The sequence below is a fragment of the Pseudonaja textilis genome, chromosome 14, assembly GCF_049901715.1.
Source record: "Pseudonaja textilis isolate UNSWEBS1 chromosome 14, rPseTex1.2, whole genome shotgun sequence".
In the NCBI taxonomy this organism is placed as follows: Eukaryota; Metazoa; Chordata; class Lepidosauria; order Squamata; family Elapidae; genus Pseudonaja; species Pseudonaja textilis.
This window is the reverse complement of record NC_142003.1, coordinates 5,471,630-5,611,562: the sequence shown is the minus strand read 5'-3', so window position 1 is coordinate 5,611,562 and position 139,933 is coordinate 5,471,630. Positions and strand designations below refer to the sequence as shown.

Sequence of the window (139,933 nt, the reverse complement as noted above, 5' to 3'; positions counted from 1 at the left end):
ACCCGTAGAATTAACAGCCACAAAGGCAGGAAACGAACAAGATAACGTTTTACTGTGTGGCCCTTAGAACAAGTGGTTTCAAAACACCGCTTTTGTTTGGTGTTAAAATGCTGGCTTGCTCCCAGGGAATGCAAGTTGTTTTTAAACAGGCCAACTTTGCTGGTATTAAGTTGGTACAAGTTTCATCACGCAAAGAACTGGCAGATTGCAAAAAAAGACTTAAGGAGCTTAAAATCTTTTCCCATTACCTGTATAGCATGCAAAAGAACTTTTGCTGTTCACAATATTTTGGTTGACCGGTGGTGAAATTCATTCCAAAGGTTGTCATGTTGACAAATAGTACAACAGAATAAACAATCTCTTGGAGAAACTAAATGCCCCAGAACAACTGTAGCACCTCAACATGTCCTTCTGCTTAATTTTAAGTTCTCCATTTGCTCTGTTTTGGTTAAATGTTTGCACTTAAATGTTTTTTTGTTTTTTGTTTGCAAATTAAATGTTTTGGAAAGCAGCTCACTGATGCTACAAAAACTGCTACAACTCTGACAATTTGAAATAGGAGATATATATACACACACACATACATTGACTGGAAACTAAACAAGGGACATCAAACCTTAAAACAGACTGATGCGTTGTAATTTCTCTATTGCACCTTTGTGTAAAAAGTCTAGGAAACATACTTGGGATTCATAAAATGTCAGAGACCTCAAAGCTGGGACAATTTCTCTTCTTTGGTGACTACAAGCTATGGTTCTTGATCTCAGACGGACTGCAAAGTTATCACTGATGCTTTTTGCAAAACGGTCGAGCCAGAATTTGGTGTAATCCTTTCTAACAATCTGAAGAACTGTCAGGAACACAGATGGTGATGATTTGCCCAGGTAAATTAATAGTTCAAAGATCATTACTGGCGTACCAATAACTTCCACGCTATTATTATATTCTGTGATCTGTCTCGAGCAACATTCAAAATGATTGTAAAATTGGGTGCGATTCATTTAATAGTGTCTTGCTTAGCGATGGAAATTCTGCTCATAAGTTGAGAACTGTATTTGATGAGATCCCTTTCTCCAATCTGATTCTCCTCCGGATGTATTCAAGTTCTAAATTTGAATGGGAGTCAAGAGCTCCGTACTACACAGATACACCTGGTAGCAGAAATCCATTTTCCCACGTTTCCTTCCACATAGTTTCATAGCTGCTGTTCCAATTCCAAGCGAGGCTTCAATAGTATCTTTGATCATCAATTACAAAGCTGTGGAAAATCCCCTTAAGTCTACTTCTATTACTACAAAAACAATCCACCTACGTACTCCAAAAATGTACTACCGCCTGAAGTTGTGTATCTCTTTTCAACACATCGCTTGTGCTAAAGTCTGCGGAACCTATTTCGGATGAAACATTCCTCCGGAGAATATTGAAGCTAAATTAGCTGCATGTCTTAGCGTTTTTACCAGAATGTTTCAATTTTAAGGCGAACTGAAGTTCAATTGAAGGTACTCAGCAAAATTATATGGTCATCTTGAGTGGATAACTAGCAAAGGAATTCATCTTCTCATTATCTTACAATGTTACATTATCTTACAGCTTGGAGGTCGCGAAGCGCTAAGCAAGAATATGAAATTTGAGAGGCATTCAGAAAGACACCTGACTCAAGGACTACCGACAGTCCTTGAGTTACGATCACAACTGAGCCCAACATTTCTGTTAAGTGAGAGATTTGTTGAATGAGCTTTGCCTAATTCTAAGATCTTTCTTGCCACGGTTGTTAAGTGAATCACTGCAGTTAAGTTAGTACTACGGTCATTGAGTGAATCTGGTTTCCCCTTTGACGGGCACTGCAACCGTCATAAAAATGAGCCAGTTGCCAGGCCTTTGAATTTTAATTATGTAACCATGAAGAGGCGGCCGTAAATCACTTTTTTCCACTGCTGTGGCAACTTTGGTCACTAAATGAATTGTTGTAAGTTGTGGTTTACCTGTACCACACAAGAAATAATCATTCTGAAACATCGTGTAAAGCCATAATACAACAACATGACCTGCCACCAAGTCTGGAAAATGAATCATAAAACGCCACAATCCCAATATTAAACGGCAGGAAGAGCTTGCAAAAATTAGACCAAAGTTCAGAGTACCATAAAAGAAAACAGGTTTGCAATGTTAATTGTTGTGAAGGAAACAGTGTGCATGATTGTTGATAAATTTCTACCTCTCAGATAATATAATCTTCTAGCTGAATATGCAATTTAGATGTTGCAACTGGTGCAATATTTCTAACTGGTTATCTTAAGCAAACACAATAGTCCCAATGGTTCATTATGAATTTGTCTTTAAAAAAAAAAAAAGACACTTCCACACTTTGAAACTGACCTAAAACTCACTTAAAATGACAGGATGTGACAACAGCTGCATTTTCATTGCATCCAAAGCCAAGAAATCGGGGCTGTGATTCATAATTTAAAAACAAACAATTTGGAGAATAAACATCTTGGCTTAAATGAATGTATGTCTCAGATATTGCATCATCAATCGAGACAGCCAGGAAAAGGGAAAATTGTGAGCCCTATTTGAAGAAAGTCCTTTGTGTAAAACATTCCATAAACAATGCATTATCTCAAAAGTATGCCTTTTAAACAGCAGGCTTTTACAAATGCTAAAAGTGAAGGAGAGATGTTTTCAAAACAGATTTGTTACACCTTTGAAGGTCAGGTAAGAATATTTCCCTTCAAAAATATTTCAATAGTTTTTCCAATATCCAAAGAAAGACATCTGATAATACAGAAAGGCAAAAATGTAATTTGTTAGTCCTTAAAACAGAACTAAATACAGAGCAGAGGCACCAGTATCGTAATAAAAGCACTTATTATTTTTATCTGCACACAACGTGTCTCTGGACTTCACACCCAAATCCTGTCGCTCCTCTACACTGTACGCACCATCGGAGCGACTAGGCAAATTTATGGCATACCCAAAGTCGTGTGCAAAGCTCTAAATTCTAGAGAAAATCCCCCCTTCCTTCCAATCCTATGGAACATGGGATAACCCTCATTGTAAATTTAAATTTAAATACAGTAGTAAAATATATCTCTGGAGATTCTCAATCATCCAGGTTCATGGTTGAAGAACAGAAATAAAGGATGGATGAGAAGCAAAATGTTTTGAAGAAAGTCCAATAATAAGACATCTTTAATTTTTTTTTTTTTTTTGCATTTCTTCTTTGCCAATTAACCTAGAATCGGAATATTGCACCATCCATAGACTCAAATTCTCTTTGCATACCTGCCTTAAACTATGGGAATATCCCCCAAAGCTAAAAGTTCATTGATTTGCAGCTTTCCAGTAGCCTAACCTTCGTTTGGAAAATGCCTTTCGTAGGGTTTAGCTCTATTACTCCCAAGCAAGCAAGGATTAGTACTCCGGCTGAACCCAGGATTTAAGTTTCCAAATTAAACACAGCAAGGAACCAGGCTTAGCCATCTTTAATTGCATTTAGAAGTCTTTCCTCAGGCTTTCGAAGAACATTATCTTCAAGGGCAGGGTTTTTTAACCTCAGCAATTTTTAAAAGGGTTGGAATTTAACTCTCATGATTCCTCAGCCGGCAGGCTGGCTGGGGAATTCTGGGAGTTGAAGTCCAGACATTTTAAAATTGCTGACCTCTAGGATCTTCTGCCCACATTTATTTATGCTTTGTAAAACCCAGTTTCTTTTTCTGGCTCTTTCTCTCTTTCCTCAGCCTCCCTTCCTCCTTATCCACCAAGTTCACATCCATCTTTCTCCTTAAAGGGGCTTCCCAGCTATGCCCCTCCCTCTATTCATTGTCCTCCTTCCCCACCCCGCTTTGGGGGGCCCCCTCCCCGCTATTCTCCTTTTGACCCCTTCGGCTCTTTTAATGTTCGCATTTCCCCCTTTATTCACGATGAAAGGTCTTTTTATAAGGCGGGGGTCCCTTGGAGTGTTATTCTGATGGGAATAATAGAACAGGGGATAGGGTGGAGGAACAAAGAGGGCAGGACAGTTGCGAGCGGAAGGAAGGGAGGAAGGAAAAAAGGGTGACAGACAGAAGGAAGGAGAGAAGAGTGATGGAAAGAAGGAAGGAAGGAAGGAAAGAAGGAGAGGAGGAAGGGAAGAACGGTGATTGACGGAGGAAAGAAAGGAAGATGAGAAGAAGGAAGGAAGAAGGGTGACAGAAGAAAGGAAGGAGAGAAAGAAGGGAGAAGGGTGACTGACGGAGGGAAGAAAGGGGAGAAGGAAGGAAAGAGAAGGGTGATAGAAGAAAGGAAGAAAGGAAGGAGAGAAGGAAAGAAGGGTGATAGAAGAAAGGAAGGGAAAAAGGGTGACTGACGGAGGGAAGAAAGGAAGGGGAGAAAGAAGGAAAAAGAAGGGTGATAGAAGAAAGGAAGAAAGGAAGGGGAGAAGGAAGAAGGAAAGAAGGGTGACAGAAGAAAGGAAGGGAAGAAGGGTGACTGACAGAGGGAAGAAAGGAAGGGGAAAACGAAGGAAAGAGAAGGGTGATAGAAGAAAGGAAGGAGAGAAGGGAGGAGAATGACTGACGGAGGGAAGAAAGGAAGGGGAGAAGAAAGAAGGAAACAGGGAAGAGTGATGAAAGGAAGAAAGGAAGGAATAGTCCGGCTGGGGACGATGGAATTCCTTTCAGCAGAAAGCGGGGTAAGGGCAGGTGGGCAGAATTAACCAACCAAAGATGAGAGAGGGGAGAGGAAGATGCCCACACAGGTGAGCAGGAAGAATTAAAAGACAAAGCCATTGTCTTAAGGGAGGACGGAGGGACAGAAGGGGCTAAGAAACCCCCACTCAGTTAAGGAGGCAAAGGAAGGGGTGACCCCCTACCAGCCCCGACCCGCCGTGCCACAGCTACCCAGCCATTCCAGCTGGGGAGGATGGGGACTGGAGTAGGAAGGAGGCAGGGAACTCTCTACAGCTGGAATCCACCCCACCTACCCCCTCTCCTCTGGATTAGCCAGGGGGTGATGGGAGCGGGGGTCCCTTGGCTGGAGGAGCGCGTTGGGGATGATAGGGAGCCTTCCCACGCAGGATAACAGGAATAATAGGTGTTGGAGTTCCACCCTATTTCCACCCCCCCCAAAAAAAGACTAAAGGATGTTGGCTAGAAGGTAGAGTTGCGTTGGGTGGGGACAATGGGCAGTGTAGTCTGAAGCTTGAAGTTAGCGCACAGAGAGAAATGGGAAGGCAGAGGATAATAGGCGCTGGAGTTCCAAACCTTCTGCCGCAGCCACAGAGGATAGTGGGGTTGGGTTAGTGGGGGACAATAGGAAGTGGAGTCCAGGACTTGAGCTCCGCAAGGAGAGGAGATGGGAAGGGGGAGGATAATAGGCACTGGAGTCCCATCCCCACCCATCCACCCAAAGAGGATGCCGGCTAGAAGGAGGGACTATGTGTCGGTTGGGGATAGTGTAGTCCAGGGCTTGAACTCAGCAAGGACAGGAGATGGGAAAGGGGGAGGATAATAGGCACTGGAGTCCCTCCACCCAAAAACAACATTGGCTAGAAGGTGGGGTTGGGGATAATAGGGAGTGTAGTCCAGGGCTCAGCAAGAAAAGGAGATGGAAAAGGATGTTGGCTAGAAGCTGCGTCGGTTGGGGTTAAGGGGGAGTGTAGTCCAGGGCTTGAACTCAGCAAGGTCAGGAGATGGGAAGGGGGGAGGATAATAGGTGTTGGAGTTCCCCCCACCCAAGAGAACATTGGCTAGATTAGAAGGTGAGTTTGGGGATCATGGGGAATGTAGTCCTGGCCTTGAGCTCAGCAAGGAGAGGAGAGGAGAGGCGGGAGGATAATAATAAGCTCCGGAGTTCCAACTCCCAAAGAAATGGGGCTGCGGCGGCTGGGGATAATGGGGCATGTAGTCCAAGGGAGAAGCAGCAGTCCCGCCCGCCCGCCCGCTCACCTTGCTGCAGGTCCTGCTGGTCGTACCACGGCTCATCCTCGCGTATCTCGAACTCCTCCACCAAACTGTCGGTGAGCATCGCGCCGCCGCCGCCGCCGCCGTTCACCGTCCCTGCGGGCGCTTGGCTGCGCGCCGCCTTTAAAGCCGCCCCCGAGCGCCTCCGAGCGCCTCCGGATTTTCCCGAACGCCCCGCCCCGCTGCTCCCGCGGGGCTCAGGAGGCGGGTCCATGAGGACCGAGCGAAGGCAACGTGGCAAGGACGCCGGGCGCGATTCAAAACCAGGAACCCACGCCGGCGGCAGCCAATTAGCGCGCTTCCTCCGCCGGGCCTCTCGTAGCCGCTCCGGCCAATGGCGAGCCGACGGCTCCCGACGGCAGCCAATGGCAAGCGATTGGAGAGGTGTGGGGGGGGGAACAAGACCCGCCCTCCGAGCTTTTCTGCGCTGCCCGAGGCTGGAGTGCGGGTCAGTGCGGCGTTGCCCGGAGGCAGGGAGGGGTGGGTTCGGTTGCTAGGCGTCCCGAGGGGTCGGTTGCTAAGGGGAACGAATGGCGGGTCCCGTCGCCTTGAAAGAAATTGCGGGGTGGACACCGGCAGGGTGGCCGTGGGAAGGGTGACAGGAGAGGGGGAAGAAGTAGGTGGGCTGGTTAGAGGGTGTTTTTCCCCCAAGAATCTCAGCTCCCCGCCACTTACAAAGCAGGCGGACGGGGGAATGGAGCTCCTGGCTGGCAGCAAACGGGGCTACAAAAGGAAAAGGTCCTACTGCTTATAATTACTATATTTACTATTAATTAATAACCATTCGTTTGAAATGGTGTAGGGTCTCCTGCTTGAGCAGCAGGGGTTGGACTAGAGGACCTCTAGGGCCCCTTCCAACTCTGTTCTTCTAAACTGCAACACCAAACTTTTTTTGTGTTCCATTTATACAGGTCCAAAATATTAGACGTGTCTATGCTCAGCCTGAAAGCTTTCTACAGGAATGCATAGAATTCTGGTACTATCAGTCAGCTCCGCATAAGTGTCCTGCCAAAAAAAAAAAAAGCCAAAATGCTGAGAAACAAATAAGTTTTTATTTTTGTTTTACACTGTGCTCTACTCTCATTTCCATCAGTGTTTCTCATCAGTACCCCCTCTTGGCTTTGTGAAATCATAGACCATTTGCCAGCCTAAGTTGAAAAGTAATACAATATTACGATTCTCCTAACAACCCTCAGAAACTCTGGGAGCAGCAACTGCCTCAGTTTTAATTTTTGATATAATAAATATTGATATAAACCATACCAACCAACGCTTTTGTGGGTCGTTCACAATTTTCAAAAATGGGGCAGAAGTTCTGAGAGAGAGAAAAAATTTAACGGTGATACAATACCTTTTGAAAAGGGCTTTAGTACACCAAAGTTTTCCAAGTCATAAATATTTAAGGCTTTTAAAAGTTTTGTGTATGGGCAATAACAAACATCTCCAGATGGAGTCTAATCAATATTTTTTTTTAAAAAAAAAAGCAGTTATCCCTGTTTGTTGGTTACAGCAAGAATCCACAATCATTCTGTGTAGCATTTTGGAGATGGAAACATTTATTTTACAATACAAATGCCCAAATTTGCTTTCTTATCCAGTCTTCAAATAAGGGGCTGTTTGGTGCCCATCAAAGGGGCATTTGTTTTTGAAAACGCAAAGCAAACCTCTGGTCCTATAGAAATCTTACATTGATTGGATGAGGCACTATGAATATATCCATGAAAATATATGAGAAAGAAAACGTGCCGTACAATAGATGTTATTGTACTAGGAGCCAAGATGTGGGATTGGACCAGGAATGGGAGGTGGACCTCACACACAGACAACAACCCCTGATTCCTGCTAAATATTCTGTGTGTTGCATTCCATTCATTCTTAATCTTACCCCAGGCATTAATTGCATCAATCTTGGGATTCCTTTGAAGTAAATATTATTAAAGGGAATCGCTGCTCTCTCTGGTTAACCGATTTTAAGCTTGGTTTTGTAACATATTGTACAAATAGGTGGGTTAACTATCTCCTTTTACAGGGGTTTTGTAGTTCTGTTGAATTGTAGTTTTTTATTTGGTATTGACAGTGGATTGTGCTCCACATCTTGGTTTATTAAAATGTAAATTTTAGGTGAAAAGGGAGGGGCAGACTCTTTTGTGCTCCTCCTGTATTATCTTGGCTGGAAAGCAAGGAATGTCCTTTTCCCCTCAGGATCCGTGAAGGTCGATGATGCTCTTATTTTCTGTTGTTAAATCTTGTCCAATTGCTAAGCTCTTGCTAGGCGTGGATCAATGTAGGTGAGAAAATGTTGCCCTCTGGTGGTTCATCTGAATTATATTCTAATTAAAAGATGATTTATATTTGTCGGCATTTAGCTTTGTTCAGGCAGGCACACTGTTGTCCTTTTAACTAATTTAATCAATGGTTTTATGCGCTAGTTGAGAATGAAACCACCTGATTTGTAACAGACTCCGTTTTTGCCCTGTATTAAAATCTACCTTAACACCCCCATCTTATTTCAGCTTTCATTTATATATTATTTATTATTTCAAATGTATATAAGTCACCCATCTTTTATTCTTTTCATTGGCTGTGTTCACATATTTTGGCCAAAATCCAACATACTCTTGCTTGTCCTTTTTCATTATTATACATTGAAATAATAAATAAACCCTTTCTGAACTTATTCATTACCAAATTATAGTTTGGTAGCACAACCCTTGTTAAAAATATAAATTCCTTTCCCACAGAGAAAGGGCTACGCACCCTCTGCAGTTGATAGTCACAAATTTCTTTTAAAAATTCAGCACGGTGATTAGATAATGCAGAATTTCTTTTCCATACTAAACTCATCATATTGACCAGATCAGGTCATTCATCTATAACATACCACTTTATGAAAACAATGAAAGAGTTGTATCAAAGCTTACTAGTGGTTACAAATCAAAAAGCATAAAACTGCTCTTTTAAATGTTTGGTATTATAACCTTATTATTTCCAAAGTGCAGTGTTTCTGTCTTTTATTCCAATGCAAACATAGTGGTGTTTAAGACTTTAGTGTCATATTTGTGTTTTAATCCTCCACCATTGTCTCTTAAGTGCCATTAAATATTGCACAAACATTTCCTAAATTCCACAAAATTATGATCATGCTTTTAAACGGAGGAGCTTCATCCGTAACCCTCGGAGTTCTGATTCCAGTTGTACGTAGATTTTTAAAAATTAGAAAGCATACTCCGAGATGTTCCATGAGAATTGCAAGCTATATATACTTATTTTTGTCCAACTATTTTTTCTGTACTACAGGGAAGAAGAAAAATATTACAGCAGAAAAATGAAGTCTTTTTTAGGACTTCACCCTAATGCTCTTGCCTACTCGATGACCACGTTAGGCGCTGGAATGATGAACAGTATCTTCAATTTCTATTATGTGAAACTCTTTTTAAACAAGTACAAGATCTCAGAATCAGCATTCCATCAAGGGCAGGTAAGAGTATTGATGTGGCTATTTATATATTTCGTTTCAAAGCAGGTTGTATTTTTACTGTACATCTAAAATGAAAAGCTTAGGAGTGATGTGGTGGCCTAGAGGAGGAACTTTCACCTCACAATCAGGAGGCTGTGAGTTCGATACTAGGTAGGGGCAGATATTTATCTCTCTTGGCACACTGAGAATATATCTGCTGAACAAAACTTCGCATTGGTGACAGGAAGGGCACCCGGCCATTAAAACACTCTGCTAGCTCCATTCAGTTGCCCAGACTCTGCCCTGCAAGGGATTATGGGGTCATTAAAAGAAAAAAAAATCCAAAATGAACAGCTTGCCATGAGACATATTAAACAAAGGTAGCCATAGATTGTTGTCATTAGTAAAAATTCATTTTGCAATCCAAGTGCTGGTTTGAAGTTCAACAGGACACGTCCTTTTTGAGACTGAGTGTTGTATCCAGGTAGTCCTCAACTTAGGACAGTAGTCGAGCCTGGAATTACAGCTATAAGTCATGCCGGTCATTAAGCAGGTCATCACGTCACCATGCCCGATCTTACTAGCTTTTTTGCAAACGAATGCTGTGGTCATAAACGTGAACCCATTGTTCGCCAGGGGAATATTTTTACTGAAAAACCAGAAGTGTTCGTCAAAACTGTTGTAAAATACGGCCACGTGACCACAGGACTGCTGCAAATGCCAATAAACGCAGCTGCATTGCCTAGGGCCCCAAATGGGGTGGGGAGGGAATAGAGATTTTACAGTATCCTTCCCCTGCCACGCCCACCAAGCCACGCCCGCCAAGCCGTGCCATCCCCACAGAACCGGTAGTAAAAAAAAACTCTTCAATCCCACCAATGAATTAAGTTTGAGCTAAGCCACTGATTGTCAATCGAGGATTGCCTGTATGGGGCGTCCTCGGATTTTGTTGAGTTTCCAGTCTTGCTTGCTGTGGGGAAAACCTGACCTGTCCCATTTGCTCCCAGGTTGTTTTCATGATCTGGAATGCCGTCAACGACCCTCTTTTCGGGTACCTTCAGGACAACTCCCAGGTGCCCTGTTGCTCCCGCCGTCAGTTTTCGATTCTGTACGGGGCCCCCTTGTACGCCCTGGCTTTCCTCCTCCCGTGGTTTCCTTGGAAGCAATACGAGGAAGAAGACTGGCTCTGCGGGCTGCATCTCATTGTGGCCCTGTGCGCCTTTGATGGCCTGCTGACGTTCGTCTTGCTGGCGCAGTGCGCCCTCTTCGCCGAAATCTCCACCCGGCACGAGAGTCGCCTCCAGCTGATCAAGTACAACCAGGTAGCCAGCTTGGTTGGCTCCACCAGCATCCTGTTCTGTGGTTTGATCTCGGCCAACATGGAGCGCTTCGCCTACTTCCAGGCCTTCACGGTGCTGGTAGCGGTCATCGCAACGGCTTGCATGTCCTACACCGGCTTCTACAGCACGACTCAGTACGAGCAAAGGGAATCCTTGATGGAAGAGTCTGATCCAGAAAGCACCAAGGCCCCCTCCCTCTCTTGGTCTTTGGTGTTCTCGTTGACCCGCCAGATCTTGACTCAGAAAAACTTCCTGCTTTTTGTCGTCATGAACTTTTTCCAAGTCTTCCACTTAGCCTTCTGCAACAATTTCATGATGATCTTTGCAGATAATCTCATCCCAAACGGAGTCCTTTCTTCCTCCGTCCGAAGCTTGATGTACGGGGCAGGTTTCATTTGTCCGCAGGTAGGCAGAAAACTGCATGTCCGTTTTGTCATCTTTTTTTTTTTCTTAAATGTGTTGAGTCCTAACGTTCTCAGGGCTCCGGCAGTTACCCCCATTTAAATCATGAGTCTCTAGCTGAATTTCCAAATGTAAAGAAGATTTATTAGGAGTAAACATGCCAGCACTGAGACATATAATTCATTGCTGGGTGGGTGAATTCATAATTCATTGTCACCCTTGACCCTGGTTTTCCACCACCCCCTGGGTATATCGTAATTCATATTCTCCAATGGGACACATCCATAGCCCAGTGTCATCAATCATGCTCTCCAGTTAGAATTTTGCATGGCAGAAACTTCGGTCACCTAGTTACTATCTTTGAAAAACATTAATGGAATGCAAGCTGCCCAACTATTCCTCCCTCCCTTTCTGTTGGCAACTGTAAAAAGACCATAGAAATATTTTATGAGTTGACAAACATATTTTAAATCCTACTTCTTGCTGGGAAACGTTATGGGAAGATCTTGGAGAAAAATATGATCCAGGATTATTGTTGTAGAAATGGCCTGTACATACTATTGTGTAAAAGCAAAACGTTGTAGTTGTAATGTTGTTACCTTTGACTGTGCTAAAGAGAGTCGGACGTTGGTGCCTTTTTTATTTTTTCTTTCTCACATTACACTATAACCCCTCCCCCCCTTTTCCCTTCCTCTCTTTACTTTTTCATGTTTTTCTTTCTATTTTTTACTTCGATAAACTAATACAAAAATTTAACTTGAGAAAAATACGATCTAGGATCAAATATTGGGCGCTTCTGATTTCAATCAAAATTGCCTGACTTTTATATACAGGGGTACCTTGGTACTCAACTGCTTTGAAACACGCTGAATTTGGTACTTTTGATGCAAAAAATTTTGTCCCAATACTCATTGTTTGTTTGGTACTCAACTCACAAGCTAGAACCTGTCGCTGTTGGCTGCCTTGTGACTCACATTATTCCTTATAGTAAAAATGTGTGAAGTATTCATCGTTTTTGGTACTCCTCACACCTCCTGGAACTAATTAAGGATGAGTACCAAAGTACCACTGCATATGATTTAATTAATGTAGGAGGTTTTCTCACTTTTTCCCAGCACAAAATGCAACTGTTTTGTACACATGTATAGTACCCATACACCTGTAAAACATTTGACATACTTGTTTTGAACACAGCATGTGTCAGAATATAATGAATAGTTTCCAAAAAGTATTTTTTTGTGGAAATTTTGTTTTGTGTATCAGTAACACCAACATGATAAGAAATAGGATTTGAGAGTTATCCCTTCAGATACAGCACTACTGGCCTGTTTGCTTTCAAAATATGGTTTCTTTCCCCATTTTTTTAACCTTTTTAAAAAAGTCTACATGCAATTCAACTTCGGTTTTAATGTAGTTCTTTCTCTCTCTCTCTTTTTTTATTCCTGTTCTATTTCAGTGTCTTGTGCTCCTCAGTCACACTTTGTTAGTGAAATTTGGTTATTACAAGATTGTCTTATTTTCTTTCTACCTGGAAGGAACGGCTGCAATTCTCATGCTCGCTCTGGGTCGAGAATATTACTATTTATTGGCTATTTATCTCACTGTCAACATGTAAGTAAATATTCACCATCAATTTTAGTAGCTGAAAAATACCGCTGGCAGTTGTAGGCTGCCAAAATGGGGGAGACCAAGAAGATATATACTTTATGGTAATAGACAATCGTGACTTGTGTGGGCCAATTCACCGGATTATTTTATTTCTTCAGGGTGATGGTTCAAGCATCCTTCAGTCTGTTTAATCTACCATTGGCTGATATTGTTGATGCAGATTTAAAGAAACATAAAAGAAAGTGAGTACCATGCCCCCAGGTTTTTTTAAATCATAAATGAAGCAATGGGTATCGTTATTACATGGATATTAAATTGTAATCTGTTTCCATTATTATATCAGCTAAACCCTGGCCTGTCTTACATTTCAGATCTCCGCTCTCATCCATGGTCTTTGGAACGAACGCTCTCTTCACAAAGCCAGCTCAGTCCTTAGCTCCGATGCTTGTGGTTTCTGTACTAAATCAATTTGGCTTCGCGGATCTGAATAGTAAAGCCGTCGATCCTGACTCCAGGTAGGTGGTCAGTTATTATTAAAGTCAACCCCATGTATCTGCCTAAAAGAGTTTTTAAGTTCTGCAGGTGGTCCTTGACTTAATGACCACAGATGGGAAGCACAATTTCCACTGCTAAGCAAGGCGGTTGTTAAGTGAGTCGCACCCAATTCTGTGACCTTGTTTCGCTGTAGTTGTTAAGCGATTCAGACAATCATGAAGCAAATCTGGTTTGCCCCCCCTGTTAAGTCTGCTTGCTGGAAGCTGTTTGGGAAAGTCGTAACTGGTGATCACACGATCCTAGGGACTCTGCCTGCCAATTGCCTGAATTTTGAACACATGGCCATGAGGATGCTTTGACGGTCGTAAGAACAAGGACTTTTTTTTCCCCAGCAGCGCTGTAACTGCAAATAGTCTTTAAGTGAATAATTGTAAGTCAAGGACTGCCCGTGTAGGTTTTTGGTTTTTTTTACACACACACAGTTTGATTCTTGATTCACATTAGACTCCGATGAGATGGATCTTAATTCTGCTTGCAGCGATCCATCAGCCTTGAAGGTGACAGACAACATTTTGGTTTTGCTGGCAAAAGATGAGCACAGCTGGGGTGGGTTGCCTGGGTAATCAATGTATAAAATCAATAACGCAACTTGGGGCGATTCTTCTGAAAAATAAACCAGATTTTGCTCAGAAAGTTTGGATGTCAATTGCAAACCAAAGAGAGTAAGGTTAGGGTAGAAAATAAATTGGCACAGGACAGGCTGTAGCGATAGTTGGTTCTATAATCCCGGTGGAAAATTGTAAAATGTTTTCTCCCTAGTCTGTACTTAGGTCTCCATGATGCCATGTTCTACATGATCTGCCTGGTGCCACTTTGCATTACGGCGATACAGATTCTGACCTGGACCCCTTTTTCCATCCAGAATACTCATCTGACGCCGATACTATGAACTGTTATCAATGTGTGAGCATTGCAAGAACGGTGTTCAATTGACAGGTGTCAATGGCCAGAAAGAACACAGGATTTTCCTATCTCTCTTGAATGAGCCAATCAAATGCAGCCTGTGCCATTTCGTGATCCTCTGTACTTTAAAATCTTATCATTCTTGATTATGAAGTAGGAATCTTTTTCTAAGTTCCATTGATATGCCAGATAAATGGAGACACATTAAACCTTGCAAAGTAAACTGGATGCATACTCTTAAGTTTTTGACTCACCTTAACACGCAAGAGATAAATAAAATGCCTCCCACCTATTAAGACCCCACCAAAAAAGGGAGATGAAAAATAAACTCAGGACATCTCAACACCATTCCACCATGAATGGTTGCTTGAAGGTTGAAGCAGACAAGGAAATATGGAGGACTGCATAACTAAGAAAACCAAGCTTGGCAACATCATAGAAGCTGTTGCTTTATGTAGAGAACATCTATACGGGCATATTTATGTTCCAAAGGGCAGTGGTGATTTGGCATGCCACTGTGTAGTTTGTCAGTGGTGGCCAAGGGGGAACTGTAGCAGCACAATGGTGGACAAATCGAAGTGAAGGGCAGAAATTTTTGTAGGAACCTGATGTAAAGGCTTGATAGCAGAAGGAAAGCTGTTTTCTTGAACTTTTTCTCAAGCTGTCGAGCTTAAAATTGAGTTTCCAAGGTCATAGGAAAAATATCTGTTAGGAAAATAGGCCTTAACTGCCATGTCGATAATCTTGTGTTCACTCATATCATCCGATTTCTGTATTTTGTTTTAGCCAATGATTTTTTTTTTCTGCCTTATTTGAAAATGCGATTTGGGATTTCTTTCTATAAAAGTCTTCCGTTTCTACTTTTTTCAATAGTATTTGTAATGAATGGAAAACAAATTTTGCTTGATAGGGTGAAATCTGAATTACAAACAAAATAAATCGTACTATCCTTTGCCCAATGGATTGTTGTGTCATTTATTCTTGTAATGCATATATGCAAGCCAACTCTTTGTTTTCATTCTTATTACTACATTGGAGGATAGGATTTCTTAGAAATACTAAGTTGGGCTTTAGCTTTTTTTTTTCTTATGTTGTTCTGGTCTATTAAATTCTTCAGCTGTTCCAGTCCAGTAGCTTTCCCTCTCCTTTTAATACATTATCTTAAAAGTTTTTAGTCTAATAAACCCTTAGTGCCTTTTATTATGAATTAAACTACTGTATAATGGTTCTAAATGTTTAAATCCTTAATTACTTTCTGCTTGTTGGACGTATTATAGGGAACTCAATGGAACTGGCTTTTATAGGTGATATTTTTGGTGGAGCGTAAGTTGTATAAACACCGTTCCATCATTTTTCCTGCTTGCTTGGTAAACTGGATAAACTGGTAACAGAACAAGCTTACAATGAAGAATACTGATTAAGAATTGGAAAAACACCCACATTATTTAAAACACTTCCTCCAAACATTATTGTTATAAATGATGGCATTTTTCAGTACAGCTCAACTGACTGAACAAAGCTAAGGTACAATTTGTCATCCGTAATAGCATTATAATGCTTTTCCCTTCAGTTATCTGCCAGAATAGTTGCTGGTGCCAATGGCTTTTATTTATTTACTGCAACACAAATCATCCTAAAACTATGTTGGCAGAATAAGACAGATCCTAATCAATAGTATATATTGCCCTGGACTTTGTGCTTTCATAATACATAATCTATTTGGCATAATAGTCCAGCTCTTTTAAAATTTGGAATTATGCCAATCCAGCAGTAGATAGATTTTAAAAAAAGATTTCCCAGTTATACAATCTTTAATTTTTGAATGTTTGCAATGGAGAATAAGGAAAAGTTCAATATTTTGTAGTTTTTTTAAAAAATTAATCCATATCATTCTCCTCTTCCAACTTCTTGTGGAGTGACGTGGAAACTCACTAATTGTCCATTAAGTTTTTCCAATTAAAATAAGAGCCTTCCCCCCCCCAAGCATAAAGCTTTTTTTTTTTTTTTTTGCTGTGGGCTGCAAGTAATTTCCAGCTGCTTAAAGTTACTGTTCTGTAAAAGTGGTTTTATTTTTAAACGTGGGGTGTGAAAATGAACAGTTAGGAAAAAGTCTCCCAAACTGGTACAATAGTTTAGCTTCCTTATGAGCCATCACAGCTGTTTTCATCCATGCAAGGGACAGCGAGGCTTCCTTTTGTGGGCGATTTTCTTTGGGGGGGAAAAATAAATATTCCTTCCCATTATTCCCATTGGACATGAAGAAGTCTCTTCCCTGAGACACACAGGTGGCTGTTTCTCTGTGTGTGTGTCTGTGTGTGTGAAAGATCAAGTTGTTCATCTCATTCAAAATCCTGGTTCTGCAGGTAGAACCTCCTCGTGTAGGTGCAGTCTATCTGATGGAACTCTTTGTTGGGGATATTTTGGTGGTTTCTTCCCTGGCGTGACACAAGGATGCTGCTGTTAAAGAGGAAAGGGATGCTTGGAAAGCCCATGAGAATTAGTGTGTGTGTGTGTGTGTGTGTGTGTGTGTGTGTGTGTGTGTGTGTGTGTGTGTGTATATATATATATATATATATATATATATATATATATGTATGTATGTATGTATGTCCCGGGCGTGTGTGTGAAAGGGAACCTCCCGTGCAGGTCAAGTCTACCATGGGAAATCAGGCGTTGGAAAGCGTCGTTTTAACGATGGGGGAGGGAGGGAGTGGGGCGGGGAGGTCGCTTTACGACCACCCCACAGACCGTCACTGAGCAGGGCATGAAAAGTAGGGGGGAGAAAGGAAAGGAACGCGTCCGGGCGTGCGCGCGCCCGCACCGTCGGCCACGCCCCCTCCCCGATCCTGACGCGCGCGCCCCCGCGAAGGGTATTGTGCGGCGGGCGGCGTTGCTCGGGCCGCTCCGGGATTGGAGGAGCGGGCCCAAAAGGGGTGGGTGGGGCGGGCGCGGGCGCGGGCGCGGTCCCGGCCGAGTGCGCAGGCGCGCGGGCGAGCCGAGGGCTCCGCGGAAGGAAGGGAAGGAAGGAAGGAAAGGCGGCTCGAGGCGGGGCGCGCGCCTGTGTGTGTGTGTGTGTGTGTGCCTTGCGCGTGCGCGTTGCGCGCGAGAAAGAGCGAGCGGGCGGCAGGCAGTCGGGCGCGTGCGTGTCCCTGGCCATCCTGTCCGGCCGGGCCCCCCTTCCGCGGGCCTCGGGTTCCGGCCTCGGCTACGCGCCGGCGAGGAGGGCGCTCAATGGGGATCTCCGCGCTGGCTCTGGCCGCCGCCTCTGCCTCCTCCGCCGCCGCCGTCATGGAGCAAGGAGGCGGTGGTTGCGGGCGGGGGTGATCGCTCTCCCCTTTCTTCCGTCTCCTCCGCGGGCCCTTTCTTCCCCCATGAGACTCTGCCTGGCCTGGCTGGGCTGCTGCGCCGTCTCGCTGTGGCTGCTGAGGAGGAGGATGTGGTCTGGCCCCGCTCGCTACCTCCGGAGCCCTTTATCCCGCTCTCTCTACGCGAACATGATGAGCGGCCCCGGCCACGCAGCGCCGGGCGACAAGGAGAACCAGCAGGTAAGCCCCCCGCACCCACGAGGCAAAGCGATGCCAGTCTGAGGAGAGAGCCTGGAGGGGGCTTACCAAGACAGGCGCCCCCTCCCCCCGCCTCCTTTTTGTGGCCTTCGGACCCCCCACCCCTTCCCTTCAAGGGGTGGGGGAGAGGGAAGGGTTTCAGGACTCCCAGCCTTATATTTGTATGGAGTATCTGGGACAGGTTAGGGAGGGGCTGGGAGGATGCCCCTTGCAACTCGAAGCCCCCCCCTCCCCAAGGAGTTCCCTGACGTTGCCCATTGAGCGGGGGGGGAGGGATGCCCCCAGCCTGGTCTGACCCCAATGCTGCCCCCGTTTGTTGGACACCCTTCAGCAGTGTCCTCTTTAGGAAAGGGAGAGTCGCCTCCTCCCTCCTTGGTCTAAGAGGGAAGACCCACGGTCAGAGGTCGGAAAAGGGGAAGGAAGGAAGGAAGGAAGGAGATGAGGGGAAGGAGAACAGGTGAAAGGGAAGGAGAACAGGTGAAAGGGAAGGAAGGAAGGAGAGAGAAGAGGGGAAGGTGAAAGGGTGGGAAGGAAGGAATGAAAAAGGGAAGGAGGGAGCGAGGAAGGAAGGAAGGAAGGAAGGAAGGAGAAAGAGGGAGGAAGGAAGAGAAAAGGAAGGAAGGAAGGAAAAAGGGGAGGGAGAAGGAAGGAAAAAGGAGGGAGTGAGGAGGGAAGGAGGAAGGAAAAAGGGAAGGTAGGAGTGAGGGAAGAAGGAAGGAAGGAAGGAAGGAGAAAGGGAGGGAGGGGGAAGAAACCCGTGTTGGGATATTCCTTCTTGAGTGGTGATCCAGCTGCTTTCCTTCTTGGCATGCAAGGCAGGAAGAGATCCCAAAGGTGCCTCCCCACTTGATTTTTATTTTTTGTTTTCCTTTGAAAATGTTTCCTTTCTCATCCGTGAAGTTGCTTCATTTCTTGGATAAGAAACGAAACCTTTTCAAAGCGGGGCGAGGGAGAACCCAAGAAAGTCCAGTTGCCTTTTGGGGGAAAAAAAAGCACCTTTGGCACAACCCTGACCTGGATGATGGGAGAATCTCCACAGTCAAGGCAAGAAGGTAAAAAGTTGCCAGGGTCAAGGACGGGATGAGACAAGCCAGGAGATCCCCGGGGTTCCCCCACTCCCCGTCTTCTCCTTTCTCCCCTCCCAAATACTAAGAGCAGAGCCTAAGAAATAAGTGAGGGCAACAATAGCAGCACCTAATCCGAACTGGGAAAGAATAGATCGAATGACACGTCTTTATAGACTCTGTGACCGGAGGGTGAGAAGCAATTAGGGCAACGTAAAGCATTTGCTCAGCCCTCCCCTCCACCTCGGTTTTATGGGTCTGGAGCAGGAAAGACAAGTGCTGGTGAAGACCCCCAAGACTTAAAGGCCCACTTCTCAATTCTCTGATTATATATTTTCTTGCCATGCAAATCCCTCTGTGATTTGGTCACGTCCTGGCACAGCCTCCTTTTTCCTGTTTGTGCAGAGCAGTAGTGGTGCCCCTGCTGTGGATGGATAGTGGGGTGGTGTAAATTAGAAGGAAATTAATTTGCATTTCCCCAAAGTTTAGTTTGCAAGATCTTGGCTGTGAAAATATCTTTTTTGTTCTTCCGCTGAAAGCAGTTTTATCCAACTTAGCATTCTCCGGATTACAACCCAGCATTCTGAGTCCATGTAGCATTTGACTGCTTTGCTTTCTATATATCATTCATACCACCTATTCACTCATATTTGCATTGTTTTCTTGTTTCTTTCTCACACATTCTTCTTTTCATTGTTTTTTTCCTCCCCTTAATTCTTCTCTTTTAGTTACATCAGGGTGTCCAACCTTGGCAACTTTTAAGACTTATGGATTCCAACTCCCATGGCTGGCTGGGGAATTTTGGGAGTTGAAGTCCACAAGTCTTAAAGTTAAGTGCTTTTTTCTGATTCTGCGTCCCTGGTCTCATCCATCTTGTTCTATTTTCTTGGGTTTTTTTTCTCTTCCTTATAAGTATTCTACATTCAAGTATTATTATGGGAGCTGTATTCGCAAACATCTGGACAGCTCTGATGATATATTATTGATATGATATATTATTGTACGCCTGACACTTAGTAGTAATTTAATAAATGTAAATGTTTTCAGGTCTTGGAACGTGGGCCAACATCTGCTAGAAAGCTGGAACTTTGAAAGAAACATGATTTATGGGTATTCCACTTGTGCCAGGTAGAATTAGATATACATATGACCTGAAATCTCTCAGTTTTAGGGGGCTTGGATGGGTCAAAAGGCGAGGTGGAGCCGAGAAAAAGGCAGCTGTTTCATTGTGGACTTTTAAAATGGGTGACTTTTAACATGGAATCCACATTCAGTTTTACTTTTCACTGAATTAGAGCTGTTACCATTTCAGGCTTGTGGGTTGTGATTCTACTTGGCATACTTATTCTTAACATAATTTATTGGGTCAATATGCAAATAGCTGTAATAAGTACAGGTAGTCCTCAACTTTCAACAACATTTCATTTAGTAAACGTTCAAAGTTACAACAACACTGAAAAAAAAAGTGACTTACGGCTGTTTTTCGCAGACCATTGCGGCACCCCCTGGGTCATGTGATCAAAATTCAGGTGCTTGCCTGGCTTGTATTTATGATGGTGACAGTGTTCTGGAGTCACGCGATCGATCCCCTTTTGCGATCTTCTGACGAGCAAAGTCCATGGGGAAAATCACTTAACCACCGCGTTACTAACTTAGCAAATGCGATAATTCACTTAATATCTGTGGGTGGCAAGGAAAGTCGTAAAATGGGACAACCTTGCTTCACAAACGTTTCACTTAGCAACTTAAATTTGGGGCTCAATTCTGGTCGTAACTCAAGGGCTACCTGTACCATATCATAGGTTAAATTGATAAAAAAAACCACAAGTTTTCCTTGTTAGTTCATCAGGAAAAACCTTCTCATGAACATCGGGCTGGATTCTCGATCGATATTCCCACTTGCCTTCTCGCTGCCAATGTTCGAAGTCCTGCGCTTCATTCATCAAAGGCGTTAAAGGCTCCTTACATTTGGCTAAAGACTTTTTGATGACCTATTTGGATTTAATATATATTACTGCAATATGCAGATAAGTCCCAAAAATGAATTGTGAAGTTTAACTGTTCTGAAGCCAAATAACTAAACAATGAGTTCCCCCGTCTGGAGATTGAAAGATTTAACTGGATCCATGCATGGTTTATTGGCAACAGTATATAGTCGTTCCTTTTTTTTTTCCTTCTGGAATTTTTCTTTTTTACTTCTAAATCTAGTCTACTGCCTTGGGATATCCACCTAAGTCTTAATAAGGCCTGACAGGATCAAGCAAGTCCTGCCAGCTGCGGAAATATGGCCTAATATTAAGCTTCAACTGCTGTACAGGTAGTCCTCGACTTACAAAAATTCATTTAGTGACCATTCGAAGTTACAACGGCACTGAAAAAAGTGACTTAGGTTTCACACTTATGACTGTCGCAGCATTCCCCATGGTCACCTGATCAAAATTCAAATAGTTGGCAACCGGTTCGTATTTATGACAGCTGTAGTGTCCTGGAGTCACGGGATCACCTGTTTTGTGGCCTCCTGGACAAGCAAAGTCAGAAAGACTGATTCACTCAACAACCAGGGGTGGGATTATGTTCTTGGCAGGACTAGCACTCACATCGAGGCACGCATCTCCTCGCCTGGCTTCTCATGACCCTGGGGATGCTGCAACAGTCGTAAATGTGAAAAACGGTCATGTCACCTTTTTCAGTGCCATTGTAACTTTGAATGGTCCCTTCACACAAGCAAAGTATCAGCAAAGGAGGGGGAAAAAATTCCAGAGACAGGAAATCTAGTCCTGCCAAGAACATAACAAGGGTTTACGGAGAGGCAGTTTCTATAAGCAACACCAGAATGTTCCCTTCCCGCCTTCCTTACAGGATTAGGCCAGTAATTTCTTCTAACAACCAGTTCTTCGAACTGCTTAGAATGTTAACAACTGGTTCTAGCGAATAGGTGCGAACCTGTAGAAACCCACCCCCGCCTATAATACAGTCTTGTCCCTTCCCTCAAATTATCCAAGTGATCATTGAAAGCTATAATTTCTTCCATTATAAACCTGGGGAATTGAAAAAAAACCAAACCCACACATGCTTGTCCTAAAAAAAAAACAATGGGATTGTTCTAACTTTGGACGCTTGCCTGCATTGTGAGGCTAATTCAGCCTTTCGCTGCTAAATTTTGTATGGCTGGGATTCTTTCTTATAAAGCAAAGCCTGACTTGTAATCCACCCCCCCCCCCCACCTTCTCAAGAAAAGCACAGAAGACTCACCAGCTTTTATAGAAGATAATTAGAACAGCAGGAAGCCCCTACAGCCAGAGATTAATATGTTTCCTGACAAGAAGAGGAAGGGCTCTAAAATGGCCCCGCTGATGTGTCTAAAATTGCTTTAAAAGCAGCCTGATTCTGGGTAGCCCCGTCTAGGTCAGAAAAAAAACATCCCATCAAGAGTGATCGATTGGGGGAAAGGGAGGGGGGTGGGCAGAGGTTGATTCTGGGTTTTTGCCCAAAGCCAAAAGATAATGAAATACATGAATGGGCTGTAATCGTAATTCGAATTCAAAACAATATGTCACATTTTAAGATGCATCCTCTCCCCAGTCCCCGCTCGTTTTTGGAGCAGGAATGTTAGGTTGTTGAATGCCGAGATTCTCTACCGTTTCTTTAGCACAGACTTCCCTTAAATTCCCATTTTTGTGGTCATGGACCCCCAAGGCTTAACTCAACATTTAAATCATAACGTTCTTTTCAAGACTCCGCGGCCCCCAGGTGACAACATCGTGGCTCCCAAAGAGTCCACAGGTTGAGAGCCACTGATCTACTCTGGAAGTAGGACCAGGGGATGCATGATAGCCCTGTTCCAATATTTGAGGAGAAGAGGTATGTGGGGGCGGGGGGGTGTCAACCTCTTTTCTGAAGGCCAGACAAAGAATAATGGATGGAAACTGATCGAACCTAGAAATAAAGAGAATTTTTCTGACAGTGAGAACAATCAACCGAAGGTACGGCTTACCTTCAGAAGTCGTGGGAGCTACATCACTAGAAGTTTCAAGAAGAGACTGGACAGCTATCTGTCATAAATGGTGTAGGGTCCCTTCTATGGCAAGGAGTTGGACTAGATGACCTACAAGATCTCTTCCAATTCTGTTTTTTTTCTGGTTGATTTTCCTGCGAATACAAGTTACAAAACATGTTGAAATACCAAGGTTCAGAAGAGCATCCTTTCCTTGGCTTAAGTCTTTGTCCCCGTAACCTAGCGTTAGCTACTCTGACTAGCAGCTCATCTCAGCATCTGAGTCAGGAAAACCGATTTATTTGTATTTTTAAAATTATTTATTTGTTAAATGTATTTGCCGCCTATCTCGTCGTGGGGCTGCCGGTCCATTGTCCCTGCTAACTGGCAGCAACCAGTTAGGATTCCCAACATTGATCTTTGAGATGTTGAGAATTGAAGTTGGGACCTTGGATACACAAACTGGGTGCTGGCTGGCTGGGTGTGTGTGTGTGTGTGTGTGGTGGATTCTGGGAGTTGAAGTCCACCCTTCTTAAAATGGCCAAGGTTGAGAAACACTTATATATAGATGATAAAAGGCTGGGATTTTCTGCCCGCAAAGTGTATGCATTTGCATTGCAATTCTTGTTCCATCTCATGTTCCTTCTGGTTTGGCAGAGCTGAAATAACAAGTCTTTATTATCCCTTTCTCCCTTCTAGTGGTATCTGTGCAATACGGAGCAGTTGTGTGAAGCCCTTCAGCCTATCTTCATCCAGAGTTACCTTGACCAAGGGACACGGATCTTCTTAAACAATAGTATTGAGAAATCTGGCTGGTTGTTCATTCAACTTTATCATTCCTTCGTATCATCTGTTTTTAGCCTGTTCATGTCCAGGACGTCTATTAATGGGTAAGTGTGAGACGTTGGCCTCTTGGGTTTGATTAAAGCGGGGATAAAACCCAACTTTTAAACAGTTACTAGTAGACCAGCTAGGAATGGCATCAAGCACGCCGTTGACTTAATGACCACAACGGAGCCTTACGTTTCTACTGCGAAGCAAGACATTATTAAGTCAGTTTTGCCTCATTTTACGTCCTTTCTCACTGCCGTTGTTAAAGGAATCACGGCAGCTGTTAAGTTATTCGCACGGTTAAGCCTCCCCCATTGACTTCACCTGTTAGAAGGTTGCAAAAGGTGATCACATGACCTCAGGACTAATATGACCAATCCTAAATCCATGACAAGACAGAATTTTGATCACTTTGACCCTGCGGATCGTAAGTGTGAAAAACGGTCATAAGTCGCTTTTTTTTTTTTCAGAGCCGTTGTAACTTTGAATGGTCACCAAAGAATGGTGGCAAGTTGAGAACTACTTGTATATGTTTGGATGACTTCTGTGCCCTCTCTAAATAACGAAAAGTTAATTTCTAAAAGGAAATGGCCTTTTTTTTAAAAAATGGGGAGGTATATTTATTTGTAGTCTGGCCTTTGTGTGTTGTGTCCAGCCATGCCTGAAAAGGTTACTGGCCCTGGATGTAATTATTGAAGTACTTGTGGGCTCAATTTACAGTCATAAGTCAAGGACCATCCGTGTACCTTTCTAGAGATGAATCAATCAATGTCTTTAATCCTTGAGAAGGCTTTTTCTTCTCTTCTTCTGGTTTCTCCGTAACAATCGGTACCCCCTCCCTATCACCAACGTTGAAGAAAACATGGCCTCCCATATGCCCCCTTCCAAAATAAACTCACCTTTCCCCATCTTTAACCTTTCAGCTTGCTGGAAAGAGGTTCCATGTTTGTGTTTTCACCTGAACAATTTCAGAGACTGCTTAAAATCAACCCAGACTGGAAGTCGCGTCGGCTTCTCGATTTAGGAGCTGGAGATGGTGAAGTCACCAAAGTCATGAGTCCCCACTTTGAGGAAACGTACGTGACCGAGTTGTCTGAGACCATGATTTGGCAGCTTCAAAAGAAGAAATACAGGTAGGATACTAAGGCAACGCCGCGTCGCTCCGAAATGGGTGTTTAAAGCCTATTGATGCTCACACGTGTTTTCTACTGCTGATGTAAGAGAATGAGGGTGTCCAAAAAGACAATTCCCTCATTCCTTGCACCACCTAACCCTAAAACCAGTAAACAGAAAGAAGCAGAATTTTGCAGTTAAAGAACAAAAATACCCCCAGACTTTAATTCCAAACTTGCTGGCTGGGTAATTCTGAGAGCGGAAGTTCACGTACCTTAAAGTTTTGAGGTTGAGAAGCACAGCTCTGTCCTCCATGATCTCTTCAGCCTGGCCTCCACATCAGGCCTCTCCACCAGCAGTGGGATCCTAACTGTTGCACTACCAGTGTGATGATTGCACACGCGCACCTAACACGCACACGCAGCTTTCCACACACCAGCTGAGGCCTACAGTGCCAATCAGCTGAGAGGATAGATAGCAATAACACTTAGACTTATATACCGCTTCACAGTGTTTTTATAGCCCTCTCTGAGCGGTTTACAGAGTCAGCCTCTTGCTCCCCGACAATCTGGCTCCTCGTTTGACCCATCGTGGAAGGATGGAAGGCTGAGTCAACCTTGAGCCTGGTGGGATTCTATCTGCCAAATTGCAGTAGGAGGAGCTTGCAGTACTGCACTCTAACCACTGCACCACCGAGGCTCTGTGTAGAAGAGAAAAACACAGAAATGGGTGGGAGAGCCAATCCTGTGCTTTTCTTTTCTCCTCTCAGCTGATTGTCGGAGGTTTTTTTTTTTTACTACGGTTCGGCTGAACCGTGCCAAACCGGTAGCATACCACCGCTGCTCTCCGCTCTGGCCTCTACAACTGAGTCTCTACCCTGGCCTCCACATCTGGACCGGTCCGTCTCTTCTCACACCAGCTGAATTCCTTTGCCTGCTTCTCTCCTTCCTTATTAAATTTACGCTTCCATTTATCCCAAAGCTAAGGAGAATCATTCGAACTGTGGCCTTCTCCGAGGCTGTTGAACTTCAGGTGTTCCCACCAACAAGGCCAATAGAGAGGGCTTTAGGGAGTGGTGGAGACTGTTGCTTCACCCTCGGGATGAACGAGAAGTGAAGAATTACCCCTGACCAGGTATAACTCTGTGCCTTCTTCCTTCCCCGGCAGAGTGCTTGGCATTAATGAATGGCAGAACACGGGATTCCAATACGACGTCATCAGTTGCTTGAATCTGTTGGATCGCTGTGACCAGCCACTGACAGTATTAAAAGATATCAGGAGCGTGCTGGAGCCAACAAGAGGCCGAGTCATCCTAGCACTGGTTCTGCCTTTTCATCCGTACGTGGAAAATGGTAAGGTCTCCCGGATACTGATAGCTCCCGACTGAAAAGCATTTATTTAGTGAGTGTTGTCAACTCATAAAATATGTGTATGGCCTTTTTGGAGTTGCAGGCAGAAAGGGAGAGGGAAGCAGTGAGCAACTTGCATTCCATAAATGTTTTCAAAGATAGTTTCTGGGTGACTGAAGTTTCTGCCATGAGAAATTCTAACTAGAGAGCATGATTGATGACTCTTGACTATGGATGTGTCCCATTGAAGAATATGAATTAGGATACAACACCCAGGGGTTGGGGGAAAAAACAGGGTCAAGGATGACACTGAATGATGTGGCTCAGAGTCGGCTACACCCAGGCGGTGCTGGAATGTTAACTCTCAATAAATCCTTTTGGAGCTTGGCTCAAGACTCATGATTTAAACGGGGTTAGGTGTCGGAATCCTGACAAGCATTCAAAGTTACAACAGTACTGAAAAAGCGACTTATGACCAGTTTTCACATGCCCCACGGTCGCATGACCAAAATTTGGCATGTGTTTATGACAGTTATATTGTCCCAGGGTCATGGGATCTCCCTTTATAACCTTTCCAGCTGGCTTACGGCTAGCAAAGCCAATGGGCGAAGTCAGATTCGCTTAACGACCACATGATTCATTGAACAACTGTGGCGGTTCACTTAATGGTGGCAAAAATGGTTGTAGAATGGGGCAAACCCATTGAACAACTGCCTTGCTTAGCAATGGAAGTTTTGGGCACGGTTGTGGTCGTATGTCGAGGACTTCCTGTAATCAAATGCTTTTTCAGATATAGAAAGAGAGGTGTTGCATTATTGCAGGAGAAGAGCAGACACAGCTGGAAAGCAGAGTTAAAGGTGTCATTAGTTCGGAGTGATTGCGTTGCCACAAGAGATCCAAGTCCAGCTCCCTCTTGAATCCTGTCAGCTTTTACCTAGCACCAATTTAGTCCTGACTGTTAGCTGACTAGATTCTTGTGTACAAGTTGCGACAATAATTTACAGTATCTATCCTTTGAACCCAAGAAATGTTCCTGGTTATTTGCGCCCGACAATCATATTTTATTCACCCGCGTTGTCTCCTCTTGCAATCCCATAATCGTACGCTGCCCATTTTGTCCCAAAGGTGCTTTTTCACGAGGCAATTGGACTTTCTGGTTTTTCTTTTGCTTCTCATCCACGAAGCTTCTTCAGCTCTGACTGGACGGCGGGGAAGGGAAGGATTGATACTCCTTGCAGACAGAGCTGGTCATTTGCATCCTTTTTAGAGAGTCGTTGAGGCCACTTGGGGGTTTATCTGTGTCCTCAGGGTCACCCGAGGGGTGCAAATGGGTGTGGAGCCTTCTTGGAACTGCTGCAAATAAACCTCCAAGAGGCCTCAACGACCCTCGAAAAAGGATGCAAATGACCAGCTCTGTCTGCAAGGAGTATCAATCCTTCCCTTCCCCGCCGTCCAGTCAGAGCTGAAGAAGCTTCTTGGATGAGAAGCGAAACATCTTCAAAGAAAAACCAGAAAGTCCAGCCGCCTCCTGAGGAAAAAAAAAAAGGCACCTTTGGGACAACCTGGACTGAGAATCTCCACAGACCATGCGCATTCTCTGTTTTAATTCCGCTTGCCGTGTCTCTCCGTCCTGCGAACGGCAGCTAACCGAAGGCTCTGTTCTCTCAGTAGGTGGCAAGTGGGATAAACCATCCGAAATTTTGGAAATCAAAGGACAGACGTGGGAGGAGCAGGTGAACAGCCTGCCAGAGGTGCTCAAGAAAGCCGGCTTCGCCATCGAGGCGTTCACCAGACTACCATACTTGTGTGAAGGCGACATGTACAACGACTATTACGTCCTGGACGACGCCGTCTTCGTTCTCAGACCAATCTGAAATCGGGAGTCCAATCCGGAAGCCACCAGCAAATGAAAAATGTTTTGGTTCTTTGGATGGGTTCGGGTTTTTTGGTTTTTGGTTGATTTTGGTGGTTTTGTTTTGAATTTAAATGATTCCTTCCCGGAAGAGGGATTTTTTTTGTGCGGGTGGGAGTTTGTCTAATCTCAGTGGACTTCTTGACTGAAAAAGAAAATACTAAATTCCTTCGGAACGCCCTTTTTCCCCTCTTTTTGTGTTTTTTTTTTTTAAAAAAAGAAAAGGACATCTTTTTTTAACAGATCAGAGTTCTCTCCATTAAGGTTTCTTAAAACCCGAGACACGTCTAATGAAATGGAAATATTTTTATACCTAGCCGTTTAGGACTACTTGGTCAAAGTACTTGCCAAGAAATGATGCCAGCCCGGCTGGTTTTCCTCGAGCGAGTTACCGGCCGTAGAACCGTCTGTCCGCTCAAACTCGAAATCTGGGTTCGTCCAACGTCAGGCTAGACTCTCTTCTTTCTTCTGTGTCCCTGAAATGATTTGATTCTGTTGGTCTTCAGCACATGTTTTTAATCACGCTAATAAAACTTTTTTTTGAGATGGTGCTTGTAGAAAAACTTGGTTTTCAGAGCCGTGGTGGCCCAGTGGTCAAAATGCAGTACTGCAGGCTGTTTCTGTCGGCTGCCGGTAGTTCAATCCTGACCAGCTCAAAGTTGACTCGGCCTTCCATCCTTCCGAGGTTGGTAAAACGAAGACCCATATTGCTGGGGGACAATAGGCAGACTCTGTGAAATGCTTAGAGAGGGCTGGAAAGCGGTATATAAGTCTGCTGTTGCTTAGGAAGGAAGGGAAGGAAAGAAAGAAGGAAGGAAGGAAGCTAGCTAGCTGTTGGTGGCACAATGTTTAGAATGCAGTATTGCAGGCTGACTCTGCTCAGTGCCTTGAGTTCGATCCTGACCAGCTCAAGGTTGACTCGGCCTTCCATCCTTTCGAAGTGGGTCAAATGGGGATCCAGATTGTTAGGGGACAATAGGTTGACTCTGTAAACTGCTTAGAGAGGGCTGGAAAGCGGTATATAAGTCTGCTATTGCTAAGGAAGGAAGGAAGGAAGCTGTGGTGGCCCAATGGTTAGAATGCAGTATTGCAGCTGACTCTGCCTACTGTCAGCAGTTCGATCCTGACAAGCTCAAGGTTGATTCGGCCTTCTTCCGAGGTGGGTAAAATGGGTACCCAGATTGTTGAGGGACAACAGGCTTACTGTAAACTGCTTAGAGAGGGCTAGAAAGTGTATATAAGTCTGCTATTGCTAAGGAAGGAAGGAAAGGAAGGAAGGAAGGAAGCAAGCTGTGGTGGCCCAATGGTTAGAATGCAATATTGCAGGCTGACTCTGCTCAATGCCAGGAGTTTGATCCTGACCGGCTCAAAGTTGACTCAGCCTTCCGTCCTTCCGAGGTGCGTCAAATGAGGGCCTGGATTGTTGGGAAGCAAGAGGCTAACTCTGTAAAGCGTTGAAAGCGGGCTGTGTAAAGCACTACGAAGATGGTATATAAGTCTTAAGTGCTGCTGCTATTTAGCTGAAGGGGCATCTCAGTTTCACTTGGAAATGAGGAGGAGGAGGGATGGACAGACAGACGGACACTCCAAAGGCCTTGAAATGAATTGATTGGCTTTACCCGATTACAGGTAGTCCTTGACTTACAACAATTAATTTAGTGACAGCTTTCAAAGTTACAGTGGCACTGACCTCAGACTGTTTTTCACCGTTACGACCTTTGGAGCATCCCCCCGATCGCCTGATCAAAATTCAGACACTTGACAACCCTGGTTCCTACTTATGACAGTCACAGTGTCCCGGGGGTTACGTCATCCCCTTTTACGGCCTTCTGACCAGCAAAGTCCAGCCAGATTCACTTAGCAAGCAAGTGATTAACTCATCGACTGCAGTGATTCCCTTAACCGTGGCAGGAAAGGTCGTAAAACGGGGCAAAATGTCACTTAACAAATGTTTCACTGAACAACAGAAATGTTGGGGCTCAATTCTGGACATAAGTCGAGGACTACCTGTATTTTCAGTTAATAATGGCACCGAAACAAGTGACTTGCAACCAGTTATTGTATTTATGAACATTGCAGGATCCCAACAGTGATGTCATCAAAATTCAGCAGGTATTTACACATGGTTGTCCCATAATCACTGCTTGCAACTTTCCCGGCTGGCTTTTCTGACAAGTAAAGTCATTGGGGGGGGGTGGGGGGTTAAGCCAAGTTCATTTAATGACTGCATGATTCAAACAACTGCAGTGATTCACTTAACAACTGTGGCAAGAAGGTCTAAAATTCAGGGCGCTGCTCACTTCAAAACTGCCTTGCTTAGCAGTGGGAATTCGGATCCCCGTTGTCGTAGGTCGAGGACTGCTTGGTATGGTCCAACTTCCAGCCGTCGAAAAGCTGCCTTAAGTGTATCAGGATCCATGCTGTGGAGTGCCCAGGACAGGAATCCCTTGGGGCCGTTTCTTAAGCCATTGAAATCATCTCCTTTTAATGACCCCGTATAATCCCTTGCCGGATGTGGAGTCCGGGCAACTGAGCTGAGTATTTAATGGCCGGATGCCTTTTCTGTTTGCCAATGCGGAGTTCTATTCGGCAGATATAATCTCAACGTGCCCAGAGAGAGAGAAACACCTGCCTCTGCCTAGGATCAAACTCACAACCTCCTCATTGTGAGGACAAGAGCTTCACCTCTAGGCCACCCCTAACACTCTTCCTAAGACCACTGAAAGGAGTCCCCTCAACTTCTGCCCCCAACTTGGCGTTTCCTCCAGCGACGAAATTCAAATAAAACGGCGTGCCTGAATTCTATTCTGGAAAGCTGTTCAAATTGCAGAAGGACTTAATGGTGGTTCTATAAAGATTCTAAACTGGATTTGTGTGTGTGCGTGTTGTGTGTGTGTGGATTCGCTCCACTAACCAAGGGAGCTGATTCTTGAGTTTGCATAGAAGGCCACCTGTGCATTTTAGGTAATGCCACCTTTCCGGGGATGTCAAAAGGAAGAAAAACCTGAAACCCTGGTTCTCCATCTTCCACCTTAGGGGGGCGCTAGAGCTCAAGATCTACAATCTTTCTATCCTAGCTAGAGACTTTATAGGTGGCTGAGTTGCTAACTCTTCCCTTGAAATATAAGCTACTTTAAGTCACCCCTCTTCTGGACAAGCCAGAAGCAAGCCAGCATCAAACAAGCAAGGCAATTCTGCCTCCTTGGGTTTGAAGGTTGCTTTTGGGATGATCAGCCACTTGTGGGAGGCCCAGGAGCAAACCAAGAATAAGCCACGAATATCCCAAACGAGCTATTTAACCTCGGTAGGGAAACCGCCATTGCGGTTAGGAAATCAATAATCTTGTTCATCAATGCTATGAATTGAGTACATAATTTCAATGCCATGATATGCCTCCAAACTGGTTATCAAAGCTTCTCCTTTTCTTCTTTCCTTCTGTGCTTCTCCTTTCTTCTGTGCTTTTTCCTTTCATCTCTTCTCTTTTTCTCTTCTTCTCTTTCTCCTCTTCTTTGCTTCCTCCTTTCTTCCGCTCTTTCCCTTCCTTTCTCCTCTCTTCTTCGCCTCCTCTCCTCCTCCTCTTCCTCCTCCTTTCTTCTGCTCTTTTTGTCCTCCTTTTTCCTCTTGTCTCTTCTTCGCCTCCTTTTTTCTGTTCTTTCTCCTCCTCTCTTCTCCTCCTCCTACTCTCTTCTGCTCTTTCTCCTCTTTTCTTCACCTCCTCTCCTCTTCCTCCTCCTTCTGCTCTTTTTGTCCTCCTTTTTCCTCTTGTCTCTTCTTCGCCTCCTTTTTTCTGCTCTTTCTCCTCCTTTCTCTTTTCTCTTTTCTCCTCTTCTCCTTTCTCCTCCTCCTGCTCCTTCTCTTTTTGTTCTCCTCTCTTTTCCTTCTCCTCCTCCTTTCTTCTCCCCCCTCCTTTCCCCTCCTCCTCCCTCTCCCCCCCCCTCAGCCTCTTTCTTTCTCAGCCCCTCCCCATCACCCTCTTTCTGTCATCCCCTCCCCTCCAGCCAAACATTTTTCCCCTGCAAACTCTTGATCTGAGGAGGGCTGTTAAGCTTCAGGTGAGTCAAATATTGAGGTTCAGCATCTCATTTCTGACAGAAGGGAGAGGGAACCTGTCCTAGGTTAGGGAGGTGTGGCGAACGATTTGAAGGATGTTTCCATGTAGAGAAATCTAAATTTCTGCCTCCAGCTTTGCATTCCCTCCAGCCACAGAACTGGAATAAAATGCGTGCCTGAATTCTATTCTGGAAAGCTGTTAAAATTGCAGAAGGACTAATGGTGACTCCATAAAGACTCTAAACTGGATTTGTGTGTGTGTCTTGTGTGTGTGTGTGTGTGTATGTGTGTGTGTGTGTGTAATGCTTTTGAGGGAATTACCGAAACAGGATAAAGGTGTGTGGTTGTTTTTTAATCCTTGCCCCCCCAGATGATTCAGTGGTGAACTCTTCAAAAATAAAGTAACAAAATCCTCCAGTTTCCCGTTAGTTTTAAAAGTTTTTATTTTTCTATTGGATATTAAATAAGAGAGTTTCCAGGCATAGAAAGAATTAATTTTCTTCCCATGAATGGCGTAGATAACTGCAATTCATTTTCTTCCTCCTTCCCATCTAATGAAGAGAAGGAGAACTTAAGGAACAGAGTTAGGAAAATAATGTTTTCTGAAGGCGCCCACAAAACATGTAAGGAATCGAGCTGTCTTTTCAAACGGAGTTTTTTAAAGAGATTAAAGGATTGCGTGGATTCATAAACAGTACTGTCATATTTGTGTTTTCCTGGAACTAGGTTTGTATGAATTCATACCCTGTGTCCTGTTAACAATGGTTTGGAAGTTAGCAACATTTTGTAACTCCAGCTGAGATTTGAGGTTTGTTTACTACCCTGCGTTTAAGAACTACTGTTTGATATGTTGTGTGAACCTCTTCACGTCATTTTGCTGATGCTTCTTTCAGAGGTTCGGGTATCAGACTAAACCGTGATCAAACACCGTATTGTTGTTTAGCCAAGGGGCTCCAAACCAGCTTAAAACGTGCAACTTCCTTGGTTGCCTGTCGGAAGCATCACATCAAGAGTGAGAAAACACAAAATCCAGAGTTTTCTTAGATTCTTCAGCTCTAAATGACTAACACAGGTCAGTCACGGGAATATTGCCTGGAGAAGAAAGATTGAGGACTAGCAACTTGGAAGGCAAGGTTGTAGCAGTGGCTCCTGGAAATGCAGCTCATCAGTAAAGGCCTTAGGATGTCAAGAAGAGTTAGCATCGATGGTCACGTAAAAAGCAACGCTCATGAAATCAATCCATAAAATGATACCTGTGTTTGAGACCTGAAATCCTTTACATCAGTGATTATCTCAGCAGCCTCATGAGGCATGGACTTCAACTCCCAGAATTCCCCAGTCAGGATGCTTATAAGATGTAAGGACTTCCAATTCCCAGAATTCCCTAGCCAACATGGCATGGTAATTGAGTGAGTTATATCTGGTTTCTGCAAACTTCCTCATGCAAAAAAAAAAAAAGCATATTTGAAGCAGAGAGGAAGACTTTTGAATAGGCAGTGCCCCAGCAAAGAACGAATTCAAATTCCTATTTCAAATAACTGCTATTTTTAATTATTTTTATAATGATTTGAACTTGCCTCTTTCTCTGGTCTGATTCCAAAAAAATAATAATAATTAATTTTGCTTGTTTGCCTTAAGGGAAAATGTGGCTATGCATTCCGAAGGGAATTTTTTTAATGTTTTCCTTTCCTTGTTACCATTTTTAAAAATCTTTGTTGCTTTTCTTGTATTTTTTTGGTTGTTTTCTAAAGGTAGGATTTGCACCTGAGGCTGGGCAGAAGACCAATTTGTAAATAGTTCCAAGAAATAACAAATATAAAGTTTTCCCCCCACCACCTCCGATCCTTCCAAAGGAAAGAAAAACAATAATTTGCATTAAAGGCGAAACCACCATTGCATACTGCTAGTCCTCTATTTATAACCACAATCGGGGCCAATGTTCCCATTGCTAAGCAAAGCGGTTATTAAGTGAGTCATGCCTCATTTTATGACCTTTTTTTGGCCATAGTTGTTAAGCAAATGGCTGCAGCTGTTAAGGAAAACTTGGTAATATAGTTGTGGGGAGTGCTGCTGTAACTTCGGTCATTAAATGAACGATTCTAAGTCTAGGTTTTTTTGGAAACAGTGGTTGAAATTGAAAACTTCGCCTCTAAGAAAAGCCCCCTTCCCTTTGCAGGTGTCTGTGAAAGGTAGGGTTTGTTCAGCCGAGCCACCAGGTAATTTCAAACCTTTCCGTAAAGGAATCAAGGAAAGTCTGCCACGAAACACAACTCAGCTCATTGTTAGGGAAACTGGACACGGAGACACAAGCAGAGAGGCGGAGCGGCTTGGAAAAGCAACGCGGGGGCAACAGGAGAAGATCTAAAACCAAGCCGGTTCCCAGGCTGCGATCCTTATCATCAACAGTTGCACAAAAGGTCCCCGTGGCCCTCGGCTCCGTTTCCACATTTCCACATTCTTCAACCAGCTAAATGTGCGGCAGTAGCCCAAAAAGCCAATGCAATCCTAAGATGCATTAACATACAATCAAGATCAAGGGAGGTACTCATACCACTCTACAAAGCCTTAGTAAGACCACATCTAGAGTCCTGCATCCAGTTTTGGTCACAAGAAGAGAAAGTGCAGCAGTTTGAAAGCAGAAGTACATTCCAACTCTTATCTTTAAAAGATTGTAACTAAACTATCAGAGTTTTTGCCCGCGAATATATTTAATTGGAGAACGTGATCGATGACACCCAGCCTGCTCAATTGGAAAATCTGGTTTATGATGCACCCAGGGGTGAGGGGGGAAAACAGGGTCACAGGGGACTGTAAATTACATGTGCCAGAGTTGGTTACATACAGGGCAGTGCCAGTACGTCGCCTCTAATAAATCCTTTGGAGTTTTTCTAAGTTTGGCTCAAGAATCATTATTTACTTAGGGTGATTGCTGGAATCCTGACAATATGATTCTGGCCCTCCGCGGTGGAATAAGTCCATTTGGAGACCACTGTGGTCAAAAGAGGATGTCTTGAGGTCCATCAGAAGACAGTGGTAAATTATCTCAGAAACTCTTTTGAGGTCTGTTCAGAGGTGGTCTTCAGCAGGTCCTGGCAGGTTCTGGAGAACAGGGAGCAGAAACTTTGAGTAGTTCGGAGAACTGGCAAATACCATCTCTGACTAGAGGTTTTACAGTGTCCTTCCCCTCCCACGCCCACCAAGCCATGCTCACAGAACTGGTAGTAAAAAATTTTGAATCCCACTACTGGTCCGTTCATTAATTAATGGTGACCCCTGACTCTCAGTTCAGTGAGACCCCATTTTTCTTTCTTTTTTTTTTCAAATCGGGCTTCTCAGCTGCTGGAAAACACTCCAGAAATGTTTCTCTTGGACTGGAGAATATTTCTCCTGTTGTTGACCTTAGTGAATTCCACCATGGAAGCTGGGAATCCTTCAAATGAGAGTCAAGGTGAGATTATTATTATTATTATTTTTTTAAAACTACATCACAGAAATAGATCTCAAAAATTTTGGAAGAAAAGAATTGAAGTTGCATGTAGATAACGTAGAATAATAATGGCCTTTGGTGGAGAATGTTTGGGTCATAGGAAAGGAGAAACAAGGAGAAAATCCGAAGTTAATGTGGGTTAATTTTGACCTTTTTCAAGGTTGTACTATACTGTTTTTCTCTAGCTTAGATGTCTCCTTCTCCGCCTTTCTCCTCCTCCTCCTCCTCCTCCTCCATCTCTCCATCTTTCCATCTCTCCATCTTTCCGTCTCCAGTTACTTTTAGCTGCTATTTGAAGCACGAATTACTATCTTTTCAGTTATTTAAGATGCCTTATTATCTACTTTTTTGGAAGCCATTTCTTACAATTTAAAAAAAATAGCTTTCCCCCCCTCTCCTCTCCAGATCTACCTCCACAGCTACAAAGAACCGCGGTCAGTATATTTGTTTGATAATTTCTGCAACATTTATTTTCAACTTCTGTACACTGCCCTTCAAAACAAGGGTTTCCTAGAGTGGCTTATGACAGCCCCAAAATGCACAAAAGAAAAATACTAATAATTCAAATACACTTAACACACTAAAATGCATGACATTAAAACAATAAAAACAATAGATTAAATAACAGTTTCTAACCATGTTTACATTTTCCTAGTTCAACTGTGTACAATTCTTTTTCTTTTTCTTTAGGAAGATATCGTAACAGGACAGTATTTAAATGGTAATTGGCACTAATTTTCTCTCTCTCTTTTAATCTCATTTAATGTACATTTATTAACTTTTTAAATATTCCCTTTTTTCAGCTCTCCTCAATATTCTTAATTTCCAAAGGTAAGCATTTGATTTATGTTTTTCAATGATTTAGTTGCTGATGCAGAAATAAAGCTGGATTGGATCACAGTTACATTGAAATAAGATCCTGTAATTACTTTCTAAACGCAAAAATTGACGTCCATATTAAAGAAATATTTGTGCCAAATAACAACCAGCATTTGAATTTTTGGTGCAAAACATGCTCATCTACAAATGAACAATTTTAACCTAACATTGCATGAATCTAAGCCTATGGAAAATTAATATTCGTCATTGCACAAATTGAAATCATTGGGCTGATGGAATAAAACGTGGCATCCAAACCATAGTTTACTCCATCAGCCCAATGATCTCAGTTTGTGTAACAAACAGTGTAAGTTTCCCACAGGGCTTGGATTTATGCAACATAGACACTATCAGTATGTGAAAAAATGATTTGTTCTTAATATTGTGAAAGATTTTTCTGCGTTGTTACAAGCATTTCATTTCCATACAATTCTTTAGGGTAAATTACTGTTTTTTTCCCCCTTCTTTTTAGCACCAGTATTTGGACCAAAGATCTCTTCAACCAAATCATGGCACACTGCCATGCTCAGAACTTTGTAGTTACTTATGGCAGCTTACAGGTAGTATAGACTTCATACCAGTATTTTCATTCCAAATTGTTTAAATGTCCTGTAAGAGAAAAACTAGAAAGGTGATTTTTTCAGGAATATAACACTGGAAAATTGGTGGGTTTTTTTAAAAAAACATATCCCATCCTTCTTGACTAGTTATGTCCGAGTTTACCCTGTTCTTGTCTCTTATCGGCTTCAGATGTTCAGTGTATAATTTAGGGAAAGCATCAGTCTCCCCTTCTCGTATTTGAGCTTGCAGAACTTTGTGCCCTGTTTTTCAGGAATCAATCACCAATTATTTTGAACATCTTTTCCACAACCCCAGAATGTTCCTTTCAATCTTTCGAGATATGAGTACTGAGAATTTTCAAACAGCCATGAAATACCTCTTTGGAAGGACCCAGAAGTATTTGGTAAGGCCGGTTGGGTCACTGACAAAAAAAAACAACAGGAAAAGTGTGCTTTGCATCCCCTCTTCTATCAAATATTTTTATTGTGGGTCTCACTCTGTGCCTTCCCTACAACTTTTTCTCTTAAAAGAAAGACAAAGGACCAAATGGCATGGAACTCTAATCTTCTGAGCATTCTCACAGCCTATCTCTAAACGAAGATTTCTCAACCTTGGCAATTTTAAGATATGTAGACTTCAGCTCCCAGAATTCCCTAGCCAACTATGCTGGAACAACCTATGCTGGCTGGGGAATTCTGGGAGTTGAAATCCATGTATCTTACAGTAAAGTTGCAAAGATGGACAAATTCTCCTCTAAACTATTCCAGTTTTTTTGAACCTTTCTTAAATAGGACAATCTGTAGCCATCCTCTTCCTCCTCCTCCTCCCAACCACTGATAATTTATTTTCTCTCTGATGAATGTTAAGGTTTTTGCAGAACTACAGTTTGATTATGATCCCTGTGGGAGATCTCATTGTTCTTGCCATGGCTTAGATCTTTCTCTTATATCTCCAGGAACTTGGAAATATCCTAATCGATCTACACGGAATCAGAAAGAAAATTTTCCAAAGTCCTGGAGGGAACCGTACCTTGGTCCTTATTACCTTAGAAAGGTGCTTTGCGCTCCTCAATTCTGCTGAATGTGTGGACATCTTAAGCCAGATCCTTCAAGCCTCTTCGGCTACGTATCTCCAAGCCTACAACGTGGCAAGCTTCCCTCAAGATCTTCAGAAAGAGGCGTTCCGGAATCTGTAAGTCATTTTCTCAACAGTTTATGATGACAAAGGAAAACAGTTATGAATATGATTTGCCCAATGAAAGGGAAGGCTCAAGAACTTGATGTTCATGACCAGGGACGTCACCTTCTAATGCCCAACATCTTCTGAGCCCACCTGGTATTCTGCTCCACCTTAGTTGTTTTTTTTTTCTGTAAGTGATTCAGGTTTTTGTTAAACGTAAGATGACGTCGTGCAAAATCCGATCTAATCTAAGTACTAATCTAACCTACTCTAATCTAAGTCTGATCTAAGATTAGTACGCAAAATTGTCTGCTACAACGTCCTACTTCAGCTTCTACCACAATAACACACTGGCAAACAATAGGTACAAACTCAATGTAAACAGCTCCAAACTCGATTGCAGAAAATACGACTTCAGCAACAGAGGGGTCAATGCCTGGAATTCACTACCTGACTCTGTGGTTACATCCTCAAATCCTCAGAATTTTAACTTTAAACTACCCACTATTGATCTCATCCCATTCCTAAGAGGTCTGTAAGGGGCGTGCATAAGTGCACTATTTATTTGTACTCATTTGTTATGTCTATACTTATACCTGTTTATACTTATATGTTTATATGTTATGTTCTTACTTCTACTTGTTTTCTCATGCATGCTTGAAAAACTAAGCTAAATAAATAAATAAAATAAATAAAAATCAAGCTCCAGTTTCGAGCCTTACATTTATTTTGTGTTTTGGACCCCAGAACCAGTTGAGACCTCTTTTACTTGCTGGTGATCCAGTCTAAGGCTCTCCCTCCTGTCTCCAAGGCCATTCCCACAGACCATTACTCGGGGGTTTCTCGTGCTCTAGAAAAATATCGGTTATCCTCTCCGTTAACCAGGTTTTAATTAGTTTTAGTTTATTTTAGTTCGTTTTGATTTAGTTTTATTGGGTCCTGAGATAGTTTGGCTGGATCCCTTTTTCACCAATGGGCCACCCTGTCTGATTCTTGTGTGGTTTTGGTCCTTCAGATCAGTAATCTTCAAAGACCTGTACGACAGGCTAACCACAAACACTCAAAGGGCTGTGTACGAGTGGATGATGCAGAACCTACAAACCCCCGACAACGCCAGCGGTAAGTGAAATGTGTTATTTATCTGTGTCAGAGGTGGTATTCAGCAGGTTCCGACCGGTTCTGGAGAACCGGTAGCAGAAATTTTGAGTAGTTTGGAGAACTGGCCAATACCACCTCTGACTGGCCCCGCCCCCATCAATTCTCCGCCTCCCAAGTAACAACTGATTGGCTGGCTCTTCTTTGGTTGCCCTGCACAGGAGAACGGAGCTGGAAATCAGGTTAGTGAGGTGGAGAGGGAATGGGGATTTTGCCGTATATCCTTCCCCTGCCACGCCCACCAAGCCACGCCCACAGAACTGCTAGTAAAAATATTTGAATTCCACCACTGATCTGTGTGTGTGTGTGGACCCATGCATGGGTCCTTTGGGTGTGTCTTTGTGGGCCATTCACACAAAAGTACAGCAAGTAGCACCCACCCAGCCGACAGACATACAAAAGCTAAAGAAAATGGGACCCTAGTTACTGTGAGGACAGGAGACCACAAGGAAATCTCAGAAATGGAAAAGCCAACATAGTACCTGAGAACCTAGGGATGTCAACCAGTTTCTTTTCAAGAAAACGATATGAATATATCTTGCGTGTCCTTCAGGAAAATGAGTTTGCTCTGAAGAAGTTAAGCGTTTTGATGACATTCAGTAGAGGGCACTAGAACAAAACCAATATTGTAATTGGCTTTTTATCTTGCCGATGTCCCTAGGCTTAAGTGAGACTGATGTTATAATATTGTGGCCTTCAAGTTTCAGACAACTCCACATCTTGGGTCAGCGCTGAAAATCTGTGGATTCTGGGGAGGTATATGGTTCACCTCCCCCTTGAAGAAATCAGGAAAATTAACCCGTATGAAGTAAGTAAAAAGAACCTCTGAATATGAAGAACATTTATGGAAGGTCCAACCTGAAGTGAATCTGCCTTTGCTCAAACTTGCAAATGGTAATCGCATGATGCAGGAATGTGTAACTGTTGCAAATATGAATATTAAGAACCATGGTGGACAGTAATTAGGATGCAGCATTGCAAGCTAACTCTGCCCACTGCCAGCAGTTCGATCCTGACCGGCTCTAGGTAGACTCAGCCTTCCATCCTTCCGAGGTCAGTAAAACGAGGACCCGGATTGTTGGGGGTAAGAGGCTGACTTGGTAAACCGCTTAGAGAGGTCCTTAAAGTACTGTGAAGCGGTATATAAGTCTAAGTGATATTGCTATTTCTCTTCCTTCCTTCCTTCCTTCCTTCCTTCCTTCCTTCCTTCCTTCCTTCCTTCCTTCCTTCCTTCCTCCCTTCCTCCCTTCCTCCCTCCCTTCCATGGTGCACAGCAGTTAAAATGCAGCATTGTAGGCTAGCTCTGCCGACTGCCAGCAGTTTGAGCCTGACCAGCTTAGAAAGGTCTTTAAAGTACTGTGAAGCGGTATATAAGTCTAAGTGATATTGCTGTTGCTCTTCCTTTTTCCTTCCTTCCTTCCTTCCTTCCTTCCTTCCTTCCTTCCTTCCTTCCTTCCTTCCTTCCTTCCTTCCTTCCTTCCTTCTTCCCCCCACTCCTTCCCTTCCTTCCATGGTGCACAGTGGTTAGAATGCAGCATTGCAGGCTAACTCTGCCCACTGCCAGCAGTTCGTTCCCGACCGGCTCAAGGTTGACTCAGCCTTCCATCCTTCCAACATGAGTAAAATGAGGAGCCAGATTGATTGGGGGCAAGAGGCTTACTCTGTAGACCGCTTAGAGAGGTCTGTGGAAGCACCGTGAAACAATATATAAGTCTAAGGGTTGTTGCTTAATACACGCTGTTTGCTGAACAACTGAATTTTGATCATGTGACCACGGAAATGTGAGGACCGGTCAGTTGTAAGTCACTTTTTCAGCAACTACCGTCATGAAATGAATGGTTGTAAGTCAAAGATGAATCTGTCGATGCAGTAAAATTAACATAGGAGTTTTTTTTTTCCCAATTTCTTTTTCAGTCTATTGATCGAGGAGGCCTATCTATCTCAACGTGTCTTTTCTCCTCTACTTAGATGTGGCTGTTTGTCAGCTACGACAATGCAACCAAGCAACTGGATATGGTGTACGATATCACACCTGATCTGGCGCAAGCTTTCCTGGAAAGAATCAACGCATCTGGCTTTGATATGAGGAACATATCCACTTTGTACAGGCAAGCTTTATTTCCTCCGGGGTTGCATTCTGAAGAGCTCAGCGACAGTGGAATAGTCTAACCGTGAAGGTTGTGAGTTCTCCATCTGGAGATTTTTAAGAAGAGGTTGGAGAAAAGGTCTTTTTTGTGGACAAATTGGTCCACAATCACAGAAAATTGACCTAGAGAAATTTTCATCCTCCTTTCCAACTTCTAGATCAGAGGTGGGCAACTATGGCTCCTTTATGACTTGTGGACTTCAACTCCCAAAATTCCTGAGCTAGCATGGCTTGCTCAGGAATTCTGGGAGTTGAAGTCCATAATTCATAAAAGGGCCATAGTTGCCCACCCCAGTTCTAGATAGTCCTGGTGGTTTCTTCCAACTCCATAGTTCCTTGATGTTTTGTGAAGTTGTCTGAGGCGAAACTTGCAAATTGGTCAAAGCCGCCCCACCCCTGGCCTCCCAATGATGCATTTTGGATGTCGACCTTGGCTTCAAGATAATTTGATGACAGATAACAGATAATCAGAGTTGGAAGGGACCTTGTAGGTCATTTAGTCCAACCCCCTGCCCAAGCGGGAGACCCTACACCATTTCTGACAAATGGCAGTCCAATCTCTTCTTGAAAGTCTCAAGTGATGGCACTTCCACAACTTCCCAGGGCAACTTCTGTTCCATTGGTTGATTGTTCTCACTGTCAAAAAGTTTCTCCTTATTTCCAGGTTAAATCTCTCCTTGTTCTGTTTCCATCCGTTATTCCTTGTCTGGCCTTCAGGGGCTTTGAAGAATAGCTTGACCCCTTCCTCCTCTCTGTGGCAGTCCCTCAAATACTGGAAGACTGCTATCATGTCTCTCCTGGTCCTTCTCTTCATTAGACTATTGGAACAAGTTGGGTCCACTTTGCTCATCCCAGCTAGACAGGCACACTATCTATGATGTGAGAGACACATCTGTCTTCTCGAAGGACGTCCCCAAGAAGTTGTTCTCAGACTGGAGTTCAGCTGCCTGCTATTTTGAGGTGGAAAACAAGCCTGAAATAGGCTTAATGAAGATAGAAAAGAGGGGGAAAAGAGACAATATAATTTCTCCAGAAGAAAACAAAATCTGCAGACAGGACAGGCAACTAACTTCTTCTGTTCCTCCTGCAGGCTGGGTTTGCTGGTTTGTTTCTACCATGATTTGTCAGAGATGGATTCCACCATGGCTCGAGCACTGCTTCACCAGATGATTAAATGTCACCAGTTGAGGAGCTTCCAGGCCAATGTACAGAAGGTAAGGAGAGACTGGGACCACATCATCAGAGGACTGGAGATTAAAAACATACCAAGAACGGTTGCAGGAATTGGGTATGTTTAATTTAATGAAAAGAAGGACTAGGGTGGCATGATAGCAGTGTCCGAATATCTGGGAAGCTGCCACAAAGAAGAACGGGACAATCTATTCTGCAATGCACCTGAAGGCAGGATGAGAAGCAATGGATGGAAACTAATCAAGGAGAAAAATAATATAGAACTAAGAAGAAATGTCCTGACAGTGAGAACAATTAATCAGTGGAACAGCTTCCTTCTGGAGGTTTTGAAGAAGAGATTAAGCGACATTTGTCTAAAATGGTATAAGATTTCCTGCTTGATCAGACGGTTGGACTAGAAGACCTCCAAGGCCCCTTTCAACTCTGTTATTCTGTTACCACTGCTGAGAGCTTTCTAGTGATGTCTTGACTTTAAAACCATGTGTTCTAAGCTTCTTGGCATTAGCTTTTCAAAATGTTGTGGGTTTGGGGTTGGTTTTTTTTTGAATTTTTAAAGAAGCGTTATTAAATACAAAAAGTTAAAATACACAAATACAAAAGTAAAAAGAATGCAAAATTGTACAAGTAAGTATCACAGCAAATTCTATAGTGCAGCCAATCTTATTTTCCTCTAGTACAGTTTGATAGTGACGTAAATATTCCTTCTAATGGGTTTTGCTTTTTATTACCCTCGGTGTTCTTGGCATGGTTACAGCTGAAGTCTCAACTTCTCAACGTTGCTGTCCGAAACCAGACGTTGAATGACATTCTCGGCACGCTCTCTGATGCTGTCGTGGGCCTGGCAACCAGCCAGCTGGAGTCTCTGTCCCCCACAGCCGTACATTCTGCCATCTCCACGTTAAACCAAGTCTCCAGATGGGCCAGGAGCCAAACTATAATTCTATCCAGCAAATACTTGCTTTACGAAAAGGTGTGTTTGACTGTCACGGTCATCAGCGTGCTTTGGATTACAAAACCCTTTTGTTGTGGTGTTCCTTGAGATGAGAATGTTAGTTAGTTCCCAGTCCATTGCAATGCTTGCTGATTGTGTGCAAATGGTGGTTTGCTCAACCGTTTTTATCAAATAAGGACAATGGGCTAGGTTCACGCGATCCTTTCGGCCATCAATCCTGGTTTATGTCTTTGATTCCCTTGTCAGGCATTGTCGTTTCACAATGTTAGCCAAATGGGGGCTTTAACACCTGGCATTGACACTCTGTCCTTCTACAATATGAACCCCAATGAACTCTCTCAGGCCATCCACAGCGTCTTGGCCCACTGGGCAGTGGATCTGTCCCCAGCTCAAAGACAAGGAATCTTCCGGAAGGTAAGCGCTTATATTTCCAAGCAGTGGAGAAGGTGTGAGTGAGATGGAGATCAGAATTTATAAAGATTTCCTTTCCATGTTCTACATTTCAAACAATCCTATCAAGAGGACTAGCTTCAGAAGTCTTAATGTAACACTAATTCTGTTATTGTTAGTTGCGAAGTCATTTCCGACCCGTCGCAACCAGTGGTAGGAATCAAAAAAATTTACTACCTGGTGTTGTTTGCAATGCAAATGACGCAAGCCTTGTGTTCCAGCGGGCCATGTGGGTGGCACAGCCTTGTGTTCCCACACAGCCTGGATTAATTGCTTTGGGGGGGTGCTCTGGGGGTGACATTTCTCTGTGGATCACCGAAATTTTCTTGCAGACCACCAGTGGTCCTTAGCCCACCAATTGGCGATCACTGGTCTGTGGTTCGCTGGAACACAAGGCTGAACCGCTTGCATTGCGAGCAACACGAGGTAGTGAGCGGAGGGGGGGAAGGGCAGGGGGGGGAACTTGCTCCTCTCGCCCCACGCGCCTGGCCTGGCCACCGGGCTGCTTCTTTCCACTTCTTTCTGCTGCTTTCGGCTGAACGCAAGAAAGCAGCAAAAGTCTTTCTCTCCCCCAAACTCCACCAGAAATGAGTCTTTGGGACCCTGAAAGTCCTCCTGCTCCAAGAGGCTGCGGCGGCAAAGACTCATTTCTGGCAGAGTTTGAGGGAGAGAAAGAAAGACTTCTGCGGCTTCTGCTGCTTTCCTTGCATGAAGCCAAAAGTCTCTCTCTCTCCTCCTGAGAACGGAGCTGGAGGCAGTATCCTGCAATCCCAAATAAAAAACGATCAATCGGTAGGAAAACGGGGTGGGGGATTTTCCTGCAGACTTTATTGGGGATTTTCCCAGGGTCTCTGGTCCATGGGTCCCATCGCCCAAGATTGTTTCCACAGATGGTGATAGACAATTTTCAAAGTCTTCCCTTTCTCCCCACAGATCCTGGCCTCCTCACCACTCACGTCGGTGCTCCCAGATCTGCCTGGTGCCTTTTTTACCGAGGTCTCCTTGTTCGATTTATGGAAGGCAGGCAGCTTCAATGCATCGTTGGTGAAAAAAAAAGAGCTGAGGCCAAGCCAGGTATTCTTGCAGAGCGACAAGTGGATGAGTGCATGATGGCGCTTTGGGGACATCTTGGGTTTGACAACCAGGAAGGGGAAGAATAGAATAGGATAGGATAGGATCTATTAAGAATAGAATAGAGTAGAGTAGAGTAGAGTAGAGTAGAGTAGAGTAGAGTAGAGTAGAGTAGAATAGAATAGAATAGAATAGAATAGAACAGCTTTCCCTCGGAAGTTGTGGGAGCGCCATCAGTTGAGACTTTCAAGAAGAAACTGGACTGCCCTTTGTCAGAAATGGTATAGGGTCTCCCGCTTGGGCGGGGGGGGGTTGGACTAGATGACCTACAAGGTCCCTTCCAACTCTGATTATCTGTATCTGTAAGAATAAAGCTGGAAGGCACCTTGGAGGTCTTCTAATCCAGCCCCCTGCTCAACCAGGTGAACCCACACCATCTCAGACAAGTAACTGTCCAGTCTCTGCTTAAAAACCTTCAGCACGCCCATGATTTCTGGTGGCAAGCTGTTCCACTGGTTAATTGTCCTCACTGTTAGGACGTTTCTCCTTAATTCCAAGTTGCTTCTCTCTTTGGTTAGAGGACAAAGGGAGCCATTCTCCCGAACCTCGGCCCTAATCTGGATATTCTCCCAATCCCCATTGCCAGAGAGGGGCCAAAAAAAGTCAAGATGGCTCATGCATGCATGCGATGGAAGCTCGTTAATCAGTGTCTGTCACCTGTCAAAGAGGGTAGGACTTTGATTGCATGATTATATGCTGGCAGGGGAATTCTGAGAGTTCAAATCCTTCTATTTTAAACTTGCCAAAATAAAAAGAAAATATACCTGTAATATACAGATCCCTTATCTATTTAATTTCAGGCTTTGTTTCTGTATGAAATATTGTCAAGGAAAACTTCCCTGTCTAATCTCTTAAGGTAAGGAAGCATCCTCTGGTGTTTAATCCTTATGTTAGAATGAGAATGGAGGATCCTTATTGAAGACAACATTCTAGACCTGACATCCTCTAGAGATGTGGTATTACAACACCCATGCTCCTTGACCCACTGGCCATGTTGGCTGGGAATTAGGATACTTGTAATGGGACTCTTTGGAAAGACACAACTTTTTTTTTCCAAAAAGTTTTTTTATTTTTTAGTTTTTACACATCTCTTTATATGAGCAATGTGATTCCAGATTATAACACTTTTACATAATCATACTTTCATTTCCATCAATCTTATATAATATCATCTCATATCATTACCGATTTCACTTATCTTTAAATAAATTTCCATGTTATATTTCAATTTATTAATTCAATATCAATATCATTTCATCCAAATATAGATTCCCAGTACTGGGCCCCCTATTATTTCCATTTTTAGCTTATCACCTATTTTAATTTACATTACACATCATTCTTGTTCTTAATTTTCCCTAAACCATTGATATAATAGTAAACAATCTAAAGAAAATCAAGAATAAAGAAAAACCAATATATTTAGGATCCACATGGTATATCCCCTCAGTCTATCTAATTTAATAATTCATTCCCCAACTTTAAGCATATTAACATTAAGTAATCAACTGGATATTTTAAGACATATATATTTTAAGGTATCCCCCCCTTAAATTGCTATAGTAACTTCCTAATATATCTCATTTCATCTTAACTTTTCTTTTAGTCCTTAATAGTCATATTTTTTTCCTTTTCTACTTAGCCAAAATTTATATATTTTAATACATTTCACTTTTCTTAGGAAAGACACAATTTGAAAGACCAGATTTTGATCCTAACTTAGAAAACGTTATTTTTCAGACGTGGAGTCTAATTGAATGAGAGGGAACCTTCTTAGCGTTAAATTCGATCTTACACAATTCTTACTTTGTATTTTTTTTTCTTTTCCTCCAGTAATGGACAGCTGTTGAAAGGAATGACCTGCTGGCACATAGAGAATCTGAGCCCAATCTCTCTTTTGAACCTTTTCCACAGATTTGAAACGCAGCTTCATTTGTTGTCCCCTTTCCAGGTCAAATATGAATATATCCTAATACGTTTGTTTAATTTCCAACAGAAGATCTGTTTAGTATCTCTGGATCATGATTTCAGACGTTCCCCTAGGGCAAATTAAATACTTGCAATTTGCATTTTAAAGAGAATGCCTTTTGAAGGAGAATTGCATTTTATGGAGAGTTCGCATTTTGGAAATAATGTAATAAGAAAAACAGCCATGGCTTCTCGAATACTGCACTTTTCTGAATTTGAAAAGATCACGCTTTTATCAACAAGCAAATCCATAAAAGCATAGATGTTTGATTTCATACACATCTTTGTGTGTGTGTGTGTTTACTACACATTATGCAACACACCAAAATGCATCATATGAAATTGCTTGTAAATTGTGTTTAGGGACTCTACCTGGAATGTGCCAAGTTTTTTTTTAAACATAATTGTGCAGAAAAAAATGACAACGTTAGTTTGAGATCATGTTAACTAAATGTGAAATTGACTTGACAATGGATTAAAATTACTGATATTTGTTGGCGTATATAGAAAAAAAAATTGGTCCCTCAGGATTATAGCTTTTTTGTTTTGTTTCTATGCAATTACATTTGAAAAATCCTTTTTGCAGATCAATTGTCTGGCTTGGAAATTCTGGACGATTTCTGGAGCATCTGTCCCTCTCTACCTCTTAGCTGTGCTTCCGTAAGCCATTCTTTTTTCATTACCTTCCTTTTCTTTTTTCTTTTACCAGAGTGAAAAACATCATGAAAATTATAGATCTTTATAGTGCCAATATGCATGTGGCATTCCAGCCAATATTCATTCATTTCTTTCATGGTTTTCAAAAAAAAAAAAAGTATTTATGATAGTTGCTGTGTCTCCAAATAATGAAAACCTTTTAATTGCATTTTAATTATGGCATTTGGCATTAGGATTTGAAAGGACTATATGAAAGACCAAACATTATTTCATTGCAATCATGATAAAACTGCTGCTAAATAAACTCACAATGACAGTTAGACTTCAAATTCTGAGATGAATGGAGAATTAAACCCAAGGAATTTAGCAGTTGCAAAAATTTCCTTGTTTGCACTATTATTAATAATTGGATTTGAGGCTAAGTGGCCGTTTTACTAATTCTTTGGCAGAGACACGATTCAAATTTATTGACAATAAAAGCTCAGCCAAATACGAATAGCTGGTTGAATTTCACATTCAAGTGTATCCATATAAAGGCTGCAAGATATTTACACTGTATTTTTTTTATTAAAAAACGGTCTTTGAACTCTGTTTTGGGGAAATGGCTAATTAAATTATAGAAATATGCTTTCCTAAATCGGATGCAAAATGCTATTCCAAACTGGAAACCATTTCAACCCTGAGCTACAAATATTCTCCTTTCAATTGCAAACCATCCTTGGACTTGGCTGTTACATATGGTGTCCTTGCCAAAACATTGGGGTTTCTTTTCTATAGAATCACATTTCAACTTGATCTATAATTTTCATTGCTGGTTTAATGTTCACTCTTTGCGGTTCTGTAACGGATTTCTGTTTTGCTAACCGAGTCTGTTCCGTTGAAAATTTAATAGGGATAACCACTTGCCATTTATCATTCGTTTTCTTTTATGCTTTGTCTGTCTTTCTCTCGCGCTTTTTCTTTCTTTCCATAAAATTTTACTTAAAAATCTATACGAGCAGCAGGTGGACATAATAACCCTCCTGAAGTCAGCAAGGGTGCATCTCTGATTCAGCTGGTCTCAGGTGTAGGTTAGAGCAGTGGTCGCCAACCAGTGGGCCGGGGACCACTGGTGGTCCGCAAGAAAATTTTGGTGGCCCACAGAGAAATGTCACCCCTGAAGCAATTAATCCAGGCTGTAGTTTCTGCATGTCCACAAAGTGATCTTTGGAAAACTTTCTCTTGGTAGTGCTGAGTTCCTGGAATCTGTCCCCGGATCCCGCTGCATCCCTTTTCTGATCAGTTTGGGAAAGACGGACCTTGATCACCTCGTCTGGAGCCAGCAGAAGAAGAGAGCTCTCCTGCAGAAAATCCAGCGCTGCTTAGTTAAGAACATCCATTGTTTCACTTCCCAGTCTGTTTCTCATTCAGCCTGAGGTACAGGTTGTCCTTGATTAACAACGGTTTGTTTAGTGACCGTTCGAAGTTACATTGGCACTGAAAAAAGTAACTTCTTCTGACCATTTTTCAAACTTACTGCATCCCCATGGTCATGTGATCAAAATTCAAATAGCAATGGCACTTAGACTTATATACCGCTTTGCAGTGCTTTCCAGCCCTCTTTAAGTGGTTTAGAGAATCAGCCTCTTGCTCCCAATAAATATGGCTCCTCCTCTTTTTACCAACCACGGAAGGATGGAAGGTTGAGTCAACCTTGATCAAACTCCTGGCAGTGGGCAGAGCTAGCCTGAAACTCTGCATTCTAACCACTCCACCACTATATTGTGTTCCTTCCTTCTTTCCTTCCCTCCCTCCCTCCCTCCCTCCCTCCTTCTTTCCTTCCTCTCTAAGCTCACAGATGCATTGTGGGTGGAGCAAGAGACTCAGGAGGGACCCTCCCTCATTTCTATGCCTCTTAGCTAAGCAGCTGAATTGGTGTGTCTCGTTTCAGGACGGCTCGGTGGCTGATGAGTATACCGTGGACTTGCTGGGCAATCTCCTTTGTCATTTGTCCCCTGCGTTCATCTGTGAGAGGGTTTCCCCAGAAGTGTTGGCAGTGATCCTCCACCGATACGGCCAGTGCCCCCATCTCAGCTACAATCAGAAGATGGAAATTCAGCAGAGGCTGATTGTATTGCACGGGTAAGATCTTTGCAGGCTCCCATTGAGTAACAACAGCCAAAGAAGGGCATGATGGCTTAACAATGGTTAAAGACACTGAGCTTATTAGCTGGAAAGGCGACAGCCCAGGTTCGAAACCCAAGCAGCGCACCACCGGGTGAGTTCTCGTTCCTTGCTCTAGCTCCTGCCCACCTAGCAGTTCAAAAGCATGCAAATGCGAGTAGATAAATAGGTACCACTAACAGTTTGAACGCATGCAAACGCAAGTAGATAAATAGGTACCACAAGCAGTTTGAAAGCATGCAAATGTGAGTGGATAAACAGGTACCACTAGCAGTTTGAAAGCATGCAAACGCAAGTAGATAAATAAGTACCACAAGCAGTTTGAAAGCATGCAAATACGAGTAGATAAATAAGTACCACTATCAGTTTGAAAGTAGGCAAATGTGAGTAGATAAATAAGTACCACTAGCAGTTTGAAAGCATGCAAAAGCAAGTAGACAAATAGGTACCACTTCAGTGGGAAGGTAACAGTGTTAGGCATATAGCCATGCTGGCCACATGACCATAGAAGCGTCTTCAAACGGCTAAGAAACAGAGATGAGCTAAACATGACAAGCCAGGGAAAATCTTTACCTTTATCATTTTATCCAAAAAAGCTGCTAGGTACAGAGAAACTCCTTTTTTTTTTTCCCTAGCCCAAACTCTTTACTGCAAACACTTCTTCCCTCACCTCTCTTCCAACATTGGAATCTTACGTGTACATTTTAAAAAAAAAAATTGGTGCCAAACGGAAAGCTTTCTTTTTACAATTGAGATTCCAATATTGTTTTTCCAGCTCCCCGAGAAACTGGACAGCTGAAACAATGAAAGACCACGGAGCTTTTATGCTGCTGTTGCCAAAGGATGACTTGATTGCCTTGCTTGAAAAGGTATTAATGTTGCTAGAAAGAACGGAGAAGCAAGGAGGAGAATAAGCAGGAGCATATGGGATTAGCAGGGTGTGTGAACTTGGATGCTGTTTCTTAGCTTAATCCAGCCCATAGAGCTTGTCGTGTGGGCAGAATTCCCTTTATCTTCTTGATCTCCTGAAAAGTCGAGTTAGGAATAAAATGGATGGACGGATGGATGTATGGATAAGAGTCTGCTTTGTTAAGACGGAAAGTTGGCATCACAGATGAACAATGACCAACAGGCATCACTGATCAGGAATCCACAATCAAATAAAATGTGACTTAGCGGAAGGCAAGCATACAAGGCATGGATACAACCCCCCATTTGTCTGCCTTTAAAATCTTCCTTCATACATCTTATTCTTTTCTTCTTAGTTATGTTCCTAAGTAGTGATGGGATTCAATTTTTTTTTTACAACTGGTTCTGTGGGCGTGGCTTGGTGGGCATGGCAGGGGAAGGATACTGCAAAATCCCCATTCCCTCCCCACCCCACTAGCCTGCTTTCCAGCTCCGTTCTCCTGTGCAGGGCAACCAAAGGAGACCCAGCCGATCAGCTGAGACTCAATGGGGGCAGGTCAAGTCAGAGGTGGGATTGGCCGGTTCTCTGAACGACTCAAAATTTTCACTACCGGTTCTCCTGAATCGGTCAGAACCGGATGAACACCACCTCTGTTCCTAAGGCCATTTTCCTTCTAGTGACTCATAACGCCTCCGGTCATCACTGAAATAACAACATGACATAGTTGGAAGGGGAAGACTTTGAGGTCTTCTAGTCCAACTCTGGTTAATTGCTTTCACTTGCAGGAAATTTCTCCTTAGTTCTAAGTTGCTTCTCTCCTTGATTCGTTTCCATCTGTTGCTTCTTGTCCTGCCTTCAGGGGCTTTGGAGAATAGTTGACCCCTTCTTCTTTGGGGCAGCCCCTCAAATATATTGGAAGACTGCTATCATGTCATCCCTAGTCCTTCGTTTCACTAGACATACCCAATTCCTGCAGCTGTTCTTACATTTTAAAACCTGTTGTAATTTTGCGGCAAGGATTGGATGTCTCTAAGACAAGCTAGAAAGTTGTCATGCCCTTGTTGGAGTCTGACTGTGAGGAGGAGATTGAGCAGCTGACAGGGAGTGGGAGTGTGGCTCCGGTGGCTGTGGAAGAAATGGGAAAAGGGCACAGTCTGGCTGGGCCTTCAGAGGAAGACCCAGGGCCACTCCCTCTTCATCCTAGGGCACGCAGGGAGGAACGGAGCAACATGGCTTATGGGAGAGAAAAAGGCCCTGATCCCTTTCATTAGTTGCAGCTGGGAGAACAGGATATAAGTGGGGCGTTTGCACACAGCTCCTTGCTGGAAGCAAAGTGTTCATTATCTTGGTCAAGGCTTATCTGGGTTTTGGCGTCTTCCCCATTGTGGTTGCTGTGTTATGTTGTGGAAGTCTGCAAATTATCATTCTGGCCTGCTGTGTTAATGACTTCAGTGTGGTTTGTGTTGGGTTTTTTTTTTATTTCTAATTATCTTTACTTTGGGTTCAGACTGCATTTACTCCCTTCGTAGACTGTTTTTGGAGGAGTTTGATATCCAGACGAGGATAATTGGACATTGGAGCCCAAGTTGGAGGCATTGAACAGAATTTATTCTACTTCTGTAACTTTCTCTAACTGTAACTTTGTTATTTTTGTGTCACGCCCCTGGGTCATCATAAAAGTGCTGGTGGGGAACAAGAGATATATTTTATTACACCTTCTTCAGGGCCTTTGATCAAAGCAAAGGTAACTTACAATCCTCATTATTTTATTTTATTTTTCATTCCCTCCTGAAAGTTTCCGGACTTCATCTTGGAAATAGCATCGAAAACCTCCCAAGGGCTCTCTGCTCCCAAGCAGCTTCTCTTAGCTCAATTTGAATCTCTTTATGCCTCCAGAATTCCAACCCAACCATCAAATTCAACTCCCGGTAAGCAATTCTATTCTTCGTGACTTCTTATCTTGTAAGACCCAACTGCTGATTTCTTTGTATCACTGTTCTTTAAGATAGGCATCGCATCGGTATCTGTCAAAACTTCTGTGAGTTCCTCGGAGGTTTGGTTTTTTGTTTTTTCAATCAGGAGGCATAAAAATAAGTCAATATTTGCAAAAGGGCGTTTGCTAAACTTCTACTTCATTGTTGTTGTTTTCGATTGAAAAAATAATAATAATTTAACACTTTGGGCATCTCATTTGGGTGAACAATTTTGAAACGCCTCCATGTCACTCCATTTTTCAGACTGCGAAGATGTCATGGCACCCTCTTCGGAAGAGATTATAAAATTATCAGAAGCCAACATATTTTGGTCCATCCAGGAACTGAACTGTATGGAAAGCAGGACGTTTGCTCAAACGGTGGAAATCCTTGGCCAAGTGCGTCATTTTAACACCTCGCAGCTTGCTGTCTTGAAGGAAAAAGCTAAACAGGTAAGGGGAATGGAATGGGAATTCCTTGTTCAAATCCAGGGACCGGCCAGGGGTGGGCTTCAAATATTTTAGCAAGGGGTCTCTGCCCTATTGACTGGCTGGCTGGGCGTGGCTGGCTGGTCATGTGATCGGGCGGTCGTGTGATCAGGTGGGCATGGCTGGGTGGTCATGTGACTGGGTGGGTGTGGCCAACTCGACGTCGCTTCTTTGCCCTAATTACCTAAAAAAAAGATAATATACCAAAAAATTTCCTCCTTTTCGTAACTGTTTGTGGGGGAGTTTTTTTTGTCTCCAATCAAGGATATTTAGAGCTTTGAAGCCAGGTTGAAGGAATAAAAGGGGCTTCACCTGTTTTTGTGACTTTGTTTATTGTGTATCCCGCCTTGGGTCATCACAGAGCCTCTGCGAGCCCCTAGCAGCCCACCCTTGGATCTGCCTCCAATGCATCCATGTGCCCAGTTCATTAGAGGTAATCCTTGACCTACAACCATTCGTTTAGTGATGGTTCGGCGTTACAACAGCACTGAAAAAAAGGGACGTGACTTTTTCACACTTACAACCATTCAAAGTTCGGTTGCTCTGCAACTGGCATGTATTATTATGATGATTGCAGTGTCCCAGAATCATGTGATTCCCCTCTTGCAATAGGGAAGCCAGATTTACTTAACAACCGTGTTACTACCTTCACAACTGCAAGGATTCGCTTAAAAACGGTGGCAAGAAAGGTCGTAAAAAATGGGGCAAAACTCACTTAACAGCTGTCTCACTTAGCAGTGGGAATGTTGGGGCTCAATTGTGGTCATAAGTCAAGGACTACCTGTACCTTAGCTTGGCTAGTCTAGAAAAAAAGAAGGACTAGCGGGGACATGATAGCAGTCTTTCCAGTATTTGAGGAGCTGCCACAAAGACCAGGGACTTGAGGACAACAGTGAGGACAATTAACCAGTGGAACAGCCTGCCACCAGAAGTTGTGGATGCTCCATCACTGGAGGCTTTTTGAAGAAGAGACTGGCCAGCCACTTGTCTGAAATGATATAGGGTCTCCTGCTTGAGCAAGGGGTTGGACTAGAAGACCTCCAAGGTCCCTTCCAACTCTATTCTGAACCTTGATATCAGGAACAGCCTGGGCAATGACATATTCTTATTCCAAATCACTTTTTCCTGTGCTGACCAACAGCCTATTTTTCTGCTCCGTCTTTCAGCCCGGGGTTGCTTATTTTAGCCCAATATATAAAGCCATAAACGGATTTAGCTTTCGTGCATCTTGTTCCGTGATGCCACCCATTCTGGGTCATTTGCTAAACTATGGTTAAACTGTAGCTTAGAGCAATTTTAGGATCAGTTCCATAATCACTCCAACTGCAGCAGTTTAAAAGAGAAACAGAGAACTCACAAAAGGACGTAGAAGGAGAGTTAAATTCATGGTTTTCTTCTTTAAAAAATAAATAAATAAACAAACAGACCAGTGGCTGTGTCTTTTAATGTATTAAAACAACTCCCTGGTTTTGGTTTTTGCTTTTTTAAAAACTTGGTTAGCTTGTTATGAGATCTTAAATCCAGTTTTCTTTTCTCGCTTGTCCTCCTGTTTTATTGCTATTGATTTAGGCTGCAACTGCACTATTAAAGTAGTATTGCAATATTATATCCGGCATTATTAGCTGTAGTGGGAGTGACAGGGACAACGGAGGAGGAAAGTAGAAAAAGTAGAAGTAAATAATGATTTGAAAATGCACGCATTAATATCCTCATATTGTAATGCCCAAGGGGTATAAGTAAATAAATAAAAATCAAATTCCGAGTAAAGCTTCCCAGGAATGCTCGCAAAATATATAGTAAGACGGGCCAGTGAAAATGTCCATTAGTTTCCGTTTCATATCCTAATATGAGAAATAGATATATAAAATCTTCCCAATTATATGTTTATTCCCAAGCTAAAAACAACAACAACAACCACTGCAGGATACAAGAGGTTTACTAAGAGTGTAGAAAGAGTTTTGGGGAGTTCTCAGATCTCCAGAATAATTTGCTTCTTTGCCAATCTGCACAAAAGAGTTTTGTTCAATTGGGAAAATCAAGTTGATGTGATTCAGTTTTTGAACTGAAACAGCATCCTGGTTCAGCTTTGCTGGAATTGGGAGAGGCTGGGGATGATGGGATCTATTCTCCAGAGGTGGTATTCAGCAGGTTCTGACCAGTTCTGGAGTGGATGCTTTAAGTAGTTTGGAGAACCGGCCAATACCCTCTCTGACTGGCTCCGCCCCATCTATTCTCCGCCTACCAAGTCCCAGCTGATTGGCTGGGTCTTCTTTTGTTGCCCTGCACAGGAGAACGGAGCTGGAAAGCAGGTCATTGGGGTGGGGAGGGAATGGGATTTTGCAGGAACCTTCCCCTGCCAGCCCACCAAGCCACACCCACCAAGCCATACCACGTCCACCAAGCCACACCCAGAGAAACGGTAGTAAAAAATTTTTTTTATCCCACCACTATTCTCCAACACATCAGATTAATAAAGACTATCTAGGCAGTGGAAAATTGAGGTCTTGCTTGATTGGTTCCTAACCAGGTGTGGTACAGGTAGTCCTTTCCTCGTTTAATGACTGTTCAAAGTTACAACACTGAAAAACGTGTCTTATGTCTATAAGATCGTTGCAGTATCTCTGTACTCACGCGATCACAATTCAGACACTTGGCAACCGGCATGTATTTATGATGGTTGCAGTGTCCTGGGATCATGTGATCCCCTTTTGCGGCCTTCTAACAAGCAACATTAATGGAGAAACCAGATCCACTTAATGACCGCGTTACGAACTTAACCACTGCAGTGATTCACTCAACAATTGTGACCGGAAAGGTAAAACGGGGCAAAACTCAACAACTGTGGTTTCTTCCCCAAACCCCAAAAACTTTAACCTTAGACTGTCTACTATTGACCTCGCCCCTTTCCTAAGAGGTCTGTAGGGGGCGTGCGTAAGCGCACCAATGTGCCTACCATCCCTGTCCTATTGTTTCTTTTATTTTTCTTATATGTGCTCATTTCTCGTATTCATAACTATGTTTATCCTTATACCTGTTATCTTGTAAGCGATTGACAAATCAAATAAATAAATAAATAAATAAACTGTCTCACTTAGTAACAAAAATTGGGGGTTTAATGGTAAGTGTTCTGACCCAGCTCCCCAAACACGGCAAACCCCGTGAGGTGAACTCAAAAGATTCCTTTATGAGGAGCGGCAGCGGCCTTGGCAAAAATCTTCTCTTGCAGGCTAACAAGTCCACCCAGAAGGTGAATAGTTATCTGCCACATCTATTTAGCTCCACCCCCTGCCTTTTATCCCCAGAGCTAGGGTGGGGCTTTGCTAGCAGCAGTGGCTTTTCCGTCCCAAGGACTGGCCCATAGATTTCCACTGCTCTCCTCTCCTCTACCTTCTGCGCATCTATCTGCATGTCAGGCACTGGACCCAGCTGTTCCTCCTCTTCCTCATCAGCCACCTCCAGACCTGGGGGATGTTGACTCTCCATCTGAGGGCTGACAGGACAGCCCAGGTTCTGCCTCTCTCTCTCTCTCTCTGTGCCAGCTCCATTCCCTCCTCTCCCTCAGAGATCTCAGGTTGCCTTGATGCTGACTCTACTCCCATGCCGCCGCCGCCTCCTCCTCCGATTCGGCTGCAGGAGGGGCCGGCAGCCGACAGGCCACAACAGTAACTCTAGAACTACCTGTAATGGCTCACTGTACTTTGTGTATGTTTCTAAAGGTTTGGGGTCTCCCGGAACGCTGGAAGAGATACCACATTGTCTCCCTGGGTTGCATTGTCACATCGCTGAACGAGAAGGAAATTGCAAGGCTGGATCTCAGTTTGGTTGACACCGTTTCTGCCTTGACACAGCAAACAGCCTGGAATCCATCTCAGGTTAATAAAAGATCACACGGAGAGTCCATTGCTAATGTCATGCCCCTGTTAGAGTCAGACTCTGAGGGAGAGGAGGAACAGCCAACAGGGAGTGGAGGTGTGGCTCCGGAGGTTGTGGAGGAGGCTGGGGAAGGGCAGAGGCCGGCTGGGCAGTCAGAGGAAGAACCAGGCGCATCCCCTCTTCATCCTGGGACACGCAGGGAGGAACGGAGAAGGAAACAACTTGGGTTATGAGAGAGGAAGCGGCCATGATCCTCCTCATTGGTGGCAGCTGGGGAGAATAGTGTATAAGAGAGACGGTTAAAACACAGCGTTGCCAGAAGCAAAGTGTGTTTTATTTTGGGCTGAAGTTATCTTGGTTGGTGTCCTTCCAACAGACTGTGCCTTGTTATCTCCTTGAAGTTGGTAATTACTTATCCTGGTCTGTTGTGGAAATTCCTTCATTGTAGTTTGTTTTGGTTTTTTATTTCACCTCTACCTGCTCATTAAGTTCGGACTGTTATTACTTTCTTTTGAAGACTATTTTTGAGTAAGTTTTATCTCCAACTGAGAATTATTGAACCGTGGGGCCAAGTTGGAGGCATTAAAGGACATTTATTTACCTTTTGGATTTTGTTATGTTTGTGTTACACTCTGGGTCATCACAGCTAAGAGGAGGTCGGCCTCATTGTTGGTTTGTGTGCGTTCCTTGAATCTGTGCACGTTGTATGTGGGTGAGGATCAAAGCAGAGTGGAAAATTAGGGTCCTGGGAGTTGCTGGCATCCACCCAACTAAATATCCCTCTTGAAAAGGTAGCAGTTGGGCCAAAACAATCTCCGATAATAAGCCCTCGCTCTTATGAATGGGCTCGTCTCCTTCGGTTGCGTAAGAAAATACAATTTGGAAAGAAACATTCAAGTTTTTTTTTTTTCAAAGCTTGGCTCTCAAGGGATGGGGAAAGCTTTCACTCTAGCGGTGGATGTATTTGTGCCGCCAATTATTCTGAGATCAGTTTGCATAAGGTAATATGGTGGGTTTTTTTGCAGGGGGTGGGGAAGAGAAAGACAGGGATATGTATTGTGGTCATTGTTGTTTATTTTCCTCACCCCACCCTTAGGCCAAATCCATTTTACAAGGTTTTCTGGATGATTCGGGACAAGATTTAGCCAGTCTCAAAAGTTTTGATCTGGTAGCTCTTGATGCCAGTCTTTGCACCCTAAACTCTACGGAGATCGCATCCATCAATGCCACCGAATTCAGGTACCCCTCTCTTCTTCGTGGAATGCTTCTAAAAAGTACGTGATTGTCCAAGGGGGATAATTGTGTGGTGTTTTTTTAAGAAAATGGTCTGTTTTCCTTAGATATATTTTAGACCCATTTCTCAGCCTTGCAAAGCAACCAAAATATCATTGCAGCCAAGCTGCAGAATATGAAAAATTGCTGCCTTCAATCAGGACTCTATTTAATTCTTGTATTGTCTCTAACAGCTGAAGGGCTAAAAACTTCCTAGCTCTTGTATCATTACGACTTACTTACTTTCTTTCTTTCTTTCTTTCTTTCTTTCTTTCTTTCTTTCTTTCTTTCTTTCTTTCTTTCTTTCCTTTCCTTTCCTTTCCTTTCCTTTCCTTCCTTCCCTCCTTCTTCCTTCCTTTCTTCTTTACTTTCTTTTTTCTTTTTCTTTCTTTTTCCCTTTCTTTTGTTTCTCTCCTTCTCTTCCTTCCCTCCCTCCCCTTCTTTCTTTTTCTTTCTTCTTTTATTCCTTCCTTCCCTCCCTTCCTCTTTCCCCCCTCTCTCTCCCTTTCTTCCTTTTTTCCTTCCTCCCTTTTTCCTTCCTTCTTTCCTCCCTAACTCCCTCCTTTTCTTCTTTCCTCCCTCCCTTCCATCCTTCTTTCCACCTTTCCTTCTTTTCTTTCTTCTCCCTACAAAACATTGGCCACCGGATGTCAAAAGGCTGGTTGTGATATAAGGTGTTCTTTTGCTTTCTCCGTAGTGTGGTTTTAGCGAGACTGGGTTCTTTGCCGTGTAGCTCGAGCACTCTGCAAGAATTTAAAAAGAAGGTCGAATCTGTATTTGGGAGTCCCATGAAGTGGAGCCCTGCAATTCTGCAAGAAATTGGGATTATCGCGGGTAAGGAAATTAGTTCACCATTCCAAGCCATGATTTGCCCCCACAATCCTTCAGACATTGTGGGGTGTTGGAAGAAATATCCTTCTGGGTTCAGTTCCAAGTGGGGGGAAAAGACACTGGAAACATGGAGGCTGTTTGGAAAGATGGTTTAATGGTGGACAGGACCCCCTGGCCTGGAGCTCCGAAGTGAAAAGGAGGATCATATGCTTCAAGATGAAGGAAAAGAAAGAAGGGGAGGACTGAGGTGCTAAAAGTGCCTGGGTTTTATACCCTCTATTGGGATTTGAATTTGAGCTTGTATTCTGATCGGTTGTCAGACTCCCATGAGGCCATGCAGTGGCAACTCTGTAGGCTGTCCTGAGTCCCAGGCTTGGTTGAGCCTTGCTGGATGATGATGTCATGAAAGGGCTTTGAGCCATAGCTCTACCTAGAGAAGATCTTTGTTATGTAGAATGGGCTGCCCCAGGCCAGAGTAATGGCCCATTTGCAAAGTGGGGCGGGCTGAATTTCTGTTTCTGAGGTGAGTTTCTGCTTCTGGATTTCTACTCTTTTTAGGGGAAATATTCTGCCTTTTAAATATTTCCTAGGATATTTCAATTTTTCTAGGAGAGGGGTGGGTGCTAACTTCCTACAGGGGGCTCCATCCCTGGAGGCTTTAAGAAGAGGTTGGACAGCCACCTGTCTGGAATGGTCCTGCTTGGGCAGGGGGGCTGGACTAGATGACCTCTGAGGTTCCTTCCAACTCTGTTAATTCTATTCTGATCTGATTCGCCTTCTGTGCAGCAGAAGAAGTAAGAGAAAATAGAGAAGGGGACTCTTTGGAGCCCTCCACTTATTAAAAGCAAAACAGCAAAAAAAAAAAAGATAAAAATGAAAATTGCACTAATTAAGCCTGCGCTTCTGCTAAACTTGGTTCCCATCAAACCTCCATTTAATTGCAAGCTCTGGTCTGATTTCCCAGAGGGGCTTGAAATCCTGATTTTAGAATCAAATGTTGATCCACTAAGGGCTGGTGCATCTTCCAAGGCTCCAAATTCCATCTTAACCGGAACGGCGTGAAATTGTGTCCTGATCACTTCTCTTTTCTCTTCTCTTGCTAGCTGGCTTCAACAAGAAGGAATTAAGAGCCCTCGATCACGAATTGATGGCTTATTTCCAGCCTGCGGCCATCGCATCCATCCCCAGCGAAATCTTTAAAGTAAGTCAGGAAGCTTTCCGTTGGGTTTGCTGGCTTCTCCATCTTTTTAAACTTTATTTGGGGGGAAAAAATGAGAAGGGTGGGGGGAAGGAGCATATGGCTTTGCAGCTGGTTACATGTTTAAGATACTCAGTTTGGTGTAGGGGGTTGAAGGCACCGGACTGGACACCAGGGGCCTGTGAATTCTAGTCCTGTCTTAGGCATGAAAGACTGCTGGGCGACTTTGGGCCAGTCACTCTCAGCCCTGGGAAGAAGTCAATGGCAAAAAGGTTTTGACAAAAAACTGCAGGGACTCATCCAGGCACCTAAAACTTACTATCTCTCCTTCCTTCCTTCCTTCCTTCCTTCCTTCCTTCCTTCCTTCCTTCCTTCCTTCCTTCCTCCCTCCCTCCCTTTTCAATATCAGTCTTCCTTCCTTCACAATTCCTTCCTTCCTTTTCAAAATTAGTCTTACCTCAAAATCCTTCCTTCCTTTCCAAATCAGTCTTCCTTCCTTCTTTCCTTCCTTCCTCCCTCCCTCCTTTTTCAAAATCAGTCTTCCTTTCTTCCCAAATCCATCCATCCATCCTTCCTTCCTTCCTTCCTTCCTCCCTCCCTCCCTTTTAAAAATCAGTCTTCCTTCCTTCCCAAATCCTTCCTTCTTTTTCAAAATCAGCCTTCCTTCCTTCCTTCCTTCCTTCCTTCCTTCCTTCCTTCCTTCCTTCCTTCCTTCCTTCCTTCCTTCCATCCATCTTCAAAATCAGGCTTCCTTCTTTCCTTCCTTGCTCCCTCCCTCCTTCTCTCTTTCTCCTTCTCTTTCTCTTTCCCTCTTTCTTTCTCTGTCAGGTTCCTTCCACCACTTCATCATCTAAGAGTGAACTTTTGCAGCTGTTCAAACCTGAACCAAAAGGGGAACAAGAGAGGGATGAATTTATATCTCATAATTGCTTGCTGCCTTGGGAGACAAATGCCTTCTGGATAAAAAAAAAAGAGAGAGAGACATCCAACACAAAACCCAGAGAAACTCTTTGGCATTTTTGTTAAATGTCAGTTGTTCACATTTTACTGTCATTGTTCTACAATAGGAGGGAAGATAATGACTGCGCAGTTCTAATCATAGGGTTTAGCTTCCAAAGTAGGCATAATCATGTGACTATGTTTGGTAGAATATTCTGCACTGGAATTGAGGGGAAAATCAACACTCAGGTACTTTTATTCTCTATTATTGTCTGACTGGTGTCACCATGGAAAACTCTAAAGTCACCATTTGCCTGCAGGAATGAAAGTAGATGCATTTGGAAGCTTATAAATTAACAGACTAACAGAGTTGGAAGGGACCTTGGAGGTCTTCTAGTCCAACCCCCTGCCCAAGCAGGAGACCCTACACCACTTCAGACAAATGGTTATCCAATCTCTTCTTACAAACTTCCAGTGATTTCTGAAGGCAACTTCTGTTCCACTGATTAATTGTTCTAACTGTCAGGAAATTTGTCCTTAGTTCTAAGTTGCTTCTCTTCTTGATAAGTTTCCATCTGTTGCTTCAGGTGCTTTGAAGAATAGCTTGACTCCCTCTTCTTTGGGGCAGCCCCTCAAATCTTGGAACACTGCTATCATGTCACCCCTAGTCCTTCTTTTCATTAGACTCACTAGAACTGTGATGGCGAAGCACAGGTGGCACGCAGAGCCATTTGTGTGGGCATGAGAGCCCCAGCCAAACTTACCTCACTGCGTATGCGCATACCTCCCAGCTGATTTTCAGCCCATTTGAGGCCTTTTTCAGCCTCCCAGAGGCTCGAGGGAAGCCTCTGCAGTCTTTGAAGGCTGAAAAATTGGGCCCGTTTTGTCACTTCCGGTATTTCCGGAAATACCAGAACTGATGAAATGGGCCTGTTTTTCAATGCAGATAAGGGGATGGTGTGTGTGTGGGGGTCGTGTGTGCATGTGCAGGGAGCGCACGCATTGCCTTCTGGGTGCTGGCATGCGAGCACGCACATGCGAGCACGCACACAATTTTTGGCACAGGAGCTCAAAAAGCGTTAACCACCACTGCACTAGACAAACCCAATTCCTGCAACCATTCTTCATATGTTTTTAGTCTCCAGGCTTTAATCATCTTTGTTGCTCTTCTCTGCACACAGCTGCTGTTCTGAACAGAAAATATTGTGATGGGAGAAACAGCTCCCTAAATACCTGCCTCAAGTCTTAAAGTGACTTTAAAAAAATAAAAGGAATGAAATCTCACCAGATCAAGGAATCAAATTCCACCAAGTTTTGGCTTTCTTGCCTGAAATCTCTTTTTATTCTTTTCGCTAAGATCTAGCAGGTTTTCAGCAAGGTCGTAAAATGGGGAGGGCCAAATCTCACTAAACCACTGTCCTCATTTAGCAGCAGAAATTTGGGGGGGTCCTTTGCGGTTGTGAGTTGAGGACTACCTGTGTTTATTATTGCAGGAACTGTCTCCAGAACAGCTTGCAAACCTTGGTCCCGAAAACGCAGCCAGGACGACGGATTCGCAGCGGCAACATCTGAGTGAAAAGCAACTTCAGAGTCTCCAGCTGGCTTTGGATGGGGGAAGGAGGAGAATCCGAGAAGTATCCTTGAATGAAAGTACAATCCACCCAACATCTGGACCTTTTTCGAACGGTGAGTTTTCTTTGTTCAAAACAGGGGTGGAATGCAGCTATTTTTACTACCGGTTCTGTGGGAGTGGCTAGGTGGGCGTGGCCAGGTGGGTGTGGCTAGGTGACTGGGTGGGTGTGGCTTCTTTTTTGGCAGCCAACCCCCCTGTGCTCCATCTGTTTTCTTTGCCTTCTGGGCCTCGGGGAAGCTTCCTGGGCGAAGCAGTAAGACAGCGAGGGGGGTCCCAGAACAGCTGATCATCATTGGAACAGCTGATCGTTGGGAAGGAAAAAAAAGAAGAAATACCCAATGGGCCGAACAGGTAGCTGTTTTTTTTACTACCAGTTCAGCCAAACAGTAACATTTTTTACTACCGGTTCGCATAAACTGGGCCAGACCAGTAGAATATCACCACTGCTTCAAAAGCTCCCTTGGATCGGATCATCAGTATACTTCTTATCGTAAATCTGTGGGGTTTTTAAATAAACGTTTGTATTGTTTTGTATCACAAATTCCATTTCTATATCGAGGTGGAGCTCTCGCTTCACAATTAGGAGGCTGTAAGTTCGATCCTAGGTGGAGGCAGATATTTCTCTCTCTGGGCACAGTGAGAATATATCTGCTGCAGAAAACTCCGTATTGGCAACAGGAAGGGCATCTGGCCAGTAAACAGTAAACTGTAAGTCTAGGACTCCCTGTAAAGCATCAGTTATCCACAACTGCTAGTGGTTTAAGAGTTGACATTGGTTTTGAGAGGCAATGACCATTGAGAAGAACATTGCGTAAACCAGAGGCCTCCAAATTTGGCAACTTTAAAACTTGTGGACTTCAACTCCCAAAATTCCTCCTCCAGTCACTTTAGCTCAGGAATTCTGGGAGTTGAAGTCCACAAGTCTTAAAGTTGCCAAGTTTGGGGACCCCTGGTCTAAGCTAAGGTTGGTCATGCCAGCCTTCAAAAAGTGCCCAGTTTGTGCCTGGTAGAGATGTGTGTGGCATGGCTACAACATTTAATAGGTTGGCCCAACTGGGAATCGATCAATTTCCCTCAGGTCGCTGGTTGCTTCCTCCTGCAACCTTGCCGTTGTGGGAGCTCTCAGGTGCTGCCTCTTAAGTTCTCCCTTGGGGTTTTTCACACAGCAAAAACAGCTGCAAGGTGACACACCACTTCATTAAATCCTCTTCGGCTTTGATGAGTCGGCGAGCTGGCTTTGCTCCCGCCACCGATTCCCACCGAGAAGGACAGCCGCTTCCTGCTATTTGGCGAGCAGCTGACCTTTTTATTTTACCTGTCCAGGTGATGTTGTCTGGGTTCACCTCTTGTACAGCTTGAATTCATCAAGGGGAGCCCCCCCGCTTATCTGTTTTTAATGCGGAGAACAGATTCGTTTTTTTACAGAGGATCAGGTTGGGAATCCACTGGGCTGGAAAGGCTGGGCAGCTGTTGACAGTCATGCCGGCAGTTGGGAGGTCGAACAGAAATGATGAGGTGAAGACATTATGACGAGCCCCTGGTTGTTCCAATATCTTAACTCTTCCATGATCTCAGGGCCTCCCACAAAGGAGAAGAGAGGGTCAAGCTATTCTCCAAAGCACCTGAAGGCAGGAGAAGAAGCAATCAAGGAGAAAAGCAACCTGCAACTCAGGAGAAGTTTTCTGACAGGGAGAACAGTGGAACAACTTGTCTCCAGAATAGAATAGAATAGAATGGAGTGGAGTGGAGTGGAGTGGAGTGGAGTGGAGTGGAGTGGAGTAGAGTAGAGTAGAGTAGAGTAGAGTAGCGTAGAATAGAATAGAATAGAATAGAATAGAATAGAATAGAATAGAATAGAATAGAATAGAATAGTTTATTGGCCAAGTGTGATTGGACACACTAAACTAAACTAAAACAACAACCTTGTGAGGTAAGTTGGGTTGAGTAGAGAGGGACAAGCCCAAAGTCACCCAGCTGGCTTTCATGGCTAAGGCAGGACTAGAACTCAGTTTCCTGGTTTCTAGCCAGGTGCTTTAACAACTAGACCAAACTACTAATTATTTGGATCTTCTCTTCACCCCCTCCCCTCAATTTCCTTTTCAGGTGCTTCCTTACTGTACAAGTTAAACTTTTGGATGTCTGCTGTTTCAGTCCTACATCTGCTCTCCTGAACTGACCACTTTTGAAGTTTACTGTAAGCCATTATTATTATTATTATTATTATTATTATTATTATTATTATTGTTGTTGTTGTTGTTGTTGTTGTTGTTGTTGTTATCATTATATCGTCATCATCATCATCATCTTTTACTCATTAAACATGAAACTTGGTCAACTGAACACTTAAAAACGTATCGCAAATATCATTGACTGGCACTGATGGTTGATATGGGTTGCTGCCAGCATCAGGTATCAACCAAGTTTCAACAACTACTACTTCTATTCTATTCTATTCTATTCTATTCTATTCTATTCTATTCTATTCTATTCTATTCTATACTATACTATTCTTAATAGATTCTCTCCTCCTCCTCCTCCTCCTCCTCCTCCTCCTCCTCCTTCTTCTCCTCCTTCTTCCTTCTTCCTCCTACTCTCCTCCTCCTCCTCCTTGTTCTTGTTATTATAATTCACACATTGTAATTATTGCGTATGTATGATATTGGTAACCCCTGAAAACAATGTTCTTTGAACTTACCTTGATTGCATTGATCCTTTTGATGATGTAGGAATACAGCGGTGGAACGGCAGAATTCAACAAGGTTTTCTTCAGATTTAAGGACAGGCAAAGAGCGTTTTAACAACTGTGGCCAAAATGGTCACAAGATTGGGTGCAACTTGCTTAACAACCTCCTTACTTAGCCATGGAAATTTTATGCCAGTTGTAGTTGCAAGTCAAGGATTACCTATATTTATTTCTTCCACATTATTCTTACCATTGTTTTTTTTTTCATCCCAAAGGTTTCCAGCTGACATTGCAAAGTTGGAGGAATGATCTTTGGAAAAACCTGTTGATGTTTGAAGAATTAAAATAATGCCTTTTTTTTTCCAACTTGGGGAGTCAATCAGTTCCAAGAATTCATTTAATATTTGCAAGCATCTTATCTTCACGGGGGCAGCAAAGTCTGTTGAAGCTCTGAAAAACTTTCCTAAAAGAATATCAATAGCTTTTAGATGAACTTAGAAGACAACTATGCAACCTTTACTTGTTTAAATCTGCTCAGTACAGGAATGTAACTTTTGATTCAAATGTATACATATCAAGTTTTAGAATCGGGATACTTCCTGTCTAGACTATTGGCAGAAATTAGGACTACAGAGAATTCAGAGTGATAACTTAGAAGAAGGCAAGGGCAGGCCTTTCGCAGAACTAAGCCCCAGAAAGGAAGAATTTAAAGCAATGCCACTCTTCTCGTTATATTTGTTAAAGGGTTTTCTTTCTTGAAAAATATGTTATTTATGTTAGCATCTATCTAATAGATTTAATATTGTTATTTTAACTTGCTTCAAGGCAACAGTGCTCGAGGAACAACCATTCATTTAGTGACTGTTTGAAGTTACAATGGCATTGAAAAAAAGTGACTTATAATCCTCAGACTCAGTGGCAGCGTCCAAAATTTGGGTGCTTGGCAAACTGGCATGTATGTATGATGGTTGCAAGCATCCCAGGATCATTTGTGACCTTCGCCACTGGATTCCAACAACCAAAGTCAACCGGGCAACCTAGATTCACTTAACAATTACATGATTCCACTTAGCTTCGGTGATTCACTTAGCAAAAGAAATTCTGCTCCCAGTTGCATTCATAAGTCGAGGGCTGCCTGTAAATATTTGGCAAATGTGTCCAGCTCACTTTTTAATATGCTAAATATCAATAAATATAACCGATACAAAGGAAAGCTCTGTTGGGATCCTGCATGATTGATAAAAAGTGGGTAGGTGTCCTTAAGGGAAAGAAGTTTAACAAACATTGGTCTACATCAATGAAGGCAAGTTCTAATAGTTTGGGCGTGTGGGTCAGGGGTGAAGAATCAGGACCACAAGACATAAATTCCAGTTAAGCGGATTTATTGCTGGTGCCGATATACAAAAATCTAACCAATTCATGGTCAGCCACTAAATTGACTATTTGGGGGAATTCTGGGAGTTGAAGTCACCCGGGTCTAAAAGTGGCCAATTTTGAGAAATGCTAGAGAACAATGACTCCATCCATCCTCTCTATGCCCTTGTAGGGAGCTCGCTCTGGGCTGCCTCATCCAATCAGGGCAGTTTTTTTTTTTAATTTTGCACAGGGATGAAGAATAGATTAGCAGAGTTGGAAAGGACCTCATAGGTCATCTAGTCCAACCCCGCCACCCAAGCAGGAGAAACTATACCATTTCGGACAAATGGAAGAAAGCCTCCTGGGATGAAGCTCCCACAACTTCTGAAAGCAAGCGGTTCCACTGGTAGGTAGGTAGGTAGATGATAGAGACAGACAGACAGATTGAGATAAGATATATACAGATAGATAGATGTATATATCTTTGGATGGATAGATAGTAGATAGACACAGTTGATAGATAGATGATAGATTAGATACATAGAGATAAGCAGAGATAGATTATAGGTAGAGATGATAAAGATATATAGAGAGAGATGGATATAGAGATAGATACAGAGATAAGTAGAGCTAGATGATAAATGATATAAATAGGTGTTAAATAGATGATGGAAGATAGGTAAGTAGACAGATGATAGACACACACATGACATATATATGTGTGTGTGTGTGTGTGTGTGTGTGTGTCTTTGGTTATTCGGGTTTTCTCCTGCGTAAAATTGGAAGTATCTAGGCGACGTTTCGATGAAATCTCATTCATCATCTTCAGGCTTGTGTCTTCAGCTTTGTGCTTCTCGGAGTAAATTTACTCCAGAGTAAATTACTTATCAGAGTAAATTCATCGAAATGTCGCCTAGATACTTCCAATTTTACGCAGGAGAAAACCCGAATAACCAAATACTATATATATATATTTATTTATATTTATATTTTCCCACGTCATTTAGCCTGCCTAAAAGTCAAGTCAGGCGCATGCGCAGCGGAGGTGGTTGTTGTGGAAAGAGGAAAAATAAACGAGGCAAGAGAAAGAGCGGTTGTCCGAGGTCAACGGCCGCCGTGGCGATCTCCGCGCGTGCGCCCAAGCGACGGCGGCGGCGGCGAGGCGAGGGTGGGCGTGGCCGCCTCCTTTCCCCCTTTCCCCCCCCCCCGCCCCTGGGTGGGCGGCGCGCGCTGGTTTCCCGGCGTGCCCCGCGCCCGCCCTGGCTGTGTCTGGCCACGTCCCCGGGCCACGTCGCTGCTCGGTGCCCGCTGCGCGCTCGCCATCTTCGCCGCCTCTCGGTCCCCGGTTCCTCGCCCGCCGCCGCCATGAACATCTTCCGCCTCACCGGGGACCTCTCCCACCTGGCGGCCATCATCATCCTGCTGCTGAAGATCTGGAAGACCCGCTCGTGCGCCGGTGCGTGGCGAGGGGGCGAGGGGGCGGGCGTCTTGGCCCCAGGACCTGGGGGGCGTTGAGGGGGCTGTGTGGGGGAAAGGGTCCCTGGGTATACCCGTTGGGCCCAGCTGGAGGCTCTCGGGAGGTCGGCCCCGCCCCTTTTGGGGGTCGTTGAGAGGAAGTGGGGGGCTGGTCCTTCTCTGGGGGGCCTTGGGAAGGGCAGGGAGGGGGTCGTTTAAGAGGGGAGGGAGTGGGGGGCTTCCTCCTGGGGGGCGGGTGGGAAAAGGTGGGGGGTCGTTTAGAGGAGAGGAGGGGGCTTGGGAAGGGCTGGGAAGGGGGTCCTTTAGAGGGGAGCGGATGTGGGGTGCTTCCTCCCAGGGGGGTTTGGAAAAAGGTGGGAGGGGGTCCTTTAGAGGGGAGGGTGTGGGGTAATGCTTCCCCCAACCAGGGGGCTTGGGAAGGGCTTGGAGGGGGTCCTTTAGGGAGGGAGGGAGTGGGGGTGGGGTGCTACTCACTGGGGGGGCTTGGGAAAAAGTGGAAGGGATCGTTTAGAGGGAGTGGGGGTGCTCCTCCCCCACCCCCGGGGAAGGGCTGGCGGGGTCCTTTGCAGGAGAGGGAGTGGGTAATTCTCTCCCTTTGGGGGCTTTGGGAAGGATAGGGAGGGAGTTGTCCCCCCCACCATTCTCGTGTCAAGCTGCAGGTTGGGTTTGTTGGGGATGGGAGTATTATTGGGGGGGGTTTCTTGCCTTAGGATTAGGTTCCCCCTCAATCTTCCCCCACCGTCCCCCACATATACGTGAGGTTACTCAGAAGGATCCTGGGGCTCGTTTTGGGGTGGGGGTCCCTGGCACTTCTGGGACCAGATATATATAGGAATGGGATCTCCTTGCTTGAGCAAGGAGTTGGACTAGAAGACCTCCAAGGTCCCAATCCAATTCTGATTGATTGATCCCCTGTAGGGTTGGGGAAGGGAGGGGGGGAGAAGGAGAATCCCATTGCATCTTCCATGTGATTTCAGGTGAGGAGGCCAAGGAGTCCCTGCTCCCCATATTGTGGGGTTGGAGGGAGAACAAATTTCAGTGGGGGGTTGAGAGCTTTCCGTGGAGACGTGGAATGGGGGCAGGTTCTGCATCTTGAGGCTTGGGCGTGGGGAGTGTCTCCTGGGAGAGATTGCTTGGAGATTCCCTCCCCCATGTTTGAATAATTCCTCCTGTCCCCTAGCTGGACTTTGAATTCTGGAAAAGGAGCAGTTAAGGCCCTGTTTCTCACTGATGGGTGGACTTCAAGCGGCCAAGGTCAAGTAACCCCAACTTAAGGAATGTAGCATTGGGGGCGGGCGGGCCAGGTGCCTCTTAAATCATCCATGGTGGGTTACTTGAGCTTGCATTGGGAGGGAGGGTCAGGTGAAAGCAGAGCAAATGGTTGATTTGCTTAATTTCCCTGTTTGTGAGAATCCGGGGTAGGTGGGCTCCTGCCTTCAGCAAAGTCATCATTTGGTCTCTGAGATGCATCTTATATAGCTAATGGGGGGGGGTCTCTTGTGGGTGCAAACAATGGGGAGCATTGCATTAGATGAGGGAGAAATTTTGCAAAAAAGAGAGGATATTTTGGAGCTGCTAAGTGATAGGGCCCATTGAAGTGCTTTAATGTAGATTAGGAAAAAAGATTCAAACTCCTAGTTAACATTAGAAAAGAGAGGTTCAAATTCCCAGTAGGATGTTTGAATAAGCGTAGGCTTTTCTTAGTTTAGCATCTCTCCCAGGGTTCATGTGAGAATTTGAGTCGGTGTGAATTGCCAGTTCGAACGATTAAGATTCAGTGTCTTATAGAAAATGCGGTGGGTATTCCACTGTACAGTATTGTCTCTTTTATTTTGAAGGCCAAAGAGAACTTGCCCTTAAAATCTATGCTGTACTGGAAACCAGGGATTTGGTTAGCACTCTGAACCTAAAACCAGGCACCGAGGAAAAAATATAGGGCAATCTAGAAATATCTTTAAAGATACTTCTCTATACCACTTTTTAACGGCAGAGAGCTGTCAACTTATTACCAGCCGGAAACTCCACTGAGACCTTTTCCCTCCAGTACTACAAAGCAAAAACCGATGTAGGAAGATCTCATGGGAATTAACTGGGAAGAGAAATATTACTGCTTTTTTAATTTCTTGTACAGCATTTCTCTTTATCACAAGTACCCAGCTCTTATACTCTTAATTGAAATTGAAGATGATTGAGTCCAGAGACTCAGAAAGGGGTCAGAATCTAGGCAGGCTATTAAAAATATCCTAAAAGGTTTACTTGAAAAGTAATTGGAAATGAGAAGGACAGGGAATAACCTTTGTAGATTAAAAAAGCAGGAATATGTTCTACCTGAATTGTACTTGTATATTAGCCTAGAAAGGCAAAGTGCTAATGAGCTCACCTCCGACAGAATTATATTCCAATGTTGTTTTGTTTATCAGAAAATAAAACCTTTCAGAGCTAAGTGACCCATGTTTCTTTTATTCCTTACGTAATGAATGGAGGAAAAAAACCCAAGCAGAAGTTGTAGAGTTGTGTGCAATGTTGGACTCCGCCTAGTCTCCTTTTAGCAGTGCAAGTTTCCCTGTTTGCAAGAACCGAACGATCCCACTTTCCTGCCGTCTTTGTGAGGCCGACAATCCCGGACCTGAATTGCCGGAACCTTTCCATATAAAAAAGGGCTTGGCTTCTTTTGCCCATGAAGGGGTTAAGCGGTGATCCAGGCCTTTCCTTGGCCTGCCAACTGCTATTGAGAATGGGAAGCAAATGAATCCAAGCTTGAAAGAATAGGCTTTCAATTGGAAAGCCTGGGTGAGTCTGACGTGGCAGCTGGGAGAAGGTGTGGCGAACGGAAGGGCCTGGGAAAGGGACATTATTCACTTGAACCTTTCTCAGCAGAAAAGCAAAAAATCCGACTGGGTGTTTGTGTTTCCCCAAAGAAACTGAATGCCATCTTCTCTCTGGTTATCTTATTTTGAGAGCAACTTTTATTGCAGACAATCGGAAATCGCCGGCGAAACGCTTTTGATTCCATTTTATGAAAGCCTCTCTCCCCTCCCTGCAGGAGCCTTGAAGCATTTTCACGGCTTTGGGTTGTTTTGCAAGCCTACTTTGCTAACCTGACATGTTGTTGTTGGCTTGTTTGTTTAACTTGCATCTGAGCCTTGACACTGGACTGTGTTCGCTGTCTCCAGGCTAGTCCTGTGTACAAACTCTGTGTGCTTTTTGACCCCTGGCAAGCAAGCTCAGCACTTTTTGAAGAGAGAGACTACAGGGAGAACGAAATGTCACGCGTGGCTGAAATCGAGTTCTTCCTTGGCATTTTATTGGAAGAGGATTTGGGTTTTGTTTTTTTTTTTAAAGCCGGGACTTGAATTATTGTGGATTAGGGGGCAGACCCTAAAACAGCCACGTGTGAATTATGACTCCTGTCAGATGCCTTAAACTATAGTTCTTTTTTTCCCCTTTTTTTGCAGCCTGGCAACAGCTGAGATTTAAGGGAAGGCTAGCCTCTCTTTACAAATCACAAGCCATTCCATTTTAACAATAGCTGTGTTGTTGCCCAGTTGCTGTTCACTTTTTTCGCCCTATGTTGTGTAAATCGTGGTTTTTTTGTGTACCATCAAATATTAAAACATCAAGAGCAAATGCAATTTGAGTCTTGTCATCCTCGTACCCATGGAAAAAAAAAACCCACCAGTGCAGAAAATTATTTCTGCAAAAGAAGCTACCACAAGCAACAGCCCAGGAGGCGGGGAAGACTCCGGAGCCCATGATTCTTAACCAGGATGAACAGGGGCTGCGCTGAATGGGAATTGCGGTAGTTGAATTGGAAGGAGCTGATTGGAGAAAATTCTTGGCCTCTGTTGAAGAATTTGTATATAGACTTAAGCCTGTTTCTTTTATCGATGATGGAAGTATCTTTGGAAACCCAATTCATGGAAGCTTTTGGGAAGTAGAAAATTGTGACTATTGTTTTTGGGTTTACTGCTATTCTCGGAATAGCTTGAAATGCAACATTAGCATTTGAAGGCATGAGGGTGAAATATGAATTAGTTACATTGAAGCTAATTGTATTCCTTTAATAGAGCCATTAAAGAAATTGGCAACAGTCAACTATAACACAGGCCTTCAAGAGTAGCTAGTGGGGGGGGGACAAATTGTACAAAGACTTTTGATCTTATTTATGTAATATTTTGAATCTAAAACAATAACTTTTAAATAAACATAACTAGAAGGATGAGACATTTAATGGCGCTGCCCATTCATCACCTCAGCAACTTTTAAGATGGGTGGACTTCAACTCCCACAATTCATGCTTGCTGGGGAATCCTGGGAGTTGAACTCTGTGCAGGCTTTGGTTCAGGCAGTCCTCAACTTATGACCACAGTTGAGCCTGGGAATTTATGTTGCTAAGGGATGAATTTGTTTAGTGAGTTTTTCCCCATTTTTCCACTTTTCTTGCCACCTTTGTCAGGTGAATCAACTGCAGTTGTTAAATTAGGAACATGGTTGTTAAGTGAACCCGGTTTCCCCATTGACTTGGCTTGCCAGGGGGTCATAAAAGGGGTCTCTGCAACTGTCATATAGGTGAGTCAGTTGTCAAGCATCTGAATAGGAATCACGTGACCATGGGGGAATGCAATGGTGGTAAGTGTGAAAAACAGTCTTAAGTCACTTTTTCAGTGCTGTTGTAACTTCAGTCACTAAATGAAGTGAGGCTTACCTATATTTACCTTCCCCTTCTCTCCCTACCTTTTTCTTTTAGTATCATACTCTTGGTTTAAGTTGCAAAGCCCCCTGGAGAGCTTTAGCAAAACATTAGGGCGAACATCCGTGGCGCACGCAGCACATCAGTATGCGCATAAATAAATCACGGGCGTGATTACACCAGCTAGGCAGACTGAACGTTGAAAAGGCGAAATAAGGTGGGTCACAGTTAGTGTTTGCACGGGAGACCACTCTGACATTTCAGGTGGTAGTGTAAACTGAGAAGTCAAAAAAAACCCAAAGCATCCAGGAAGACGACAGATGGCAAGTAATTCTTTTTGCAAATAAGAAACATAAACAGCGCCACAAATGTCCCTATCTCGTTGCTAGGAGCTGCGTTGGACCCCAAGGGTGTGTGTGTGTGTGTGTGTGTGTGTGTGCATGCATCTTTATGTAGGGTTTGTTTTTCCAATGTTAGAAAAGCAGATAGACCAAGGGTCTTCAAACTTGACAGCTTTAAGACCTGTGGACTTCAACTCCCAGAATTCCTGAGCTAACATGACTGGAGGAAGAATTCTGGGAGTTGAAGTCCACAAGCCTTAAAGCTGTCAAGTTTGAAGACCCCCTGAGACAGACAGATCAACAGATATTTGGATACTATAGGTACTAGACCACCTGTGCCCCACTGGCTCGTTGTCTCAGAGAGATTTCCTTACCTACACAGAAACACTCCCCAAATGCAGTGAGCGTGGGAGCAACTTCCAACTTCCCGCTGGCTTTCCCAGTGACTTTCCTTGTGGGAATCTGGCAGGGAGCATTGGAAAGCTCCCTGTCCCGTCCCGTCCCGTCCCACCAGGCAGGTAAGTGGCTGCCGCTGGGTGGAGAGACTGTCATAGAAAGGTAGTCTTCGACTTACCTTTCGTTTAGTGATTGTTCAGAATTACAACGGCATTGAAAAAAGTGACTCGTGACCATTTTTCACACTTATGACCGTTGCAGCATCCCCATGGTCAATTAGATGCTTGACAACTGGTTCTTATTTATGACGGTTGCAGGATCCTGGGGTCACGTCATCCCCTTTTTGCCACCTTCTGACAAGCAAAGTCAACGGGGAAACCAGGTTAACTTAGCAACAGTGGCAAGCAAGATGGTAAAACGAGGCAAAATTGACACCTCATTTAGCAACAGTTGGGCTCAATTTGTGGTCCTAAGTTGAGAGCTACCTGTCTACAGACAGATGTCGAATCAACGACTAGGCCTTATCTTCTCCAGCACATTAAAAAAAAGGTTTGACAATACGGAAAGTCCATAGTTTGCTGAAACACGCAGCATTTACGGCTTGGAGGCTCTGTTGACAGGAAGCCTTGTGCGCATGGCAACCCTGATCAATAGAGCATGTGGGACCACATTATGTCCAGTTAATGGGGCATGTATTGCAGTCCACACCTGCTTTCCTGTTGCCTCTGCAGAATTGTGACCCGCGAACTCCCATGGGGCAGGAAGAGGGTATGCGTGTGCTTGTGCGTTTAAACACCTCCCTTGTCAGGTTGGAGCTGTAAAGCCATCCAGATTCAAGGTGATTTAGAGCGTCAGTGTGATTGTGCACAGCACACAGCTGGCAACACCTCCTTAAAAATCCCGTGTGCCTTGCAGCAACCAGGAACTGCTGCTTTGAGGCACCGCCAACAGATGCAACATCAGTGCTCTCGTGTACACAAAAGCCCCTTTTCTCCTTCAAGTCCACCATTGTTGCATCTTCCCGTAAACTCTCAGTGGGCACATTTAGTCATTGAGGGATTCCTGGTGAAAATGACACTTTGAGGGATAAACAAACTACTGGATTAAGGCTTGGAGGTGCCCCTGGGAGGGTTTCTGGCAGGTTAGGATCAAGGTTGTGGTCTGGCCAACAATTTCAGGACCCCAGGAGGGATCAAATAGGGAAAAAATAAAAATAAAGAAGCAGCGTTGTGGAAATAGTTTCCTTTCTATTGATACTTGATAAAGGTAAAGGTTCCCCTCGCACATAGATGCTAGTTGTTTCCGGCTCTAGGCGGTGCTGCTCATCTCTATGACAAAGCTGAAGAGCCAGCGCTGTCCGAAGACGTCTCCGTGGTCATGTGGCCGGCAGGACTAAACGCCGAAGGTGCACGGAACGCTGTTACTTTCCCACTAAAGGGGTCCCTATTTTTCTGCTTGCATTTTTTACATGCTTTCGAACTGCTCGGTTGGCAGAAGCTGGGACGAGGAACGGGGGCTCAGTCCGTTACGTGGCATTAGGGATTCGAACTGCCAACCTTTCTGATCGACAAGCTCAGTGTCTTAGCCACTGAGCCACTGCATCCCTTCTTCCAGACCTACAACCAGCTTAAACGTCCAAAGCTGTGATGGCAGCAAAGGGAACACAGAGAGTGGGCGGGATCTTAATTAGGGCTTATTCTGGAGGGTAGGGCTTATATTGGGCTCACGTGTAAAAATCAAGCTAGGACTTACTTTCAGAGTAGGTTGTATTTTCGGGGAAACGATAGAAAGTACAAGCTAAAACTGCACTGGTGGTGTGAAAGGCTGTGGTGTACCCTGGGCTAATTGGGCAATTGGTGAAACTCCTAGAGCAGATTTTGTTACTCGACACTGGTGTGGTTTGTGCCACGTGAGTAGCCTTGGATTAGGTGGAGTCAGACGTTTGGTGGCTTCTGTCTTCGGCAGTCCAGCCCTTTCACAGCAGCTTACGGCGAGCCAGATCGATGTGTTCCGTGCACATTAGGACACCTGCAAAAAGGGCAGTTGTGATCCAGGTTTAGGGAGTTAAGGGGGTTTGGGGTAAACCCCCAGCTAGCAATTCTTGTTTGGAGTAAAAAGATGGGTTGCCTGCGTTGCAAAGCTTGTGCTTTTGAGGCTTGGTGCATCGTGAGCCTTAGGATCAGACTGCAGGAAGAGTCTGAAATCGAACGCAGTTGAAAAAGTGGTAGAGGAGACGTATTTGTACCCCAGGGTTGAACTGAGGGGTCCTTGGCGCTCTCTGAGGTTGTTCGTTTTCTTGCAGACATTTCATTACCAAACTGGGTAACATCATCAGTGCTAGATGTTGTCATCTAGTTTGGTAAAGAAACGTCTGCAAGGAAACAACCTCAGAAAACACCAAGGGCCCCATTCTCCTCCTCCTCCTCGATTTATATGGACTGTTTCCTCGTATGATTTGATTGCTTATTGTACCCTATGACTATTATTGGGTGTTGTACCTGATGATTCTTGATGAATGTATCTTTTCTTTTATGGACACTGAGAGCTTATGCACTGAAGTCAAATTCCTTGTGTGTCCAATCACACTTGGCCAATAAAGAATTCTCTCCTCTCTTCTTAATAGATTCTACTCTCCTCTCCTCCTCCTCCTCCTCCTCCTCCTCCTCCTCCTCCTCCTCCTCCTCCTCCTCCTCCTCCTCTTCTTCTTCTTCTTCTTCTTCTTCTTCTCCTTCTCCTCCTTCTCCTCCTCCTCCTCCTCCTCCTTCCTTCCTTCCTTCCTTCCTTCCTTCCTCCTCCTCCTCCTCACCCTACTCCTAGATTTGAGATAGAACGACTGGCCTAAAAGTCACCTAGGCAGCTTTCATGCCTAAGACAAGGCTATAAATTATTCCGAATTGACTGTCAATACCACTGGGCCAGCTACTTTGAATTCATCTCAACTACCTTGGGCTCTTCTTTATGACGCCTTTTTAGCCAAAGGTCTACGGAGATTCCCAATCATCCAGGTCACGGTTGTCCCAAAGATACTTTATTCCCAAAAGAACGCAGGGCCTGATGGACTGCAAGTTTAGAGTGGAATCAAAATGAAATTGAAAAGGGTAACAATCAAACAATCTCAAAGGTGTTTCAGTTACCAGTTGCCTTTAAAAAAAAACCACATTCTGAGACAACTATGAGCTGGATAACTGAAAATCTCCATAGACATTTAATGAAAAGAAAAGAGAAGCATTTCACTAATAGTGACACACACAGAGACTTGCAAAGATTTGAATGGATGGGCACATAAACTGGCCCTGCCTAATTCAAGTCTTTGGAAGGAAGGTCATTCTCTCTTAACGACCCCATAATCCCTTATGGGGTGGAGTCTGAGCACCTGAATGGAGCTGAGTGTTTACTGGCCGGATGCCTTTCCTGTCACCAGTGCGGAGTTTTTTTCAGATAATAGGCTCATTATGCACAGAGAGAGAAACATCTGCCTCTACCCAGGATCGAACTCACAAGTCTTTAGGACAAAGATTAGTCGCACAGTTTTGGTTTTTAAAGACTTTCCTCTTTTTTTTTTTTTTGTTTCTTAATTTGCTCTAGGTATATCTGGGAAAAGCCAGCTTCTGTTTGCACTGGTCTTCACTACTCGATACCTGGACCTCTTCACTTCATTCATTTCGCTTTATAACACTTCTATGAAGGTACAGTATACCGAATAAGTAAGAGGCCTAACAAGCCATTACAGGTAGTCCTCAACTTATGACTGTTTGTTTAGTGACTGTTTGAAGTTAACGCCGACACCGAAAAAAGGGACTCACGGCCATTTTTCACACTTGAAACTGTCCTATCATGGGGGGGTCACGTGATTTACATTTGGCTGCTTAACAACCCATCCATGTTTATGATGGTTGCAGAGTCCTGGAGTCATGAGAAGCAGGGTCAGAAGATGTTACTAATTTAAGAATTGCAGCGCTTCACTTAACAAATGTGGCAAAAGAAGTCTCGAAATGGGGCAAAACTCACTTAACAAAATTTCTGACCTAGCAACATAAGTGTTGGGCTCCAATTTGCTGTCGTAAGTTGAGGATTACTTGTAAGGTCGTCTGGGGGAGGTCTGCAGCCGTTTCTTCTAGATTTTTCCAGTTCGGATAGGAATAAACTGCCGGTTTGGAAAGGTAAAAATTTATTAAAATATTTTTGGAGCCTTGCTTTGAGAGCTGCAGCTGACTAGTCCAAAGTGCTTTAAAAGAACCTGAATGCTGTGAGAATGCCTAAGGTTGCAGAGAGGCTGTGATTAAAGAGGAAAGAGATCTCATCTGTCCTCTGCTCATAAAAAGCCAAGAATCTTGGATAAAAGCGGTAACATTTGACCGTGGAGGGCTTATCTGTAATGGCTGATTCATTTGTCTCACTAGAGTTCCCTGTCTAGTTGGGAAACTCTCGGTCAGAGTTCACAGAAGACGAAACCTGTCACCTTGTTGCTGAGCAAATGAGCCGCCCCTCTCAAAACCACCCACAAAAGGTTCCTTTTCCCCCCACACGTAAGATGTTTATCCTTCCTCCCTGGGATCAACCTGGGTAACCCCTCTGGATCTCTTCCTCCCAGCTGATCTACATTGCTTGCTCATACGCTACCGTCTACCTGATTTACATGAAATTCAAGGCCACCTACGACGGGAATCACGATACCTTCAGAGTCGAGTTTCTTGTGGTCCCTGTCGGCGGACTCTCTTTCCTGGTCAATCACGATTTCTCTTCTCTGGAGGTAAGTTCAGAAACGTGGCAGTGTTTGCGTTGATCCCCAATGCAAGAATACACTGGTTAATCTTTAAATACACACCCCAGGGAAGGGGGACTTTTGCTGGCCTTTCTCTCCGAATTCAGCTGGGCTTCAAGTGGAGCGGTGCACTTCCTCATTTGAGCGCTATAGTTTAACTGAATTCAAGAGAATTTCCTCCTACTTACATAAGGAATTACTCCTTTAGTCACTGTCTTTTTTTTTTTTTTCCTGTGTCTGTCTCTCTTTCTCCCCCTCTGTCTTTCTCTCCTTCCCTCTCTGTCTCTCTCTCATCTACCTACCTACCTGATCTACCTACCTATCTATCTTATTTATCTATATCAGGGGTCTTCAAACTTGACAGCTTTAAGACTTGTGGACTTCAGCTCCCAGAATTCCTCCTCCAGTCATGTTAGCTCAGGGATTCTGGGAGTTGAAGTCCACAAGTCTTAAGCGTGTCAAGTTTGAAGACCCTTGATCGATCGATCTGTCTGTCTGTCTGTCTGTCTGTCTATCTAATCTATTATCCTCTCATCTCTCTCTCTCTCTCTCTCTCTCTCTCTCTCTCTCTCTCTCCCTCCCTCCCTCCCTCCCTCCCTCCCTCCCTCTCTCTCATACATGAGAAGCATTTGGTGCCATCTGGAGGACTGAACAAGATCTACAATTTAAATACTTTTAAAAAGGCACCACGGTGTAGTACTTGAATGTTGTATTCTAACTCAGAAATCTCCAAGCTTGCCAACTTTTAACTTTTCCCGTCCCTCTGATTAATTGTTTTAGCTGTCAGGAAGTTTCTCCTTAATTCCAGGTTGCATAAATTCATTCTCTTTAATTCCAAGGCTGCAACTGATCCAGGTTGGAACAGTTTCCATCCACTGCTGCTTATACTGCTTTCAGGTGCTTTGGAGAATAGTCAACCCACTCTTCTTCGTGGCAACCCCTGAGATATTGAAATGCTGCTATCATGGTCGCCCCAGTCCTTCTTTTCGTGAAACTAGACTTACCCAATTCCAGCAAGAGTTCTGGAAGAGCGAATGATTGAAATGTTTTATGGTTTCAGATCTTGTGGACTTTCTCCATCTACTTGGAGTCCGTGGCAATTCTTCCCCAGCTGTTTATGATCAGTAAAACTGGAGAAGCGGAGACCATCACTACTCACTATCTCTTCTTCCTGGGCCTCTACCGTGCCTTGTACCTTATCAACTGGATTTGGCGTTACTATTTTGAGGAATTCTTTGACCTCATAGCCGTGGTGGCCGGGGTAGTCCAGACCATTCTGTACTGTGACTTCTTCTATTTGTATGTTACAAAAGGTAAGAGACACACAGTAACACACATGGTGACAGTGTTTCTGAACCTTAGCAACTTTAAGATGAGTGGACTTCAGCTCCCAAAATTCCCCGGCCAGCACAGCTGGCTGGAGAATTCTGAGAGTTGAAGTCCACAAGTCTTAAAGTTGAAAAAAAAAAACAACCCACTGTATTACGACCTATAATGTAGCATCTTTCCTCAAATTGACAGCTTAGGGTGGCATTGAACTCCAGCTTCCATCGTTCCCTGTGGCTGCAGAGGATGCTGGGAATTATAGTCCTGCTCACCTACAGGGCACCACGATGGAACAGGGAAATCTAGATCCCTACAGTATGTTTCCATGATACCTTATATGGCTCACTCTAAAACTTCATCAAAGCAAGAATGGGCGTAGACCAGTCTTTCTCAACTTTTGCAACGTTTAAGACGGGTAGACTTCAGTTCCCAGAATTCAGCTGGGTGGAGGATTCTGGGAGTTGAAGTCCACCCATTGTAAAGTTGGTCTAGACTTTTCTAGATCTTTTCAAAGGCAATAAAGACTCTAGGGTTCTACCCCCAACGTCTCCTGTTACCTCTCTACAACTTTATAGGACACGGTTCTTCTGTGACAAAATACTGTTTCTGAAGACTGCAATTTAAAAAATAAACCCACATTAACCCCAAATCAATCAATCAGAGAGAAAGGTTGGAAGATAGTTTACACAGCTAAATTTTCCTTCTGTTTTGGGGTTCTTGTGTGCATGCAAACACAGTACAAGTCTGGATTTTGAATGCAGCACATCGGAATGCATACAAGGTTTGCATGAAAGTAGCTTGGAAATGGGTGGGTCTTTGCGGACTTTGGTCTGGTCACTCTCCTTCTACCTTGTCATCCTACAGGTCTGTTAGGATTGGGAGGATCTAGGATTAGACTGGGAGGTACATCTCCATAAGTTTAACCCCCTAGGTAATTTGAATATTTTCCTGTTCCCCTCCATGTCCCCAAGGTGCTTTTTTCAAGAGGCAGCTGGACTTTCTGGTTTTTCTCTGAAGACATTTCGCTTCTCATCCAAGAAGCTTCTTCAGCTCTGAGAAGCAAAGCTTCTTGGATGAGAAGCAAAATGTCCAGCTGCCTCTTGAAAAAAAAAGTATCTTTGCGACAACCATGACCTGAATGACTGAGAATCTCCACAGAGGTTTCCCTCAGTGCATTTTTTTAAATAAATTGCAGCTGCAGAATGACCTGACTTCTAATCTCGGGTACCTGTATGTTTCCTATAGAAAGGGATTGAGTGGGTACAATAATTTTTTCAGAAGCCTAAAATTACCCTCTTTGCAAATGTTGAGGGTGCAGTGAATGCCTTCCTGCATACAAAATGTGATAATAGAACTGGTTTTGCAGGTTGGGTGGCTTCATTATATATTTAATTCCGCCAGGCATACCAATAATCGACGGGCAGGGGTGTATTTTAAAAGGGAAGAAAATGCAACACCTTAAGACGTGTTTGCTTGACAAAAGCTTAGTCCCAAATGAAAATTGGGACTGAGATCCTGACACCCCAAAATTGGCCCGTTTTAGAAAGCTGAAAAAATTCAGACGAATAAAGTAGGTTTGATTTTTGGCGGGCACGTCTCTTCCATCCTGCAAGCCGGAATATGTATCCTCAACCTCTCAAATCAGCATAATTATCCTGGTTGATGAGCAAGGCTTTGACAGAGCAGCTGGTTCAAGATTTTACTCATGAAATTCAATTAGTGGCTGCTAAGCAAAGGTGACCTGTAATTTTTATTCAATTATCCACTGCATATCCTTTCTATTTCCTTCTGGCTCCTCTCTATAGCTTACAGTGAAGGCTTTTGTTTGTTTGCAATGAAAATAACAGGCAGTTTTCATTTAACAAGTAGGATTTGCAGCATTTGCTTACAGACTGCTACAAAAAAAGTTGTAAAATTTGGTCAGTCATGCTTGTTGACTGGCCTGGCTTATGCCTGTAATTCCAAACATAATTGCGGCATAACTTGAAGACCCCCTGTAGAACAGAATCTCCCTGTCCTAAGTCACTTGAAGACTACTTCTACAAGAGGATTTCCCTGTCGTAAGTTGAGGACTACTTATAGAAGAGAATTCCTCTGTCGTAAATCAGGGATTAACTGCATGAGAGAATTCCCCTGCTGTAAGTTGAGGAGTACCTACAGAAAATAATTCCCCTGTTATATAAGTCAAGGATTACCAGTAGAATAGAATTTCCCTGCCGTAAGTCAGGGACTACAAGAGAATTCCCATCAGAAGTCAAGGACTCCCAGTAGAAAAGAATTCCCTGTTGTATGTTGAGGATTACTTACAGAAAATAATTCTCCGGTTATAAGTCGAGTAGAAGAGAATTCCCCTGTCATAAGTCAAGGGCTACAAGAGAATTCCCATCATAAGTCAAGGACTTCCTATTGAAGAGAATTTCCCTGTTGTAAGTTGAGGACCACCTACAGAAAATAATTCCCCTGTTAAGGATTATCAGGAGAAGAGAGTTTTCCTGTTGTAAGTTGAGGACCACCTACAGAAAATAATTCCCCTGTTAAGGATTATCAGGAGAAGAGAGTTTTCCCGTCATATAAGTCAAGGACTATAAGAGAACTCCCATCATAAGTCAAGAATTACCATTCGAATACAAGGGAATTCCCATCATAAGTCAAGGACGACCCGAAGAAGAGAATTCTGTTGTCAGTTGAGGACTCCCTGCAGAAAATAATTCCCTTGTCATAAGTCAAGAGTTAGCAATAGAAGAGAATTTGTCGTCAGTTGAAGAGTACGAGGGAACTCCCATCCTACGTCAAGGACTTCCTGTGGAAGAGAATTTCTCCTGCCGTCGTGCTACGCAAACCGTGACCATCCTTTAGATTGGGGGGGGAAGGGGGGGAAGCTTGGATATCTGTGTTAAACTGACCTTGTTTTTTTTTTTCCTTCTTTCTTTCCTGTCCGCCCCCCAGTGCTCAAAGGGAAGAAGCTGAGTTTGCCAGCCTAAAAGTGCCAAGGATGCTCCATCCTGGATGCGTAGAGAGAGAACAATCCCGACCATCGAGAGGTGGAAGATGCTTGAACAGATGGCCTCCCGCGGGGGGGGCGGGGAGGGGGCTTCATAGGTCCAGAGAACCAAATGACTTCTGTTGGATGCATCTTGCCTTTTTTTTCCCACGCCCCCCCCTCCCTCCTCTCTTTTTTTATTACTATGTATAAAGATTTTTTACACGAGAGAAACTTAAGACCGTGTGGATTTAATTCAGCGTGTAGTTTCAAATCGGAGTAGTTCCAAAAAACACAGTTTTGGGGTTTCTTTGGGGTGGGTGGGGGGATTTGTGGGATCCTTGGGGGAATCGGCGCAAAACCACTTCTATTTTCCAAAAGATTTCCTGTCAATTGCTGAATGATTTTTGGCGCACGCAGGCCTGGGCTGATTGACGGATGGTAACTGCCTCCCTCTTTCCTGGTTGATTTCAAATTTCATTCCGCTGTATTTATTGTTCCTTTCGTTCCCCTCGCCCTCCAAACCTGCGTAGGCTGAAATCCAAAATAGCGTTGTCGGAAAATGCTCGTGGGAAAGGGTGTCACAGTTTCAGAAATACCTTCAATTACTCGGTTTGCTTTTTATCCTTTCCATAAAAAGATGCTCCCGTAGGTAGCGTCTATTAGATAAATGCTCCCCTCCATTTTTCTTCACCTGAAGACACGAGTTAAGACTGGTTTTTTTTTTTCACAAGGTTTTGGGGTCCGTCTCCCTCCTAATATAACGGTTTTGCATCAGCCATTCCTGTTTGCATGTGCCCTGGTCAGCCTAAAATTATTCCGCAATTTTTGGAGGGTTTGTGTGTGTATTTCTAAACATTTTCTATTGACAGCAGCCACCCCTGCAATCATCGTCCAGTTGAAGTCATCCATAGGTGGCAAATTTTTAACAGTGTCTCCCATCTTTTTTAATACAGAATCCTTTTACAAAGTAAACCATCTTTGTTTAGCTTTTCCAGCAATTTTAGAATGTGCCAGTTTTTGAACGATCAATTGTTCCTTTTATAGACTTGTTCCTGAATCGGCCGCACCGAATCCTGTTCTCTAGCTTTCCTTTCTTTTTTTTTTTTTTAAACTGAACTCTGTTGCATGATTTATCCTGTGTTACCATCCTCAATAAACATTTTATGAAGTGGTTCTCCGTTGTGGTCTCAAACGATGCCCCCCCACCGGGAACGCGGTTGCTCTCCGTGAATTTGCTGTCACTTGGAAGGGTTCAAATCGGTGCTCGGTTACATCTTTGATGTACGATAAAGGCAGCTTCCTGCTTCTTCCTGATCTGCAGAATAGGTGTAGCTTTGAAATTGTAAAAACATTGGCAGTATTTTTATTTTTAATTCCAATTGCCGCAAAGGAAGCATTAGAATGTACCGAAGCGATTTTTAAGATAGTTCTGTCATGAAATGGCCTGAGCAGAAAGTTTTTTATCAAATGCATATTTGGTGTGATTGTCTCTCTCATTAGTAGAAAGAAAAGAGCAAATAATCGTTCTCGTCCAGCTAATTGAGGCCTTTGGATCATTTGCATCGTGGGTCTCAAATGAAGATGCTGGCAGCACTTTCTCCCATCAACCCAATCCTTTCACAAAATGAAGGAAACAATGGTTGATGTGGGCGAAGAGCTAAAGAAAGGGTCTTCAAACTTGGCAAGTGGAAGGCTTGTGGACTTCAACTCCCAGAATTCCTGAGCTAAAATGACTGGAGGAGGAAGAATTCTGGGAGTTGAAGTCCACAAGTCTTTTTAAGCTGTCAAGACCCCTGAGCTAACAGAACTGTGCTATCTATCTATCTATCTATCTATCTATCTATCTATCTATCTATCTATCTATCTCTTTATATTTGAATAGTTGCTTTTGCAAAAGGGTCGCTCATCCCCAGGAAGTCCTTGACTTACGACCATTTAGTAACCATTCACTTGCCACAGCACTGAAGAAAGTGGTATCTGATTGGTTCTTGCAGTTAAAACCGTTGCTGCATCTTCATGGTCACATGAACCAAATTTGGGCGCTTGGCAACCGACATTTGTAATGGCTGCAGCGACCTGACATGATCAACCTTTGTGACCTCCCCAGCTGATTTCCGACAAGCGAAGTCAATGGAGGAAGCTGGGTTTGCTTAACCATATAATTAACTCTGGCAAAAAGGGCGTAAAACCGCCTTGCTTAGCGACAGGAATTCTGCTCCCAATTATGGTCATAAGTCGAGGACTACCTATTTTGACTCTGGAGAAAGGCAGCCCCTCGGTTCAAGCCTTGCTTTTTATTTTGTGCGTGTATAAATTTTCTGTTTCCAAATACATTTTTTTCCCCCTCAACTCTTTATCGCCGTGTCTTATTCATGAAATGTATGGTTTGGGGAGAGAAGTTCCTCAGGATGGATGGACTATACCTCATTTTGTAAGGAAAAGAAGCGATTCATTGAAAAAGCAGACCTTGTAAAATCCTTGTGTTTAATTCTGCCTCAGTGACTCTTAATGGATGATAGTATCCCCGTATCGCTGTAGCTTTTCAGAAACTTCTGCCTTTATGAGTCAGTGGTGGCAAACAAAATATTTCCATAAACTCCTGCTGAGCCCAGATGGAGTAGATTTGGTTCAGTGCCCATATAAATCCATCTCTTTTCAAGAATTGGAGGCTGGTTTATACCTCTTCGTATGTTACAGACATACAACCGGTCCATCAGCTTCACTTCCACAAAGCATAACTTAATTTGCAACCCGCCCAGGCATGAAATGGGCAGCCATAATAATAAAAATGTGTCAATCGGGATGCTTTGATCCAGAGCTGATTAGAACTTGGTTTTGTGGTTGTATATATTGCTGTAGCGTCAGTTCTTAGTAGTTGGACCAGGACATTGTGAAGCCACCCAGATGGAAGGTACAACACAATGACACAACTTCAGAGGCTTTAAAAGTATGGAAGATGCTTACTTTCATCTTTGATTCCTCCCTGCCCCCCAAGCTAATCAAGTCCCCCTTTTTTTCCCAATAAATTTTTTATTTTTATTCTTTAAACATCTAAGTGAACAATGTGATTCCAGATTGTAACATACATACACAATCATACATTTCAGCTTTCTTATCTACTTTCATATCATACTACCATTTTTCTTTTAATAGGTTTTGTCACTTCATGTTATTTCATTCATCATTTCCAGAAAAAAAAATCCATCCTAAAATATATTGTCCAATATCCCCTTTCATTGTCAATTCAATCTTGCCACCTATTTTTATTTTATATGTTCTCCCCATTTTATTCCCTTAAACCTAATATATAACATTTTTTTTAAAAAAAAAACCTAGTGTCAAAAAAGCCATTTTAGTTGCTATATCTATATATTAACAGCAATGATCTTCTATTTATTATATATGCATATATTTCTTTTCCCCCTCCAATCGAGTTCCACATAGTATTCTTTCCCTATTACATAATAAATCTTATATTTATTCCAAAAACACATAACAATTTTATATTTCCCATTTTATTTCCATTTAACCAATTGTAAACATGAATAACACTATTATACGTTTTAAATTTCCATTCACCCCCCCTTCTGAAAGAGCTATATTCGAGCCACATTTTTCCCCCCACAACTAAGAAAAACCTGAGTTCCCCCTTGGATAAACTACACAAATGAACATATTTATTTGGCCAAATGACAGGAATAACTGCCCTCCATGGGGGGGTTTGGCCAGGAAATCCCTATGCCCTATCATCCAACCCCTCCTCCAAAACTTTGCAAAGTTAAGTGTAGACTTCAAATTCTTGAACTCTTCTTCAGTTGGGGATTCCGGGAGTTGGAAGTTCTCACCCCTTAAAATCCCCAAGCTAACAAAACACCTCCCTCATTTTAATTCTTAAATTTAATTTAATTTAAGCCTTACTCTTCTCTACCGTTGGGGGCGCTCTGTTAGAATTAGGAGCGGGGGGGGGCGGTCATCATGCATAAGTTTGGGATGCATGTTAAAGAGCATCATTTTGTTCCCAAGAGGATCACATCAAGCGCTACTCCCCCTACACTGCAGGGTTCCCAATGCAATTCCCTGAGAACCGAGTCCACCCCTCACCTTAACAGAGGAGCAGTTCAGCATTGCCCTTTCCCGGAACGGATGGGGATTGTAGTCCAAGCACCTTTTTGCAAAAAGGAGGCTGCCCAGCCTGCCCTCCCAACTCGTTGTATTCCTAACGCGGAGGAGTCCCAGCCCCAGCCGGCCGGCGCCTCAAGGCAAGCCGAACGAAACCGAAACTGTTTGCGTGCCTGAAACTCCCTTTGAGTGATACTTACCTCTTCGGCTCCAAAGGCTTTGCCTTCCTGCGTTCTGCGCATGCGCCTTCCTACCAACTCAGGGTGCCGAGAGGTTCGAAGGAGAGCTCTACGCATGCGCCGCTTCGGGAACGAGGCCACCAAAACAGGGAGAGAGAAAGAGAGAGGAAAAAAAAAAAAAAACGACAGTCGGCCCGGGGATCCTGGAGTGACGTCACGGCGTTCTGACTCCGCGAGGCGCGTCTGCTTCTGCAAGCGAAGCGCCGAGGGTGCAAAGCCGGGCAGGTGGGTTGCAAGCTCGGGACTGGGTGGGTGGGCTGGAAATAGGGAGGTCCGATGAATTGGGGAAGGGTCCTTGGTTTTTGCAAAGGCCTAGACTGGGGGAGAAGGACCTGCCTGGGTGGGCGAAGCTCTGGGTTGCCAGGGGGAGAGATTGGCACGGGGTAGAGGCCGGGGGTGGGGGCGGGTATAGGGAAGTGGGAAGAGGTGGGGGAGATGGGTCTTGGGGTGGGGGTGGGGGGAAGGGAAAGCTTGCAGAGGTGGGGGAACAGCTTGGAGGGGGCTTCCGGGGGCGCCCCCATGTCAAAGAAGGGGGACAGTTTGTTCTTCCAAGGACGAATTTGCAAAGAGGACAAAAAGCAGAAGTTTGCCCCAAAAGGCTGTTTGAAAGCAGCTTTAAACCCTTGACCCACCTTCATTGGTGATGGGAAGTTCTGTGGGCATCATGGTGACATCACACAGCATGCCTGACAGTGAGTGATGCATCCCCCATAAATTAGTAGCAGGTAAATTAGTGTTTACATGTTTTGCTCCTATCAGTCTTGGCCAGCTTAGGTGAGGATAAAGACCTGTGGGTTTTGTCCAAAACATTTAGAAGGCACCAAGCTGTCCTCTCTTGGCCCTGTCTCCTTCAACTGTCCAACAGATGATGATGTTAGTTGCGAAGTTGTGTCCAACTCATTGTGACCCCATGGACAACATTCCTCCAGGCCTTCCTGGCCTCTACCATCTTCTTGCGTCCATTGAAGCTCACGCTGACTGCTTCCATGACTCCATCCAGCTCCCTCCTTCTCTGCTGTCCCCTTCTTCTTCTTTTGCCCTCCACCGTTCCCAGCATTGGGCTGTTCTCCAGGGAGTCGTTCCTTCTCATGAGGTGGCCAAAGACTTTGAGTTTCATCTTCAGGATCTGGCCTTCTAAAGAGCAGCCGGGGTTGATCTCCTCTAGGACTGACTGGTTGGATCGCCTTGCACTCCAAGGGACTCGCAGGAGACAACTGATGTTATGCCCTGATAAATATTCAGCTTTTTTATGGTGCCACCAAAACATTTTTGAGAAGATATGTGTGTGTCCATGAGAAACAGAAGAGATCCCTTAAACCTCTGTCTACAACTTCACCAAAGCTTCTTTTGAAGGTGGAACCAATCGAGCTGAAAGGAGGAGATGGAAGTCTTGTTGGTTGATGCCCATGGTGTCCTCAAGAAGTTTGGACGGACATCTAGTCTTGAAGAGCAGGAAGGAGGTCGAGAAGGCCCAAGCATGTTAAAAAGTTCAAGCTAACTGTGTCTGAGATGATGTGTCTAGAACAATAGTAGATATCCTTCATCATTTGAAGCTTGGATGGCACCTGCTAGAGAAGTTCTAGAGCAGGGGTCTTCAAACTTGACAGCTTTAAGTTGTGGACTTCGCTCCCAGAATTCCTCCTCCAGTCATGTTAGCTCAGGAACTCTGGGAGTTGAAGTCCATAAGTCTTAAACTTGCCAAGTTTGAAGACCCTTGTTCTAGAGTTTCTAGCACAGAGAAGGTTGGACTTAGAAGTCACCCCCAACTTCTAATTCTAGCTTCTACAAGCAAATCTAATTTTCTTTTCTGTTAACTTGGATAGCTGTTTTTTGTTGTTTTTTTCCCTCTGTAGTGGTACCTCTGTACCCATCGTTCATTGGTCCCTGGCGGTGTGATGAGTACCAAACAAAATTTTCCCATAAGAAACAATACAGTGAGTCACAAGGCAGCCAACACCGACAAGTTCTAGCTTGTGGGTTGAGTACCAAACAAATAATGAGTTCCAGGACAAAATTTTCACCTCAAATTTGATGAGGTTCAAAGCAGTTGAGTACCACGTGTTTCCTTTTCTAGTTGTTGTGGCTGTTTTGGGCATCCTTAATTTTTTCTGTAAAACTTATTGAGATAAACACACAAAAATATTTTTAGGTAAATAAGCTCCCAAGTTGTTTTCCATGGGAGAGACAGGCGAGAAAGAGATAACCTGGTGTTGGATCTCCTTATTCTCCTACAGAGGTAGAAGAATTGCAGCCCGATTTCTACTATGCCTGGATTGATGTTATTTGGCCGGCGTTGGGCTATCGGCAGTGATGACTTTGTCTTCCCTGGAGCCTTTGAATTGTTCATCAGAGTGACCTGGTAAGATGTCTGCTCTCAGAAGTAGACATAGCAGCTCGGTTCCTGTAGATGTTTGAGTCTCCAATTTGGAAAGAGATCCATCTTGTGATGGGCACCTAATTGTGGTTGAACGTTGGCCTTTTCTCCCCTTTTTTTCATACCCACCTTAAACGTTTCCCTGGAAAACAAAAAAGGGAGAGAATTCCCAGCCGCAATCCAGAATGACCTAACACTGTCACCAGTATGCCCAGTGGTAGTCTTCCAGAATTCAGGAAGCTGAATTGCAGTCTTCAGACTTGGCCAAGACTCTATGCATAATAGAAAGGAGAATGACTTGCTCAACCACTTTCAGGATGGATCTCATTTCTTGGACTGTTTTTGTGGCTGCTTACAGTGGAGACCTCAACAATGGAGGCCTTAGGAGTCATTGTGCTTTTGTGAAACCCTTTGTGGATCTACGCTAGGTTAAACTAGGTTGAAAGTAGCTTCATCTTCTAAGAAGACAAGACTTCTGCTGAGAATGTTCGGGGTGATAAAGTCCTTTCTTTTCTTTCTTTCTCCTTTCCTTTTTCTTCCTTCTTTCTATTTCTTTCTATTTCCTTCCTTCCTTTTTCTTTCTCTCTTTCTCCTTTCTCTCTCCTTCCTTCTTTCTTTCTTTTTCTTTCTTTCTTTCTTTTTCTTTCTTTCTTTCCTCAGGTGGATTGGAATTTTGGTTTTGTATTCCATACACAAAGGACAATTCAACTGCAGCGGAGGAGGCCTGCTGAATAACTACCTTCTCATCCTCCTTATCCTGTTGGCATTCATCATAGCTGCTTTGTCATCTATTACATACACCAGCATGCAAGGTAATTTGTCTACTTCATTAGCTTATGGATTTAAAAAAAAAACCCATTGTGATTTCTTTATTGGCCAAGTGTGATTGGACACACAAGGAATTTGTCTTCGGTGCATAAGCTCTCTGTACATCAAAGAAAAGATATATTTGTCAAGAGTCATCAGGTGCAACACTCAATAATAGTCATAGGGTACAATAAGCAATCAAATCATACGAGGGAACAGTAAATATAAATCGTTAGGATGCAAGTGACAAAGTTACTTTTTTCTAGTCTGTAAGTTGAATGACTTTTTTTTTTCCAGGAACCATTTCTAACCCCGGGCCACGAAAATCTCTTCCGAAACTCCTGTACATCCGTCTGGCTCTTTACATCCCAGAGCTGGTCTGGGTTGTGGTTGGAACTGTGTGGATAGCTGACAAGCAAGTAAACTGTGAAAGAGCTATGATCGACGCCATTTTTGGGACTGTTATTGTCAGGTGAGGAGGCTGTTTCACGTTGTGCTATTAGATGGGGTGGTGGTGGTCTGGATATGGTATCCTAAATTTCAGGAAATTTCTCCTTAGGCCTAGGTTGCTTCTCTCCTTGTTTAGTTTTCATCCATTGCTCCTTGTCCTGCCCTCAGGTGCTTTGGAGAATAGCTTGACTCCCCTTTCTTTGTGGCAGTGCCACCACGTCACCCCTACTCCTCCTTTTCATTACACTAGACATACCCCATAGACATCCACCGTAGAGTATGAGGCCTTGAGTTCCTACTTCAAGTGCCATCATGTTTTGGCAAGAGAGCTTTGGCGGAAAGCTTTAAGAGCTGCAAGAGTTCCAGGCCGTGAGACCTCCTAGGTCCGTGATGGCGAACCTATGGCACGCGTGCCACAAGTGGCACACAGAGCCATTTGTTGCTGGCACGCAAGCTGCAGGCAAACTTAACCTCACTGCGCATGCGCGTGCGCCTCACAACTGATTTGTTTCGGTTGGTTTGAGGCCTATAATTTGGCCTGAAAAGCCTTGCAGAGGCTTTTTGCAAGCCTCTGGGAGGCCGAAAAAGGCCTCAAACCAACCGAAAAAAATCAGTTGTGAGGCGCAGTGCAGGTAAGGGGATGGCGGTGGGGGGGATTGCACGTGCATATGCAGGGGGCATGGGAAGGGGGGGCTCCATTGCATTCTGGGTGCTGGCATGCGAGTACGTGCGTGCTAGTGCACGTGCAATTTTTGACACAGGAGCCCCAAAAAGGTTAGCCACCACTGTCCTAGGTTTTTATGGCATTTCTCCTCTGTTCTTCACCTCAGCTGGGTGATAATGGTCTTCACGCTGGTGGCTGTTTTCATTTTCTTTGACCCTCTTGGGAGGAAGACGGTCTACCTGGCTGACTATGCCAGTCGCAACCTGGAGAGCAGCCAGTCCGAGCAGCTGTTCTGCAACATCAAGAAGAGGGCCACACGCGTCTGGGAGAAGAGAATCCGGTTGTTGTGTTGTTGCATTGTGCAAAACGACGATCACCGCGTGGCTTTTACGAGCATCGCCGAGCTTTTCCGTTCCTACTTCTCGGTAAGAGGAGAATATAGAATGGAATATAGAGTAGAGTAGAATATAAATAGAAATAGAAATAGAAATAGAAATAGAAATAGTATAGTATAGTATAGTATAGTATAGTATAGTATAGTATAGTATAGTATAAAATAGAATAAAATAGAATAAAATAGAATATAGAATGGAATATAGAGTAGAATTAGAATTAGAATAGAATAGGATAGAATAGAATAGAATAGAATAGAATAGAATAGAATAGAATAGAATAGAATAGAATACTTTATTGGCCAAGTATGATTGGACAAACAAGGAATTTGTCTTTGGTGCAAATGCTCTCAGTGTACATAAAAGAAAAGATACATTCATCAAGAGTCAAGAATCATCAGGTACGACACTTAATGATAGTCACAGGGTACAATAAGCAATCAAATCATACTAGGAAACAGTCAATATAAATCGTAAGGATACATGTGACAAAGTTACAGTCACAAGTGGGAGGTGATGGGTGATAGGAACAATGAGAAGATTAATAGTATCATTCTCTGATAAGAACGTGCCTTGCCAAGAACACTAGATAAAGTTGCCAAGAAATATTTGAAACACAAAGAGTCTCCAAACACCAACCAAGATACTCCGAACATCCACAAGGCTTGAGTGCAAAAATTTCTTTGCTTCCTGCAAAGGACTCCAGTTTCTCAGCTGGTTTTTAATCTCTTAAGGGAGGGACCATTACCTTGCAGCCTTACTCCCGAGTCGCCTGTGCTGCTGCAGCTGCTCTTTCCTTCGAGCAGCCCTACGTGCATGTACACTGGGCACAGGCTCCTCAGGGAACTCTTCCTCACTACTGCCAGCCTCCACAATCTCCAAAGGCAGCACTCCACTCCCTGGATGGTCCTGGCCCCATCCCTGCATCACACGCAGGCCCCTCATCTGAGTCCTCCCTCTCCGAGACCTCAACCTTCCACACCTGCGGTTGGCAAACCACAACAAATCCAGCACTGGAAAAGTACTCTGTGGTTTTTAATTTGCCTAGAGGGAAAAAGAAATCAAATCGTAAAAATAAGCAAAGGAAGGCAAAGAAGAAAGGCAGATTGTTTAGCCCTGAGCATTTTTGAGCATCAGGGAGCAAACAACTATGCAAACCCCCTGACTTTTTCCGCTTGACTTTCTGGTCTTCCAGGTAAATCCAGAAGGATTTGTCCTCTGCCCCTCTCTCTCTCTCTCTCTCTCTGCAGGACACCGACTTAGTGCCGAGCGACATAGCAGCAGGCCTGACTCTCCTCCACCAGCAGCAAGATAAGGTCGAAAATTCAAAAGACCCCGACGAAGTTTTAATTCAGCCCCCGTCGCCTCCCGCAGTAAGCCTCTCACACCAGTGGTGGGATTCAAATTTTTTTACTACCGGTTCTGTGGGCGTGACTTGGTGGGTGTGGTGTGGCTTGGTGGCCGTGGCTTGGTGGATGTGGCAGGGGGAGGATACTGCAAAATCCCCCTTCCCTCCCCCACCACCCCACTAACCTGCTTTCCAGCTCCGTTCTCCTGTGAAGGTCAACCAAAGAAGACCCAGCCAATCAGCTAGGACTCAGGAGGCGGAGAATAGAGGGGGCGGGGCCAGTCAGAGGCAGGATTTCTAGTTCTCCAAACTACTCAAAATTTCTGCTACCGGTTCTCCAGAACTGGTCAGAACTGGCTGAATACCACCTCTGTCTCGTACCCATTACAAGGCAGGTTGGCTCCGGTGCCGTTTTGTAGCTGCACACACCGCCTGAGCATGACTAAAGCCCAAATAGTCCTCGAGTTATGACTGGTGACTTGGCGACCATTTGAAATTATGAGAGATCTCTTTTTGACCTACTTAGGACCCAGTTTTGAAGTTCCAACAGTTTTTCTATTTTTTATTTTATTTTATTATTATTTTATTCATTTTCTTTTATTATTTTATTCATTTTTTATTATTTTATTCATTTTATTTTAGATCTTTTAGATTATTTTATTTTATTAGATTTTCTTTTATTATTTTATCTCTTGTTATTTTTGCAGTATCCTTCCCCTGCCACGCCCACCAAGCCACCCCACGCCCACAGAACCAGTAGTAAAAAATTTTTGAATCCCACCACTGTCTCATTCACTTAACGACTGCAGCATTTGTTTAATGACTCTGCAAAAAAGTTGTAAAAATTGTCTTTTTCACAGGGAAACGATTTGGAGGTTGAATTAGAGAATGCGGCTCATTATATGAAGTTTGCAGTGGCTGCGTACGGCTGGCCCTACTATGTCCTCATGAACCCTTTCACTGGTCTCTGTAAACTGAGAGGCTTCTGGTAGGTTGACTTCACCTTTTTAAAAAGCAGAATGTGTGGAAATTGACAAGGTTTGCATGTGACATAAACATAGAGTAAACGGGTTGGAGAATTGTAAAACTGGGAATGTGTGTGAAAGGTAACGTTTGATCACAGAATCCTTAATTTTAAATTACCTTTTCTAATGTTTCAAAATTTTGTTTTAATTTTTAAATAATGGTAATGTTTTCAAAAATTTAATTTCAAGTCGTTTCTTAAAACCAGCTTGTTCTATAGTTTTAAAACTTTGAAATTATCCTTCTGTGCTGCTTAGCACAAGTGACCTCCTTGCTCTGTTATAATCCCAAAGGTGCTTTTTTCAGGAGGCAACTGGACTTTCTTGGTTTTTCCCTTGAAGACGTTTCACTTCTCATCCAAGAGGCTTCTTCAGTTCTGATTGAAGATTCTTGGATGAGAAGCGAAAAGTCTTCAAAGAAAAACCAGAAAGTCCACTTGGCTTTTGAAAAAAGCACCTTTGGGACAACCATGACTTGGATGACTGAGAATCTCCATAGAAACAGCTATAACATTTCCAATATCGTATTACTTTTTTATAAAGAATGATTATAGCATTATTATACAATAAAAATTGCATGTTTGTGTAGATTTAGGTTGGTATACTAACCTAAATCTATATTTATACTATGGTATAGATAGCATCTTAGAAAATGAAAAAAAAACTAATATAAAACCAGACATGGAAAAAAAAGAAGGAAAGTAGAAATGATCAAAAGAAAAATATCGGAATAATTCAATATATCTAGACAATATTAGAACAGAACATGAGCATAACATGAAAACCAGGAGTCTGAGCTGAAATCACCTGGTCTCCAGGTAATCCTTGACTAACTGCTATAATTTAGTATATTTAATACGCTTCTACCGGCCTCATTATAAGACTTATGTGCTTGAATGCAAGTCTGATGCACTGAATTTGTATAGCTTTTAAAGTTTGTAATGGAATCTGTATTCTAAAAATGTGACATGGAAAAATATAACCGTTCTCTTTTTCTTTTTTAATAGTTTTAGTTTTATTTCCAAAGTTAAAATACAAACTTCAAGATAAGTTAAAAAAAAGAAGGGATATAACTGTTCTCTCTTTTTAAAATATGTTTTTTGTTTTATTTCCAAAGTTAAAATGCAAACTCCAAGATAAGTAAAAGAAGGGATGTAACTGTTCTCTCTTTTTAAAATATGTTTTTTTATTTCCAAAGTTAAAATGCAAACTCCAAGATAAACAAAAAGAAAGGGAACAATTATAAAACTAAGCTAAACAACACAAAGCAAAATAAAAATGTGTATGAGAACAAAAGAACAAACACACCCACGGATTGTGTCCTCCCCTCTAATTGAATCCTGATAAATACTGTATATTTCAACAATAATAGAAATCTAGCCATTCTCAACTCTTTTTTTCGTTTTCTTTCTTTCTGGATTTCTTAGTTGCAGAAACAGCGCGGCGCAGACGGAAATCATCGGGAGCGATTACCTTAACATGCACTTTGGTTCCATCCTGCAGATCACGGGGCTGCAAAACAGAGATTTCATCCACATCAGCTTTCACAATAAAGTAAGCTGTTTGAAGACATCTCTGAGTCTACCTTTCAAAGTTTAGTTCTTGGGAAAGATTTTTCCATTTAGGGTGGCCTGATCATGAAGGAAACCTGTATGAGATTTTATAAGAGGGGCAGAGATGGGTATTCAGCAGGTTCTGACTGGTTTTGGAGAACCGGTAGTGGAAATTTTAAGTAGTTCGGAGAACTGGCCAATCCCACCTCTGGCTGGCCCCGCCCCCATCTATTCTCCGCCTCCCGAGTCCCAGCTGATTGGCTGAGTCTTCTTTGGTTGCCCTGCACTAGGAGAAAGGAGCTGGAAAGCAGGTTAGTGGGGTGGGGAGGGAATGGAGAGTTTGCAGTAGCCTTCCCCTGCCACGCCCACCAAGCCACACCACACTACACCCACCAAGCCACACCCACAGAATTGGTAGTAAAAAATTTTTGAATCCCACCACTGAGCAGGGGTCAAGTTGGATCTAAAACTGCTTTGGAAAAACGAAGATTTAGAAGGTTCCCACTGCTAAATGTGATAATTGGGAGGAGAAGACATGACTTCGAAATGTCAAAAGATCTCCTTTGGAACTGGAGATTTCCGTTGAGGTCTGGTTTAGTTGAGGCTCCTGTCGCTTAAGATTGAATTGGCCTTATGGAATCTGTAAGGTGCTGCCCTGGATCAGGGGGCAGTGAATGCTGTGAGTGGTTTTTGTAAAAGGACACTGGCCCATGTGAAGGGTGGCATATCTTGGCAGGCTAGTTGAGAGCTTAGCAATTCATTAAATCAAATTAGTTAAATTTAGTATATAACATGAAGGCAAATCTCACCAGCTTCTAGCATTGATGATACTACCTATTTTGGATCATGAAATGTCTGCAAGCTCAAGAGAGCATTAAGGACCCCACAGTCTTTTTTTTTCTCTCTTTCTCCTCCTCCTCCCCCCAAACCCCCCACTCCCTTCTAGCACTGATGACGTTCCCTAGTTGGGTCATGAAATATCTGCAAGAAAACAACCAAGCTCAGAGAGCATCAAGGACCACACAATTCAACCCTGAGCTACAACTATTCTCTTCTGTCCTAGACAGGGTTAACGGTTGGCAGATGATCCTCTTCGGTGTTGGATGGAAAATCAAAAGAGGCCAACCTTAAAAGAACCCTTGTTCTTCTGCTGCTTGTGCTTTCAGATTTTTGAGATTCCTTTCTTCGTGGCCCTGGATCACCAAAAAGAAGCTATCGTGGTAGCTGTGAGAGGAACTTTATCGTGTGAGGTAATCTCTACGTGGCTCACGTGGTACTGCGATGGAATACACTTTTGCTTATGGAATCTTTTCAAAGTTTGGCGAGAACCCAAAAAGTGATTAGCTCCGTGATGGCGAACCTATGGCATGCGTGCCACAGGTGGCACGCAGAGCCATTTGTGCAGGCATTTGAGCCTCAGCCAAACTTACCTGCACTGCACGTGCGAATGTCTCCCAGCTGATTTTTGGCTTGTTTGACGCTGTTTTCACCCTCCTGGAGGCTCATGGGAAGCCTCTGCAGTCTCGGGAGGCCGAAAAACAGGCTCGTTTCATCACTTCCTGTATTTCTGGAAATACCGGAAGTGATGAAACGGGCCTGTTTTTCGGCCTCCCAAGGCTGTAGAGGCTTCCCCTGAGCATCTGGGAGGCCGAAAAAGGCCTCAAACGGGCCGAAAATCAGCTATGAGGCACGTGAATGTGCAGTGCAGGTAAGCAGGGGGATCGCGCGCATTGCCTTCTGGGTAATTTTTGGCACAGGAGCCCAAAAAGATTAGCCACCACTGGATTAGCTCAAATTTGCTTTGTGAACCTAAGTCGGTCAGAATATGCCCCTCTTATCAGCTGTGACAATCTTTTTTTTCTGCATAAAGTTTTTTACTTTATAACATAAAAAAATTCTATTTTCAATTAAACAGTGTATCGCCTGGGAACAAGTAGTTTTAGGAAATAATAATCAAAATGTTTTCCACAATGTTCATTACATTGATATTAATTCTATAATCATGATCATTATCATATTTGCTTATCCATTTAAACAAACCTCCCTTGTTTCATTGGTCCTTTTTCTCATATTTCCATGTTTCTAACTTCTGTTTTTGTCAGCTAACCATTGATAAAATAAATCCCATGTCGAGAAGTATTCAGTTTGTTCCTTTTTCCTTAATTATAAGTGTTAAATCTATTCATTTCTGCACATCCTGATTTTTTTTTTATCACATTTTCATCTGTAGAGATCTCTTCACTTTTCCATCATTGTGCAAATGCAATTCTGGCTGCAGTTAATACATGTAAAATCAAATATGTATTTCCCTTCACTATACTTATCTGGTAAAATACCCAACAAAATATTTCTGGCTTTAAATCAATAGGTTGCTTTTATCATTTTTTCCAGCCAAAGTAATACTGCGACAATAATCTTGATGCCTCTGACAGCCTAAAGAAAATTCATTTCCTGTTTTATATTTTTTTCCCCTTCACTCAGGATGTCCTAACAGACCTTTCAGCAGATTGTGAAAGCTTAACTCTTGAAGATGTCCTAGAAAATGGTCTGGTCCATAAGGTTGGTAAATACTTTTAGGACTGTTACTGGTCTGATCGTCACAGAAAGGCCTTTTTTATTATTTTATTTTATTTCTTTTGTTATTTTATTTTATTTCTTTTATATTTTATTTTATATTTTTTTTTATATTTTTAGTTTATTTTATCTCTTGTATTTTATTTTATTTATTTTATTATTTTATTTCTTTTATATTTTATATTTATTATTTTATATCTTATTTTATCTCTTACTTCATTTTATTTTTTTCTTATTTTTTTTATTTCTTTTATATTTTCTTTTATATTTCTTTTATTATTTTTTTATCTTTTATTGCATTTATTTCATTGTATTATTTTATTTTATTATTATTATATTATTTATTAAATTTTTGGCTAGTTGCCTGCTGTTGTTTTGATGTATTTCTTCCATGCCACGGTCCTGGACTCAATTAGAAATCTTTAAGCCCACCAATTTTTTTTTACCACCAATAAGCTGAGGTTGTTAGGTGAGTCATGCCGTCGTTAAGCAAATCTGACTTTCTCCATTGACTTTGTTTGTTGGAAACCGGCTGGGAAGCTTGCAAACAGCAATCCCGTGATCTGGGGATGCTGCAGCCATCATAAATACACGCTCATTGGGAAGCAGCCGAATTCGGATCATGTGACTGTAGGGATCATGTGACAGGAAATGCCGCAATTGTCACATGCGTGAAGATCAGTTGTCGGTCACTTTTTTCAGTGTTGTTGCAAGTTTGGTCACTACACAAACGACTGTAAGTTGAGGGCTATCTGTAGTAACATCAACGCCACTCAGTAGTAGAATGTGGAGTAATAATGAATGGACTAGTAGTAGGCTGTACTTCTAGTAAGTTGTGGGATGGGAAATGTGATGACCCGGGGCGTGGCACAAAGGCAACACAGTCAGATAATCAATAAGAGCCTTTATTATCTCCAACTTTGCCCCCAATGTCCAGGTTACCTTCTGGCTGGAGAAAAACTTTGTCAGGGACAGTCTTTAAGTGGAGGAAATTCAGTCCAAAACATGGTCAACACAAACTGTAACTTAAAGTCCAAGCAAGCCAAACTGAAGTAATTAGTTTAGCAGGGCAGGAGCAAGAATTTCAGACTTGACAGCATAGTAAAACTCACACAGGAAAACACCAGGAACACAGATACGTCACAACAACATAGAATAAAGTCACATTTGCTCCCAGCAGCCTACCGCACACAGCCTGCCTTTCTTACCGTCTTCCCAGATGTGACTAATGAAGGGAATCGGGGCCCTTTCCTCCCCCATAAGCCACGCAACCCACCTTGCTCTCTTCTCCGTTCCTCCCTGTGTGCCCTAGGATGAAGAGGGGATGGGTCTGGGTCTTCCTCCGAATTCCGTCTTTCTTGTTCTACCTCTCCCCTGCTCTGCCTAGCTGGACATTGTCCTTCCCCAGCCTTCTCCAAAGCCAACGGAGCCGCATTCCCATTCCCTGTCAGCTGTCCGTCTTCTTCCTCGGATTCAGACTCTGACAGGGGCACGACAGGAAGGTAGTTGAGGAAGCTAGCTTTATTGCAGGTAGTAACTGACAACAAATTCATGTAGGGATGGTTTGAACTTACCAGCAGTATTGCCGACAAGCAAGATGAATGGGAAAAGACGGATTGAATACCCACGTGATTCACGTAAGCAGTGGTGATTCACTTAACAACCACAGCAAAGATGTAAAATGGGGCATGATTCAATAACTGCCTTGCTTTAGTGACTGAAATTTTGATCCCAGTTGTGTTTGTGAGTGGGAAACGACCTGTATTCGCAAACGGCGTGTTAACCAGTGCTGATAACTCCTTATCATTTTCCCTTCTAGGGGATAACTCAGGCTGCCAATTATATTTATAGAAGGCTGATAAACGATGGGATTTTGAACCAGGCGCTCAGCATCGCACCCGTAAGTTGTGGCCTTTGGACTCTGTTCTGCTTCTGATGTGGCAGCCGAGTGTTCTGACCCGGCTCCCCAAACGCAACAAACCCTCTGACGTTGACTCAAAAGATTCCTTTACTTGGAGCGCCAGTAGCCCCAAAAGTTTTATCTTACAGGCTAACAAGTCCAGCCAGAAGTTGAATAGTTGTCTGACGCATCTATTCACCTCCATCCCCTGCCTTTTAGTCCCAGAGTCCCAGAGCCAGATTTGAGTCAGTGGATTCCATGTCCAGACAGGGGCGCTTCCACCATGGACCGTACCACGAGAGAACCTGCTTATGCGGTTCATCTGCCATTGAAGATATTTCCCACGTCTTGTTCCACTGCCAAATATATGCCCCCATTAGGCTTAAATATTTATCATTTCTACTGGAAAGAACAGCCCATTGGGAATCAAACCACAGATTGTTATATTTCCTCCGGGCCTCTAATGGACACATCATCTGTAGGGACTGCTAAGTTTATAATCAAGGCAGCGGTCCTAAGAACCCAATATCTTGAACAAATTGGTGTATCCTGCAAGGGTGATCTATTATCCGATTTTTGACTCCCTGGTTTTCCACGTATGTTTTTATGAATGTATTCTTATATTATCTGTATTTTGTCTTGTTATATATTTATGTTATGCTATTGATAAGGTCTTATGACTATTCAATAAACCCCTTACCACTATTCCCAGAGTTAGCTTCACTAGCAGCAGCGACTCTTCCGTCCCAAGGACCAGCCCACAGATTTCCACTGCTCTCCTCTCCTCTGCCATCTGTGCATTTGTGTGTCAGGCACTGGGCCCAGCCGTTCCTCCTCTTCCTCATCAGCCACCTCCAGACCCGGGGGATGTTGACTCTCCATCTGAGGGCTGACAGATGGCCCAGGCCTCTGTCTGTCTGTCTGTCTCTCTCTCTCTCTCTCTGCCACCTCCGTTCCCTCTTCTCCCTTGGAGCTCCCGGGTTGCTCTGACCCTGACTCCCACGCCTCCTTCTCCTCCTCTGATTTTGCCACAGGCCACAACACTGAGTTGGCTCTGCTTCCCATTGGAGATTCTGCCTTTTTCCTTTGCTTGTTCTCTCTTCCCCTAGGAATATAAACTGGTCGTCGCTGGCCATAGCTTAGGAGGGGGCATTGCTTCCATCCTGGCGATCATGCTCCGAAACTCTTTCCCCAACATGAGATGTTACGCTTTTTCTCCGCCTGGAGGCTTATTGAGGTACGTTCTCTCCCGTTGCTTCTTTTCATGGGGGAGTCATCTGATCTGTCAGAGCATTAGATCAGGGCGCCAGGCGGAGCCGGGATTCAACCTGGACCTTCCTGGGGGGTGGGTGGGTGTCATCTTCATCACTGGTTGAGTCAAGTTGCTTCCCAGTAAAGCGTCTTTCTGCCCCATGTTATAATAAAGCAGAATAAAGACGACTTTCTTTCTAAAAGAGAAGGGAATTGTGTGTACAGGTAGTCTTTGACTTGCAACCGTTCGTTTAGTGACGGTTCAAATTTACAACAGCACTGGGGGGAAGAAAACTTATGACGATTTTCCACATGACCGTTGCAACGTCCCCATGTCACATCATCCAAAGTCAGACTCTTGCAAACCCATACCATGTTTCCCCAAAAATAAGACCTTGTCTTAATATTATTTGTTTTTTTTTTGCCACCCAAAAAGGCACCAGGTCTTATTTTCAGGGGAAAGCCAGCCACCGACTAGCCTCACTTGCGTGCATCGCCCCTCGGCCTCCTTTTCGCTGTCAGAGGCCTTCAGAAACTTTTTCTTCTGCAGCCGGCAAGGCTTTCCTGAAGGCCTCTGCAGCTGATAACAGAGTTCTGGATCGGTCCTCAGCTCCAGAGGCCTTCAGGAAAGCCTTGCCAGCCTTGCCGGCTGCAGAAGAAATGGGCCACCAAGGCAGGTGTTGGGGTGCGTGAGGCCTGGCTACAACTGTCCAAAGGTAAGTAGTAGGGCAGCTCCATCCCCACCCCAATCCCACCCTACCTTAATTTTTACCCGTCCACTCTGGGATCTTAATTAGGGCTTATTTTGGGGGGTAGGACTTATATTGGGCTCATGTGTAAAAAAATCAAGCTAGGATTTACTTTCAGGGTAGGTCATATTTTCAGGGAAACGGTATTTATGATGACTTCGGTGTCACATAATCAACTTGGCAACCTTTGGACAAGCCAAGTCAGTGGGGAAGGCCAGGTTCATTTACCATCCGTGTTAACTAATTTAACCATTGCGGTGATTCATGTAAGAACTGGGGCAAGAAACGTGGCAAAATGAGAGGCACAACTCAGTGGTCTCACTTAGCAACAAAGTTTGGGCTCGATGGGGGTCGTAAGTCAAGGACTACCTGTGTCGGTAAATAAACCCCTGCCTTTATCAATATGGGTCGGGAGAATCCATCATCGACTGCCCTAATCGTGCCTCCCTTCCTGTTTCTTCTCTCTGAAGCAAATCCCTGGCGGACTACACAAAGCAGTTTATTGTGTCTGTCATCGTGGGAAAGGACATTGTTCCCAGGTAAAGGGTACACGACGTGGAGTTTCGGGGTTGAAATCGGCGCTTTGGATTTTGCCCGGTCTTGAATTTTGACCCTTTGCTTCTTTTCCGTTGTGCCAAAAACAGATTGAGCATGCTCAATTTGGAAGACCTGAAAAGGAGGATCATTAGAATCGTTGCCAATTGTAACAAACCCAAGGTAAAAAAAATAAATCAAAAAGCCTCTGTAAATTGTTTTAAATAGGATTTGGGGGATGAAAAGTTAAGTCGGCTGTTTCTTACTTTAGTGGCCCAGATGTAAGGGTGGAAAAGTAACCGCTGTCGGGATTCCAGCGATTGCCCTCATTAAATCATAAGTCTTGAGCCAAGCTTAAAAAAAAAAAATCAAAAGATTTATTTGGAGCAACATGCTGACATAAAACTAAATGAAGCCAACTCTGGCATGCTGTTGACAAGAGCAGCAATAGCTACTGCTATTAGCCTCTTCTGCTGTTACTCTTATCGCACCAAAGACAAATTCCTTGCCTGTCTAATCACATTTGGTCAAATAAAGTTGGTCAATCCCCCTTCCCCCATTGACGTGGCTTGTTGGAGGCTAGCCGGGAAGGACACAAATGGCTATTAAGTGACCCCAGGACAGTGCAACTGGCATAATTGGGTATGGCCAATCTAGACAGAGGGACGCGGTGACTCAGTGGCTAAGACGTTGAGCTTGTCGATCAGAAAGGTCGGCCGTTCGGCGGTTTGAATCCCTAGCGTCGGTTGCCGGTTTCTGCCAGCCCAGCAGTTTGAAAGCATGTAAAAAATGCAAGTAGGAAAATAGGGACCCCTTTGGTGGGAAGGAAACAGCGTTCCTCCGTGCGCTTATGGCGTTTAGTCCTGCCAGCCACATGACCATGGAGACGTCTTCGGACAGCGCTGGCTTTTCTTCGGCTTTGTAATGGAGATGGGCACCGCTCCCTGGAGCCGGAAAGGACTAGCACGTGTGCGCGAGGGGAACCTTTACCTTTAATCTAGACCAAAGAAGGGTTAGGGATGACATTATAGCAGTATTCCAGTATTTGAGGGGCAGGCCCAAAGAAGGGGGGGGGTCAAGCTATTCTCCAAAGCACCTGAAGGGCAGGACAAGAAGCGACGGGTGGAAATTAAGCAAGCAGAGAAGCAGCATGGAATTAAGGAGAAATTTCCTGACAATTAGAAACAATTAACCAGTGGAATTGCTTGCCTCCAGGAGTTATAAATGCTCCGACACTGGAAGTTTTAAAGAAGAGATTGGAGGACCATTTGAAATGGTATAGTCTCCTTCTTGAGCAGGGGGTTGGACTAGAAGACCTCCAAGGTCCCTTCCATTCCGATTCCGATTCAGTTGTCGAGGGCCTGCGTTTTGACGATCATGGGAATGCGGCAATGGCCATCACAGAATTGGTTGCGAGTCCTTTTTTTTTTTTTTTTTTACCCCGGTGCCATTGTAACGTCAAACGATGGCGAAACAAATTAAGTCAAGGACGTTCCTGCTCGCCTCAGTTTGGTCCAGATAAAACCCATTTCACCATTTCCTCCTCTGTTCCTTTTGTTCTCTGTCGGTCGCCCAACATCTAGTACCAGATTCTCTTGCGTGGGTGCTGGTACGAAGTTTTTGGAGGAACACCTGATAACTTCCCCACAGAACTGGATGGCAGGAACCAAGATAGTTTGACCCAGCCTCTCCTCGCCGAAGAGAACCTGATGGCCCAGCAGTCGCCTTTGTACACAAGTTTAGACGACAATTCCCCTCTAGGGTCTAGTCCTCAGTACCCTCACTTGTTTCTCCCTGGGAAAATCATCCACATCGTCGAAGAAAACAGCACGAAAGGGTAGGTGGATTATTTAATGGTTTCATAAGCCAGGATGTCCCTTTGTCGTCCAATCTTCTCTTGGATGCTGGGGAAATGCCCTCAAGTCCGGAGAAAAGAAGAAAGCTGGTTTGCTATAGTGGTTAAGGGGCTGGCTCTTAGAAACCAGGAGACGGTGAGTTCTAGTCCCGCCTTTGTCGCAAAGTCACCCAGGTGGCTTTCATCGCTAAGGCAGGACTAGAACTCACTGTCTCTTGGTGATTGTCCCAAAGTCGCCCAGCTGCCTTTCATAGCTATCACCAGGAGACTGTGAGTTGTAGTCCCATAAAATTTTGCCTTGAGGAATCCTTTCCATATGTTGTTCTGTGCTAGTTAGGAATGTGCAAAAACATCGCGTTGAAATGTTCCAGGCATAATATTTTGCAAAGCTTCGTTTGGTTTTAGCGCGAAGGGCCTTTTCTCAATGCTCTATTGAGCTCATCCACTTGGTTTCCAACTTGAAGCCCTTCTAAGATCTCAGTAGAAGAGAAAATTGAGAGCTCGGGGTTGAACTGTGGGGTCCTTGGTGCTCTCTGAACCAGGTGGTTTTCTTGTAAGATGTTTCACTACCCAGCTAGGTAACATCATCAGTGCTAGAAAAGATTTGCTGTTTGTATAAAAATGGCTTGTAAGTTTCCTTGATTAAGTTGGGTGATTGATAGTTCCTTGATTGGGGCATTGTTACTGGTTTACCTTCCAGATCTTGGGTGGCCTGTTTTATCCTTGAGTTTGCAAATGTTTGTATGAAAATTTTTTTGCAACCAAGTGTTAATAATATCCAGAACGTGATGACTTACCAAGTATTCATGTGAGAGAACAAAAAGTATTTAAAATAAGGCACAGAATCGTAACTTCAAATCCAGCATTGTCTTCTTTTGCAGTTGGTTTTCTTCTGAGGTCAAGTATTCAGCCAGCTGGTCGCGAGAAACTGCCTTTGGTAGTATTTTAATCAGCCCCAAGATGATCACCGATCATTGGCCAGATACAGTCCTCAGAGCTCTCCACAGCTTGGTCCAAACCGATGCGTCTTGCGTTTCGTGTCGGTCCCAAGGTGAAGCTTTCTGAATGTTGTATAACAGCAGAGATGGACAAGCACAACCTGACTGGGTCCCAAGTGTTTACAAGAACAGCCTTTAGCAGTTCAGCTGCGTGTGTCTAACGCAGAAACCAGACCAAGGTCTTCAGATGTTTCTGGATGACCACCTTAAGGTTGAAGTCAACGTCTTCTGGACTGCTTGTAACGGACTGAGATGTTTCGTGTCGAAAGATAGGATTTCATGGAAGTTTTACAAAGTCACATCCGCCCAGGGATTGTTGTGACGGAGAACCCAACTGATGGAAAGCGATGATTGACGTCCTCCTGAAGCCCCCCCGAGATCCTTCTGATCTGCTGACGTGTTTTTTAAAGCACATTATGTGTCGTCAAACCAAGTCCTTGTGGCATAGTGGAGACCTACCTGCAGGGTTTAACGAGGGACTTGTAAATGTGTAATAAGTCAGGAATGTTGGTGAAAATTCACTTCAAGACTTGGCCTATTTGGACACGCAGAGATGATGATTATGTCTTGGTTTTTTCTTTCTTTCTTGAAAGGAACGAGCATTTTAGATGCTTTTCACTGACTGAACTCTTAATTCTTGGGTATCTGTGCAATGCTGTCTGTTTTTGTTTACAATTCTTTTTAACACTGCTGAATGTGCAATTAATGATAGAAAATCTAAAAGCCACGGTCTTCGGTTCGTGATAGTACAAACCAGAAAGATCATTTTAGCTCTGTATCAAGATTTAGAATACAAATCTATAGAGCTGATAAAAGTTTGGTGTGATTGTCTCTAAGAAACAAATCCAGATCAAGTTGATTAGAGGATTCTTCAAAAGTAATTGCGGTCCTAATGATGATATCTTTTAGATGATGTTTTTGGAAAGATCTTCTAGCAGAAAGGAAATAGGCTGATTTTTAACGCATTCACTTCCTGGAAAAATTACGGAAATCCAGGAATGTACGTGCTTTTAAAAACAAATGTATTTCAGATGTGGAAGCAAGCTAAATTTGAATTTGGCATTCTTAATTTAATCTTATTCTGGTTTCAGTGGCAAGGAAGAAGCAGGTCAGTAATGGGCTTTTTAAAAAAAAATTACAGGTGGTCCTTGACTTACGACAATTGGAATCGGCATCTCTTGTTGCTAAGGCAATCGAGTTGCACCCAATTTCACAATCTTTTTTTTTTTTTTTTGCCAAGGTCGTTAAGTGAATCTGGCTTCCTCTGATTTGGCTTTTGCTGATTGGGAAAGTCACAAATGATGACCAAATGATCCAGGGATGATGCTGCAGTTGTCCTAAATAACATGACAATTGCCAAGCACCCAAATTTTGATTACTTGATTGTGGGGATGCTGCGATGGTTAAATGCAGGGACCGCTTTTAATTGTTTTTCAGGGCAACTTTGGTTGCTAAGCAAACGGTTGTTAAGTTGAGGACCGCCTTTAAGGCCAGGACAGAGTTCCAGAGTCAGGATTTGAAAAACTAGGCATTTTATACTTTCTCTCGCACAGATTAATATTTGGTGCCTACTTAGCATGCTTCCCTTTGAGCTGCCGTAACGTGGATTAGTTTTAAACTAATGTGAAACTGGTTTTCTATCAGTTTTATCTTCCAGGCTATACAAGAGTGTTATGGGCTCAGTTTGCATTGGGCAATTTTAAAGAGCCTCACAAAAGAGGCCTCTCTCCTTCTTCCAAAATGTGTCAAATATCTACACAGTTGGCTCCTGAAAGCTCCCTGTTGGGGACGTTTTCGGCTCCATATACAGTATTTCTGCATAAAAACGACCTTGTTGGAATAGATTAAAAAGTGGCCTTCTGGAATTTCTCCCGTTGGGTGCAGCAAATGGGACAAAATGATGGAAGGGCTCTAGCAATGAGGACCGTTGGCCTAAGCATCATCTATAGATAACATCCCAATATTTTCCCCCCATTAAAAATAAGTTTCCACCCAATCAGCTTGGTGTTTTCTCTCTTTCAGGGTCATAAACGAAAGGTTTCATGGCAGAGTGTCATAGGCGGACACTGCTGACATGGGCAGCTGTACAGGAAGAGTCACAAGAGTTGCCTTCCATAGTGGTTAAGAGTCCGGGGTCTCCAACCTTGGCAACTTTAAGACTTGTGGACTTGAAGTCCACAAGTCTTAAAAGTTGCCAAGGTTGGAGACCCCTGGGTTAGACCACGGCTTCTCGACTCTAGCAATTCTAAGATGCGTGGACTTCAACTTCCAGAATTCCCTAGCCAGCCCTGAGGAATCCTGGGAGTTGAAGTCCAAATATCTTAAAGTGTTGTCAAGAGTCGAAAAACAGTGAATTGACGGAAACGATTTTCTGGTGCAATCTTATCAAGAAAACACAGGTAATCCTTAACTTACGACAATTGAGCCCAAACATTGTGTTGCCAAGACTGTTGTTTCCCCCCCCCCCATCTTATGACCTTTCTTGTCACAGTTGTGAATCACTGCGGATGTTAAGTTAGTAACACAATCGTTAAGTGAAGGTAGCTTTCCCGTTGACTTGGCTGATCAGAAGGTCTCAAAAAGGGACCATGTGAACCTGGGACGTTGCAACCATCAAACAGGAGTCGGTTGCCAAGCGTCCAAATTTTGATCACGTGACTGGAGGAATTTGCAATGGTCGCATGAAAAATGGTCATAGGTCACTTTTTCCATGACAGTGTAACTTTGAATGGTCCCTAAATGAACTTTCATAAGTGGAGGATTACTTGTAAGGATTCTTTCAAATTAGGAAGCGAGAAAAACGAAAGCAGAACGGGTGAAGAGACAGAGAAATAAACCACAATACAAAGCTCCGTTGTGTGTGGCACAAAGAATTTAACCCACGAGGTGCTCAAATTCCCATCCCTGGGGATAGGAATCCTGCAACAAGATGGCACGCTTGACATACCTCAATGCAACTCACGGAGTCCAAACTCTAAACCCAGGTGTGATTTAAGAATTTATTAAGTCATACATGCAAAACAGACTGCTAACTTGCATTTACCAAAAAAGATCCAATGTAAAAACTTCACAATCTTGCAAACTCCATTTATATATATTTATATTTTTATATATATATATATATTTGTTCTAGTAATTGAAAGGAGGTTGGGGGAAGAAATCAACGTGTTCTTGCCAGCATCTGACGTACAGAACCTCACAAGCCTGATTATCTTTATTAGACCAGGATCCTGAAAACGTTACAAATGAGCCACGTCAGTGTTGGTAAAATTTAATACAGCTTCAGGATACCTGGCAGATAAAAGAGACATTAGCCAGAGGGAAAAAGTGGGGTGAAATTATTAAAAAAAAAGGGATTGATCAGCTGCCCTTGGTTTTTACACCAAGTTATCTTCAAGACTGAAGAAAGCTTTTTAAACCAGGGCTCTCTAACCTTGGCAACTTTTAAGACTTGTGGACTTCAATTTCAGCAAGCTGGCTGAGGAACTCGGGGAGTTGAAGTCCACAAGTCTTAAAGTTGCTAAGGTTGGAGACGCCTGGTTTAAGCCATGTACATAATTAGGACGGGGGGGGGGAGATAGAAGGCTACGTTTGACTACTCTTATCATCCAAAAATAAGTGGCTAATACAAATTTTTAAAAAATGATTTAAAATACAAATTAATATTGTTCAGGAGGAGGATTCTATCAGAAAAACATCCAGCAAGAACAGGTGGGAGAGAGGACCAGCTCAAAATTGTAATAAGCTTAAAGTCCTACCAAAATAATACGAACAAATATTCTAGAAAAAAACACTCCAACCTGCTGCTCAGCTGCTCATTGGCTGCTGGAAGGAGGAGTCCTTTTGTGGGTTTGTGTTTTTTTTTTAAATCGTACAAGAGAGAAAATAATACCCCCTTGGTTTTAAACTAGTGTGTTGAAAATGTAGTGTAAATTGATCTTTACAGTGTCAAAATACTGTCTGGTCAATTCTGTTCCACCGAGTCAGTTGTCTTTCCTCCGAGAAAATAGTATTCTGCCGTGAAGGAAGACAAATACATTTCTAGGAAAAAAAAAATTGCTTTAATCACAGACCTTAGTTGATTCGACATATTATATGTATATATATATATATATATTTCAAAAAGGGAAGGGTTAATCTGGAGTTGTCAATTATTGCATTTGTTCAAGCATGAAAGATGGGTGTGAAGCTGCTGTCGGATGAACGAGGGCATTTTTAGACAGCAACTGTTTTTTTTTTCTTTCTTTCTGGGAAAACCCGATTAAAGTGTTGCAGCTGGTAATAAAACATTAGTATTTTTAAAGACACCTGCCTGACTCTGTAAGGGAAAAAAACAAAAACAAAACAGGTCTGGTGGCTTCACATAACAAAGCACAGCAATCCAAGAAGAGAGTAAGTAGCAGAAAGTTTGGCAACGGTTGATCGATTAAGCGGAGCTGGAAAAAAAGGGGTGGGGGAGAAGTAAGGCCTTTATATGTCTTTTTTAAAAAAAGGAAGGAAGGAAGGAAGAAGCTAACTTTTTTAAACAAAGGGAAATATGTAAGGTGGCTGTTTTGGGATAACCTGAAGGGGAAAGATAACCAATTTAAAAAAACAAAAACAAAAGAACAGAAACGCAGGAATGCTCCGTTATTCCAAGCAAAGCACAAAAGGTTTTTTTTTTGGGGTGGGGGGGGGGGGGTGGGGAGTGGGGGGGGATGAAAGCAGCAGCAGCAGCAGCAGCATTAGAGCAGCAGGCATTTTCTCTTCCTCTTCTTGACTGGAGGGGGGCACAGGACGGCTCGGATGGCTTCGTCGAAGACTGTCTTGAGGCCCCGCTGCGTAAGTGCTGAGCATTCTAGGTATTTGACTGCGCCTACAAAAAAGGGAAAGGCCAGCTGGCTGAGGAACACACCAATCCCCCAAATCCTAAAATTAAAAAGCAGCAGCAGGAGAGCAGGGAGACTGCAATGTGCGGCCTTCACGAAAGGATTTCAGTATCACATTTTGTCTGTCTGTCTACCAACCTTCTCTCGTCTGTCATCTATCATCTCGTCTATCGTTTATCTAATCTATCAAGCAAATTTATCACACGTTTTTCTTTTATCTATCGTCATCAGCTGGATTGAGGGCAGACTCCAACTCCTCTCCTTGTTCTCTGCTTTCTACCTATTTCTTTTTTTTTGCTAATCATATAACTGTTCTCGCTGTGCCCTCTTTTATTGTTTATTTTATGGTTCTATTATCTTACTTCTGGTTCATGCTCTTCATTTTAACTGTTTGTAAGCTGCCTAGAGTAGCCTTGTGGTGAGATAGGTGACAAATAAATTTAACAAATCCATCATCCATTTATCGCTATATCCCATCTATCAATCCAACCCAAGGATCTTCAAACTTGGCAAGTCTAAGACTTGTGAACTTCAACTCCCAGAATTCCTGAGCTAACAGGGCTGGAGGAAAAGAAACTCTGGGAGTTGAAGTCCACAAGTCTTAAAGCTGACAAGTTTGAAGACCCCGGATCTAATCTATCATCTTTTTCTCATCTATCTATCCATCTCGTTTAACACGTATCGATTTATCTAACTCTGTATCTCCTCTATCTATCTCTCAATCAATTTATTTTATAAACGTATGGACTCCCCGATCCCAGATTTCCTGGCTGGGGAATTGGAATTCTGGGAGTTGAAGTCTACACCTCTTAAAAAGTTGCCAACCTTGGAAAACGCTGCTCTACAGTCCCTCAATCCAAAGGGACTCTAACAACAGCCCTCCAAATGGGCCGAAGGCTTACCGATCTCCTTCGCCATGGCAAGGCCTTGTGGGTAGGTGATTGGCGTCAGCTTCTTCTCCTTGAGTTTTTCGATAGTGTCTTTGTCATCTCGGAGATCAAGTTTGGTTCCCACTAGGATGATGGGGGTATTGGGGCAGTGGTGTCGCACCTCTGGATACCACTGCAGAAGAAGGGGAACCAAAAATTGTCAAATTGTTCTGCCTGGAAAATCAATCCTGTCGAAAGAGATTTCCCACCAATGAGCTCTGGCTCATTAAGGCATGCCTATTAACGGGGCACACTATTGCTACACAACAAAAGAAACCCACACATACACAAAAGGAAGAACAACAACAAAGCAGAGCTCAGAACTGTATTTCACTATGAGCTTGATTGACAGCCCAGGGCAAGAAAAATAACTTTTGCCACTGGCTTTTACCTTTAAGGTGAAACACAGTGTGGCAAGTAGGATACCGGTTCCATTTCCAAAACGATTTCCGACATTTATAAAGCCACATTTTGCTATTCACTGAGCTATTCTTGATTGATTCGTTTTTCTGCTATAGTTCTCTCTCTTAGAGGAGAAACAATAAATATGTTTTTACTCACCTTTGCACGGACATTTTCGAAGGATGCTGGGCTCACAAGGGAAAAGCAAATTAAGAACACATCCTGTAAAACAAGATCAACAGAATCTCAGCCTCCAGGGGGGTTGACAAGGTTTTCACACAACCTAGCTCCACTGATGAGTTCTAACTACCAAGAAAGAGCATCTTTGGGCTGGCAGGATAGAATATGTCAAAATTATGCTTCTTCGGCATTCAAAATGGCATTAAATACCAGCAGACAAGAAATGCTACAAGAACGAAAGACCCCATCAAATGGGTGACTTAGTCCTTTACCCTGTTCCATAGGAGTTTCTGTCTTAAAAAGTTACTGATTTCTTCTTTACTGCATAGGTTTTTATTTATTTATAGCCCACCTTTATTATTTAATAACTCAAGACAGCTAACACAGGTAATACTCCTCCTTCCTCCTCCTATTTTCCCCACAACGACATCTCTGTAAAGTGGACCGGGCTGAGAGAGAGGCCCAAAGTCACCCACCGGTTTCACGCCTAAGGTGGGACTAGAATTCACAATCTCCTAGTGATTGGCCCAAGGTTACCCAGCTGGTTTTCATGCCTAAAGCAGGACTAGAACTCAGTCACCTGGTGACTGGCCTAAGGTTACCCACCTGGCTTTCATGCCTAAGGCAAAACTAGAACTCCCTGTCTCCTGGTTTCCAGCCTGCTGCCTTTACCACTAAACCAAACTGCCTTTGGGTTGCACACGATTAAATCACGGTTCAGTTAGCTGCCCTCACTTCGACGTTCTGTAAAGTGTCGGCCATTCAGCCAATACTTCCAAGTTTTCTTTAACACCACCTGCAACTTTAAAGGCTGGAAAATAATCTCCCAACGTTTGCTTCAGACCGAATCCTTGATTAGCCCACCATTCACAAATGCCGTTTCTCAAACATCAAAAACCTCTCTAGGCCTAGACCACATCTTCCCCTCTGCACATTGACAGCTGGGCTGCTGCAAATCAGAGAAACCACTTAGCATGTTAGTTGATTGAGGTGCAGCTCTAGGCTGCCAGAGAGGTCAGCTCCAGAGGCCCTGAGTTAAGCGTTTGCAATCATAATTAACCATGCATCCACGTAATGGGTGGAAAATTGGTGCAAAGGATACATGCTCCCATAGCTCCTCAGAGCACCTCTCGCTGGCTGGCTAGGTGGCTCCTGCCCAGACCATCTCCTTCATATCATTCCCAGCCCCTTTGAAGGGAGCGGCTTTCGTAAATGCTTGGATGTTAACTGTTTTTTTTTTTTCCAGAAACAGTTACCTTAGAGCAGGGTGGCAATTTTAAGACCTACGGATTTCAACTCCCAGAATTCCCCAGCCAGCATAGCTGAAGTCCACGGGTCTTAAAAGTGGCCCAAGTTGGAGGCCCCTGACCTAAGAGTGGCAGGAAGGTGCCGCAGGAGAGGAAGCCAAGTTTCAGGGCTGCAGAAGCGGCAAAGAGGAAAATGCAGGGCACCGAAAAAGCGCTTGGAAACGTAATGGACGAAAGCGTTACATACGGAGAGTGGCTGCCGCTTCCCACGGGGACTTAAATCCTTACCACTCGTTCCTTCAACCTAGTAATAGCACGAGACAATTGGGGTTAATGTTTGGAGACGCCGGAAAAAGACGCTCTTTGCGCATTGGCGGAAAGCGGCTGCAACGCTCCCAGGATTTTGGAACTGCAAGGGATTGGAATTGGGGATTGAAGCGGGCCACGGTTTTCGTTTCGAATTCCTCTGCTTGTAGAAAACTAGCCCAGAGAGGAACTGATGCGAGCCTCAATTTTTCGGCAGGGAAGATTTCCTACAAGAACGTAGTAGTTCTGTGTGTGTGTGTTACTGTTTCCCCCTCTTCCCCCCACCCCCAGGTAAATGTTTCTGTGCTTAGCAATGTTCAAAGGTTCATGTATCTGAAGGATTTAGAAGAAAACCACAAAAAAATTGAACATTTAAATATGACGTATATATCGTCCAGTGGGCTTCCTTCTGGTAAACCCTGTGTGTGTGTGTGTGTGTGTGTGTATACACATATGTGCAAATGTATGACTGTTTGGGGGGGGGGTTCTTTCCCCCCAGTACCTACTTCTGAAATTTAATACAACTTTTAGCAAACCTCTTTACAAAGAGATTGCAAAACTTTCAAACAGCTAGAGATAACTAGGATCCTTCTCCAATAACATCTGGCTCAAGATATCACCTTATCCTGAGGTTACGTGTTTCTGTGGGGAGAAGTTTGAGATAAAACTCCTTACGCAATGTGGAGAGAGGTATCTTCCAGTATTAAAAATGTGGTGGTGAATGCAGCCTGGATCCCCAGGAAGGAGGGGCTGCCTTCCAGAGAAGCAAGAGAGAACGCAGTTCACGCAGTTTGTGTGTGAGGAGGAGGAGGGTGAAGACAGCTCCTCCCTAACTTCCTTCTCAGGCTATAGGCTTGGTGTAACCTCGGCAACTTTAAGCCCTGTGGACTTCAATTCCCAGAATTCCCCAGCCAGCTAAATCCCATCTAAGATCTATGGCAGTATATAGGTGTAGGGTTGCTGCTTTTGGTAAGAGTTGCTTGTTTTGGGGAATTCTGGGAGTTGGAAGTCCACGGGGTCTTATAAGTTGCCGAGGTTAGCCCCTCCTGCTTTATGGAGATGGTAGCAGGTTTTAGTCTGGCAAGACTGCTTTTCTTGGTTTTTGGAGCCTTAGAAAAGCACCGTGGCTGGCCAGTTATTCAACTCTCATTTGTTTTTGAGACTACTAACAAAGGAGAATGGGAGAGGCACCACGATGGCTCCTGCATTGTTTCCTCAGTCCGGTACACTTCGGAGGTGAGCTTTGCCCTTGTCATTTGACTGCTGTCCCAGATAAATGCCGCTTCTCCGGAACAAAGAAGTCTTTTTCCCACCCACCCCTTTCTGGCAGTTTTCGTTGGAAGCAGCGAAGCCATCAACAAAGGGCTCTCGCCGAACTTGCAAAGCCAAAGCAGGTCACAACAGACTGACTTCCTGGAGTTGTACGTGTAAAACCGTTAGTGAGCAAGCGAAGGAGGAGGAAAGAAATGTTCGGAGAACTGAAGGTTTTCACTGGAGGGGGTGGCAAGGGGAGGGGAAAAAAAACCCTCCCGAATCGATTGAAGAGCCAGGAAAGGATTTCCATTCTCTTTGTGGGAAGTGTGTGTTCATTATTTTGGATAGCTTTGAGAAGAGCAGCCATAAGGAGAAGCAGGAAGAAATACCTGGATCACAGGTGCGCCCATTTTAGAATCGAATAGCAGAGTTGGAAGGGACCTTGGAGGTCTTCTAGTCCAACCCCCTGCCAAGGCAGGAAACCCTACACCACTTCAGACAAATGGTTGTCCCACATCTCTTTAAAACTTCCAGTGTTGGAGCACTCACGACTTCTGGTGGCAAGTTGTTCCACTGATTAATTTTTCTCACTGGCCAGGGAATTTCTCCTTAGTTCTACTGAGTTTTGACAGAGAAACAAAATATTGTGGCTCATGCAAGCCACATTAAAGCAGGTCTAGAACGGCTTCACTGAATACTGGAGAACCTTGATGGCCAGAAAGGTGTTCAAATATTTGTGTGTGTGTGTTAGAACACGCTTGGAGAGGCACAAGGTTAGCTTACAAATTGTTCGGGTGCGCTTTTGCTTTGGATGAGATTTTACAGGTGGGCAGTTCCTAAAGTTGATGGATAAAATGAACAGAGTTCTTGAATTTATCTAATTGCAACCAACTCTTGGAAAAATACACTTTTTGATCCACAAGGGCTCCCGAAACTTGCCCTGGTGAAGTGGGGAAACCCAAAGCAATCCTAGCGAGTTTCTCACATTGAAAGACCCCCCCCTGCCAAAAAAATGGAAAGAACTATGCTTGTAAAGAGACTTTTATGCTGTAAAGCCTGCTAGTTTGAAAGCAAACAGAACAGGGGCCTCCAAAACCTGGAAGGCAAACGCTCCCCGTGCTAAACCTCGATTGGCATTCAAGCCGTCATCGCCGGATGGGATGTGCGTTACTCGTACAAATAAACATCAATGCTGGTTGGTTTGTATCTTGGGAATTACAAACATCTTGAAGACCGACTGACAAAGCCTTAAACAGCTCAGCCGTGGGGCCGATGGGACGGTTTTGTCAGAGGGAGCAAGGGAGGAGTCCAGGAGAGGCTGACCAAGCGACAGATCCAGAACATCTCTGCACATTCCAAAGGTGAGCAAGAAGCCATTCGTGAGAGCAAAGAGAAGGGAAGCAATCGCGTTCGAGGGAAGCCGCTCATTCCAAGCCCTCGGATATTATAAGGCTGATTCTCTGACAGTTTCCTGGAAATGCCACAAATCCCAGAATGGCACTAGGCTGCTGGAGAAGGACTGTCCTGCCCCCGGTGGAGACTGACTCCGAGGAAGAGGAGGAACAGCCAACAGGGAGTGGGAGTGTGGCCCCAGAGGTGGTGGAGGAGGAGGCTGGGGAAGGACAGAGGCCGGCTGGGCAGTCAGGGGAAGACCCAGGCCCATCCCCTCTCCATCCTAGGGCACGCAGGGAGGAGAGGATCAGGGAAAAGCGAGGTCTACTCAGGAGGAGATTACCATGATCCTCCTCGTGGCTTGCAGCTGGGAGCTACGTATATAAAGTATATAAGTTTGTAACTGTGCAGTCAGAACTGCTGGAGTCAAAGTTTAATGTTTTCTTTGAAAGTGGTTTATCTTTGCTGGCGTTCTTCCCATGGACTCTCCTCAGTTATCTTCCTGGAATATTATAATTAGTTATCTTGGCTTGCTTTGGATCTCTCGTCAATGCGGTTTGTTTTGGGGTTGTTGTTTTTTTGCCTCATCGTTTACTTTTGTGACTTTAAACTGTGCCTAATAAAACAGTGAAGTTAAGTTGAAGGCATTACTGGACTTTAATGTATGTTTTGGGTTTGGGGTTATTTTGAGAGACTACGGGTCATCACAAGGACAGAGAATGGTTTGAGTGTTAAGACTTACAGCTCGCAGGGCAGGGGGAAGGATTACTAGAGGAGTCGTGGGAACTAGGACGCTCGTTTGCAAGGGACTGTGACAAGTGAGTTAAGTTCAGGGACAGGTTTCCAGGCTGTGGCCTGTGGAGAACCGGGCCGCACAAGCAGTGGGTGAGTTAGCAGAGCTTTATCTGGCATGTAGGGGATCTAGGCTGCGTATGAAAATGTTCCCCTTCCCCCAGGTCCATGGAAAAATTGCCTTCCACAAAACCCGTCCCTGGTGCCAGAAAGGTTGGGGACCGCCGGGGTTAGTTCATTTTACATTAGAGCTAGAAGCTTCTCTGACTGTCGGCAAGCCTGTAAGACATTGACGACTCTGCCGGCGTGGGGCGCTTACTGTTTGTGGGTAAGACAACGGGCGTAGTCTGTCGTAGTCTTCTTGTCCAGCGGTATCCCACAAGCCCAGGTTGACTGGCTTCCCATCTACCATCACATTGGCGGAGTAGTTGTCAAATCTGCCAGGGAACACGAAACAATTAGCACCTTCTTGCCTTCTGCTTGAAACGGAAAGAAATGAAATGACAACCTAAGCACTGATGATGTGACTTGGCTGGGTTAATGAAACGCCTGCAAGAAAACAAAGCAAGCTCAGAGAGCACCAAGGAGCCCCCAATGTCAACTGTGGGTTGCCATAAGGCTCATTTAAGATGATAGAAGATACTGTTTGTTACGGTTTAGTCTACTTCAAAGGGGCAATTGTGTTTTAGGTTTTTAATCCGTGGTGAAGAAAGTTGGAAGTGATTTGTTTTTTATTCTATAGCTTTTTCCTCTCCTCAGTTGGCAGGAATTTTTCCCTACCCTTCCTTTTTTCCTTTTCAATTCTTTTTAAAAAAAAACTTTTGTAAACCTTAAACAAAAAAAACAACACATTATCTTCAAACCCAGCTCAGGTCAGAGTACATGCAGCTTAAAACAACCCCTCTGTTAAGCAATTTAAGCCCAAGTAAGGAGTGCTGCTTTCTCCTTTAAATGATAAAATGAAGAGACACCATGCCATCTTAAAATATTAGTAATTTTATATTTTGAAAGTTGACTCTGGTCCGTGAAATGTTGTGTCTTTCAGATATTGGAGTCTTGTTCTCCCACCAACACAGTTTTTTTTAATCTCTCCCAAAACTGGCAATGTGCTTCTGCAATTCAACATTGTAATATTTCTGCATTTTTAAAAAGTGCTTTATTAAGAGTAACCTGTAATGTTAATTTAAAAGAATGCAGAATTATTTCAATGTCTTAAAATAGCACACATATTTCAGCACGTGGGGCCCATGGCACAGGAAACCTCTCCCAAATGAGTTATGTTTAAACAAATGATAACAATGTTGGATTTCAGTCAACAGATGCTGCTCAAGAATCTCAGACATTGCAAACTTCTGACATGCTATTTTTATTTCATTTTACTTTTACAGTTTATTTATTTTTTGTCAACCACTCAGTCATTAGGAGTTAGTCAGGGAGCAAACTGAATAAATAAAATAAATGCTAATTTTCCAGAAATGTAAAGCAATTGCAAAGACACTTATAACTAGAAAAAATATCTCTGTCAAAAAGACTACTTAAAGCACAGCTCCTCTATTATAAAGCAACCTAATCAAGTCTCTTTATGATCTTTTGAACACTTAAAAATGATCAAAAGAAAAATAAAATACTCACACAGTTGGTATATATTCTCCAGGAAATGCATTGGTTGTGTAACTGATGAGTAGGCATGTTTTACCTACAGCACTGTGAAAGACAGGGAAAAAAATCACCATAAGAAATTATTCATGTGATGGAAATAACAAGGAAGCCATTCAGCAGAGAAAATTAGCTGTTCATTAGTACTTGAATTTAAACGCGATAAATCTCATCCTTAAACTGCTATATATTTATGATTTATTTCTGCCGAGTTAGATAAAGGATTCAAAGTCTTTAAAATGCATACTTGGCTGAACTCATACTTCAAACACACCTTTCTTACAAACTGCTAATTTGCAGACCAGACATGCTAGAAACATAGTACACTGGCAGTTGATTTTGTGAATTTTCTGGAAACACACAGATGGCTGGATACTGGGTGGGGTTCTCAAATCTTTCTGCAATGTTCATTCAAGTTCTGAAGTCAGAATTTGTCATCCCAGCTCTGGGTTATTAGACCATTTTAATTTTCTTAACCTACTGGTGGACTTTCTGGGGTTTGCAAAAAGGCCCCTGCGTCAATTTTCGAAGCAGAATGTCTGTTCCGAAAGAATAGTTACTTCCTGTGGAGGCACGTGTGGGCTTGAGTGACTTAGCGTGCATTGCTGTGCATTTAAAGCTGTGAAGCCTAAATTAATGGAACAATTAATGGATGAATGGAATTTCGTGTGGCAGGTAGAAAAGAGCCTCACCGCAGGGAGAAAGATATCGAGCACAGAGTTAAGAAAAACACCCACAAGCGCACGACGTTTGAGGAGAACGGAGGTTTCTGGAGCCTTTTCCCTTTTCAAGTCAGAGAGGATGGAATTCAAGCAGGGTCTCGTGAATTGGTTCACTTCTCCGGGGTAGTGAAAGGAGAGAGGAAACAATGGAAAGAGAAAAACACTTGTGCTATTTTCATCAACCAATCCCACAGAGCCCAGGCCAAAGTCCTGCTGAATGCACTGTGAATGCACCAGAGCCCTAATTGTACCACTCAGCGTGGACTTTTGAATTACATCATTATTTTAAAGTAAGGGATTGACAGATGGTGTTTTTTTTTAAAAAAAAATATTTTAAAATGAGAGAAAAGCACGCCTACGAATCCAAACACGAGTTCTCTGATATAAGAACGAACGGCATTAAAATGAGTTGTTTTCTGTAATACATCCATTGCTTTCCTGTCCTAATAAAATTTGGATTTTTCAGCTGCCTTTAAAAAAAAAAAATCTATTTCCACCTCTAGATAATGTCACTTTTTTCATTTGAGTTTTTTATTTTTATTTATTTTTTGCTGTGGGGGGGAGAAATTCTCAAGTCCATTCTGGCATGACTACAAGGCGACCAGGAAAATAAATAAATAAAAAAAACTACAATTGCTAGAAGCTTTGAAAGTGTTTGATTGGCAGGCGGGGAGGGGAATAGGTGGGAGGAGGTGCCTTAAGCAGAACAGTAAAAGGTACATATATGTCTCCTTCTGATACTTTAGTAGTTAGAGAAGGGAATATTTGTAGCTCGGGTTGAACTCTGAGGTTTGTTTTCTTGCAGACATTTCAGTACCCAACTAGGTAACATCATCAGTGCTAGAGGGGAGTTGGGTTTACTGTTCATTATCCTTCTAACATTGACGATGCTTCCTAACTGGGAAACGACTGCAAGAAAACAACCTCAGAGAGCACCAAGGTCCCATGAAGTGTAGCAGGCTACACCTTCCAAGTTTCACCAGCATCCAACAAATTTGTGGATTTGTTTGCTGTGGCTTTTAACTGGACCTGGTTTTTAAGATGCTACCTCTGGTTCTGGGATTATTAGACCGTAACTCCTAATATACCAAACCAGCAACTTCATAAGTAAATAAATGTGGATTCTTTTCTCCTTCAGCCTCTTAACATTTTTTGAGTAGCAAATCTGTCTCAGGTTTCCTACGAGGCAAGAACCTTTCAGAACCACTCCGGAGTGTTGAAAAGGGGGAATGAAAAGTCCCGGGTCAAGCCTAGCCGGGCCATTAAAGCACGCCTCCTCAGTGGTTGTGTGGCACAAGTCAAACAGGTCCGGGAAGAGAAGGAAACAGCCAGGAGAACAAATACATTTCCCATCTCCTAAGCTTTGCTAGCTTTCAGCCCGATGAGTCAGCTGTGGATTCGGATCAAAGACGAAAAGTTTGATTTACCTAGATTCTGTTAACGATCCCCCGGTTCAAGTAAACAGAAGGCTTCTCAGGGAAGCCAAGTTTATTTCAGAGGAAAATGATGTCAAATCTGCTGGATGCGTTAACTAGCCAAAGCCCACAAGAGCCGCACGCAAACCGGAAAAATGCAGGAATACAGAATACTGACTTGTTTAATCCTGCAGAGGGGTTTTCCCCACCCCCCTCGCCCCGAACTAGAGCTTAGGATGTCCTACTTGGGAGGAAAAAAAAACCAGGCTGACTCTGGAATTTCCACAGCCCTATTTATCGATCTATTTTCCTTGGGCCAGAAATCGCATCGCGCCCCTTTCAGAAAATAAGCAACCGTTGCTTACTTCACAATTAACGTTCTAGGGCCCATTGTGCCTAACCTAATTCTGTCAATAGGCATTGGACCTGAATTCTCATCATCCACAGCTAGCTGGACGTTAAGGGAGCTGCAATCAGCACAAATGGATGGTGCTAACCTGAGAACGAAGGTTCTGGGTCCACGCTGTAAAAGCTGCCGCTGGGATACCTCGCCAGCTCATGAACCCACAATAAAAAGCTGGCTGCAGCTCGCACATTTGCACAGACGGCAGCGGAGGCTCAAAAAAAATAAAAATAAATCGGGACGGAACAAGCAATGGAGGGCTGTAAGTAGCCCTCAACTTAAACCAAGGGCCTTCAAACTTGGCCACTTGAAGGCTTGTGGACTTCAACTCCCAGAATCCCTGAGCTAACATGACTGGAGGAGGGATTCTGGGAGTTGAAGTCCACAAGTCTTAAAGCTGTCAAGTTTGGCTTAAACGCCTTGTTTAGTGACCTTTCAAAGTTACAATGGGAGTGGAAAAAAAGGCACTGAAGACCGTTTTTCACACTTAGGACCACTGCAGCCTCCCCATGGTCAGAGGATTAAAATTCAGACGCTTGGCAACACTGGTTCATAGTTACGACGGTCGCAGTGTCCCAAGGGTCACGCGATCAAAGTCAACGGGGAAAGCCAGTTTCGCTTAACAAGCGGGTAAGTTAACTCATCAACTGCAGGGATTCACTTAACAGCGGAGACAAGAATGGTCGCAAAATAAGGGGCAAAACTCACTTAACAAGCGTCTCACTTAAGCGCAGGAATTCTGGGCTCAATGGTGGCCATTAAGTCCAGGACTACCTGTATTCACTTCATTTCCCCAACCTTGTACTCACAGTGAGGCCATTATAAACCCCAGCAGTAGCAGCAGCCGCAGCAGCTAATCTGCAAAACAGAGTTTAATGATACACCGCTGGGCAGTGTGATTTTCTGATGTTCCCCTTGCAGGACAGCTAAGAAAATTCCCTTCTTTTGTGTTTGCACCCAGGGTTTTTTCTGAGGGGGTGGGGAGGAGGAGGGAGAGAGAGAGAGAAGAGGAAAGGTCACTCATATATCAAACCTCGTTTCCTGGAGCATGAGAGCATGTCCGCTTCTCAGTAAACACAAGAATCACAGAAGGGAGTGAATGCCGCATAAATCAGCTTTAAATCGCCACTGCTCATCGGCCTAAACATTGGTGGGAAACTTTTGTAAAGTCACTGTCTTGAAGAGATTTGGTGGGGGGGAAGGTCTCAGCTGTTGAGGGGCCAGGAGACAAACACGAGGGTGTCATAAAAGCTGCTCCTTGCACATATGGTTCCAATTGGCGCAGGGAAAGGAAGCAAAGGGGCGTTTCTAAATAAATAGTTGGGTGTGCTCTCCATTATCGTTTTTTCCCCCCCTGTTTCACCTATTAGGTCATGATGCCAAGAAGAAGAACATGGGGGCCCAGAGAGAACTATTTCTGGCTCTGGCAATACTTTTACACAAAGCCTTAGAGAGTGTCTGTTTCATCTTTTTTAATTTCTCAGAACAGAGTCCACAGTTGTCCTTTGCAAAGGGGAAAGGCAGAGAATCCATCGACAGTGTCCCCCAGCCATGGCCATGTCCCAAGTATATGGACTTCAAATCCCAGAATTCCACACTCTACAGAGCCACTGCTGAGAATTCTGGGAGCTGAAGCGAAACCTTGAATTTGCCAGGGCTGGGAAGCAATTCCCAGGGAGTGTTTTTAGATTCCTGACATCCCACCATTGATTTACATGCTGAGCTAATTCTCCTTAAAGGATACTTGAATTGGGAGGAGATAATTTATATGCCACATTATCAAATCTCAACTACTTTTAAATTGTGTTCAGTTTACTGGGTGTGCCTTTGATCTGTGTACTTAATAGCCAAATGTGAGCAAAACCAAAAATGCTATCAGAAACAGAGAGCATGAGAAACAGTTATACTAGTACAAAGCCTGCTTATTGGTCACAAAATCTGTGAATTGCAAGGCCTAAGGCTGATCAGGAAGTTGTTTTTTATTTTTTCCCAGTTTCATTCATACAGTAAGATTTTTCAAACTGTCCCAAACTGTTCAAGTTACACATTTTAGAGAATCAGCAATTATGGTATAAAAATAATGCATAAATAAAGGTAATAATACACAATAATTGTTAGCAATGTATTTCCCCCGGGAAACAGAAGCTGTACAGAATTAAATTGTGTGCAACTGTTTCTCCCACGATAAACTGCACCAAATTTAACAAAGAAAATATCTGGAAAATCCTTCTCCACTCCAAATCAAGAGTCAATAAAGGCAGGGCTAGAAAAATATTCTAAATACTTGAGAATTAGACTCATAGCTTCAAATGCTATCCAGAGCTATTAAAAAAAAAACTTCAATTTTAGGCATCATTATTTCACTTTACGGGTGTGGATACCCAGGCATCTTGGGGATTTTTGAAGGTCACCTGGATCCCTCTGGAAAAATTTTTAAAAAAACTTCTGCTTTCCAAAATTCTGAAATTAAAAATTAGAAACTAAGCCACATTTTCAGTGCCTGAACTCATGCACCATTTCCTCATTCCCAAAGGTAAGTTGCGACTCAAATTTAGGCAGATTGTGGATAAGGTTTCAGGGAAATTTCAGAGTTCAAAATAAATAACGGCTTGCCTCAGTATGTTAATATTTACGTTGTGCATAACTACCTCTGTAAGACAGAATATCCACAACTGATCTCATCATGATCCCGGTTAAAAAAGGAAAAGAAAAGGAATGTTCATCTTACTATAGTTCATTTCTTTCCATTTTCAAACTGATTCATCTCTAAAGGCTCCATGCAGGAAGCATAACTTCTCCAAAAATATTTTGGGAACGGGCCAGTTTGCTCAATAGGTCTGGCTTCTTTATAAAGATAGCTAAAAATAGTCTTAAAATAACTCCAGACTTTGAAAAAAAAAGAAATGTTTCTTTTGTTAACCACAACACAAAGCAAAGTTCTATTCTTGAAGGAACTACCAAAGAAAGGCAAAAAAGCAGCCCAACACAGCACACAATAGCACTCCCGAAAATTTTGGAACCTCATCCCAACGGTTAGGGATTCTGCCCAATACACACTTCAGCAAAATCTACACAACTCCACGGTTGAGCATTCCAAAGCCTCAGCTTCCTTGATAACTTTTCAGGAGGAAAAAAAAAAAATCTACCCTTCACTACAAAAGCCGACCATCTTTAATATCTAGGGGCATTTATACTGTGTCCATGTAAAAACTCTGGGCTTGCCATAGAAGAAAAAGCTCTTTTTAAAGAAACCACCGTAGAACACTTCTCTGTTTTCCCATCTCAACTCATTCCCTGCTTAGAGAACAAAGCCAGGAATCTTTCTATTGAGAAACTGCCCCACAGCGAAAGACAAAGGTTTAACCTTTACCTTACAATTCAAGGAGTGCCTTAGGCTTCACTTATTAAAATCAGCTTGATTGGGACAATTGAAATGTACTCCTATGATGCTGCTTAAGGAAACCATAAATCGGGATCAGGGGAAGGAAGAGAAAACAATAACAGACAGTCCTGGACTTAGTGAATCACTGCAGTTCTTTAAACTAACAACACAGTGGTTAAGTGAATCTGGTCGCCCCCATTGCTTGTCAGGAGGTCATAAAATGGGATCACATGATTCTGGGACATGGCAACTATGGTAAATGTGAGTCTGTTGTCAAGCATCTGACTGATTGATAAATCACGTGACCTGCAACAGTCATAAGCGTGAAAAGGGTCATAAGTCCCTTTTTTCAGTGGCACTGTAACTTTGAATGGTCACTAAGCAGAACTGTTGTAAGTCAAGGACTACCTGTAATGCTTCAAATGTAGCCGAGCCTGAACACAATGCATGCTTACTGTACTTGGGAATCAGCCCCGTTGAAACACACTTAACCGGCAGACAAGTCTACCTAGTTTAACGAAGTCTAGGAAGATTTGCCGTGGGCTATTTAGTAACTCCCAGAGAAGTCCCAGCTCCCAGGAACAAATTGCAGACATATCTGGGCTGCAATCTTGCATAGATGAAGGAACAAGCTTCAATTAATCGGGTAGTAATGAGACAGGATTTGGAGCAGGGAGACCTAAAGCGGAGTCAAACGTATCCTAACTCTCCCAAACAGCCTCCCTAAAACTTGGCGCTGTGAGCTGAGCTGGCCTGCAAGCCCTCACTGGCCCCACCCAGCATGATTTTATTGTATCTCATTATTGTAAATTAAATGCCAAAAATTGCAATCCAACCCGAACAAAGAACACCCCACTGGAGGAGGCTGCCAAAAAAAAAAAAAAAAGAGCAGACAATTAAAAAGACAATAAAAAGGTCTACGTTTCTGGCATTTCCGTTTCTGGCTAAAGGTTTAATTTTTAAAAAAAGTGGAAAAGAATGGAAACTCAAGCAAAAGGATGCCCTGCATGAGCTAATGGAAACCCCCTTAAAAATTGGAGATGGAGGAGATCAAAGCCCAGTTAGCGAAATAAAATTATCCAGAGTTGTTGAGAATCACGGGACACACCCCTTTAATAATAAATACATCACTTTTAAAAGCATTTCCAAATCTTTCTGGCAAATACATCCACAGGTTTCCTTGCCCATCTGGCAATTCTCTTTACCTTCCTCTCCAATGTCCCCAAAATGCTCCCCCCACAACCCCCGCACAAAAAAGGACAACTGGTCTTTCTTGATTCCCCCGCTTCTGAAAACATATCCCTTCTCATCCAAGAAGCATCTTCAGTTCACTTAAGCAAAAACGGAAGAAGCTGCTTGGATGAAGATTTCCCTCTTTCCAAAGAAATAAAAAGAATAATAAAAAGAAACCGAGAAAGTCCAGTTCCCTTTTGGAAGAAAAGAGGAAAGGAAAGGAAAGAAAAAGAAGAGATGAAGGAAAGGGAAGGAAAGGAAAGAAAAAAGAAAAGAGGAAAGGAAAGAAGAAAAGAAAGGAAAGGGAGATGAAGGGAAGGGGAAGGAACGGAAAGAAAAAAGGAAAGGAAAGGAGAAAAGAAAGGAAATGAAAGGGAGGGGAAGGGAAGGGAAAGAGGAGATGAAGGGAAGGGTAAGGAAAGGTAAGGAAAGAAAAAAGAAAAAGGGAAAGGAAAGAAGAAAATAAAGGAAAGGGAGATGAAGGGAAGGGGAAGGAACGGAAAGAAAAAAGAAAAGAGGAAAGAAAAGGAGAAAATAAAGGAAATGAAACGGAGGGGAAGGGAAAGGAAGAGGAGATGAAGGGAAGGGGAAGGAAAGGTAAGGAAATCAAAAAGGAGAAAAGAAAGGAAAGAAGAAAAGAAAGGAAAGGGAGTTGAGGGGAAGGGGAAGGGGAAGGAAAGAAAAAAGAGGAAAGGAAAGAAGAAAGGGAGATGAAGAAAAGGGAAAGGAAGAAGAGATGAAGGGAAGGGAAAGGGGAAGGAAAGAAAAAAAGAGAGAAAAAAGAAAAAGCACCTTTGGGACAACTTGGATGATGGAAAAAACCCCACAGACTCCCAACGCACTTCCATCATTTTGAGACCTAAAAACTGACCTAAAATAAAGACTACCCGATACCAAATCATACCCCACCCACCCACCCCTCCCGGGAAGATTAAAGGGGTGGGGGGAACCCCACTTTTCTGCCCTCCATTGGGGCTCCCCAGCCCATTTAAACACCCCCTATCCCTTTTAAAGCACTTTTCCTTTGGCACGGATATATCCCATCCTCCCGTCTTTTTGAGGAGACCTCCCCACTCCCATCCTTTCAGGGTCCATATTCAGGCCGGGGGTGTGTGATGCGCGGGGGGGGGGCTTGCATTTTCCCCCCTTCCCATCCCGCCAGGCTGGACTCCGACTCCCACAAGGCGCAGCCAAGCGCCAGGAGGACGGACCGGCTTCCCTCAGCTCCGGGCCTGGGGGGGTGGGGGGGTTCGACGCGAGTGGGGCGGGGGGGCTTCAGCACTCACCCGTCGCCCACCACCACACACTTGATGGCCTGCATCGGGGCGGCCGCTCGGTCGGGGCGAGCGTGGGCGCGAGGAGAGAAAGGGAAAGGCGGCCTCGGCGGCCTCGGCTTGTCTCCCGGCCTTTCGGCTAAGCGCTGCTTCCCTCGGAAAGGAACCACAAAGGAGGACCCCGAGAAGGAGGCTTGAGAGAAGGGCGGCGGCGGCGGCGGCGAAGGAGGCGGCGGCGGCGGGAGCTGAGGAGGCAACTGCCACCACCCAAAGCGCGGGGCGGGCAACTGAGGCGAGCGCGGAGGAAACAGGAAGCGGCCGCTCCGCTCACTTCCGGCCGCGAGCGAGAGAGCGAGCGAGCGCGCGCTCCCACCCCGCCCACCCCTCCTCCTCCTCTTCTTCCTCCTCCTCCTCTCGGTCCCGCCTTCTTCCGGAAAGCCTTCGGGGACGGCCGAAGATGGGAAGATGGGGGCGGGGTCGAATCGCTTCGGGAGCCTCCGCCGCTTTCCTCCTCCTCCTCGGCCACGCCCCACGCCCCACGCCCGGCGAGGGAAGTACGAACGGGGTTTTCGGGAAGGCTCGGGTGCCGCGCTCGCTCCTGGCCTCGGAATTCGGGTCTTCGGTTAAATCCGTTGATCTTCGCGCCGCGCTCCTTTCGCTAATTGGCGGCTTCGGGTTCCTGGTGGGTGTCGCTCGCGGGCTCCAGGTTGGCGGTCCTTTGGGGCCTTTCCCAGCGTTGTGGAAAAAAAAATATAGGGAAAAAGCAAGGTGGGAAAAAAAGGTTAGTTATCCCGCTCAGCCTTCGTTGGATCTTATAGCCTCTGCAAGGGTTACTTTTTCCTATTTCAAAGCAAAAAAAAAAAGTTCCTTTTTATCCGCATCTATTTCATGGATTAATAATGTTTATACTTCTATATATGTTTATACTTCCATATATTATCAAATGCATGCTTGATAAAATAAATAAAATAAAATAAAATAATAAGCTACCGAAAGTGGGTTTCTGGAATTGGGGTTGAACCCATGTTTGACGATGATTGATTAATGCACACTTAAGCGTAAGCATATATTATGAACCTTCATGTTATGTTGATAACATGATGCTGCTTCCTAGTTTGGTAATAAAACGTCTGCAAGAAAAAGACCAATCTCAGCACCAAGGAGCCCATAATTCTCCTCCTCCTCCTCCTCGCTGCAAAACCCCCGCCCTGATGATGTTACCTAGTTTGGTAATAAAACGTCTGCAAGAATGCCCCCAACCTCAGCACCAAGGACAGCATCATTCTCCTCCTCCTCCTCCTCCTCTCCACAAACCCCACTCCCTTCTAACACTGATGATGTTACCAAGCTGGGTCATGAAATGTCTACAAGAAGCAACCAAGCTCAGAGAGCACCAAGGACCCCACCGTTTCCCCGTCCTCCTCCTCCTCCTCCAAAACCCACTCTTTTCTAGCACTGATGACGTTATATAGTTTGGTAACGAAACATCTGTAAGACAACCAACCAACTTCACAGCACACCAAGGACGCCACATTATTTCTCTAGCACCAATGACCATCTTATGTGCCCACTTTTTGTATTAATAATGTCTACATCCGGGGTGTGTTTTAACTGCATTTGCCCATGAAATGGTACAATGCTGTGATTTTTTTTAAAAAAATAGCATCATTCCCTACAACAAATCCCTGCATTTGTTTTGTATTAAAACCTCACAAGGGGAATAAAACTTTTAAAGAGATTTAAACTTCGTGTGTCCGATTGGTGTTTGCACGCCACGTTGAACGAACTCGAGAGCTTGCTGGGAGAACAATTGAAACATGTATATCTGTTTCTGTCATCTTGATTGTGTAATGTGTTTTTTATATTCTTTGTGTCGCTTGCCGCACGCTGCTCAGTCGCTTTTGATCAGATGAGCATCTGTACAAGTTAGATTAATAAACAACCAATCAACCAGCCGAGTTATAACTGAATGTGAAACTGGAACAGTTTATGCGCTTATATTTATCCTTCCGTCTTCCTGGACTCAAGGTGAAACTATTCCCGTAACTTAAATCACATTTTCATTGTTTTATATCAGATGGTCAAAAGATAACAAAAACCACCCAAACTTACGTAAACGAAAACTGAATATCTCAAGCATTCTTTATTAGTGGGGGAGGGAAACACTTCTTTTCCCATAAAGTTGGTCGATATTGTAAGTCTGGCAATGTTATTTCCTCAATCCAAACCTCTCTGAAAGAAGGACAGCTAGTTCCTTCTTAGAAAAAGGAAATCTGTTTAAAATATAGCTGGAGTTGTTGCGTAGGGGATTTTGAGCCTGGCAACAAAAGGCATGATTAATTTATATGGGTGTGGCTGCCCGAGTAGCAATCACACTGATGTAATGCTGGAAAAAATGACACACGTTGCAAAACGCGAAAAAAGGAGAGAATAAGATTGATTTTTATATCATCTTTTGAAAGAGATATGTTTACATTTTAAAGACAAAAAAAAAATGAAGTTTTAGATCCAGTTATAATTGGCGCTGATGTTTACAGGTTTATGTGAAATGTTTTTGTAAATATTTAATGGACCTTTGCTTCTATTTTTTTTTTCTGTGATTATCATTAATCTATTCTTACTAAATTTATTCCAGATTTGAGTGATCCCCTTGGTCCTTTCTATGGGCTTGCGTAGAGACCCCCTTTCTACTTTAAAAAAAAAAAACAAGAAAAACTGGGAAGTATATTAACTCTTCTCAAACGTTCTGGCGTTTCTCATTTCCAACCAGGAATTCCCAAAGATTACAGTCAGGGATTGTGAGATCACATCTGCCAGATCCTTTAGCATCGAGATCTGATCCACCTCCCTTCATTCAAAGATTTCTTTCATCACTTCCCTGCCTACATTGACATACATTTTTTCTTCTGTCTTCTTCTCTCCTTGGTGCAAGTTCTAACAAAGTTGACCAAAAGGCAGAGGCAAAAAGGGAATTCTTTCAGCTTGTTCCCTGTCTCCTCTTATGATGACACAGAGTGTAACACAAACGTAACATAATCCAAAATGTAAATAAATGTCCTTTAATGCCAACTTGGTCCCACTGTTTAATAATACTCCGTTGGAGGTAAAATATACTCAAAAATAGTCTTCAAAAGAAAGCAATGCAGCCCGAATTTAACGAGGAGATAGAGGTGAAATTAAAAACAAACAAACTTCAATGACGAAATTTCCACAACGGAACAGGAGAAGTATTTACCAAATTCAAGGAGATAACAAGGCACGGTCTGTTGGAAGGAGGCCAACCAAGATAACTTCAGACCAAAATAAAACACGCTTTTGTTTCCAGCGTTTGCCAGTACGCAGGTCCAAACTCTTATTCAGTTGTCACAGCCCATGAAGAGGATCAAGGCCCTCTCCTCCACAGTAGACCACGTCTCTCCCTTATCCTCTCCTCCCTGCGTGCCCTAGGATGGAGAGGGGATGGGCCTGGGTCCTCCCTCTGACTGCTCAGCCCTTCCCCAGCCTCCTCCACAACCTCCGGAGCCACACCTCCACTCCCTGTTGGCTGTTCCTCCTCTCCCTCAGAGTCAGTCTCCACCAAGAGCATGACACCTCCTTGCCATCTTCTCAACCAGTTGACCAACCGTTTCCCAGATTTCAATCTGCACATACCTTTTGGGGTGGTTCTTCATATTTCTTGCAAGCTTCAGCTCATTCCGAATCTTGGACTTCCTGATGCTTTTCTTCGAGATCCAGGCCATTTCCTGATAATCTAACTTTTCTTACACGTCCCTCTTTCCATCTTTTAGGGCCATCCTTTTTGCTTTTCAGATTATCAGAAAGGTCTTTAGGCAACCATACTGATTCTATCAACTCTCTTCCCTCTTTTTCTTTGGTGTGGTTCGAGGCCTTGATCCTCTCGTTTTTCAGAACATCCAATCCTCATCAACTGTTTCTCTCTTCAAGTTCTCCACCTATGGAGTCCGTCTCCTTTTTTCTGCCTTGCTTGTTGAGGTCAACTCTCTTGAAATCCAGAACATTCCTCTAGCTAACATCTAGTTCTCCATTTTCCAAAGCACCAGAAGGCAGGACAAGAAACAATGGATGAGAACTGACCCAGGAGAGAAGCAACCTGGAATTAAAGGAGAAACTTCTTAACAGGGAGGACAATTAACCAGTGGAATGGCTTGTCTTTAGAAGTTGTGTTGGGTGCTCCAACACTGGCGTTTTTTAAGAAGAGACTGAACAGCCCCTTGTCTCAAATGCTATGGGGTCTCTCCTGCTTGACCAGGGGGTTGGACTAGAAGACCTCCAAGGTCCCATCCAGCTCTATTCTGATGGATTGATTGAAACCCAGCGCGTTCTAATATTACATGATCATGTCCTCCCACTTATTGATTTCAACTCTGCTGCCAGGAATGTGGTGAATACTAAAATCATACAAGCTTATTCCCCCAATTGTCCATCAACTTCCACTTCCTGGTAGCCGGTGTAACTTTCCCCTTCTTCGCCTTTTGGATCATGACCTGGATGGGAGGGAACTATTGTGATTGACAGACTGGATTGGTCGAGACAGAGCAGCGCATTATGACATAGGAATGTCATCTCATCGTCATCAACAGCAAGACAGCACCCTTGTTAACCCTTTGGCTGCTTTGCTTTGATCTGTGGACTTCCAGATCGTTGCACAGGTAGGGGCCCAAGCCTGTAAGGTGTGGCTGTCAACTCGTAAATCATTCCTTTGCCTGTGTTGTGGTTCTCCGGCAGCAAGTGCAGATGGCTGAGGTCTCTGACAGTGAGGACTCGGATAAGGGGCCTGTGTGTGATGCAGAGATGGGGCCAGAACTATCAGAGAGTGGGGTGCTGCCTTCGGAGGTTGTGGAGTCTGGCAGCAGTGACAAAGAGAATCCCGAGGAGCCTGTGCCCAGGGCGCATGTGTGCAGGGCTGCTTGAAGGAAAGAGCAGCCTCAGCAGCATGGGTGTCTCGGGAGTAAAGCTGCAAGGTGATGGCTCCTCCCATAAGGGATAAAAGCCAGCCCTCAAGTGTTGGGTTCTTTGCAGGAAGCAAAGAAGTTATTTCAACTCAAAGTTCTCGTGGAAGTCCTGTCTATTCTGGTTTGTTTTCGGGGACTTTTGGCTTTGGATATTTCTCTGCAATTACTCTTTTTTTTTATTAAGAATTTTTATTTTCAAACAAACATACACAAGCAAAACATAAAACCATCTTCCAGTTACATACAGTGTGTCGGTTGGTTACAAGTCTTTTGTGCTTCATCTCCATAGTCTTCACTTATAGTTTGTATAAATTCTCATATTATCCATCTAGTATGTATGTGTGTATATTATATATATTATATATAAAATATTTTATATATATATAAAATCATTGTTAATCATGTATTTGACTATAACTATTATTCCATCATTTTTTGCGGATATTCAACATTTTAGATTATTTAGATTACAACATTCCTTACCTCATCATAAATCCGTCCATTAAAAAGGTTTGCTTTTATATATATTTGTGTTTCTTTGATTTGAACAAGGCTTGGGTCGGAACAGCCTATTTCCTAGTTGTCATTAGAAGGAGGGGGGAAAGGCCTGAGGGAGCAGAGCAACAGATGAAGGCCAGAAGCACATCCCAAACTTATCTTGTGGAGATTGTAGCCTAAGCTACCGGATCTTCTGCCCACAAAAATCCTTCATTGGAGAACGTGATTGATGACACCCAGCCCGTGAACGTGTTTCATTGGAGAATCTGATTTATGACACACTCCAGGGGGGTGTGGGGAAACAGGATCATAGGGGATAGTAAATGAGGTGTCTCAGAGTTGGTTTCACACAGGTTCATGCTGGAAATGTTGCTCCTAATAAATCTTTTGGTTTCTTTTGAAGCTTGGCTCGAGGCTCCTGATTCAATTAGGGCAATCGCCGGGATCCTGACAGTGGCTTGGTGGGTCAATGATGAAGGTGGCAAGTCTGCTTCTATCTGTTTTGGTTGCCCGGCTCCCCCAGTTGGTGACCGGCCGTTCCTATGGGATCTTCTGTAAAGGACTGACACGGACTCTCCTTCTCTTCTTTGGACTGGCCTGGAAATTCCACGTCAACTTCTCCTCCCTGTATCTGGTCACTTCCATGCTATTCAACGTCAGGCTACAGGTAATGTTGGAGGGCAGATTCAACCCAAGAGCCCAGCATGGTTCATCCCGTTATCTGCTTTAATTTTTGCAATCAACTTGGCTTTATCCATCACTCAAGTCATGGCACATCAAGAGCCTTGGTGGCGCAGTGGTTAGAGTGCAGTACTGCAGGCTCCTTCTGCTGACTATCAGCTGCCTGCAATTTGGCAGTTCAAATCCCAGCTTTTCATCATTCCAAGGTGGGTCAAATGAGGACCCAGATTGTTGGGGGCAAGAGGCTGACTCTTTAAACCACTTAAAGAGGGCTGCAAAACACTGGGAAATGGTATATAAGTCCGAGTGCTATTGCTATGTGCGGTCATGAGCAAACCACAGTGCCGGGGCTCATGTCACACATGAAGAAGAAACCAAGTCAACGATGATCGTTTGCGGCGACCCCCTGCAATTGAACAATGTTACACTGAAGCGACTCCATTTTCTGTATTTATGCTTGGCTGGAAGCTCATGATTTAATTAGGGCTACTGCCAGAATCCTGACACACCATGCACTGGCAGCCAAGTAACTGAGTTCATTTATTTTCCGGATTCATACAACATACTGGTTCCTTAATGTAATAAAAGGGTTCAGTTTGCGCACAATGCATACAAGGCCAGGCCACAGAAAGCAATTTAAACCGATGCATACATGAGGTGCGCACCCAGAGACTAAACATGGAACATGATTGAATCATCAGAGAATCACAAGCAACGGGCAAGGTATAGCATGCCCCCTATCAGTCATGTTGATACTTGAGCTTGCAATATTTACCTTTGGCCAAGTCAATGATTTGTTAAGATAATGCACCTGTGTAGACTTATATTGCTGAATCACCAGGTAACTCTACGAGATGGGTTCCTGCAACACCAGAGCATTAAACTGAAGTCTTCACTCTTTATTTCTTCTCTCCAATCAAGAACATTTATTACTTGCTAGATTTTGCCAGGCAGCATTTAACATTCACGAACAAAGAATTAAGGATGGCAGGCATGGGTTAATATAAGACATCTTATTTATTTTTTTTATATGATAGCAGTGTGTTAGCAGTCCTAAGTTTTATTTATCTCAGTTTCAGTGTCACTGTCTAAACGGGTGTAATTTTTTTTTCTGATTATAATTTTATGCCACCTCTACGTCACCTTTTTCAGTGCTGTTGTAATGGCCACTGAAGGAACTGTTGTAAGTCGAAGTTTACCTTGTAGAATAAATTCCCTTTCAAGGCATTCTTCTCACGATGAAGATTGGTTCGTAACAATCTAAAGACTTAGCAGGAGCTCCACTGATTAAAAATAATAATAAATGTGGTACAACATTCCATGTTATTTTTGCAGGAAGTGACACTCAGGAATCATAGTAGATTATGACATCATAGAATGCTTCCTGAAGTCTTACTGGTTGGAATAAGGCACTGTTGCCTAATAAATATTCTGCTATTTCATTTGCTGGAGGATGTACCAGGGTTAACGAAAAGGCCAAAGGATTAAGTAGCAGTAACCTAGTTGTAGAAGGAAAGAGAAGGAATGGGAAAACTAAAGATCAAGCAATGTAAGTCTTTGAAGTGTCACAACCTTGCTCTATGAACTCCAAAATGAGACAGGAGCCTATCCTTTTACTGTTCTGCTCTTTATGATTACTAGCTGAATTTAAGGCAGGCGGATTTAAACTCCACAAAGGCATCCACGCAAAGTCTCTTTATTGGTTCATCAGGCATTCTCAAATATAACTCACAGTTACATAGAGATTCATCTCAATGTCCAATGCTCTGCATAGCTGACTTTCTGGTGTAAAAGAATAGTGAGCTTTCATCCCATAATGAAGGAGCAAGCGGGTGAGGCACCAGCTGCTGGGGTCCAGGCAAGAGCGAAGGAACCTCCCCCAACCCAACCAAGGGTTAATTCAGTGACCAATGAGGATTACAGATGTGACCACATGACATGAACTACATTTCCCAGGATGCATTAACTACATTTACCATGAGGCATTCCCTTAAGGGGACAGTTCTCAATTCTAACTTAACTAACTCAATTCCCACTACCCATGTACTGTTTGGACAGCACAGTATGGTTGTGCCTGATAAGAATGGCACACAGACCTCTCCATTATATACTAAAGAGATTCAAGAAGAGATTGGACTGCCATTTGTCAGAAATGGTGTAGGGTTTCCTGCTTGGGCAGGGGGTTGGACTAGATGACCCACAAGGTCCCTTCCAACTCTGATTATCTGTCTGTCACTATTGATTCTCATTTCACACCAAACCTTTATGGAGTCCTTCTATAATCCTAACAATATACATGGACAACCATCTGTCTGAAGTGGTATAGGATTTCCTGCTTGAACTAGTAGACCTCCAAAGTCCCTTCAAATAACATTCTTCTTTTTCTATGTTAGATTGAGAAACGTAGAAATTTGAGGGTCAGAAGGGGTCTTGAAAAACTGGAAGTTCTCCAAACTCCCAACCTTTATGATCCCATAGGGCAGGAATTCCCAAAAGATCCCAAACAAATGGTTTTCAAACTTTGCTTGAAAAATCTCCAATGATGGAGTCCCTTGCCACTGCAGGAAGCCAGCTGCTTAAAGCCAGGAAATGAATAGAATAGAATAGAATAGAATAGAATAGAATAGAATAGAATAGAATAGAATAGAATAGAATAGAATCTATTAAGAATAGAATCAAATCTATTAAGAATAGGATAGGATGGGATGGGATGGGATGGGATGGAATAAGAATAAGAATAAGAATAAGAATAGAATAGAATAGAATAGAATAGAATAGAATAGAATAGAATAGAATAGAATTCTTTATTGGCCAAGTGTGATTGGACACACAAGGAATTTGTCTTGGTGCAAATGCTCTCAGGGTACATAAAAGAAAAAATACATTTGTCAAGAGTCAAAAATCATCAGGAACAACGTTTAATGATAGTCTTAGGGTACAATAAGAATAGAATAGAACAGAACAGAACAGAACAGAAGAGAATTCTTTATTGGCCAAGTGTGATTGGACACACAAGGAATTTGTCTTGGTGCAAATGCTCTCAGGGTACATAAAAGAAAAGATACATTCGTCAAGAGTCAAGAATCATCAGGAACAACGTTTAATGATAGTCTTAGGGTACAATAAGAATAGAATAGAACAGAACAGAACAGAACAGAACAGAACAGAATAGAATTCTTTATTGGCCAAGTGTGATTGGACACACAAGGAACTTGTCTTTGGTGCATATGCTCTCAATGTACATAAAGAAAATGCAATAAAATACATCCATCAGTAATCATAGGATACAATGCTTAGGGATAGTCATAGGTTACTAATAAGCAACCAGATCATACTAGGAAACAAATACTTCATTTGGATCTTCTCCTGCAAAGTTTTCAACGGTTGGCTCTTTTCCAGCTCTTGTTTACTTGCCTGTATCTCCCCCTTGTTTTTTCTTTATCGCAGGTTCATATTGAGATCCATTAAATTGTGACTTACTTTGCCAAGGAAGGCCGATCACCAACCTATCCTGGGCTTCACCACAATGCAGAGCGTCGAGGACCGAGTGACACCGCTCTCCGCTCTCACGATGGCCCAGGAAGAGGAGTTGGGACAACAGCTGCAGGAAAGCGCCTTGGCTCAGCCGGAAGATATCCTCCACCTTCCAAATATCCACACCTTAATGGCTCACTCTCAGGCCAACCATAACCATAACCATTTGCAAAAGGAATTCTTCTCCCTTAAGATCAGGAACTGCCCCCTGTTCAACGCTGTCCCACTTCCCCATATTGGTAAGAAAGCCCTGCCCAACCTGAGCCAGGTGACCAATGGAGTTGTGTCTTCTAAGGAGTCCCTCAACCTGCATTTCTTACCCGAAAACCAGCTCTTGGAGAAGATCTTCAGCTACTTTGACAGTACCTCGGTAGCAGGTTGGCAGGAGAAGTCTCAAGCTGTCCTTAGCCAGCTGGGCAAGTGGAGCGCTTCCAAGGAAAACTTCGTACAATTTGCACACTTCTGGCTGTCTGAACTCCAGCACGACCAGAAGCAACAGTTGTTGGAACTGGAACTGGGGGTGATCGAAGACGAAGTCCATCTTGCATTCCTGGAAGGATTGGACTCCAAGGACCTTCAGCCTTCAGAGTTGAGTTCCATCCTCTTGGTGGCCCTGAGCGAATACCCAATGGGGTTGGCCAGCAATCAGCACCCCTACATTTTTCTAGATTACTTGAACCTCATGTCTTCTCCCAACTCCTCCGGATACAGGGAGATGCTTTCCAACATCCAGTATCCGAGCAAAAACCCTCAGATCACTCAGTGGCTGCTCGCTATACGAGAATTTTCCCTTGCAAATCTCTGGCACGCTATGGTCAAGGTAAAAACCCAGGTGGGAAATGGGAGGGAGAAGGGACAGGATTGCAAACTGGCTTGTATGCTGTTGTTGTTTTAACACTGTCCATGTGCTGAGACCGCATCTACAGTGTGTTTTAAGAACACCCTAGAAAACCAGTATTAAGTAACATTTGGGGGGAGGGGGTGTTACATGGTTGGCTAAAATTAGGGCAGCGCATCTAATTGGCATCTAATTAGCATCAATGAGTTGGGTTTAACTTTTTGTGTCTCTGAATTTTTGGCCATCTGCTATAGCAGCGATACCTTTCTCGGCCGATCCTAGCTTTTTGCAGTTTTACTTGTTAGAATAGCAAGCGTTGGGTTGCTATTCTTAGAATAACAGGAGTTGGAAGGGACCTTGGAGGTCTTCTAGTCCAACCCCTTGCCCAAGCATTTCAGACAAATCGTTGTCCAATCTCTTTTTAAAAGCCTCCAGTGTTGGAGCACTCACAACTTCTGAAGGGAAGCTGTTGTGCTGATTAATTGTTCTAAGTTCTCCTTAATTCCAGGCTGCTGCTCCTCCTTGAAGCAAAGCCGCCATTATGGAAACAGGGGGAGGAGTCTAAACAGCCTGGGAAAACTTCTATTTACACGTTGGGGCTTTCGAAGCGAAGCAAAATATCTTTAGGAAAGGGACCAAGATGTTCTTGCTGTTCTCTGAGCTTGCTGGTTTTCTTGCTGGCGTTTCATTACTCAGCTAAGTAACATCATCGGTGCCAGAAGGGGAAATAAACAGAGGGCAAACCCTACCCCCTTCTAGCACTGATGAAGTTACCTAGCGGGGTAATGAAACGCCCGCAAGAAAACCACCAAGCTCAGAGACCACCAAGGACACCACAGTTCAGCTCTGAGCTACAGAGATTCTCTTCTTTTTATGAACAACTGTCCCAGCTGTGGTTGTATATGCTTTTCTTACGGTAATAATTTCTTTTAAAATGTTGATTAATTAGAGAGATTTGGAGCTAGGATGCACGTTCACATACTAAGTGTTCTGATTTTGAAATTTAGTTCTATAAGGCATTGGTCAGTACCCAACTCTCTTTGGAAGCAGCTGTCCAGAGTCCCAGTTCGGTTTCCAAACAAGAAGCTAGTGAAGGCATGAAAGAAAGGTAAGGATAATCGACATCCATAAAATCTCCTTGGCTGTTCTGACCAAGGCTTCTCGAAATCGTAATTAAGCACGGACTTAGTTAAAACAACTCTTGTTTTATTTCAATGCTGGGAATTATGTTCATTCCCAGCCTGTAATGAGTCCCAAACAGTCCCTCGAGATAAGCACACACCTTTCTCTCCTTTGAATTGCCGCCAACAACTAGAATGCCAAATGAACTATAAAACACCAACCAAAGTACAAAGTCCACACAGAGCTTCAAGGATTAATCCGAACAGAATGAATGACTTTGCTTCCTACAACGGTTTCTTCACCTTTTCCGTCTTTTATAGCTGATGGGAGGGCCAATCGCCTCCAAGCCTTACTCCTGAGTCGCCCTTTTGTTTCAGCTGCTCTCACCTTCTAGCAGCTCTGCACACACACACACGCACTGGGAACATGCTCCCCTTGTTCCTCTTCCTCACTGCTGCCAGATTCTGGAGGCTCCGGAGTCAGCACCCCACTCCCAGATGGTCCTGGCCCCATCTCTGCATCGGATGCAGGACCCTCATCCGAGTCCTCCCCAGACCCCCAGACTGGTCCCTGTTCTTCCACACAGTCCAATTCTGCTGCTGGCTGCAACCGCTGCCAATGAACCACAACATTGACAATATATTTTTTTTGCAATGAATCCTTGACACATGACCACAAATAGGATGGGAACTTCCATTGTAGGTTGTTGCCGTTGTGAGTCAGACCCAAGTTTATGACAATATTTACGACAATTGTCGAGGACTGCCAATTTTGGTAAAGGTTTGGAAAATTAAGCAATGACCCACTGTCAATCCACCACAGGAGTTTGTTTATTGGTGTCGGAAGCATCCCAGTTAAAACAAGGCGTACT

The 139,933-nt window shown here is 43.6% G+C and overlaps 8 protein-coding genes across 13 annotated transcripts in view; 6 read left to right on the top strand and 2 right to left on the bottom strand.

Moving 5' to 3' along the window:
- The window catches only part of CDR2 (cerebellar degeneration related protein 2), a 12,529-nt gene extending 6,358 nt beyond the window's left edge, over positions 1-6,171 (bottom strand). Inside the window, exon 1 of the mRNA XM_026724144.2 lies at positions 5,928-6,171. Coding sequence (XP_026579929.2) covers positions 5,928-6,156 — 229 coding nt within the window. The 5' untranslated portion in view covers positions 6,157-6,171. The remainder of the gene's footprint in view (positions 1-5,927) is intronic.
- Position 6,172: 1 nt separating this feature from the next.
- On the top strand, positions 6,173-15,166 carry LOC113438760 (solute carrier family 68 member 1-like). Of its 4 annotated transcripts, none has more exons than XM_087912730.1 (7): positions 6,173-6,390; positions 9,240-9,420; positions 10,407-11,144; positions 12,598-12,752; positions 12,908-12,991; positions 13,121-13,264; positions 14,167-15,166. In XM_087912730.1, the coding sequence occupies exons 1-7, from the start codon at positions 6,308-6,310 to the stop codon at positions 14,177-14,179; spliced, it is 1,398 nt and encodes a 465-aa protein (XP_087768856.1). In that variant the 5' UTR covers positions 6,173-6,307; the 3' UTR covers positions 14,180-15,166. The 4 variants fall into 4 exon arrangements, with proteins under 4 accessions (XP_087768856.1, XP_087768855.1, XP_087768854.1 ...); XM_087912729.1 differs by having other exon boundaries at positions 6,195-6,390; positions 14,064-15,166; XM_087912728.1 differs by having other exon boundaries at positions 6,383-6,680.
- A 1,889-nt stretch (positions 15,167-17,055) lies between these two features.
- On the top strand, positions 17,056-28,583 carry METTL9 (methyltransferase 9, His-X-His N1(pi)-histidine). Of its 2 annotated transcripts, none has more exons than XM_026704286.2 (5): positions 17,056-17,752; positions 23,528-23,718; positions 24,583-24,792; positions 25,940-26,124; positions 27,790-28,583. In XM_026704286.2, exons 1-5 carry the CDS (start codon positions 17,579-17,581, stop codon positions 27,993-27,995), a joined length of 966 nt encoding a protein of 321 aa, XP_026560071.1. In that variant the 5' UTR covers positions 17,056-17,578; the 3' UTR covers positions 27,996-28,583. The 2 variants fall into 2 exon arrangements, with proteins under 2 accessions (XP_026560071.1, XP_026560072.1); XM_026704287.2 differs by having other exon boundaries at positions 17,202-17,752; positions 27,793-28,583.
- A 6,914-nt stretch (positions 28,584-35,497) lies between these two features.
- On the top strand, positions 35,498-66,992 carry OTOA (otoancorin). The gene is made up of 27 exons (XM_087912651.1): positions 35,498-35,531; positions 36,374-36,401; positions 36,922-37,009; positions 37,282-37,413; positions 37,966-38,201; positions 39,205-39,308; positions 40,052-40,152; positions 41,313-41,452; positions 42,581-42,704; positions 43,436-43,651; positions 43,880-44,047; positions 45,017-45,157; positions 46,015-46,070; positions 47,048-47,165; positions 47,769-47,842; positions 49,068-49,203; positions 49,770-49,960; positions 50,778-50,871; positions 52,708-52,840; positions 53,150-53,337; positions 57,090-57,245; positions 58,343-58,485; positions 59,216-59,352; positions 60,453-60,550; positions 62,980-63,172; positions 65,223-65,313; positions 66,078-66,992. Exons 1-26 carry the CDS (start codon positions 35,498-35,500, stop codon positions 65,288-65,290), a joined length of 3,297 nt encoding a protein of 1,098 aa, XP_087768777.1. The 3' UTR covers positions 65,291-65,313; positions 66,078-66,992.
- A 1,459-nt stretch (positions 66,993-68,451) lies between these two features.
- On the top strand, positions 68,452-84,305 carry KDELR2 (KDEL endoplasmic reticulum protein retention receptor 2). Its single transcript, XM_087942054.1, has 5 exons — positions 68,452-68,614; positions 77,647-77,747; positions 78,653-78,811; positions 79,884-80,136; positions 83,096-84,305. Exons 1-5 carry the CDS (start codon positions 68,524-68,526, stop codon positions 83,128-83,130), a joined length of 639 nt encoding a protein of 212 aa, XP_087798180.1. The 5' UTR covers positions 68,452-68,523; the 3' UTR covers positions 83,131-84,305.
- Positions 84,306-87,509: 3,204 nt separating this feature from the next.
- On the top strand, positions 87,510-109,568 carry DAGLB (diacylglycerol lipase beta). The gene is made up of 16 exons (XM_026704288.2): positions 87,510-87,715; positions 89,725-89,849; positions 90,525-90,676; positions 90,969-91,143; positions 91,952-92,210; positions 93,428-93,550; positions 94,386-94,513; positions 95,975-96,101; positions 97,267-97,350; positions 98,582-98,659; positions 100,494-100,574; positions 101,684-101,811; positions 103,045-103,113; positions 103,219-103,291; positions 104,692-104,945; positions 105,845-109,568. The coding sequence occupies exons 2-16, from the start codon at positions 89,755-89,757 to the stop codon at positions 106,026-106,028; spliced, it is 2,010 nt and encodes a 669-aa protein (XP_026560073.1). The 5' UTR covers positions 87,510-87,715; positions 89,725-89,754; the 3' UTR covers positions 106,029-109,568.
- On the bottom strand, positions 108,947-127,758 carry RAC1 (Rac family small GTPase 1). 2 transcript variants are annotated; one of them, XM_026704290.2, is made up of 7 exons: positions 127,429-127,726; positions 118,964-119,035; positions 117,651-117,768; positions 113,835-113,891; positions 112,320-112,382; positions 111,732-111,891; positions 108,947-110,816 (listed from the first exon to the last, which is right to left on the bottom strand). In XM_026704290.2, the coding sequence occupies exons 1-7, from the start codon at positions 127,461-127,463 to the stop codon at positions 110,686-110,688; spliced, it is 636 nt and encodes a 211-aa protein (XP_026560075.1). In that variant the 5' UTR covers positions 127,464-127,726; the 3' UTR covers positions 108,947-110,685. The 2 variants fall into 2 exon arrangements, with proteins under 2 accessions (XP_026560075.1, XP_026560074.1); XM_026704289.2 differs by lacking the exon at positions 113,835-113,891 and having other exon boundaries at positions 127,429-127,758.
- A 9,336-nt stretch (positions 127,759-137,094) lies between these two features.
- Positions 137,095-139,933, top strand: part of LOC113438964 (uncharacterized) — a 6,364-nt gene continuing 3,525 nt past the window's right edge. The window contains exons 1-2 of the mRNA XM_026704599.1: positions 137,095-137,922; positions 138,948-139,048. Of these exons, the coding sequence (XP_026560384.1) occupies positions 137,095-137,922; positions 138,948-139,048 (929 nt within the window). The remainder of the gene's footprint in view (positions 137,923-138,947; positions 139,049-139,933) is intronic.

Excerpts from the sequence above, each read along its gene's own strand:
- LOC113438760 (XM_087912729.1), top strand. The coding sequence starts at position 6,308 with ATGGCAAGCGATTGGAGAGGTGTGGGGGGGGGAACAAGACCCGCCCTC. Across the intron at positions 11,145-12,597 it reads CAGGTTTCATTTGTCCGCAG|TGTCTTGTGCTCCTCAGTCA; the intron begins GTAGGCAGAAAA and ends GTTCTATTTCAG. Across the intron at positions 12,992-13,120 it reads TTAAAGAAACATAAAAGAAA|ATCTCCGCTCTCATCCATGG; the intron begins GTGAGTACCATG and ends CTTACATTTCAG.
- METTL9 (XM_026704286.2), top strand. The coding sequence starts at position 17,579 with ATGAGACTCTGCCTGGCCTGGCTGGGCTGCTGCGCCGTCTCGCTGTGG. Across the intron at positions 23,719-24,582 it reads TCCAGGACGTCTATTAATGG|CTTGCTGGAAAGAGGTTCCA; the intron begins GTAAGTGTGAGA and ends TTAACCTTTCAG. Across the intron at positions 26,125-27,789 it reads TCATCCGTACGTGGAAAATG|TAGGTGGCAAGTGGGATAAA; the intron begins GTAAGGTCTCCC and ends CTGTTCTCTCAG.
- OTOA (XM_087912651.1), top strand. The coding sequence starts at position 35,498 with ATGGAAGCTGGGAATCCTTCAAATGAGAGTCAAG. Across the intron at positions 42,705-43,435 it reads TCCAGGCCAATGTACAGAAG|CTGAAGTCTCAACTTCTCAA; the intron begins GTAAGGAGAGAC and ends GCATGGTTACAG. Across the intron at positions 47,166-47,768 it reads ATTTGTTGTCCCCTTTCCAG|ATCAATTGTCTGGCTTGGAA; the intron begins GTCAAATATGAA and ends TCCTTTTTGCAG.
- KDELR2 (XM_087942054.1), top strand. The coding sequence starts at position 68,524 with ATGAACATCTTCCGCCTCACCGGGGACCTCTCCCACCTGGCGGCCATC. Across the intron at positions 68,615-77,646 it reads GAAGACCCGCTCGTGCGCCG|GTATATCTGGGAAAAGCCAG; the intron begins GTGCGTGGCGAG and ends AATTTGCTCTAG. Across the intron at positions 77,748-78,652 it reads TTTATAACACTTCTATGAAG|CTGATCTACATTGCTTGCTC; the intron begins GTACAGTATACC and ends TCTTCCTCCCAG.
- DAGLB (XM_026704288.2), top strand. The coding sequence starts at position 89,755 with ATGCCTGGATTGATGTTATTTGGCCGGCGTTGGGCTATCGGCAGTGAT. Across the intron at positions 89,850-90,524 it reads TTGTTCATCAGAGTGACCTG|GTGGATTGGAATTTTGGTTT; the intron begins GTAAGATGTCTG and ends TTCTTTCCTCAG. Across the intron at positions 103,292-104,691 it reads CCAATTGTAACAAACCCAAG|TACCAGATTCTCTTGCGTGG; the intron begins GTAAAAAAAATA and ends CCCAACATCTAG.
- RAC1 (XM_026704290.2), bottom strand. The coding sequence starts at position 127,463 with ATGCAGGCCATCAAGTGTGTGGTGGTGGGCGACGG. Across the intron at positions 113,892-117,650 it reads CGTTGTCTTACCCACAAACA|GTTGAAGGAACGAGTGGTAA; the intron begins GTAAGCGCCCCA and ends TGCTATTACTAG. Across the intron at positions 111,892-112,319 it reads TCGAAAATGTCCGTGCAAAG|TGGTATCCAGAGGTGCGACA; the intron begins GTGAGTAAAAAC and ends CTTCTTCTGCAG.